Consider the following 117,909-nt stretch of genomic DNA (forward strand, 5'->3'; position numbering starts at 1 on the left):
TGACGTAACGGGGGGAGGGGTTAGGTCTCGTGGGGGAGAAGGGAAAGCTCTTAAGGGCGGGAACCGGAAGAGACGGGGGGAGAGTGTAAGAATAAAGACGTGAGGAGGCCACGCAGGGCAGAGGGTGGAGAGTGGCGCGATCGCCACAGGACGGGACTCGGCACCGTTGGCCAGCGGTGTCCGGGCACAGGGGAACCAGAGAGCAGCGGTGGAGCTGCAGAGAGAGCAGCTGAGAGACTGCATAAAGGCGGAGAGGCTGAGAGGAGAGCCAGCAGCGGAGCTGCATCGGGAGCGAGGAGAAATGGCTATGTGAGCGACGGCAGCTGCCAAGCTGCCATGCGGGAGACGGAGAAGGCTCTGAGCGAGGGCCGTGTGGGGCAAAGTTGTAAGAACCCAAATAAAGAACAACGGAGACAGACACAGTGAAAGAGTCCTTTATTACACTGGTGTCAGAAGTGAAACGGCATGTCAAAACAGCTCAGAAGAAAGAATATTCCTGCACCATCGTCTGCTACATCATCCGACGATGACCTTCCTCAGGCGGTGGACCTCCCTGCGATTGAGGAGATCCGACCGGGAACGAGTTCGGGTCCGGGAGTTCAAGATGTCGCCGCGTCGGTGGACCCGTCCGCGCCGGAGGACACTGACTTACGATGGAGGCAGATGGCGGAGCAGCTGGAGACCTTGAAAACCGTACTGGCGCAACTGTGCGACCTCGTCGCGACGGCGTCGGGGAGGCCCGTGATCGGCAGGCCGCGGTCTTGCCTGCGCTGCCAGCGCCATCTGCCACACGGCACGAAGATGCCATCTTGGGCGTGGCAGGGGAAGAACAGCGGGAAGCCGCCGTCTTGCGCCCTCCGCGGCAGGGGGCCGCCATCTTGGACACGTTGCGGTGCGACGCCATCTTGAATATGCCACGCGACGAGTCACCTGCGGAAAACGGCGCAGCAAGGAGTCGCAGCCGTCACTTGACAACTGTAAAAGAATTTTCCATCGGTGGCGACTGGAGTGCTTTCGCCTGCAGATTTTTGGCGGCGGTGCGCTCCGCCAGGTGGACTGACGCAGAGGCCCTGGAAGTTCTGCCAACTCTCCTCGACGACGAGTCGGTGCGATTCTTCCGTTCTATAAAGGCCGAGAAAAAGAAGACATTGAGAGGAGTTTTCGACGAGATGGCGGATGCGTACGAGCCGCCGGATGATGCTCACCGCCGGTTCGTTCAACGCCAGCGGGCACCCGAAGAATCGCCGGTGGCATACAGGGGTGCTGTCTTGGAGTTAGCCATGGCCGCATACCCGGAGACAGAGCCTGACCTACTCGAACCCTTCATTTTGGGCAAGATGCTCGAGCTGTCCAGGGATTTGGGGATCCCTATGCCGGTGTGTGGCCATGAAAAGCTGACATCCCGGGCGGCCGCAAAGTGTCTTGATGCCCAATTTAATCTACGCCGCTGGAAGCAAGTCACGGCGTGGACGGGGGGGCCCATCGTCGAGGGAGGTGCCGTGGGGTGGGATCCCTAGAAGGCGGTGTACGTTCCTGACGGGGGGTGGGCCCGCAGGAGCTGACAGCCGCCTCTGCGCAGTGATCGGCCCGCAGTGGACTGGGGCCGCGATCTGCACCGCCGACGCGGGAGCGTCGGGATGGGGGGCCTGCGGTGCGGCGCAACGACATCGAGTGCTTCCGCTGCGGTCGTAAGGGCCATTACGCCAGGGACTGCTGGGCCCGTATCCCAGGACCGCCCCAGCAGGAGGCCTCGACAGCTGACGTGCCGCGGAAGGACCCTCCTGGGAAGGCAAGTCGGTGCGCACCAGACACCCGGCAAGGCTTGACACCTCATTCATCACCATTGCCGCGCGATCCGGGTGTTGTTAATAACGGGAGGCCATCGACTGGGCCATGTCGCTCAGTAACGCAGTGGCGTAAATTGGCACGGCGGGTTGTCGCGGCCGCTACTGGTTCGTCCACTGTACCGGGTTCTATACAGGGGGTTGACGTGCGCATTTTAGTGGACACCGGTGCGTCCGCGACCATTATATCGGATGTCATTTTTCATCTGTTGGGCATCCCACCAGAGGCCGTGCGTCCGGTTTACGATTCCTGCGTTGCGGCGAACGGGGGTAGCATGGGCATTGTGGGCCAGGTGGACGCCAATATATCTATCGGGGGAGTGTCAGCCTCGGGAATTGTGTTGATCTCGAGGTCCCTTGCGGTTCAATGTTTGTTGGGAACTGATTTTCTGGCCAAAATGCCCATTCTAATTAGAGTTAATCAAAACTGTATCGAATTACCGGTGGTCGAAAAATTACATTTCTGCCGTCGCCCTGGGGGCGACCTGCCAGGTGCAGGCGTTGTCCGAGGTATCTTGACATTCCACCTGGCTCGCAGATGCTTATCCCCTTGCGATATCGGAAACCTGTACCTGGTCGGGAGTTAGCAACTGGGGTTTTGTTATCGCCGTCCGCTATCATAACGGGCGGATCGGCGCTCGTCGGGGCGCAGACTATTATCCGGCCGGACCAGCAGCCATTTTTGCAGGTGCTTAATGGGAGTTCGGAAAATGTGTGTGTACCGGCTGGAACGGTTGTGGCACATGCCACTACGGCGTTTACGGCCCAGGATTATCTGGGCCGCCGGGAGATGGTTGCCGGTGTTTCGGGCCCTGCGGCCCCAGATAATCGCTGGATCGCCGAATTGTGCGGGGAAAATTCTTCCCTTTCCGGGGAACAGCGTTCCGCGCTTCGCGCGCTATTGTTGAGTTATTCCGATGTGTTTAGCTCCGACGATCTGGACTTGGGACGCACCTCCCTGCTTTACCATCAAATTGACACAGGGGACACTGCTCCTATTCGGTTGAACTCGCATCGGATGAGTCCGGCGGAACGAGATCATGTTTGAGGGGCAGTGGATGACATGTTGGCTACGGACATAATATCTCCATCTAACAGCCCATGGGGCGCGCCTGTTGTCTTGGTTAAAAAGAAAGACGGGAAATTGCGATTTTGCGTGGATTTTCGGAAATTAAATAAAGTGTCCGTGGCAGATGCGTACCCCCTGCCGCGTATGGACGATTTCCTAGATGCCTTGTCGGGGGCCAAGTTCTTTTCGACGCTGGATCTCTCTTCGGGATTCTGGCAGCTTCCCCTCGATGAGTCCTCGCGGGAAAAGACTGCTTTCCGTACGCTGCAGGGGTTATTTCAATTTAATTGTCTTCCGATGGGGTTGAATGCTGCCCCCGCCACATTTCAGAGGTTGATGGAACTGGTATTAACGGGGTTGCAGTGGGAGACATGTCTGATATATTTAGACGATATTATCGTCTTCAGCCGCACATTTGACGAACATTTACTGAGGTTGGAGGCGGTGTTCGCCAGGATGCGCTCCGCCAATCTGAAATTTAAACCTAAGAAATGTCACCTACTGCAACGGTCCGTGCGCTATTTGGGACATATAGTTAGTGCGGACGGGGTTGCCACGGATCCGGACAAGACGGCGTGCGTCCGTGACTTGCCAACCCCGGCCACGGTGGGGGATGTGCGTTGTTTTTTGGGGTTTGCCTCATTATCGTAGGTTTGTTCCCAACTTTGCAACGATCGCGAGGCCTCTGCACCTCCTTACGGGAAAAGGACGGAAATTTGATTGGGGACCACCGGAGGAGGCGGCGTTTAAATGCCTGCGCGATCGGTTGGCTACGGCGCCGACGTTGGACTATCCAGATTTTGATCACCCCTTCATTCTGGATACGGATGCGAGTGACACGGGCATTGGGGCCGTGTTGTCACAGTCCAAAGGCGGTGTGGAGCGCGTGGTGGCGTACGGTAGCCAGGTTTTGTCCCCCGCCGAAACCCGCTACTGCGTCACTCGCCGGGAACTTTTGGCTATTGTCTATTTTCTCCGCCAATTTCGACCGTATCTCTACGGCCGTTCATTTATTGTGCGCACGGATCATGCGGCTTTGCAGTATACCCTGAAGGTGGACCAACCATCCGCCCAGTTGGCGCGATGGTTGGACACGCTGCAGGAGTTTTCCTTCCAAATTCAACATCGGAAGGGGGTGCGTCACGCGAATGCGGACGCGCTCTCTAGGTTGCTGCAGCGATCCCCTTGCGCGTTCGCGTCGGGGACGCATAGGTGTACGCCGATTCAACAGCCCCCTCGGCCTGTTGCGTTGCCGGTCGAGGTGCCTGAGGCTCCAGAGTGGCCGGGACCGGCCGATGGGATTTTGAACCTTCCAAGGGCTGTATGGATTCGTGAACAAATGCTGGACGACTCATTGGGGACCCTGCGGAGTCGGGCTGCGAAGGAGAGTGGGGTACCGGGTTCCGGGGGAACTCCGGGAACTGCTCTCCGCGACGGACTGCTGATGTGGAGGGAAGGGTTACAGGAACGCTGGCGTCTTGTTGTACCGGCATCCTTGCGGTACGAATTGATTAGGACTCTGCATTGCGACACGCTATTACATCTGGGGGTGCAGAAGACCCTATTGACGTTGCAGCGAGATTACTTTTGGCACGGCATGACGACGGATGTCGTCGGGCACGTTCGCGCGTGTCCCGAATGTGCCCGGCGGAAGCCGCCTAAACACCCATATGTACCGCCAATACAGTCTATTCAATTGTCTCGAGTTAATGAGCTGGTTGCGTTAGATATTTTGGGACCCTTCCCGCCATCCGCTAAGGGGAATAAATACTTGCTAGTTGGGGTGGAGTACCTCTCCCGCTGGCCGATGGCCTGGCCCTTGCCCGACCAGTCGGCGGCGTCTATTACGGACGCCTTTCTATTCGGGTACGTTATGGACAAGGGGGCGCCGGAGAGGCTCCTCACGGATCAGGGCTGACATTTTTCTTCAAAGTTGTTGGGGGAGGTGTGCGCGGCTCTGGGAACTAAAAAGATCCGGACATATCCCTACCACCCACAGACGGATAGCATGGTTGAACGGCTGAATCGGACTCTGTCCGCCATGCTGTGTCACACGGTGAATGAAAAACAAGCGGATTGGGATTTGCATATCCCTGGGGTACTCTCGGCATACCGGATGACGCCGCATGCGTCTACGGGATATTCGCCGTTTTTTCTTATGTACGGTCGCGAAAACGTGCCGCCGATGGATGTGCAGTTGGGGACAGGAGTGAGGGGACCTACTAAACCTCTTCCTGATTACATTCAGGACACCGTTCGCCGCGTCACTGAGGCGCGGGAAGGGGCCCGCATGGCAACGGCCAAAGCCCAGGCCCGGAACGAACGGTGCGCTCGACGCTCAAAGGGGAAGTGCCCCTGGAACGTGGGGGATATGGCCTGGCTGCATTGCAGGCAGGTGCGGCCAGGGACCTCCCCTAAATTACATAAACCATGGCAGGGGCCTGTTCGGCTTATCGAGGTTCCCAACCCGCAGTCTGCACGCGTTCGGTTCGGATCTCGGCGCTGGTACGTCCATACGTCTCGCTTGAAACCATACGTGGCCCCTCGAACGGATGCGTCATCTCCTGATGTTGCCTTGCCGGTGTCTGTTGCTGCCGACGCACCCTTGCCGGTGCCTGTTGACCCTGCAAGAGCGCCTGTCGTGCCTTTTACAGACAAACCGGCCGTGACACCGCAGGAGACAGGGGACTCTGCTCGGGGTGGGCCTACCACGGCTGCGGGGACACCGAGCCCCGCCGCCCTTCCGACCCCGCCACAGACACGATTGCGGGACACCCTGGACTCTGGTCCTTTGGGGAAACGGGACCGTGGTGTTGGCGGGCCTCCAATAGCGACAGGCAGTTTTGAACCTGTCGCTCCTAAAACCCCGTCGCGTTCTCGGTACGCAGGGGGGCCGCCGGCCCGTCTGGGACGGGCCGGCGACCCGCACCCGGTCGAAGTCCCTTACTTTTCATTGATTAATGCTGTTCTTGTTGTTATTGTTATATTTATTGTATGCTTCGTTGTCCTTGCATGTCTGATGGTTGGTGGTCGCCCGCCATACTTGTGGTTGTTCAGCCGAGGACGGCTGAAATTTTCTCCACGGGGGAGGGTGGTGTAATGCGGGCGTAAACGGCCTCGCGGATATGACGTAACGGGGGGAGGGGTTAGGTCACGTGGGGGAGAAGGGAAAGCTCTTCAGGGCGGGAACCGGAAGAGACGGGGGGAGAGTGTAAGAATAAAGACGGGAGGAGTCCACGCAGGGCAGAGGGTGGAGAGTGGCGCGATCGTCACAGGACGGGACTCGGCACCGTTGGCCAGCGGTGTCCGGGGACGGGGGAACCAGAGAGCAGCGGTGGAGCTGCAGAGAGAGCAGCTGAGAGACTGCATAAAGGCGGAGAGGCTGAGAGGAGAGCCAGCAGTGGAGCTGCATCGGGAGCGAGGAGAAAAGGCTATGTGAGCGACGGCAGCTGCCAAGCTGCCAAGCGGGAGACGGAGAAGGCTCTGAGCGAGGGCCGTGTGGGGCAAAGTTGTAAGAACCCAAATAAAGGACAACGGAGACAGACACAGTGAAAGTCCTTTATTACAATAAGAAGAATGATGAGAGTGCGTCAACTATTAGCTGATAATGAAGAACATTGCTGCCCATTGAGTCACATGGATACGGTCGTTGAGAGGTATTTTAGTCGTTCTTTTTGTTAATTTTAACTGTACCGATGAATTCATTGACGAAACTTAACGTTTAGAAACCTATGTTACGAATCCACACACTCACAGGGAGACTATTGTGTTGAAATCTTTCTTTTCATCACAGAATCTTGCCCGCGAATTTATTTACGCCTTAGCCAATTGATAAGCATTTGCTGAAGCAGGCACACTGCCGCACACCATTGTTCTGAGACATTTAGTTAATTACATAATCTACCAATGAATTCATTGAGGTCTACTTTTGCCTTCGGGACATGTTTCTTTATTGCCGTTCGTATGAATATCGTCACATTTATTTTAAGGACTTTTTCCTATCGCCGTATATGCTCGCGTTACTCTGAGAAATGAACCGATTCCTCTGTTAACCAGTTTAACAACATAATCATTGAGGGTTAAATGTACGGATCAATGAGGAGCACATCTCCAGGAGTACTGTGTTGACAATTCCAAGTGTAATAAAGGACTCTTTCTCAATGTCGATCTCCGTTGTCCTTTTTTTGGGTTCGTAGAATCTCGTTCACACGGCGTCCTCGCTCAGGCCTGCGTCTCTCCCGACGATCACTCCACAGCCACTCTGCTGCTCGTTCTGCAGCCTCACTGCTGCTCCGCCCTGCAGCCACACCGCTGCTCCGTCTGCAGCTTCACTGCTGCTCCGCTCTGCAGCTAGCCTTCCACCGCTCGCTAGCCCTCTGCGTCCTGACACCGATGGCTGACGGTGCCGACGTCTCCCACCGCGTGGCGACCGCGCCACTCTCCCCGTACTGCCCAGCGTGGCCTCCTCCCGTTTCACTCCGTCTCAACTCCCCGTTCCCCTTCCAGTTCTCTCCTTAAATTCTCTCCCCCACGTGACCCTAACTCCTCCCTCTCCTCACGTGACCCAGACTCCGCCCCCCCTCATTCCTTGCTCGCATTACACAAGCATAAGAGTTCGCATATTAGAGTGTTATGTTTTTGTTTATGAATTAAAGTTGCTGAACAAAGAAGGGTCTGAGTGGTTCCTTCCTAAGTTAATGCATAATGATCTTAATTATAAAAACTGTTCCCTTCGCGAGATCTGAATTCTGAGACCTGATAGAATTACGCTAAAACATAATCAGCGAGAATCTTTGTTTTATCACGATTAGTAATTTTTTCACGGGGGGGGGGGGATGGTTTCATGATGATTCAAACGCAATATATTTATTGTGCACTTTATTTATATTTGTATTACATTGTAATATGAAATAATTATACAACTCACCATAATGCAGAATCAGTGGGAGCCCTGAGCTTGTTTTCCCGTAACTAGATGGTCCCATCTGGGGGTGATGGGAGACGGTTACACCTGATACGTGTTCATCTTCTTGGTTCTTTCGGTAAAGTCACGTAGAAGGGAAGTAATAAAATAATAAAAATAAAACATAATAAAACAATTCTCACGACGTTTCGGCCACAACGCAAGCAGCCGTCCTCAGGCGCCTGAGGACGGCTGCTTGCGTTGTGGCCGAAAAGTCGTGAGAATTTTTTATTATGTTTTATTTTTATTATTTTATTACTTCCCTTCTACGTGACTTTACCGAAAGAACCAAGAAGATGAATCCCTGCAGTCACGAAAGCTTTAAATCGAAACTGATACGTGTTGCCTATGTCCAGTCTACTCCATGAACTCGTTTTGGTTGCTGTCACTGCAGAAAACCCTGCTTCACAAAGATAGGATGTTGGAAATGGAAGCAGGCTTTTCAGTGCTTTTGTGGCAATCTCAGGATATTCCTCCTTGACTTTAATCCAGAACGTATCGAGATTTGAAGTTGTCTCAAACATACGTTTAAGGCCACCTTCATTTGCGATCTCAAGCAGTTGATCCTCTTCTAGCACAGACAAGGTCGATTCACCTGGCTTATTCACAAATGGGTCGCGGGTCCATTCCTTCCCAGTTCGGGGTCTTTTGTTGTTGGGAAGTAATGCTCAAACTCTTTTAAAAGCTGAGATAGGTTTTAATGTACCAGCTGGGAGAAAGGCCCTGGCTCAGTCTCTTTCAAAATCTCTGCTAGTGTTTGAAACATGTCAAAAGTTCCAATGTTCACTCGTCGCCCCCATAATTCCAGTTTGATTGCGACCTCTGGGATGAAGCCATGTTGCAGGCGCGGGTGGGTTGATTCTAGGACAGACATGGGCAAAGTACGGCCCGCGGGGCGTATACGGCCCGTTGGGCTTTTTAATCCGGCCCGCCGAACTTGTCCAAATATTATTAAATTAAATGTTACCTTCTTCCTGTAGTTCCCCCATTAGATGGCGCACTTTATGTAATTGAACAAAACTTAACTCCGAGTTCTTTCCGAATGTCACGAGTCCGTTCCAAACCCCATCGTTTTTTTAAAGAGTTTTAAGCACAGAATACATAATTAAAGTTTGAAAAATCATTAATTATACAAACTTTTCAATAATTTCCTTCTTCACTTAGATTTAAATTTTCTTTAAAAACTTCTTCTCACCAACATTACCACTCATTACCACTTTCTCCGAAGGCAAGTTTGTAAAATAGTACATGGTACAGAGAGCAGACATCTTGTGTCCGGAGATCAAAAGCAAATTTGAAAAAGTCAGTTTATCACGCAGGACTATGACTCGCCGTGTGGAACTGATTGATAAAAATATAGCCAGTCAATTAAACAAAAAGTCTGATTCCTTTGAATTATATTCACTAGCACTGGATGAAAGTACGGACGTAAAATACACTGCTCAGCTCCTCATTTTTATCCGAGGCATTGACGACAGTTTTGCAATAGCAGAGGAGTTTTTGACCATGGAGTCCCTGAAAGGAACAACGCGGGAGAGGACTTGTATAACCAGGTATCTGTTGTCATCGAAAGAATGACGCTACCTCGGAGTAAACTTGTCAATGTCACGACGGATGGATCGCCAAATTTAATTGAAAAAAATGTTGGGCTGCTGAAAAGAATCCAGGATAAAGTGAAAGAGGAAAACCCTGTCCAGGATCTTATTTTCCTTCACTGCATCATCCATCAGGAATCCCTGTGTAAGTCTATTGCAGCTAAATCATGTCGTGAATCCAGTCGTAAAACTTGTAAACTTTATACGAGCAAGGGGACTTCAGCACCATCAGTTTATTACGTTCCTGGAGGAAACTGATGCGGATCATCAGGACTTACTCTCGTGTCCGCTGGTTAAATTTGGGGAAGGTGTTACAACGAGTGTGAGAGCTGAAAGAGGACATCATCGCATTTTTGGAGTTGATGGGGAAGTTTGACGAATTCCCTGAGTTAAGGGACAAGAACTGGCATAGTGACTTTGCGTTTGCTGTGGACACATTTTCACACTTGAATGAGCTGAATGTGAAACTGCAGGGGAAAGATAAGTTTGTTCACGACATTGTCAAACATGTGAAAGCCGTCAAATCCAAGCTCACTTTGTTCTCCGGACAAATTGTGAACAAATCTTTCGCTAATTTCCCCACACTTTCCATGCAGGAAGAGGCACCGCGAAACGCAAAAAAATACAGCAAATCGCTTGAGGACTGGCACGGAGAATTCTGCCATAGGTTCTCTGATTTTGAAAACATTGAACAGTCACTTCAGCTGGTGTCCTGTCCCGTGTCACAAGACTCTGAAACAGCACCACAGGAGCTGCAGTTGGAACTGATAGATCTTCAGTCTGACTCCGTCCTAAAGGAGAAGTTCAACTCTGTTAAGCTGAATGACTTTTATGCTTCACTTAACAGAGCCACGTTTCCAAACCTCCGGAGGACTGCACAGAAGATACTGACTTTGTTTGGCTCGACTTATGTGTGTGAGCAGACATTCAGCGTCATGAACGCCAACAAAGCCCGTCACAGATCAAAGTTAACGGATCAGCACCTCAGATCTATCCTGAGAATTGCCACAACCAAAATACCTCCAGACTTGAATGCACTGGCAAAAATGGGAGATCAACAACACTGTTCCCACTGAAACTGATGATCTGTTGCTGCAGCGAGGTTGAAACCAAATCCCCATCACACAGCCTGCGTGGCTGCTCTAACCTGTTAATGTAGATAATAAAGACGTTCAAGTGAGGTCATTGGTTTGGGCGCAGGCCTCAGATGTTTTCATGATGTTTCATCAGTCACGTTACGACATGTTTTTGTATTGTTCATGTTCGTGCAATTTGTTAAATTTCCTTGCAAATTAATGCATTGCTACCTGTTAAAGGCCAAATCCTTTCATGTAATGATTTTTACATGTCATTTATATTAGTTCACACAAACACTCCATCCATCTGTTCCTGGCCCGGCCCCTCAGTCAGATTTTAGAACCCATAGTGGCCCGCGAGTGAAAAAGTTTGCGCACCCCTGTTCTAGGAACTTGAATTGTGAGAAGAGACAAGACGTTGGGAAATGAGTGACAAACAGTTACCATCTTATAATGGTAGGTTTTTACCCTTTTAACTGGTACAAAACTGACACCTTTATTCAAGGCATCATGTTTGCAATGACCACAACACAAGTAGTCAATAAAGCAAACAAAAAGAAGCAACTCTGATAAGGATAATAATATGCACTGTCCTTGAAGTTGATTGGCCCACACCCGAGACGGCTTTCTTTAGAGCCTAGTCCCCATTGGTGTAGGGCCAGATGACACCAGAAGGCGTACAACTCAAAAACAGTGCAATATCAGAGTATTGAGAGTTCGGGGTAAACATTTACACTATGAGATCTCTTTTACCAGTGGCAAAATATAATGGTAGGTTTTTACCCTTTTAACTGGTACAAAACTGACACCTTTATTCAAGGCATCATGTTTGCAATGACCACAACACAAGTAGTCAATAAAGCAAACAAAAAGAAGCAACTCTGATAAGGATAATAATATGCACTGTCCTTGAAGTTGATTGGCCCACACCCGAGACGGCTTTCTTTAGAGCCTAGTCCCTATTGGCGTAGGGCCAGATGACACCAGAAGGCGTACAACTCAAAAACAGTGCAATATCAGAGTATTGAGAGTTCGGGGTAAACATTTACACTATGAGATCTCTTTTACCAGTGGCAAAATATAATGGTAGGTTTTTACCCTTTTAACTGGTACAAAACTGACACCTTTATTCAAGGCATCATGTTTGCAATGACCACAACACAAGTAGTCAATAACGCAAACAAAAAGAAGCAACTCTGATAAGGATAATAATATGCACTGTCCTTGAAGTTGATTGGCCCACACCCGAGACGGCTTTCTTTAGAGCCTAGTCCCCATTGGTGTAGGGCCAGATGACACCAGAAGGCGTACAACTCAAAAACAGTGCAATATCAGAGTATTGAGAGTTCGGGGTAAACATTTACACTATGAGATCTCTTTTACCAGTGGCAAAATATAATGGTAGGTTTTTACCCTTTTAACTGGTACAAAACTGACACCTTTATTCAAGGCATCATGTTTGCAATGACCACAACACAAGTAGTCAATAAAGCAAACAAAAAGAAGCAACTCTGATAAGGATAATAATATGCACTGTCCTTGAAGTTGATTGGCCCACACCCGAGACGGCTTTCTTTAGAGCCTAGTCCCTATTGGCGTAGGGCCAGATGACACCAGAAGGCGTACAACTCAAAAACAGTGCAATATCAGAGTATTGAGAGTTCGGGGTAAACATTTACACTATGAGATCTCTTTTACCAGTGGCAAAATATAATGGTAGGTTTTTACCCTTTTAACTGGTACAAAACTGACACCTTTATTCAAGGCATCATGTTTGCAATGACCACAACACAAGTAGTCAATAAAGCAAACAAAAAGAAGCAACTCTGATAAGGATAATAATATGCACTGTCCTTGAAGTTGATTGGCCCACACCCGAGACGGATTTCTTTAGAGCCTAGTCCCCATTGGTGTAGGGCCAGATGACACCAGAATGCGTACAACTCAAAAACAGTGCAATATCAGAGTATTGAGAGTTCGGGGTAAACATTTACACTATGAGATCTCTTTTACCAGTGGCAAAATATAATGGTAGGTTTTTACCCTTTTAACTGGTACAAAACTGACACCTTTATTCAAGGCATCATGTTTGCAATGACCACAACACAAGTAGTCAATAAAGCAAACAAAAAGAAGCAACTCTGATAAGGATAATAATATGCACTGTCCTTGAAGTTGATTGGCCCACACCCGAGACGGCTTTCTTTAGAGCCTAGTCCCCATTGGTGTAGGGCCAGATGACACCAGAAGGCGTACAACTCAAAAACAGTGCAATATCAGAGTATTGAGAGTTCGGGGTAAACATTTACACTATGAGATCTCTTTTACCAGTGGCAAAATATAATGGTAGGTTTTTACCCTTTTAACTGGTACAAAACTGACACCTTTATTCAAGGCATCATGTTTGCAATGACCACAACACAAGTAGTCAATAAAGCAAACAAAAAGAAGCAACTCTGATAAGGATAATAATATGCACTGTCCTTGAAGTTGATTGGCCCACACCCGAGACGGCTTTCTTTAGAGCCTAGTCCCCATTGGTGTAGGGCCAGATGACGCCAGAAGGCGTACAACTCAAAAACAGTGCAATATCAGAGTATTGAGAGTTCGGGGTAAACATTTACACTATGAGATCTCTTTTACCAGTGGCAAAATATAATGGTAGGTTTTTACCCTTTTAACTGGTACAAAACTGACACCTTTATTCAAGGCATCATGTTTGCAATGACCACAACACAAGTAGACAATAAAGCAAACAAAAAGAAGCAACTCTGATAAGGATAATAATATGCACTGTCCTTGAAGTTGATTGGCCCACACCCGAGACGGCTTTCTTTAGAGCCTAGTCCCCATTGGTGTAGGGCCAGATGACACCAGAAGGCGTACAACTCAAAAACAGTGCAATATCAGAGTATTGAGAGTTCGGGGTAAACATTTACACTATGAGATCTCTTTTACCAGTGGCAAAATATAATGGTAGGTTTTTACCCTTTTAACTGGTACAAAACTGACACCTTTATTCAAGGCATCGTGTTTGCAATGACCACAACACAAGTAGTCAATAAAGCAAACAAAAAGAAGCAACTCTGATAAGGATAATAATATGCACTGTCCTTGAAGTTGATTGGCCCACACCCGAGACGGCTTTCTTTAGAGCCTAGTCCCCATTGGTGTAGGGCCAGATGACACCAGAAGGCGTACAACTCAAAAACAGTGCAATATCAGAGTATTGAGAGTTCGGGGTAAACATTTACACTATGAGATCTCTTTTACCAGTGGCAAAATATAATGGTAGGTTTTTACCCTTTTAACTGGTACAAAACTGACACCTTTATTCAAGGCATCATGTTTGCAATGACCACAACACAAGTAGTCAATAAAGCAAACAAAAAAAAGCAACTCTGATAAGGATAATAATATGCACTGTCCTTGAAGTTGATTGGCCCACACCCGAGACGGCTTTCTTTAGAGCCTAGTCCCCATTGGTGTAGGGCCAGATGACACCAGAATGCGTACAACTCAAAAACAGTGCAATATCAGAGTATTGAGAGTTCGGGGTAAACATTTACACTATGAGATCTCTTTTACCAGTGGCAAAATATAATGGTAGGTTTTTACCCTTTTAACTGGTACAAAACTGACACCTTTATTCAAGGCATCATGTTTGCAATGACCACAACACAAGTAGTCAATAAAGCAAACAAAAAGAAGCAACTCTGATAAGGATAATAATATGCACTGTCCTTGAAGTTGATTGGCCCACACCCGAGACGGCTTTCTTTAGAGCCTAGTCCCCATTGGTGTAGGGCCAGATGACACCAGAAGGCGTACAACTCAAAAACAGTGCAATATCAGAGTATTGAGAGTTCGGGGTAAACATTTACACTATGAGATCTCTTTTACCAGTGGCAAAATATAATGGTAGGTTTTTACCCTTTTAACTGGTACAAAACTGACACCTTTATTCAAGGCATCATGTTTGCAATGACCACAACACAAGTAGTCAATAAAGCAAACAAAAAGAAGCAACTCTGATAAGGATAATAATATGCACTGTCCTTGAAGTTGATTGGCCCACACCCGAGACGGCTTTCTTTAGAGCCTAGTCCCCATTGGTGTAGGGCCAGATGACGCCAGAAGGCGTACAACTCAAAAACAGTGCAATATCAGAGTATTGAGAGTTCGGGGTAAACATTTACACTATGAGATCTCTTTTACCAGTGGCAAAATATAATGGTAGGTTTTTACCCTTTTAACTGGTACAAAACTGACACCTTTATTCAAGGCATCATGTTTGCAATGACCACAACACAAGTAGACAATAAAGCAAACAAAAAGAAGCAACTCTGATAAGGATAATAATATGCACTGTCCTTGAAGTTGATTGGCCCACACCCGAGACGGCTTTCTTTAGAGCCTTGTCCCCATTGGTGTAGGGCCAGATGACACCAGAAGGCGTACAACTCAAAAACAGTGCAATATCAGAGTATTGAGAGTTCGGGGTAAACATTTACACTATGAGATCTCTTTTACCAGTGGCAAAATATAATGGTAGGTTTTTACCCTTTTAACTGGTACAAAACTGACACCTTTATTCAAGGCATCGTGTTTGCAATGACCACAACACAAGTAGTCAATAAAGCAAACAAAAAGAAGCAACTCTGATAAGGATAATAATATGCACTGTCCTTGAAGTTGATTGGCCCACACCCGAGACGGCTTTCTTTAGAGCCTAGTCCCCATTGGTGTAGGGCCAGATGACACCAGAAGGCGTACAACTCAAAAACAGTGCAATATCAGAGTATTGAGAGTTCGGGGTAAACATTTACACTATGAGATCTCTTTTACCAGTGGCAAAATATAATGGTAGGTTTTTACCCTTTTAACTGGTACAAAACCGTCTCGGGTGTGGGCCAATCAACTTCAAGGACAGTGCATATTATTATCCTTATCAGAGTTGCTTTTTTTGTTTGCTTTATTGACTACTTGTGTTGTGGTCATTGCAAACATGATGCCTTGAATAAAGGTGTCAGTTTTGTACCAGTTAAAAGGGTAAAAACCTACCATTATATTTTGCCACTGGTAAAAGAGATCTCATAGTGTAAATGTTTACCCCGAACTCTCAATACTCTGATATTGCACTGTTTTTGAGTTGTACGCCTTCTGGTGTCATCTGGCCCTACACCAATGGGGACTAGGCTCTAAAGAAAGCCGTCTCGGGTGTGGGCCAATCAACTTCAAGGACAGTGCATATTATTATCCTTATCAGAGTTGCTTCTTTTTGTTTGCTTTATTGACTACTTGTGTTGTGGTCATTGCAAACATGATGCCTTGAATAAAGGTGTCAGTTTTGTACCAGTTAAAAGGGTAAAAACCTACCATTATATTTTGCCACTGGTAAAAGAGATCTCATAGTGTAAATGTTTACCCCGAACTCTCAATACTCTGATATTGCACTGTTTTTGAGTTGTACGCCTTCTGGTGTCATCTGGCCCTACACCAATGGGGACTAGGCTCTAAAGAAAGCCGTCTCGGGTGTGGGCCAATCAACTTCAAGGACAGTGCATATTATTATCCTTATCAGAGTTGCTTCTTTTTGTTTGCTTTATTGACTACTTGTGTTGTGGTCATTGCAAACATGATGCCTTGAATAAAGGTGTCAGTTTTGTACCAGTTAAAAGGGTAAAAACCTACCATTATATTTTGCCACTGGTAAAAGAGATCTCATAGTGTAAATGTTTACCCCGAACTCTCAATACTCTGATATTGCACTGTTTTTGAGTTGTACGCCTTCTGGTGTCATCTGGCCCTACACCAATGGGGACTAGGCTCTAAAGAAAGCCGTCTCGGGTGTGGGCCAATCAACTTCAAGGACAGTGCATATTATTATCCTTATCAGAGTTGCTTCTTTTTGTTTGCTTTATTGACTACTTGTGTTGTGGTCATTGCAAACATGATGCCTTGAATAAAGGTGTCAGTTTTGTACCAGTTAAAAGGGTAAAAACCTACCATTATATTTTGCCACTGGTAAAAGAGATCTCATAGTGTAAATGTTTACCCCGAACTCTCAATACTCTGATATTGCACTGTTTTTGAGTTGTACGCCTTCTGGTGTCATCTGGCCCTACACCAATGGGGACTAGGTTCTAAAGAAAGCCGTCTCGGGTGTGGGCCAATCAACTTCAAGGACAGTGCATATTATTATCCTTATCAGAGTTGCTTCTTTTTGTTTGCTTTATTGACTACTTGTGTTGTGGTCATTGCAAACATGATGCCTTGAATAAAGGTGTCAGTTTTGTACCAGTTAAAAGGGTAAAAACCTACCATTATATTTTGCCACTGGTAAAAGAGATCTCATAGTGTAAATGTTTACCCCGAACTCTCAATACTCTGATATTGCACTGTTTTTGAGTTGTACGCCTTCTCGTGTCATCTGGCCCTACACCAATGGGGACTAGGCTCTAAAGAAAGCCGTCTCGGGTGTGGGCCAATCAACTTCAACGACAGTGCATATTATTATCCTTATCAGAGTTGCTTCTTTTTGTTTGCTTTATTGACTACTTGTGTTGTGGTCATTGCAAACATGATGCCTTGAATAAAGGTGTCAGTTTTGTACCAGTTAAAAGGGTAAAAACCTACCATTATCTTTTGCCACTGGTAAAAGAGATCTCATAGTTACCATCTTCTTGGTTCTTTCGGTAAAGTCACTTAGAAGGGAAGTAATAAAATAATAAAAATAAAATATAATAAAATAATTCTCTCGACGTTTCGGCCACAACACAAGCAGCCGTCCTCTGTCGAGGCGACAGCGTCTAGACGCTGTCGCCTCGACAGACCTGGTCTTTGTGCAGTCACGAAAGCTTTAAATCGAAAGTTACTCACCAGTGACTCACGGCCTACCCGTACCCGGCCGCACCAGGGTCGCAAATGGGTACCCGTCCCCGGCCGGGTACGGGTAGCCGGGTATCGGGAAGGGTACAGGTATCGGGTGCCCGGTTGCGACCTCTGCTTTGAATGCAGCCATTCCCCTGAAATGACAGATTGAGTACGTTGAGCAGGCTGAATATGTCACATAAGCGAGCAAGTTTTGCGACCCATTCGGTGTCACTGAAATGTGCTGCCAGTGGTGACTGTTTTTCTAAAAGATATCTCTGGAGTGGCTCTCGCAACTCTACTTTTAGAAAGCCATCTCACTTCTGTGTTTTAGAGATGATGTGTGGTGAGCGCGCTGCGCTACGAACCCGGCGACCCGAGTTCGATTCCCGCTCACGGCCACCACGATTATTTTTACTGGTCCTGGGCTTCCACTAAGTCGACTCAGCCTCAAACGAGTAACTGATGTGGTCTGTGTGAACATCGCCACTGGGGAGACAAAGGCGGCCGGGCGTGGTGAATCCAAGTCCCGGGCGAAGCCGGGTCGTCAAGCTAGTCTTCTATATATAAAAGGAAATTTGTGAATGTGTTGTCTGTTCAAAATGTTTAGCGTACTTCCTGACATGCAACAAACTTGAAATTTGCCATGTGGGTACTTTACAAAATGTACACCATGCACAAATTATAAAATGCCCTTTTGTATTTTAGGGGGGGGGTGACCATGAAGTGTGTGGCGAGAATCGATATCTGCTGAGCGTTTCTGGTATCGATTAAACGGGAATAGGCCGATTCTAAAGAAATCTACAACCTTCGATTGCTTTGCGCGATCTAAAGAATCGAATCTTGACGTTCGAGGCTAAGTTTATTTTCCACCTTGCCTTGGGTTTTATTTAAATTTAAATTAATGAGATAATCATCTAATACATTTTTTTCATTTGTATATGTTATTTTGTAAAGTTTTTTGAGAAGTTTTTCAAGAAATGTTTCCCCCGGGCAACGCCGGGTGCTTCCCGCTAGTACCTAGTAAATGAAACTGAAAATATCAACTGGCGGTTAATTAACATAATTTATTCATAAATACCGTCGCTCGTTCATTGCGACGGCTTCAGCATCCACGCCTCATCTCTGCACATGTGCCCGTCTCATTAACATAAGTTATTCAATTACACCGCCGCTCGTTGGGGGAGGGGATTGTGTTCAAGCCCGCCAGTGACGTCATGTCACCGCTTGCTGCCGCGTGACGTCACTTTATAGCGGGAAGCTGCTGCACCGCGCGCGCTCTTTCAGAACCGAGGTGAGAAGTTAACATCGTGGTGGTTGTTGTGGTTGTTGTTGTTTACCCAGGTAGAGCCTCTCTCCGTCTCTCGTAGGGATATCAATTGAGTAGCAGCGAGTCTGGAATCGATGTCCAGGTTGGAACATTACAACGCGGGGCCTAGCCACGCGGGGCCTTGCCTCCTGCCCTCGCCTGATTGCATTTGCTTTAATCCTCTGCTTAAGTTTAATTCGTCTTCATCTGGCTCACTACTTCATGGGACCTCCTTTGCCAGTAGCAACATATAAGAAGAGGTTTTCCCCCTTTTTTGGCAACAAAGCAGGTGTTAAGATATTCTTGGTTCTTTCGGTAAAGTCACGTAGAAGGGAAATAATAAAGTAAAACAATTTCTTGCTGTGGATTTCACACCGGACGATGATTGCTCGTGTTGCAGTCGAAACGTGAGAATTTTTATATTTTTATTTTATTGTTTTTCTTCTACACGACTTTAGGTGTGAAAAACAGCAAGAAAATTTTTCTAAACTTTTGAAAATTGTCTTGCTGTGTTTTTCACAGCTGACGATGATTGCTCGTATTGCAGTCGAAACGTGAGAATTTTTATTTTATTTTTTATTTTATTGTTTTTCTTCTCCGTGACTTTCGGTGTGAAAAACAGCAAGAATTTTTTTTAAAATTTTCGATAATTTTCTTGCCGTGTTTTTCACACCTGACGATGATTGCTCGTGTAGCAGTCGAAACGTTGTGAGAATTTTTTTTATTTCATTGTTTTTCTTCTACGTGGCTAGGTGTGAAAAACAGCAAGAATTTTTTGGAAATTTTTGGAAAATTTTCTTGCTGTGTTAATTCACACCTGATTGCTCGTGTTGCAGTCGAAACGTCGTGAGAATTTTTTTAGTTTTTTATTGTTTTTCTTCTACATGACTTTAGGTGTGAAAAACAGCAAGAAATTTTTGGAAAATTCTTGAAAATTTTCTTGCTGTTTTTCACACCTGATTGCCTGCCTCTAGCGGTGATATCAATATAGAATATATGTAAGGATGCCCCCCAATAGACTTCCCCTGGATCTCTACCAGACACGTCCCACTGGGTCGAAGACCCCAGGGCTGGCCCAGGACAGGCTGGCGGGACTATGTCGCTCGGCTGGCCTGTGAATGCTTGGGAATTCCCCAGGATGAGCTAGAGTCTGTCGCCAGGGAAAGGGAGGCCTGGACTGCCCTTCTCAGCATGCCTCCACCGTGACCCTCACCAGGACAAGCATTTTTAGAAACTAACGAATAAAGCTGTGATTCTTCTTGGCCACAGATATTACTATGTGGATGCAGAATATGAACTTATTAAATTACCATCTCTGCTGGCTTATACAATGAAGGCTGTCCTGCCTTTGATTCATCCTCTATCCAACCAGACTTATTTTGTATTAGAAGCTTACAGATCCTGAAGATGTCAATATAGAATATAATCTTGAGTCTCTTTGGCAGGCGAGGCTGCATTGGTTCGGTTATGAATCCCGCATTTCCAGACACTCCATGCTCAAGCATCTTTTGTTTGTCCAGATATTAGGGGCTGAACAGGCATGGCATTGACTAGAGAAGAGATTGGAGGATGTGGAGGTGATCGGACCTGCCGATGACTGGTGCCGGCAGTGTCAAGATTGGCCTCTGTGGAGGAGGTCCGTGAGGTATGCTGCAGGGCAGTTAATAGATATTTTCTCTGCAGCAACGATGAGGTCGGAAGAGCGACGCCAACATGAATACGTGGTACGCTGGGTTCCTAAAACCCAGCAAGGCAGTGGGGAGCACAGCTGGTTCATCTGCCAGTCATCCCTTGACACCTGGATCATTCCCATTACCTGCTGACAAAGAATCCACACTTACATGGCCTTAAATTGCACCTATCATGGCATTAGCACTGGGATAAGGTTACTTGCAATTCGTCACGAATTGTGGATTTTTGTTTATATATGTTAATGATGCATGTGGAATGTACGTGTATTTAGGAGTTTATCTTCGTGGGGAGCTGTGGTGCAGTTATTTAACTGCATTATGAACTCAACAATTAGTTTGATTATCACCGCCAGCAAACATGATTGATAAGTGAAAGCTGAATTGCTTGTGGGCCTCTGCTATGTTGATTGATCTTAAATTAATTACATGGTGAAGTGAGGAAGCGTCAATACTGAGCAGATGAAGGCAGCCAGGCATGGTTCTTGACAAACCACCACTTTTTACCATGCCAGTGTGTGACAGTGTTAAGTTTGTATTTGCAGTAAATTATATTAACTATTGAACATGGAGGTCAATTCAAAACAATCGTTTATTTTAGTTCCCCTCTGGAATTTTTTGGAAGAATGGAAACAGGAAATTAACAGCACATATGCTGCTGAAGTTAGATCTGTTCATCCAATCATTCAAGCAAATCTGAGCCTGGCTTCACACCTCTAAAGTTGCGATTGAAAATGTATGTATGCATTTATGCATAATACTAATAGTATTATTCCCAACAGCCTTTGCTATGTTAGCTGAAATTTGCTTTTATAAATACTACTTTTTCAGCCAGGCAGCCGAAATTGTGTTTTTGGTGTTTTGGGTTAATATTTATTTTGAAGATACTAGGGCTTCCAGGCATATTTATGTAATAAACGACTGGACCACGATGTCTGGCTCAGTGTCCTTTATTCGGTTCGTGCTGTACACCCACACGGCTGTCTTTACTCTGTAGCTTCTCCACGGTGCTGACTCCAATGTCGGCCCGATCCACAACAGCAGCTCCGCTGCTGTTTCTCTCACACAGCCCCCCTTGGCTGTACTCGCTGCAACTCCTCTCCCTCCGCTGCTCTGACAGCCTCTTGCTGTCTCTCTCTCTCTCCGCAGCTCCTCCTGGCAGCCACACCGCTGCCTCTAACACGCAGCCCTTCTGGCTGTCTCCTCTGCAGCTGCACACCACTCCGCAGCTTCCTCTTATCTTCGGGGTTGGCTCCCGATGGCCGTCGGCGCCCCCCCCTCTCCACACTCGCCCGCGTGGCCTCACTCTTTTCCGCTCACACCCCGACTGCCTTCCCCTTCCGGTTTACCCGCTTAAGGACCCGAACCTTCCCCCCACGTCACATGACTCCACCCCCCGTGACGTCACATCCGGAAGGTCGCTTACGCCCGCATTACACCACCCTCCCCCGTAGAAAAATCCCAGCCGACCTCGGCTGACCAATAGCAAATCGTAATGCGGCGAACCGAGCTTCCCCCCCTAAAGGACACTAAGCATACAATGTAACAGCAAGAACAACAACAACAACGCAATTAACATCAACGAACGTACAAAAAGCATGCAATAAATACAACTGTAAGAAAAAAATAACAAGACAACAACAATCAACGAAACGTAAGCGATTTGGAACGTGTGCGGGTCGCCGGCCCGTCCCGGACGGTCGGCGGCCCACTCGCAGAACGGGAACGCGATGAAAGTCGAGGAATGACAGGGGGTAATCCCCCTGTCACAGCTGGAAGTCCACCGCCGTCCCGTGTCTCTAAAGAGTTAGTCTTGGGCTTGTCCTGTGACCGTGCCCGCAGCTGGGTCGGAAGGGCTGCAGGGCTCGAAGGTCCCGCAGACCTGGCAGGCGTCCTCCGAGCAGGGCCCCTCGTCCCCCGCAATGTCACGGCCGGCCTGTCTGGAACAGGTACGACAGGCGCTCTAGCAAGATCAATGGACGCAGGCAGGGGAGAGTCAGCAGCAACAGACCCCGGCAAGGCAACATTGGGGGATGACGCATCATGTAAGGGAGCAACATATGGTTTCAAGCGCGACGTATGCACAACCCAGCGACGAGACCCAATCTGGACGCGTGCTGACTGTGGGTTGGGAACCGCAATGAGGCGTACGGGACCATGCCAGGGTTTGTGCAATTTCGGCGAGGTCCCCGGACGTACCTGTGGACAATGAAGCCAGGCTAGGTCCCCAACCTTCCAAGGGCACTCCCCCTCAGACCGTCGCGCATATCGCTCGTTCCGGGCCTGGGCTTTGGCCGTAGCCACGCGGGCATTCTCCCGCGCCTCCGTGACTCGGCGAACCGTGTCCTGAATGTATTCAGGAAGTGGTTTACGAGGTCCCTTCACCCCAGTTTCCAATTGCACATCCACCGGCGGCACGTTTTCCCGACCATACATAAGGTAAAACGGCGAATATCCTGTAGCCGCATGAGGCGTCATCCTGTACGCCGAAAGCACCCCGGGGATGTGCAGATCCCAATCTGATTGTTGTTCACTCACGGTATGGCAAAGCATGGCAGACAATGTCCTGTTCAGTCGTTCAACCATACCATCCGTCTGCGGATGGTATGGGGATGTCCGTACTTTCTTAGTCCCAAGGCCCGCGCACACTTCCGCCAATAATTTAGAAGAGAAATTCCTGCCCTGGTCCGTGAGGAGTCTCTCAGGCGCCCCCTTATCCATAATATACCCAAACAAAAAGGCGTCGGTAATGGCCGCGGCCGACTGATCGGGCAACGGCCAGGCCATCGGCCAACGGGAGAGGTACTCAACCCCTACCAGCAAATATTTATTACCCCTCGCCGATGGTGGAAAAGGTCCCAATATGTCCAGTGCCACCAATTCATTGACTCGAGACACCTGAATCGACTGGAGAGGCGGCACGTAAGGATGTTTCGGCGGCTTACGTCGTGCACACGCAGGGCACGCGCGCACGTGCCCTACGACATCTGTCGCCATGCCGTGCCAAAAATAATGACGTTGCAACGTCAACAAGGTCTTCTGCACCCCTAAATGTAAGAGAGTGTCACAATGGAGGGTTCTAATCAACTCGAATCGCAAGGACGTTGGTACCACCAGGCGCCAACGTTCCTGGAACCCCTCCCGCCACATAAGCAGACCATCTCGGAGAGCGGTTTGCGGCCCCACAGCCGTACTCGGACTCCCATTGTCCTTAGCAGACCGCTTCCGCAAGGACACCAATGACTCATCCATCATCTGTTCCCGGATCCAGACAGACCGCGGCAGATTCAAAACCCCGTCAGCCGGTCCCGGTTCCATCGGAGTGTCCGACTTCTCGACGGCCAACGTAAGCGGCTGAGGGGGGTTTGGAATCGGCGAACACCTATGCGTCCCCGACTCACATTTACAAGGGGCGCGCCGCGGTAATCTGGAAAGTGCGTCAGCGTTCGCATGGCGCACTCCCTTCCGATGTTGAATTTGGAAGGAAAATTCCTGTAGCGTGTCCAACCAACGTGCCAACTGTCCGGATGGCTGGTCAATTTTAAGGGCATATTGCAAGGCCGCATGATCCGTACGCACAATAAAAGAACGACCGTAGAGGTATGGTCGAAATTGCCGTAGGAAAAAAACAACGCCAATAGTTCTCTGCGAGTGACACAGTAGCGGGTTTCCGCAGGAGACAAGACTCGGCTACCATACGCCACGACACGCTCTACACCCCCTTTAGACTGTGATAACACCGCCCCAATACCTGTGTCACTCGCGTCCGTATCAAGAATGAATGGGTGATCGAAATCGGGATAATCCAATGTTGGGGCCGTGGCCAATAGATCACGCAGACTCCGAAAGGCCGCCTCCTCCGGCTGTCCCCAAACAAACTTCCGTCCTTTACCCGTAAGGAGATGCAAGGGCCTCGCAATCGTCGCAAAACCCGGCACAAATCTTCGGTAATACGAGGCAAATCCCAAAAACCGCCGAACATCCCCCACGGTGGCCGGAGTCGGCCAATCCCGGACGCACGCCGTCTTTTCCGGATCCGTGGACACTCCCTCAGCACTCACAATGTGCCCCAAATAGCGGACGGACCGTTGCAGTAGGTGACATTTCTTTGGTTTGAATTTCAATTTGGCAGAACGCATCCTCGTGAACACTGTCTCCAGCCGCGTCAAATGTTCATCAAATGTGCGGCTGAAGACAATGATATCGTCCAAATATATAAGACATGTCTCCCACTGCAACCCCATCAAAACGAGCTCCATCAATCTTTGAAATGTAGCAGGGGCCGCATTCAATCCCATCGGGAGACAGTTGAATTGAAATAACCCCTGCGGCGTACGGAATGCGGTTTTCTCCCGTGAGGACTCGTCAAGGGGAAGCTGCCAAAATCCCGAAGAGAGGTCCAGTGTGGAAAAGAACTTAGCCCCCGACAATGCGTCGAGGGAGTCATCCATACGCGGCAGGGGGTACGCATCTGCCACCGATATCTTATTCAATTTGCGGAAATCAACACAAAATCGCAATTTGCCATCCTTCTTCTTAACCAAGACGACTGGAGCGCCCCATGGGCTGTTAGATGGCGATATAATGTCCGCAGCCAACATGTCTTCCACTGCCCCCCGTACGTGTTCTCGCTCCGCAGGACTCATCCGATGCGAATTTAATCGAATAGGGGCAGCATCGCCCGTCTCAATGTGATGGTAAAGCAACGAAGTGCGGCCCAAATCCAAATCATCGGAGCTGAACACATCGGAATATGTCAACAACAATTTACGCAGCGCACCACGTTGCTCCATGGACAGGGAAGAATTTTCGTCACATAAATGAGCAACCCAACGATCATCCGAACTCCTTGGCTCGGAAACCCCAGCAACAACTCCCCGGCTATGTGGACAATCATGGGTCGCAAACGCCGTAGTGGCATGTGCCACAACCGTACCGGCCGGGACACGGACGTTTTCTCCCCCCGCATTAAGCACCTGTAAAAACGGTAATTGATCCGGCCGGACGATGGTCTGTGCCCCCACTAACGCCAACCCGGTTGTTATCGCGGCGGACGGTGACAACAAGACCCCTACTGCTCCTAGCCGATCAGGCAGGGGCTTCCGATACCGCAAGGGTATAAGCATCTGTGTACCAGGTGGGATGTCCACAGATGCGACGGACAGCGCCTGCACTTGTACGGCCGAAGCAGGTCGCCCCCAGGGCGACGGCAGAAACGAGATTTGACGGCCCCCCGGCAGTTCAATACAATTCTCATTGATTTTGATCAAAATGGGCATCTTAGCCAAAAAATCGGTGCCTAACAAACAAGGAACCGCCAAAGATCTCGATATCAACACAACACCCGAGGCCGACACATCCCCAATAGATATCTTAGCATCCACCTGACCCACGATACCCATGCTACCCCCGTTGGCAGCGACGCACGACCCATAAACCGGACGCACAGCCCCCGGCGGGATGCCCAACAGATGAAAAATGACATCCGAAATAATAGTCGCAGACGCGCCGGAGTCGACCAAAATGCGTACGTCCACCCCTTGTATAGACCCCGGTACAGTGGACGAGCCCGTAGCGGCCGCGACGACTCTCCGTGCCAACTTGCGCCATTGCGTGACCGAGCGACAAGGCCCCGTCGAAGGGCATGCTTTAACCACAACGTTAGGATGGCGCAACGACGGTGATGGGTGAGGTGTAAAGCCTTGCCGAGTGTCTGGTGCGTGCCGACATGCCTGTTTCGGAGGATCTTTAGCCGACTTGACCGGTGCCGAGGCCTCCTGCTGCGGCGGAGCCGGGAAGCGGGCCCAGCAGTCTCTGGCGTAGTGGCCCCTACGCCCGCAGCGGAAACATTCGGCCTCGTTGCGCCGAAGCGCAGGCCTCGCCTCCTGACGGCCCCGTTCTGGTAGCGCCGCGCGCGGTCTCGGCCCGCCGCGTCCCGTCCATGGAGCGGAGGCGGCCGTCAGTTGTTGAGGGCCCCGGTCATCCGGAACATAGACAGCCTGCGCAGGGTTCCACCCCAGCGCATCCCCTTCTTTGACGGGCCCCCCCCGTCCACGCCGTCACTTGTTTCCAGCGACGGAGGTTGAATTGCGCATCGAGACACTTAGCAGCCGTCCGGGAAGTTAGCTTCTCATGCCCACACACAGGCATGGGGATCCCTAGATCCCGAGACAGCTCCAACATTTTCCCTAATATGAGAGGCTCGAGCAGGTCCTGTGGCGTCTCAGGATAAGCTGCCATGGCCAGCTCCAGCACCGCACCCCTGAACGCCACGGGCGACTCCTCTGGTGCTCGTTGTCGTTGAGCGAATCGCCGATGCGCATCATCTGGTGGCTCATAAGCATCGGCCATTTCTTGAAAAACACCACATAAAGTTGCCTTCTTATCGGTCGTTATGGAACGGAAGAATCGGACAGATTCGTCGTCCAGGAGAGTCGGCAACACCTCCAAAGCCTCCGCATCGGTCCATCTTGCTGTGCGTACCGCCGCCGAGAAGCGGCAGGCGAACGCGCTCCAGTCCCCACCGACGGAAAATTCTTTAACCGTTGTAAGGTGGCGACTCCGACTCCTCTTCCCGCCGTCTTCCAATGGTGGTGGTTGTGATGGCAAATTCAAAATGGCGTCGGCCCGCGGCGTGGCCAAGTTGGCGGTTTGGCGCCACGGAGCGCGCAAAATGGCGGCCTCTTGCCGCGTGGGCAATGGCGGCGGCAGGACAGGCAACGTGGCGGCCCGCGGAGCACCACTTGCATCATCCATCGTCCCTGGCGCGACGAGATGGCATAGATGCGCCAGGACGTCCTTAAGTGCCTCCAGTTGTACCGCCATCGCTTGCCATCGTTGATCCGCGTCTGATGATGTCGACGGACCCGCCACCGCGCCAACATCCTCCACTCCCGTTCCCGTGGTCGCCTCAGCCGGGCTCTCCTCCACCACCCCAACAGGATCCGTGGTTGGAGGGAGTTCGTCGTCGTCGGACGAAGAAGCCGATGCAGGCGCCGGATTAACTTTCTTCCTCACTTGTTTCGACATGCCGTTGCACTTCCGACACCAGTGTAATAAACGACTGGACCACGATGTCTGGCTCAGTGTCCTTTATTCGGTTCGTGCTGTACACCCACACGGCTGTCTTTACTCTGTAGCTTCTCCACGGTGCTGACTCCAATGTCGGCCCGATCCACAACAGCAGCTCCGCTGCTGTTTCTCTCACACAGCCCCCCTTGGCTGTACTCGCTGCAACTCCTCTCCCTCCGCTGCTCTGACAGCCTCTTGCTGTCTCTCTCTCTCTCCGCAGCTCCTCCTGGCAGCCACACCGCTGCCTCTAACACGCAGCCCTTCTGGCTGTCTCCTCTGCAGCTGCACACCACTCCGCAGCTTCCTCTTATCTTCGGGGTTGGCTCCCGATGGCCGTCGGCGCCCCCCCCTCTCCACACTCGCCCGCGTGGCCTCACTCTTTTCCGCTCACACCCCGACTGCCTTCCCCTTCCGGTTTACCCGCTTAAGGACCCGAACCTTCCCCCCACGTCACATGACTCCACCCCCCCGTGACGTCACATCCGGAAGGTCGCTTACGCCCGCATTACATTTATAACCATTTGCCCTCTCATTGTTTTCCTTAACAGCCCGTGTGATGAATTGGGGATAATCTTGAATATATGAATAAAGATAGACGTGTAAGTCATGTGTGACTGTGTATATATTCATTCCTCTGTGCCTCGATTCTGATTAAGATGGTGTGGACATTTTTTTCTGTCTGCAGCTGATGCTTCTTCTGATGCTTCTTCTGATGCTTCCTCTGCAGAATTGGTCTGATGGAGCAAAGGCACTCAGCGCGGCTCGGTAGACAAAGACAACAATGGGACCAGTATGCAAACAGCATGGATTGTACTGGAAATTTTACTCAGGACCAGACATCTCCAATGGGAGAGAAACCCTTGAAGTGCACTGTGTGTGGGAAGGCATTTTCAGATTCATCTGCTCTTAAAAAACACCAGAGAACACACAGAGGAGAGAAACCCTTCAGGTGCACTGTGTGTGGGAAGGCATTTTCAAGATCATTTTATCTTAAAATACACCAAAGAACACACACAGGAGAGAAACCCTTCAAGTGCACTGTGTGTGAGAAGCCATTTTCAAGTTCATTTTATCTTAAAATACACCAGAGAACACACACAGGAGAGAAACCCTTCAAGTGCACTGTGTGCGAGATGGCATTTTCACAGTCATCTAATCTCACAATCCACCAGAGAACGCACAAAGGAGAGAACCCCTTCAAGTGCAGTGTGTGTGTGAAGGCATTTTCAAGTTCATATTATCTTAAAATACACCTGAGAACACACACAGGAGAGAAACCCTTCAAGTGCAGTGTGTGTGGGAAGGCATTTTCAAGTTCATTTTATCTTAAAAAACACCAGAGAACACACACAGGAGAGAACCCCTTCAAGTGCAGTGTGTGTGAGAAGGCATTTTCAAGTTCATCTGCTCTTAAAAAACACCAGAGAACACACACAGGAGAGAAACCCTTCAAGTGCACTGTGTGTGAGAAGGCATTTACATGGTCATCAGGTTTTCAGATCCACCAGAGAACACACACAGGAGATAAACCCTTCAAGTGCACTCTGTGCGGGAAGGCGTTTGCACAGTCACCACAGCTTGATAGACACCAGAGAACACACAGGCATCAGAAGACCCCCAAGGAGTGTAGTCTGAAATCGACTTGTAAAAGTCAGAGTGCTGCAATGAGCCCATCCCTCCTGAAAAAAGAACCTGAAGTAAATTCCAGCTTGAACACTATGAAATATATCCAGGTGAAATGTGAAGAGGCGACCGTGAAGAGCCAAGAAGTGACAGTGAAGAGCGAAGAAGTGAAGGTAAAATGTGAAGATGAACATTCAACTCCAAAATCGGACCTTCACATCAATGGAGGCAATGTGAAGCAGGAGGAGAATTCTGACTGTGAGGCAGAACGAGGCAACTCCCAGCAGTTTGTGGAAGTGGAGGTGTGGGTGGACTTCTTAGACAATACAAAGTCAAATTGAGAACCTGTAGATGTGTAAGCTTGAGACAATGAAGCTGCAATAGATTCACATTTGTCACAGGTCTTTAATGAAAAGAACGTGAAGTTGAACACCCCATTCCTAGGTTCAACCTGCAGAGTAAGAGCGGTCAGTATTTGTGGACCTGTGAGTGGGGTAGATCTCTAACTAGGAGCGAGAGCCAATAAGCTCCCAAGCATTCACTATGTTATAATAATAATAATAATATTAGCATTTATATGGTGCTTGCTTAATCGCCTCATCAACTCGGAGTTTAGTATCATCTCATCACAAACACTCGAAGAGCTCGCCTATTGGCGTTCTCTGGATTAATACCGTTTGATACTAGGCTCGAAAGAAAGCTCTCTCTGGTGTGGACCAATCAGTTTCAAGACAATGCATATGTTGTGTCCTATGGCTAACCACACGGCGATCCGAGAGGAGAGACTACTGCGAGTTACAGAAGACTACAAGCGACAGAGAGTACTGCGACGGGCAGACTCTGGGGCATGGCCTCGAGATCAACAATGGGTGTTGTGTCTCGCAGAGAAGAGGGGGCGAGGTGATGCTCGGTGCTGAGTTCGGCATGGACCGACAGAGTATCGCTGAGAGTTTTATTCTACATTTATCCTGATGTTTTGAGTCGCTTGCAAAGTCAAGGATTGCGATAAGTTGTATTGTACTAAGCTTTCACAGTTGTTCAAGAAGTGTGCGAATACAACTTACAAGTTTTGAGAGTGAGTTCCAGCTCCCACGAGCAGCTGCGACCGGCAGGCTCCTGGGACCCTGCCCCCGTGACTGGCACATCGTCAACGAGCTGCACCAGCAGAAGCCACGAGTCTACGAAATCATTGCAAAGAGTTGACTCACTGCAAGCAGCAAGCTCTGGGGTTGGACTCTGCAATCAACCAAGGATGAAGAGGCTTGCCGAGTAGCAATGGGTTACCGAGTACGAGCTCAGCGCTGGCAGAAGAAGTATCACTCAAAGTTATTCTACACTGAGTGCCAGCTCCCACGAGCAGCTGCAGCCCGAGAGATAGAGTGACGAGCAACGAGGAGCAATCAACCGGGAGAAAGGGTGGAAGCCCAAGCATCGATCAAGCCAGCATCGCAGAGAACCAGCTGCACGTGCAGCCAGGCATCGCCAGAGAGCACGGGGCCGGAGAGAGCGCAGCAGCGCCACCGAGCAAGGGTGTCAGCTGCCAGCGGACGAGCGGCGAGCTCTGTCAAGCACTTTGAAAGACAAGCATCGTGCCGACTCAGCTCATTCAGCAGGGGAAAGAGCCTGACCAGCCTCCCGTGAGGAAGGGGAGAGCGCCAGCGAGAGCGCCGTGGGTTCGACCCACACACACCGACCAGCACCAGCTGTGAACCAAGACAAGAGTGAGGAACGGCGACCAGCAGACAAGCTGCGGGCGCTATCTGACGACGGAATCATCGCGCGCCGCCGACGGCGAGCGTCGTGCCGACTCTTCATCCAGCAGTGGGCAGCAGCTCCAGCTGCCGCCGAGAGAGAGCGAGGAAGCTGTGTGTATGACCCTCCCCCACACTCACATACTCACCACGTATCACCCAGCGTCTGCTTGATGCAATGAATTGATCAAGGAGACAAAACCACCAAACACACACCGCACATACCGCACATACCGGGACTAATAAGAAGAATGATAAGAGTGCGTCAACTATTAGCTGATAATGAATAACATTGCTGCCCATTGAGTCACATGGATACGGTCGTTGAGAGGTATTTTAGTCGTTCTTTTTGTTAATTTTAACTGTACCGATTAATTCATTGACGAAACTTAACGTTTAGAAACCTACGTTACGAATCCACACACTCACAGGGAGACTTGTGTTGAAATCTTTCTTTTGATCACAGAATCTTGCCCGCGAATTTATTGACGCCTTAGCCAATTGATAAGCATTTGCTGAAGCAGGCACACTGCCGCACACCATTGTTCCAAGACATTTAGTTAATTGTATAATCTACCAATGAATTCATTGAGGTCTACTTTTGCAATCGGGACATGTTTCTTTATTGCCGTTCATATGAATATCGTCACATTTATTTTAAGTATTTTTTCCTATCGCCGTATATTCTCGCGTTACTCTGAGAAATGAACCGATTCCTCTGTTACCCAGTTTAACAACGTAATCATTGAGGGTTAAATGTACGGATCAATGAGGAGCACATCTCCAGGAGTACTGTGTTGACAATTCCAAGTGTAATAAAGGACTCTTTCTCAATGTCGATCTCCGTTGTCCTTTATTTGGGTTCGTAGAATCTCGTTCACACGGCGTCCTCGCTCAGGCCCGCGTCTCTCCCGACCATCACTCCACAGCCACTCTGCTGCTCGTTCTGCAGCCTCACTGCTGCTCCGCCCTGCAGCCACACCACTGCTCCGTCTGCAGCTTCACTGCTGCTCCGCTCTGCAGCTAGCCTTCCACCGCTCGCTAGCCCTCTGCGTCCTGACACCGATGGCTGACGGTGCCGACGTCTCCCACCGCGTGGCGACCGCGCCACTCTCGCCGTACTGCCCAGCGTGGCCTCCTCCCGTTTCACTCCGTCTCAACTTCCCGTTCCCCTTCCGGTTCTCTCCCTAAATCCTCTCCCCCACGTGACCCTAACTCCTCCCTCTCCTCACGTGACCCAGACTCCGCCCCCCCTCAATCCTTGCTCGCATTACACAACCATAATAGTTCGCATATTAGAGTGTTATGTTCTTGTTTATGAATTAAAGTTGCTGAGCAAAGAAGGGTCTGAGTGGTTCCTTCCTAAGTTCATGCATAATGATCGTAATTATAAGAACTGTTCCCTTCGGCGAGATCTGAATTCTGAGACCTGATAGAATTACACTAAAACATAATCAGCGAGAATCTTTGTGTTATCAAGATTAGTAACTTTTTTCACGGGGGGGGGGGGGGGGATGGTTTCATGATGATTCAAGCGCAATATATTTATTGTGCACTTTTTTTTTATTACATTGTAATATGAAATAATTATACAACTCACCATAATGCAGAATCAGTGGGAGCCCTGAGCTTGTTTTCCCGTAACTAGATGGTCCCATCTGGGGGTGATATGAGACGGTGACACACGATACGTGTTGCCTATGTCCAGTCTACTCCATAAACTCGTTTTGGTTGCTGTCACTGCAGAAAACCCTGCTTCACAAAGATAGGATGTTGGAAATGGAAGCAGGCTTTTCAGTGCTTTTGTGGCAATCTCAGGATATTCCGCCTTGACTTTAATCCAGAACGTATAGAGATTTGAAGTTGTCTCAAACATACTTTTAAGGCCACCTTCATTTGCGATCTCAAGCAGTTGATCCTCTTCTAGCACAGTCAAAGTCGATTTACCTGGCTTATTCACAAATGGGTCGCGGGTCCATTCCTTCCCAGTTCGGGGGTCTTTTGTGGTTGGGAAGTAAAGCTCAAACTCTTTTAAAAGCTGAGATAGGTTTTAATGCACCAGCTGGGAGAAAGGCCCTGGCTCAGTCTCTTTCAAAATCTCTGCTAGTGTTTGAAACATGTCAAAAGTTCCAATGTTCACTCGTTGCCCCCATAATTCCAGTTTGGCTTTGAATGCAGCCACTTTATCTGCCGAATTGGACCGAGTTGTCGATCTCCCCTGAAATGACAGATTGAGTACGTTGAGCAGGCTGAATATGTCACACAAGTGAGCAAGTTTTGCGACCCATTCTGTGTCACTGAAATGTGCTGCCAGTGGTGACTGTTTTCCTTAAAGATATCTCTGGAGTGGCTCTCGCAACTCAAAAACTCTGGCCAGTGATCTACCTTTAGAAAGCCATCTCACTTCTGTGTTTTAGAGATGATGTGTGGTGAGCGTGCTGCGCTCCGAACCCGGCGACCCGAGTTTGATTCCCGCTCACGGCCACAACGATTATTTTACTGGTCCTGGGCTTCCCCTAGGTCGACTCAGCCTCAAACGAGTAACTGATGTGGTGTGTGAACATCGCCACTGGGGAGACAAAGGCGGCCGGGCGTGGTGAATCCAAGTCCCGGGCGAAGCCGGGTAGTCAAGCTAGTCTTCTATATATAAAAGGAAAATTTGTGAATGTGTTGTCTGTTCAAAATGTTTAGAGTACTTCCCGACATGCAACAAACTTGAAATTTTCCATGTGGTACTTTGCAAAATGTACACCATGCAAAAATTATAAAAAAAATAAACATTTGTATTTTGGGGGGGGGGGGGGGAATGACCATGAAGTGTGTGGCGAGAATCGATATCTGCTGAGCGTTTGTGGTATCGATCAAACGGAATAAGCCGATTCTAAATACATTTACAACCTTCGATTCCTTTGCGCTATCTAAAGAATCAAATGTTGACGGGCGAGCCGCAAGTTTATTTCCCACCGCGCGTTGGGTTTTATTTAAATTTATAAAAAAAATTATAAAAATTTGTATAAATTTTATGAATAAGATGAAAATAATTTTTTTTTTTCATTTGTATATGTTATGTTTTTAAGTTTTTTGACAAGTTTTTCAATAAATGTTTCCCCCGGGCAACGCCGGGTGCTTCCCGCTAGTACCTAATAAATGAAACTGAAACTATCAACTGGCGGTTAATTAACATAATTTATTCATAAATATCGCTAGTTCATTGCGACAAGTTCAACATCCACGCCTCATCACTACACATGAGACCGTCTCATTAACATAATTTATTCAGTTACACCGCCGCTCGTTGGGGTAGGGGATTGTGTGTTCAAGCCCGCTAGTGACGTCATGTCACCGCTTGCTGCCGCGTGACGTCACTTTATAGCGGGAAGCTGATGCACCGCGCGCATTCTTACAGATCCAAGGTGAGAAGTTAACATCGTGGTTGTTGTTCTTGTCGTGGTGGTTGTTGTTGTTTACCCAGGTAGAGCCTCTCTCCGTCTCTCTCTCGTAGGGATATCAATTGAGTAGCAGCGAGTATGGAATTGATGTCCAGGTTGGAACATTACAACGCGGGGCCTAGCCACGCGGGGCCTTGCCTCCTGCCCTCGCCTGATTGCATTTGCTTTAATCCTCTGCTTAAGTTTAATTCGTCTTCATCTGGCTCACTACTTCATGGGACCTCCTTTCCCAGTAGCAACATATAAGAAGAGGTTTTTTCCCCTTTTCTGGCAACTGAGACAGGTGTTAAGATATTCTTGGTTCTTTTCGGTAAAGTCACGTAGAAGGGAAATAATAAAGTAAAACAATTTCTTGCTGTGGATTTCACACCTGACGATGATTGCTCGTGTTGCAGTCGAAACGTCGTGATAATTTTTATATTTTTATTTTATTGTTTTTCTTCTACACGACTTTAGGTGTGAAAAACAGCAAGAAAATGTTTCTAAATTTTGGAAAATTGTCTTACCGTGTTTTTCACAGCTGACGATGATTGCTCGTGTTGCAGTCGAAACGTCGTGAGAATTTTTATTTTATTTTTTATTTAATTGTTTTTCTTCTCCGTGACTTTAGGTGTGAAAAACATCAAGAAATTTTTGGAAAATTTTCTTGCCGTGTTTTTCACACCTGACGATGATTGCTCGTGTAGCAGTCAACGTCGTGAGAATTTTTTTTATTTCATTGTTTTTCTTCGTGGCTAGGTGTGATAAACAGCAAGAATTTTTTGGAAATTTTTGGAAAATTTTCCTGCTGTGTTAATTCACACCTGATTGCTCGTGTTGCAGTCGAAACGTCGTGAGAATTTTTTTAGTTTTTTATTGTTTTTCTTCTACATGACTTTAGGTGTGAAAAACAGCAAGAAATTTTTGGAAAATTCTTGAAAATTTTCTTGCTGTTTTTCACACCTGATTGCTTGCCTCTAGCGGTGATATCAATATAGAATATATGTAAGGATGCCCCCCAATAGACTTCCCCTGGATCTCTACCAGACACGTCCCACTGGGTCGAAGACCCCAGGGCTGGCCCAGGACACGCTGGCGGGACTATGTCGCTCAGCTGGCCTGGGAATGCCTGGGAATTCCCCAGGATGAGCTAGAGTCTGTCGCCAGGGAAAGGGAGGCCTGGACTGCCCTTCTCAGCATGCTGCCACCGCGACCCTCACCAGGACAAGCATTTTAGAAACTAACGAATGAAGCTGTGATTCTTCTTGGCCACAGATATTACTATGTGGATTCAGAATATGAACTTATTTAAATTACCATCTCTGCTGGCTTATACCATGAAGGCTTGTCCTGCCTATGATTCATCCTCTATCCAACCAGACTTATTTTGTATTAGAAGCTTACAGATCCTGAAGATGTCAATATAGAATATAATCTTGAGTCTCTTTCGCAGGCGAGGCTGCATTTGTTTGGTCATGAATCCCGCATTCCCAGACACTGCATGCTCAAGCATCTTTTGTTTGTCCAGATATTAGGAGCTGAACAGGCATGGCATTGACCAGAGAAGAGATTGGAGGATGTAGAGGTGATCGGACCTGCCAATGACTGGTGCCGGCAGTGTCAAGATTGGCCTCTGTGAAGGAGGTCCGTGAGGTATGCTGCAGGGCAGTTAATAGATATTTTCTCTGCAACAACGATGAGGTCGGAAGAGCGACACCAACATTAATACGTGGTACGCTGGGTTCCTAAAACCCAGCAAGACAGTGGGGAGCACAGCTGGTTCATCTGCCAGTCATCCCTTGACACCTGGATCATTCCCATTACCTGCTGACAAGGAATCCACACTTACATGGCCTTAAATTGCACCTATAATGGCATTCGCACTGGGATAAGGTGACTTGCAATTCGTCATGAATGGTGGATTTTGTTTATATATGTTAATGATGCATGTGGAATGTATGTGTATTTAAGAGTTTATCTTTGTGGGGAGCTGTGGTGCAGTTATTTCACTGCATTATGAACTCAACAATTAGTTTGATTATCAGCGACATCAAACATGATTGATAAGTGAAAGCTCAACTGCTTGTGGGCCTCTGCTATGTTGATTGATCTTAAATTAATTAGATGATGAAGGGAGGAAGCGTCAATACTGAGCAGATGAAGGCGGCCAGGCATGGTTCTGGACACACCAACACTTTTTACCATGCCAGTGTGTGACTTGTGTCAAGTTTGTATTTGCAGTAAATTATATTAACTATTCAACATGGAGGTTAAATCAAAGCAATCGTTTATTTTAGTTTCCCTCTGGAATTTTTTGGAAGAATGGAAACAGGAAATTAACAGCACATGCTGCTGAAGTTAGATCTGTTCATCCAAGCATTCAAGCAAATCTGAGCCTGGCTTCACACCTCTAAAGTTGCGATTGAACATTTATTTTTGCATTTCTGCATAATACAAATAGCATTATTCCCAAAAGCCTTTACTATATAAGCTGAATTTTGCTTTTATAAATACTACTTTTGCAGCCAGGCAGCCGAAATTGTGTGCTTGGTGTTTTGGGTTAACATTTATTTTGAAGATACTAGGGCTTCCAGGCATATTTATAACCTTTTGCCCTCTCTTTGTGTGCCTTAACAGCCCGTGTGATGAATTGGGGATAATCTTGAAGATATGGATAAATATAGACGTGTAAATCATGTGTGACTGTGTATATATTCATTCCTCTTTACCTCGATACTCATGATGATGGTGTGGACAATTTTTTTCTGTCTGCAGCTAATGCTTCTTCTGATGCTTCCTCTGCAGAATTGGTCTGATGGAGCAAAGGCACTCAGCGCGGCTCGGTAGACAAAGACAACAATGGGACCAGTATGCAAACAGCATGGATTGTACTGGAAATTTTACACAGGACCAGAGATCTCCAACGGGAGAGAAACCCTTCAAGTGCACTGTCTGTGGGAAGGCATTTAAAGATTCATCTTATCTTAAAATACACCAGAGAACACACACAGGAGAGAACCCCTTCAAGTGCACTGTGTGTCAGAATGCATTTTCAAGTTCATTTTATCTTAAAAAACACCAGAGAACACACACAGGAGAGAACCCCTTCAAGTGCAATGTGTGTGAGAAGGCATTTTCAAGTTCATCTGATCTTAAAATACACCAGAGAACACACACAGGAGATAAACCCTTCAAGTGCAGTGTGTGTGAGATGGCATTTGCAAAGTCATCAAATCTTAAAACACACCAGAGAACACACACAGGAGATAAACCCTTCAAGTGCAGTGTGTGTGAGATTGCATTTTCACAGTCAAATAGTCTTAAAATCCACCAGAGAACGCACACAGGAGAGAAACCCTTCAAGTGCACTGTGTGTGGGAAGGCATTTTCAAGTTCATCAAATCTTAAAACGCACCAGAGAACACACACAGGAGAGAACCCCTTCATGTGCAGTGTGTGTGGGAAGGCATTGTCAAGTTCATATTATCTTAAAATACACCAGAGAACTCACACAGGTGAGAAACCCTTCAAGTGCAGTTTGTGTGAGATGGCATTTTTAAGTTCGTCTTATCTTAAAATACACCAAAGAACACACACAGGAGAGAAACCCTTCAGGTGCAGTGTGTGTGGGAAGGCCTTTTCAGATTCATCTGCTTTTCAAAAACACCAGAGCACACACACAGGAAAGAAACCCTTAAGGTGTAGTGTGTGTGGGAAGGCATTTTCATTTTCTTCTGTTCTTAAAAATCACCAGAGAACACACACAGGAGAGAAACCCTTCAAGTGCAGTGTGTGTGAGATGGCATTTTCACAGTCATCAAATCTTAAAAAGCACCAGAGAACACACACAGGAGAGAAACCCTTCAAGTGCACTCTGTGCGGGAAGGCGTTTGAACAGTCAACACAGCTTAATACACACCAGAGAACACACAGGCATCAGAAGACCCCCAAGGAGTGTAGTTTGAAATCGACTTGTGAAAGTCAAAGTGCTGCAATGAGCCCATCCCTCCTGAAAAAAGAACCAGGAGTAAATTCCAGCTTGGACACTATGAAATGTATCAAGGTGAAATTTGCAGAGGCGAAGGTGAAATGTGAAGAGGTGATAGTGAAGAGCGAAGAAGTGAAGGTAAAATGTGAAGATGAACATTCAACTCCAAAATCGGACCTTCACATCAATGGATGCAACGTGAAGCAGGAGGAGAATTCTGACTGTGAGGCAGAGCGAGGCAACTCCCAGCAGTTTGTGGAAGTGGAGGTGTGGGTGGACTTCTTAGACAATACAAAGTCAAATGGAGAACCTGTAGATGTGTAAGCTTGAGACAATGAAGCTCCAATAGATTCACATTTGTCCGGGGCCTTTAATGAAAATAACGTGAAGTTGAACACTCCATTCCTAGGTTCAACCTGCAGAGTAAGAGCGGTCCGTATTTGCGGACCTGTGGGTTGGGTAGAACTCTAACTAGGATCAAGAGCCAATAAGCTCCCAAGCATTCACTTTGTTATAATAATATAGCATTTATATGGGGCTTGCTTTATTGCCTCAGCAACTCGGAGTTTTGTATCATATCTCATCACAAACACTCGAAGAGCACACCTTTTGGCGTCCTCTGGATTAACACTGTTTGATACTAGGCTCGAAAGAAAGCTGTCTCTGGTGTGGACCAATCAGTTGCAAAGACAATGCATATGTTGTGTCCTATGACTAACCACACGGTGATCCGAGGGGAGAGAATTCACGTAAAGACAGAGACACGACCCATACATCGAGACTACTGCAAGTTACAGAAGACTACAAGCGACATAGAGTACTGCGACGGGCAGACTCCGGGGCATGGCCTCGAGATCAACAATTGGTATTGTGTCTCGCAGAGAAGAGGGGCGAGGTGATGCTTGGTGCTGAGTTCGGCATGGACTGACAGAGTATCGCTGAGAATTTTATTTTACATTTATCCTGATGTTTTGAGTCGCTTGCAAAGTCAAGGATTGCGATAAGTTGTATTGTACTAAGCTTTCACAGTTGTTCAAGAAGTGTGCGAATACAACTTACAAGTTTTGAGAGTGAGTTCCAGCTCCCACGAGCAGCTGCGATCGGCAGGCTCCGGGGACCCTGCCCCCGTGACTGGCACATCGTCAACGAGCTGCACCAGCAGAAGCCACGAGTCTACGAAATCATTGCAAAGAGTTGACTCACTGCAAGCAGCAAGCTCTGGGGTTGGACTCTGCAATCAACCAATGATGAAGAGGCTTGCCGAGTAGCAATGGGTTACCGAGTACGAGCTCAGCGCTGGCAGAAGAAGTATCGCTCAAAGTTATTTTACACTGAGTGCCAGCTCCCACGAGCAGCTGCAGCCCGAGAGATAGAGTGACGAGCAACGACGAGCAATCAACCGGGAGAAAGGGTGGAAGCCCAAGCATCGACCAAGCCAGCATCGCAGAGAACCAGCTGCACGCGCAACCAGGCATCGCCAGAGAGCACGGAGCCGGAGAGAGAGCGCAGCAGCGCCACCTTCAAAGACAAGCGTCGTGCCGACTCAGCTCATCCAGCAGGGGAAAGAGCCTGACCAGCCGCCCGTGAGAAAGAGGAGAGCGCCGTGGGTTCGACCCACACGCACCGACCAGCACCAGCTGTGAACCAAGACAAGAGTGAGGAACGGCGACCAGCAGACGAGCTGCGGGCGCTATCTGACGACGGAATCATCGCTCGCCGCCGACGGCGAGCCTCGTGCCGACTCTTCATCCAGCAGTGGGCAGCAGTTCCAGCTGCCGCCGAGCGAGAGAGAGCAAGGAAGCTGTGTGTATGACCCTCCCCCACACTCACATACTCACCACGTATCACCCAGCGTCTGCTTGATGCAATGAATTGATCAAGGAGACAAAACCACCAAACACACACATACCGCACATGCCGGGACTAATAATAAGAAGAAGAATGATAAGAGTGCGTCAACTATTAGCTGATAATGAAGAACATTGCTGCCCATTGAGTCACATGGATACGGTCGTTGAAAAGTATTTTAGTCGTTCTTTTTGTTAATTTTAACTGTACCGATGAATTCATTGATGAAACTTAACGTTTAGAACCCTATGTTACGAATCCACACACTCACAGGGAGACTATTGTGTTGAAATCTTTCTTTTCATCACAGAATCTTGCCCGCGAATTTATTGACGCCTTAGCCAATTGATAATTATTTACTGAAGCAGGCACACTGTCGCACACCATTGTTCCACGACGTTTAGTTAATTACATAATCTACCAATGAATTCATTGAGGTCTACTTTTGCATTCGGGACATGTTTATTTATTGCCGTTCGTATGAATATCGTCACATTTACTTTTAAGGACTTTTTTTTTATCGCCGTATATGCTCGCGTTACTCTGAGAAATGAACCGATTCCTCTGTTAACCAGTTTAACAACATAATCATTGAGGGTTAAATGTACGGATCAATGAGGAGCACATCTCCAGGAGTACTGTGTTGACAATTCCAAGTGTAATAAAGGACTCTTTCTCAATGTCGATCTCCGTTGTCCTTTATTTGGGTTCGTAGAATCTCGTTCACACGGCGTCCTCGCTCAGGCCCGCGTCTCTCCCGACCATCACTCCACAGCCACTCTGCTGCTCGTTCTGCAGCCTCACTGCTGCTCCGCCCTGCAGCCACACCGCTGCTCCGTCTGCAGCTTCACTGCTGCTCCGCTCTGCAGCTAGCCTTCCACCGCTCGCTAGCCCTCTGCGTCCTGACACCGATGGCTGACGGTGCCGACGTCTCCCACCGCGTGGCGACCGCGCCACTCTCCCCGTACTGCCCAGCGTGGCCTCCTCCCGTTTCACTCCGTCTCAACTCCCCGTTCCCCTTCCGGTTCTCTCCCTAAATCCTCTCCCCCACGTGACCCTAACTCCTCGCTCTCCTCACGTGACCCAGACTCCGCCCCCCCCTCAATCCTTGCTCGCATTACACAAGCATAAGAGTTCGCATATTAGAGTGTTATGTTTTTGTTTATGAATTAAAGTTTCTGAGCAAAGAAGGGTCTGAGTGGTTCCTTCTTAAGTTCATGCATAATGATCTTAATTATAAGAACTGTTCCCTTCGGCGAGATCTGAATTCTGAGACCTGATAGAATTACACTAAAACATAATCAGCGAGAATCTTTGTATTATCAAGATTAGTAACTTTTTTCACGGGGGGGGGGGGATGGTTTCATGATGATTCAATCGCAATATATTTATTGTGCACTTTTTTTTATTACATTGTAATATGAAATAATTATACAACTCACCATAATGCAGAATCAGTGGGAGCCCTGAGCTTGTTTTCCCGTAACTAGATGGTCCCATCTGGGGGTGATATGAGACGGTGACACCCGATACGTGTTGCCTATGTCCAGTCTACTCCATAAACTCGTTTTGGTTGCTGTCACTGCAGAAAACCCTGCTTCACAAAGATAGGATGTTGGAAATGGAATCAGGCTTTTCAGTGCTTTTGTGACAATCTCAGGATATTCCGCCTTGACTTTAATCCAGAACGTATCGAGATTTGAAGTTGTCTCAAACATACTTTTAAGGCCACCTTCATTTGCGATCTCAAGCAGTTGATCCTCTTCTAGCACAGTCAAAGTCGATTTACCTGGCTTATTCACAAATGGGTCGCGGGTCCATTCCTTCCCAGTTCGGGGGTCTTTTGTGGTTGGGAAGTAATGCTCAAACTCTTTTAAAAGTTGAGATAGGTTTTAATGCGCCAGCTGGGAGAAAGGCCCTGGCTCATTCTCTTTCTAAATCTCTGCTAGTGTTTGAAACATGTCAAAAGTTCCAATGTTCACTCGTCGCCCCCATAATTCCAGTTTGGCTTTGAATGCAGCCACTTTATCTGCCGAATTGAACAGAGTTGTCGATCTCTCCTGAAATGACAGATTGAGTACGTTGAGCAGGCTGAATATGTCACACAAGTGAGCAATTTTTGTGACCCATTCTGTGTCACTGAAATGTGCTGCCAGTGGTGACTGTTTTTCTAAAAGATATCTCTGGAGTGGCTCTCGCAACTCAAAAACTCTGGCCAGTGATCTACCTTTAGAAAGCCATCTCACTTCTCTGTTTTAGAGATGTTGTGTGGTGAGCGCGCTGCACTACGAACCCGGCGACCCGAGTTCTATTCCCGCTCACGGCCACCACGATTATTTTTACTGGTCCTGGGCTTCACCTAGGTCGACTCAGCCTCAAACGAGTAACTGATGTGGTGTATGAACATCGCCACTGGGGAGACAAAGGCGGCAGGGCGTGCCTGTATATTTAGTGTACTTTTTTCTGTCTACGCTCGTTTTTTGTCGTTCTTATGTTCTGCTCTGTCTGTGTGTCTCCGTTCCTTTTGTTTTATGTTTTGCCTTTTTTTGGAATTTTCACACTTAAATTCTAACTTAGCAATCTTTGAAATACGTAATCGACCAGGCTATGCGTTAATTGTGTGTTGACCGACTCTCCGTGTCGTATTACATAACATTTCGATATTTTGCTAGGTTATTTAATTTAGTGTGTTCTTTCTCCCAATGTTCAAGTCTGCGTACTTTACAACGCGTTTCTTCGTACTCATTGACATATACATTTTTTCTCTAACCCCTCCCTCTCTCTGCCTCCGCCCCCCTCTGTCTATTTAAGGCCACCCCACAGAGACGATCCCCCCCCCCTCTCTGTACCTGTGTTGCTCTCTCTATGTATCTTGGTGATATCTGTCTGCTTATATGTCTGTCTATAGTTTTCTGTTTAGATTTTATGTTGCTATTTCATTATACCTGATGATGATTGCTTGTGTTGCAATCGAAATGTCGTATGCTATTATTTAATTTATTATTTCATCTTTATATGTGACTTTACCGAAAGAACCAAAGAATCATTCCTGCAGTCAAGAAAGCTCCAAAATTAAGATTGAAATAACTACGTAGTTTGAGAAGCTCCCAATGCACCATTGGAACCTCCTTTGCCAGTAGCAAAATATGATAATTGTCTTTTGTACCCTTTTATCTGGCAACAAAACTGACACTTCTTTTTACAAGGAGTCATGTTTGCATTGACCACAATACCTTCGGTCAGAATGCAAACAAAAACACAACTCTGATAATGTATGCATTGTCCTTGAAATTGATTGGTCCACACCCGAGACAGCTTTTCTTAGAGCCTAGTCTCACATGGTGTTGGACCAGATGACGCCAAAAGGCGCACAACTCAAAGACAATGCACCATCAGAGTATGAGAGCTCGGGGTAAAGCATTTACACCATTGAAACCTCCTTTGCCAGTAGCAAAATATGATAGTTGTGTTTTTTTACCCTTTTATCTGCCAACAAAACTGACACCCGAGACCATCCTTCTCCCTGCCATACTGGAATCGCACCCGCCCCTCACCCTTCATCCTGCGGATGTTTGACGCACAGGATTGCACCACTTAGCCATCACGCGGCCACCAGGCGCTTGTTGGTGAACACAACCCCTGGGCCTGGCTCTAGGGGTGATATCAATATAGAATATATTGAAGGATGCCCCCCAATAGACTCCCCCTGGAACTCTACCAGACACGTCCCGCTGGGTCGAAGACCCCAGGGCTGGCCCAGGACACGCTGGTGGGACTATGTCGCTCAGCTGGCCTGGGCATGCTTGGGAATTCCCCAGGATGAGCTAGAGTCTGTCGCCAGGGAAAGGGAGGCCTGGACTGCCCTTCTCAGCATGCTGCCACCGCGACCCTCACCAGGACAAGCATTTTTGAATCCTTTATAGTAAGTTCACTTGCTTGCTTGCTTGCGCGCTTACGACCGTGCAAATCTTTCGGTCGTTTTTTAACCCACTTCCCGTGATCCAATCGAGCTGACATTTTCCACACAGACTCGTTGTGCGTGACAATTTCTTTTCGTGAAATTTTTTTTCCAAAATTTTCCACTTTTTAGGAAAAAAAAATTCATATTTAATTTAAAATACCAATGTGATAAAAATGAAACTCTTACTCAAAAAAACAGAAATGAATAATAAAATAAAACCGATGCCACGCATATTAAGGATTTATAGTGAAAAACTTTGTTTTTACGTGTAAATTTTTTAGAAACTAACGAATAAAGCTGTGATTCTTCTTGGCCACAGATATTACTGTGTGGATTCAGAATATGAACTTATTTAAATTACCATCTCTGCTGGCTTATACAATGAAGGCTGGCCTGCCTATGATTCATGCAACCAGACTTTATTGTATTAGAAGCTTACAAATCCTTAAGATATCAATATAGAATATAATCTTGAGTCTCTTTGGCAGGCGATCGGACTGCCGATGACTGGTGCCGGCAGTGTCAAGATTGGCCTCTGTGGAGGAGGTCCGTGAGGTATGCTGCAGGGTAGTTAATATATATTTTCTCTGCAACAACGATGAGGTCGGAAGAGCGACGCCCACATGAATAGGTGGAACGCTGGGTTCATAAAACCCAGCAAGACAGTGGGGAGCACAGCTGGTTCATCTGTCAGTCATCCCTTGACACCTGGATCATTCCCATTACCTGCTGACAAGGAATCCACACTTACATTGCCTTAAATTGCACCTATCATGGCATTAGCACTGGGATAAGGTTACTTGCAATTCGTCATGAATGTTGGATTTTGTTTATATTTGTTAATGATGCATGTGAAATGTATGTGTATTTAAGAGTTTATCTTTGTGGGGAGCTGTGGTGCAGTTATTTCACTGCATTATGAACTCAACAATTAGTTTGATTATCACCGACAGCAAACATGATTGAAAAGTGAAAGCTGAACTGCTTGTGGGCCTCTGCTATGTTGATTGATCTTAAATTAATTACATGGTGAAGGGAGGAAGCGTCAATACTGAGCCGATGAAGGCGGCCAGGCATGGTTCTGGACACACCACCACTTTTTACCATGCCAGTGTGTGACAATGTCAAGTTTGTATTTGCAGTAAATTATATTAACTATTGAACATGGAGGTTAAATCAAAACAATCGTTTATTTTAGTTTCTCTCTGGAACTTTTTGGAAGAATGGAAACAGGAAATTAACAGCACATATGCTGCTGAAGTTAGATCTGTTCATCCAAGCATTCAAGAAAATCTGAGCCTGACTTCACACCTCTAAAGTCACGATTGTGTTGGGGCAGCTGGTCCCCGAAGTCCCTCCCTGCTCCGTGCTTATGGCAGGGGCTCCGCCGTGCGCCGACCCCTCACTGCTCGGCGAGAATCTGCTGTCGTCGCTGGGCTCATCGCCCGACGGCTCCCCTCCCTGGTCCCTCCCTCCGCGAGCTCGTGTGAGCGGCATAGCTCGCCGCACGCTCTCGTTCACCTGCGGACGCTGCGTTGTCTCTCCACGGCTCACGCGTTATTAAACGGGGGTCAGGGGTCGGAGGGCGAACGACGCTGCCCTCACACTGCGCGAGTCCCGGCGGCGACAGACGGAGCGGGGACCTGCGGGCGCACCGACCCCTTCCCCCCACACTACGAGTGCACACCCCTGCACACACGCGACACCCACTCGTGCGCCGCTCTACGCAGCGCTCACTCACGTGGCGAACCACCGTGTACACACACGCACCCACACCCGCCGCTCCGCGCACTCCAACTCAACTCACGTTATGATCGCGCACCTGTATCGCGCACGGGGTGGACGCACGCACACACACGCAGCTCCCCACGCGAAACACTGCTCAACAAGCTCACGCGAGACCACGCTTCGCTCTTAATGATTTATTACCTGCTACCTGGTAACTACTGTTGAATCAGTGAGTCGACGAGGCTGGCCTATTCCACTAAACCTGTACCTATTCCCTATCTATTGGCTATTATCCTACTTCACCTCTTACTCCCTGTTAGATGCCCACGGCGGTTCGTTGATCCCGTACTCGCAGCGGGCCTCGATGCGTCTCACGGACGTTCGGGTCGCTGGACTGGAGAGCGGCTGGTTCGCTGGCCTGGAGAGAAGAGAGCGATTTCCCCTTTGTGCCCCCCTATTTATCTTCCCTACCTCAAAAGGATGCTGCGCTGAACAATGTGCTCGCGCACCTCGAGCACGCGCACGGCGGTTCCGGGCGCTTTTGATATGCTAATCAGTGAGCGGCGTTGGCGGCGTACATCCTAATTACTCCCTTACCCTTCCTAATAATGGGGCCTGCGCGCTCAAGCGTAATGTTCCCAACCCCCCATGACTATGCGCAAGAGCCCATGCGGTCCCGCTATTCATGCTGTCCCCTCCCTCCTCCGCCTGTCTCGTCGACCCGTGGGGGTGTGTGTGGGGGGAAAATGCGCCTCAACCGCGGTGGCCGAATGCCCCATGCCGCGACCACACCATATTAAGGCTGATCGCAGCGCCGCGGCGCAACGTAGCACGGGGGAGGTCGTCCAATTCCCTGATCGCCGGAAACCGTGAGAGTTAACCCCGATAAGGGTTTCTCGGATAAAAACCGGTCGGCCAGGTGACCTCCCCTTCCAGCTCTATGGGTGGGGGAAAATGTGTGCGGGTGTGTTCATGTGAGGTGAGGTGAGGGGGACGCGGGGCTGGCTCCGTTGCTTGGTGGTGGCGAGGTTGGGGATTTGGGCGCCTGCCGAACGGCTTCGTGGCGGCGGCATCACAATTGAACATTTATTTATGCAATTCTGCATAATACAAATAGCATTATTCCCAAAAGCCTTTCCTATATGAGCTGAATTTTGCTTTTATAAATACTACTTTTGCAGCCAGGCAGCCGAAATTGTGTGCTTGGTGTTTTGGGTTAACATTTATTTTGAAGATACTAGGGCTTCCAGGCATATTTATAACCTTTTGCCCTCTCTTTGTGTGCCTTAACAGCCCGTGTGATGAATTGGGGATAATCTTGAAGATATGGATAAATATAGACGTGTAAGTCATGTGTGACTGTGTATATATTCATTCCTCTTTGCCTCGATACTCATGAAGATGGTGTGGACATTTTTTTCTGTCTGCAGCTGATGCTTCTTCTGATGCTTCCTCTGCAGAATTGGTCTGATGGAGCAAAGGCACTCAGTGCGGCTCGGTAGAAAAAGACAACAATGGGACCAGTATGCAAACAGCATGGATTGTACTGGAAATATTACACAGGACCAGAGATCTCCAACGGGAGAGAAACCCTTCAAGTGCACTGTCTGTGGGAAGGCATTTAATGATTCATCTTATCTTAAAATACACCAGAGAACACACACAGGAGAGAAACCCTTCAGGTGTAGTGTGTGTGGGAAGGCATCTTCAAGTTCGTCTTATCTTAAAATCCACCAGAGAATACACACAGGAGATGAACCCTTCAAGTGCAGTGTGTGTGGGAAGGCATTTTCAAGTTTATATTATCTTAAAATACACCAGAGAATACACACAGGAGAGAAACCCTTCAAGTGCACTATGTGCGGGAAGGCGTTTGCACATTCAACGCAGCTTCATAGACACCAGAGAACGCACAAAGGAGAGAACCCCTTCAAGTGCAGTGTGTGTGAGATGGCATTTTCACAATCATCACATCTTAAAATGCACCAGAGAACGCACACAGGAGAGAAACCCTTTAAGTGCAGTGTGTGTGGGAAGGCATTTTCAAGTTCGTCTTATCTTAAAATACACCAGAGAATACACACAGGAGATAAACCCTTCAAGTGCAGTGTTTGTGAGATGGCATTTTCACAGTCATCTAATCTTAAAATCCACCAGATAACGCACAAAGGAGAGAACCCCTTCAAGTGCAGTGTGTGTGGGAAGGCATTTGCAAGTTAATATTATCTTAAAATACACCAGAGAACACACACAGGAGAAAACCTCTTCAAGTGCACTCGGTGCGGGAAGGCGTTTGCACAGTCACAACAGCTTCATAGACACCAGAGAACACACAGGCATCAGTAGACCCCCAAGGAGTGTAGTCTGAAATCGACTTGTGAAAGTCAAAGTGCTGCAATGAGCCCATCCCTCCTGAAAAAAGAACCAGAAGTAAATTCCAGCTTGGACACTATGAAATGTATCAAGGTGAAATGTGAAGAGGCAACGGTGAAGAGCCAAGAAGTGACAGTGAAGAGCGAAGAAGTGAAGGTGAAATGTGAAGATGAACATTCAACTCCAAAATCGGACCTTCACATCAATGGAGGCAATGTGAAGCAGCAGGAGAATTCTGACTGTGAGGCAGAGCGAGGCAACTCCCAGCAGTTTGTGGAAGTGGAGGTGTGGGTGGACTTCTTAGACAATACAAAGTCAAATGGAGAACCTGTAGATGTGTAAGCTTGAGACAATGAAGCTGCAATAGATTCACATTTGTCACAGGCCTTTAATGAAAAGAACGTGAAGTTGAACACTCCATTCCTAGGTTCAACCTGCAGAGTAAGAGCGGTCAGTATTTGCGGACCTGTGGGTTGGGTAGATCTCTAACTAGGAGCGAGAGCCAATAAGCTCCCAAGCATTCACTATATTATAATAATATAATTTACATGTTGCTTGCTTAATTGCCTCAGCAACTCGGAGTTTGGTATCATCTCATCACAACCACTCAAAGAGCACGCCTATTGGCGTCCTCTGGATTACCACCGTTTGATACTAGGCTCGAAAGAAAGCTGTCTCTGGTGTGGACCAATCAGTTTCAAAGACAATGCATATGTTGTGTCCTATGACTAACCACACGGCGATCCGAGGGGAGAGAATTTCACGTAAAAACAGAGGCATTACCCATACATCGAGACTACTGTGAGTTACAGAAGACTACAAGCGACAGAGAGTACTGCGACGGGCAGACTCTGGGGCATGGCCTCGAGATCAACAATGGGTGTTGTGTCTCGCAGAGAAGAGGGGCGAGGTACTGCTATGTGCTGAGTTCGGCATGGACCGACAGAGTATCGCTGAGAGTTTTATTCTACATTTATCCTGATGTTTTGAGTTGCTTGCAAAGTCAAGGATTGCGATAAGTTGTATTGTACTAAACCTTCACAGTTTTTAAGAGGTGTGCGAATACAATTCAAAAGTTTTGAGAGAGAGTTCCAGCTCCCATGATTAGCTGCGATCGGCAGGCTCCGGGGAACCTGCCCCCGTGACTGGCACATCGTCAACGAGCTGCACCAGCAGAAGCCACGAGTCTAGGAAATCAACGCAAAGAGTTGACTTACTGCAAGCAGCAAGCTCTGGGGTGGGACTCTGCAATCAACCAAGGATGAAGAGGCTTGCCAAGTAGCAATTGGTCACCGAGTACGAGCTCGGCGCTGACAGAAGAAGTATCGCTCAAAGTTATTCTACACTGAGTGCCAGCTCCCACGAGCAGCTGCAGCCCGAGAGATAGAGTGTCGAGCAACGACGAGTAATCAACCGGGAGAAAGGGTGAAAGTCCAATTATCGACCAAGCCGGCATCGTAGAGAACCAGCTGCACGCGCAACCAGGCATCGCCAGAGAGCACGGAGCCGGAGAGAGCGCAGCAGCGCCACCGAGCAAGGGTGTCAGCTGCCAGCAGACGAGCGGCGAGCGCTGTCGAGCACCTTCAAAGACAAGCATCATGCCGGCTCAGCTCATCCAGCAGGGGAAAGAGCCTGACCAGCCGCCCGTGAGGAAGAGGAGAGCGCCGTGTGGGTTCGACCTACACACACCGACGAGCACCAGCTGTGAACCAAGACAAGAGTGAGGAACGGCGAGCGCTATCTGACGACGGAATCATCGCCGCCGCCGACGGCGAGCGTCGTGCCGACTCTTCATCCAGCAGTGGGCAGCAGCTCCAGCTGCCGCCGAGCGAGAGAGAGAGCGAGGAAGCTGTGTATATGACCCTCCCCCACACTCGCATACCACTTATCATCCAGCGTTTACCTGACGCATAGAATTGATCAAGGAGACAAAACCACCAAACACACACATACCGAACATACCGAGACTAATAATAATAAGAATAATGATAAAAGTGTGTCAAGTATTAACTGATAGTGAAGAACATTGCTGCCCATTGAGTCACGTGGATACGGTCGTTGAGAAGTTTTTTAGTCGTTCTTTTTGTTAATTTTAACTGTACCGATGAATTCATTGACGAAACTAAACGTTTAAAAACCTACGTTACGAATCCACACACTCACAGGGAGACTATTGTGTTGAAATCTTTATTTTGATCACAGAATCTTGCCCGCGATTTTTTTGAAGCCTTAGCCAATTGATACGCATTTGCTGAAGCAGGCACACTGCCGCAGACCATTGTTCCAAGACATTTAGTTAATTACATAATCTACCAATGAATTCATTAAGGTCTACTTTTGCATTCGGGACATGTTTCTTTATTGCCGTTCGCATGAATATCGTCACATTATTTTAAAGGACTTTTTCGTATGCTCGCGTTACTCTGAGGAATTAACCGATTGCTCTGTTACCCAGTTTAACAACGTAATCATTGAGGGTTAAATGTACGGATCAATGAGCACATCTCCAGGAGTACAGTTCGCATATTAGAGTGTTGTGTTTTTGTTTAGAAATTAAAGTTGCTTAACACAGAAGTGTCTGAGTGGTTCCTTCCTAAGTTCATGCATAATGATCTTAATTATAAGAACTGTATCCTTCGGCGAGATCTGAATTACACTAAAACATAATCAGTAAAAGTTAAAGCGAGAATCTTTGTGTTATCACGATTAGTAAGAAGACGATTTTTTCACGGACGAGCGGGGGGGGGTGTGCAGGGATGGTTTCATGATGATTCAAGAACATTATATTTATTGTGCACTTTATATTATTATTACATTGTAATATGAAATAATTATACAACTCGCCATAATGCAGAATCAGTGGGAGCCCTGAGCTTGTTTTCCTGTAACTAGATGGTCCCATCTGGGGGTGATGGGAGACGGTGACACCCGAAGTGTGTTGCTTATGTCCAGTCTACTCCATAATCTCGTTTTGGTTGCTGTCACTGCAGAAAACCCTGCTTCACAAAGATAGGATGTTGGAAATGGAAGCAGGCTTTTCAGTGCTTTTGTGACAATCTCAAGATATTCCGCCTTGACTTTAATCCAGAACGTATAGAGATTTGAAGTTGTCTCAAACATACTTTTAAGGCCACCTTCATTTGCGATATCAAGCAGTTGATCCTCTTCTATCACAGACAAAGTCGATTCACCTGGCTTATTCACAAATGGGTCGCGGGTCTATTCCCAGTTCGGGGGTCTTTTGTGGTTGGGAAGTCACGCTCAAACTCTTTTAAAAGCTGAGATAGGTTTTAATGCACCAGCTGGGAGAACGGCCCTGGCTCAGTCTCTTTCAAAATCTCTGCTAGTGTTTGAAACCTGCCAAAAGTTCCAATGTTCACTCGTTGCCCCCATAATTCCAGTTTGGCTTTGAATGCAGCCACTTTATCTGCCGAATTGGACAGAGTTGTCGATCTCCCCTGACATGACAGATTGAGTACGTTGAGCAGGCTTAATATGTCACACAAGTGAGCAAGTTTTGCGACCCATTCTGTGTCACTGAAATGTGCTGCCAGTGGTGACTGTTTTCCTTAAACATATCTCTGGAGTGGCTCTCGCAACTCAAAAACTCTGGCCAGTGATCTACCTTTAGAAAGCCATCTCACTTCTGTGTGTTTTAGAGATGATGTGTGGTGAGCGTGCTGCGCTCCGAACCCGGCGACCCGAGTTTGATTCCCGCTCACGGCCACAACGATTATTTTTACTGGTCCTGGGCTTCCCCTAGGTCGACTCAGCCTCAAACGAGTAACTGATGTGGTGTGTGAACATCGCCACTGGGGAGACAAAGGCGGCCGGGCGTGGTGAATCCAAGTCCCGGGCGAAGCCGGGTAGTCAAGCTAGTCTTCTATATATAAAAGGAAAATTTGTGAATGTGTTTGTTCAAAATGTGTAGCGTACTTCCCGACATGCAACAAACTTGAAATTTTCCATGTGGTACTTTGCAAAATGTACACCATGCAAAAATTATAAAAAAAATAAACATTTGTATTTTGGGGGGGGCGGGGGATGACCATGAAGTATGTGGCGAGAATCGATATCTTCTGAGCGTTTGTGGTATCGATCAAACTGAATAAGCCGATTCTAAATACATTTACAACCTTCGATTCCTTTGCGCTATCTAAAGAATAAAATTTTGACGGGCGAGCCGCAAGTTTATTTTCCACCGCGCGTTGGGTTTTATTTAAATTTATAAAAAAAAAAAAATTTGTATAAATTTTATGAATAAGATGAAAATCTAAATTTTTTTTCATTTGTATTTGTTATGTTTATAAGTTTTTTGAGAAGTTTTTCAATAAATGTTTCCCCCGGGCAACGCCGGGTGCTTCCCGCTAGTACCTAATAAATGAAACTGAAACTATCAACTGGCGGTTAATTAACATAATTTATTCATACATATCGCTATTTCATTGCGACAAGTTCAACATTTATGGCTCATCACTACACAGGAGACCGTCTCATTAACATAATTTATTCAGTTACACCGCCGCTCGTTGGGGGAAGGGATTGTTCTAGATTTGAAGCTTTCGTGACTGCAAGGATTCATATTCTTAGGTTTTTTCGGTAAAGTCACGTAGGTAAAACATCAAAATTAATGAAAATAAAACAAAAATCACGACGTTTCGTTTTGCCTCCGAAACGTCGTGATTTTTGTATTATTTTATTTTCATTAATTTTGATGTTTTACCTACGTGACTTTACCGAAAAAACCTAAGAATATGGAGGGGATTGTGTTCAAGCCCGCCAGTGACGTCATGTCACCGCTTGCTGCCGCGTGACGTCACTTTATAGCGGGAAGATGCTGCACCGCGCGCGCTGTTACAGATCCGAGGTGAGAAGTTAACATCGTGGTTGTTGTGGTGGTTGTTGTTGTTTACCCAGGTAGAGCCTCTCTCCGTCTCTCTCTCGTAGGGATATCAATTGAGTAGCAGCGAGTATGGAATCGATGTCCAGGTTGGAAAATTAGAACGCGGGTTTAGCCACGCGGGGCCTTGCCTCCTGCCCTCCCCTGATTGCATTTGCTTTAATTCTCTGCTTAAGTCTAATTCGTCTTCATCTGGCTCACTACTTCATGGGACCTCCTTTGCCAGTAGCAACATATAAGAAGAGGTTTTTCCCCTTCTCTGGCAACAAAATAGGTGTTAAGATATTATTGGTTCTTTCGGTAAAGTCACGGAGAAGGAAAATAAAGTAATACGTGTTGCAGTCGAAATGTGATAATTTTTTATTTTATTTTCTTCTACGTGACTTTAGGTGTGAAAAACAGTAAGAAATGTATTGAAAATTTAGGAAAATTGTCTTACTGTGTTTTTCACACCCTGATGATTGCTCGTGTTGCTGTCGAAACGTGAATTTTTTTTTTATTGGAACCTCCTTTGCCACTAGCAAAATATGATAATTGGGTTTTTACTCTTTTATCTGGCAACACAACTGACACCTTTTTTTTCAAGGAGTCATGTTTGCATTGACCACAATACCTGCGGTCAGAATGCAAACAAAAAACATAACTCTGATAATGTATGCACTGTCCTTGAAATTGATTGGGCCACACCAGAGACAGCTTTTCTTAGAGCCTAGTCTCACATGGTGTTGGACCAGATGACGCCAAAAGGTGTACAACTCAAAGACAAGCACCATCAGAGTAGTTGAGCTCGGGGTAAGCATTTCCACCATTGGAACCTCCTTTGCCAGTAGCAAAATATGATAATAGTTTTTTTTACCCATTTATCTGGCAACAAAACTGATACCTGAGACCATCCTTCTCCCTGCCATACTGGAATCGCACCCGCTCCTCACCCTTCATCCTGCGGATGTTTGACGCACAGCATTGCACCCCTTAGCCATCACGCGGCCACGAGGTGCTTGTTGGTGAACCCAACCCCTGGGACTGGCTCTAGGGGTGATATCAATATAGAATATATGTAAGGATGCCCCCCAATAGACTCCCCCTGGAACTCTATCAGACACGTCCCACTGGTAGTAGGTTTTTACCCTTTTAAACTGGTACACATCTAACACCTTTACCAGTTTTTAAGGGGAAAAACCTACTACTATATTTTTCCACTGGTAAAAGAGATCTCATAGTGTATACGTCCCACTGGGTCGAAGACCCCAGGGCTGGCCCAGGACATGCTGGCGGGACAATGTCACTCGGCTGGCCTGGGAATGCTTGGGAATTCTCCAGGAGGAACTATAGTCTGTCGCCAGGGAAAGGGAGGCCTGGACTGCCCTTCTCAGCATGCTGCCACCGCGACCCTCACCAGGACAAGCATTTTTAGAAACTAACGAATAAAGCTGTGATTCTTCTTGGCCACAGATATTACTCTGTGGATTCAGAATATGAACTTATTTAAATTACCATCTCTGCTGGCTTATACAATGAAGGCTGGCCTGCCTATGATTCATCCTCGATGCAACCAGACTATATTGTATTAGAAGCTTACATATCCTTAAGATATCAATATAGAATATAATCTAGTGTCTTTTTGGCAGGCGATTGGACCTGCCAATGACTGGTGCCGGCAGTGTCAAGATTGGCCTCTGTGAAGGAGGTCCGTGAGGTATGCTGCAGGGCAGTTAATAGATATTTTCTCTGCAACAACGATGCGGTCGGAAGAGCGACGCCATCATGAATACGTGGTACGCTGGGTTCCTAAAACCCAGCAAGACAGTGGGGAGCGCAGCTGGTTCATCTGTAAGTCATCCCTTGACACCTGGATCATTCCCATTACCTGCTGTCAAGGAATCCACACTTACATGGCCTTAAATTGCACCTATCATGGCATTAGCACTGGGATAAGGTTACTTGCAATTCGTCATGAATGGTGGATTTTTGTTTATATATGTTAATGATGCATGTGAAATGTATGTGTATTTAAGAGTTTATCTTTGTGGGGAGCTGTGGTGCAGTTATTTCACTGCATTAGGAACTCAACAATTAGTTTGATTATCACCACCAGCAAACATGATTGATAAGTGAAAGCTGAACTGCTTGTGGGCCTCTGCTATGTTGATTGATCTTAAATTAATTACATGGTGAAGGGAGGAAGCGTCAATACTGAGCCGATGAAGGCGGCCAGGCATGGTTCTGGACACACCACCACTTTTTACCATGCCAGTGTGTGACAGTGTCAAGTTTGTATTTGCAGTAAATTATGTTCACTATTGGATATGGAGGTTAAATCAAAACAATCGCTTTTTTTAGTTTCTCTCTGGAACTTTTTGGAAGAATGGAAACAGGAAATTAACAGCACATATGCTGCTGAAGTTAGATCTGTTCATCCAAGCATTCAAGAAAATCTCAGCCTGACTTCATACCTCTAAAGTCACGATTGAACATTTATTTATGCATTTCTGCATAATACAAATAGTATTATTCCCAACAGCCTTTGCTATGTTAGCTGAATTTTGCTTAACACGTAGGCTTTCGCGACCAATATTATTCATAATCAACGTTTTTGGGTTTAGATCGCGTTATTTATAAATGTGTCGTAACCCTCCACCACCCGACACGGCCAATCAGTAAAAAAGTGTCACGTTGACAAAAGACAAATTAGTTCACTGCTTTAGCCCACCGGTGTGTTGAAGCGCGAAACCACAACATTTACAATTTGAGTAAATGTTGTGGTTTCGCGCTTCAACACACCGGTGGGCTAAAGCAGTGAACTAATTTGTCTTTTGTCAACGTGACACTTTTTTGCTGATTGGCCGTGTCGGGTGGTGGAGGGTTACGACACATTTATAAATAACGCGATCTAAACCCAAAAACGTTGATTATGAATGAATTCTGCTTGTATAAATACTTCTTTTTCAGCCAGGCTGCCGAAATTGTGTGCTTGGTGTTTTGGGTTAACATTTATTTTGAAGATACTAGTGCTTCCAGGCATATTTATAACCTTTTGCCCTCTCATTGTGTGCCTTAACAGCCGGTGTGACGAATTGGGGATAATCCTGAATATATTAATAAATATAGACGTGTAAGTCATGTGTGACTGTGTATATATTCATTCCTCTGTGCCTCGATACTGATGAAGATGGTGTGGACATTTTTTTCTGTCTGCAGCTGATGCTTCTTCTGATGCTTCCTCTGCAGGATTGGTCTGATGGAGCAAAGGCACTCAGCGCTGCTCGGTAGACAAAGACAACAATGGGACCAGTATGCAAACAGCATGGATTCTACTGGAAATTTTACACAGGACCAGAGATCTCCAATGGGAGAGAAACCCTTCAAGTGCACTGTGTGTGGGAAGGCATTTTCAGATTCATCTGCTCTTAAAAAACACCAGAGAACACACACAGGAGAGAAACCCTTCAGGTGTAGTGTGTGTGGGAAGGCATTTTCAAGTTCATCTTCTTTTAAAATACACCAGAGAACACACACAGGAGAAAATGCCTTCAAGTGCACTGTGTGTGAGAAGGCATTTTCAAGTTCATGTTATCTTAAAATACACCAGAGAACACACACAGGTGAGAAACCCTTCAATTGTAGTGTGTGTGGGAAGGCATTTTCAAGTTCATCTTCTTTTAAAATACACCAGAGAACACACACAGGAGAAAATGCCTTCAAGTGCACTGTGTGTGAGAAGGCATTTTCAAGTTCATGTTATCTTAAAATACACCAGAGAACACACACAGGAGAGAAACCCTTCAATTGTAGTGTGTGTGGGAAGGCATTTTCAAATTCATCTCATCTTAAAAAACACCAGAGAACTCACACAGGAGAGAAACCCTTCAAGTGCACTGTGTGTGGGAAGGCATTTTCAATTTCATGTTATCTTAAAATACACCAGAGAACACACACAGGAGAGAAACCCTTCAATTGTAGTGTGTGTGGGAAGGCATTTTCAAGTTCATCTTATCTTAAAAAACACCATAGAACACACACAGGAGAGAAAGCCTTCAAGTGCACTGTGTGTGGGAAGGCATTTTCAAGTTCATTTTATCTTAAAATACACCAGAGAACACACACTGGAGAGAAACCCTTCAGTTGTAGTGTGTGTGGGAAAGCATTTTCAGATTTATCTGCTCTTAAAAAACACCAGAGAACACACACAGGAGAGAAAGCCTTCAAGTGCACTGTGTGTGGGAAGGCATTTTCAAGTTCATCTTATCTTAAAATACACCAGAGAACACACACAGAAGATAAACCCTTCAAGTGCACTGTGTGTGGGAAGGCATTGTCAAGTTCATTTTATCTTAAAAAACACCGAAGAACACACACAGGAGAGACACCCTTCAAGTGCACTGTGTGTGGGAAGGCATTTTCAAGTTCATCTTATCTTGAAATCCACCAGAGAATGCACAAAGGAGAGAACCCCTTCAAGTGCAGTATGTGTGAAATGGCATTTTCATATTCATCATATCTTAAAATACACCAGAGAACACACACAGGAGAGAAACCCTTCAAGTGCACTCTGTGCGGGAAGGCGTTTGCACAGTCACAACAGCTTCATAGACACCAGAGAACACACAGGCATCAGAAAACCCCCAAGGAGTGTAGTCTGAAATCGACTTGTGAAAGTCAAAGTGCTGCAATGAGCCCATCCCTCCTGAAAAAAGAACCAGAAGTAAATTCCAGCTTGGACACTATGAAATGTATCAAGGTGAAATTTGAAGAGGCGACGGTGAAGAGCGAAGAAGTGACAGTGAAGAGCGAAGAAGTGAAGGTCAAATGTGAAGATGAACATTCAACTCCAAAATCGGACCTTCCCATCAATGGAGGCAACGTGAAGCAGGAGAATTCTGACTGTGGGGCAGAGCGAGGCAACTCCCAGCAGTTTGTGGAAGTGGAGGTGTGGGTAGACTTCTTAGACAATACAAAGTCAAATGGAGAACCTGTAGATGTGTAAGCTTGAGACAATGAAGCTACAATAGTTTCACATTTGTCACAGGCATTTAATGAAAAAAACATGAAGTTGAACACTCCATTCCTAGGTTCAACCTGCAGAGTAAGAACAGTCAGTATTTGCGGCCCCGTGGGTTGGGTAGATCTCTAACTAGGATCGAGAGCCAATAAGCTCCCAAGCATTCACTCTGTTATTATAATATTAGCATTTATATGATGCTTGCTTAATCGCCTCAACAACTCGGAGTTTTGTATCATACCTCATCACAAACACTCAAAGAGCACGCCTATTGGCGTCCTCTGGATTAACACCATTTGATACTAGGCTCGAAAGAAAGCTGTCTCTGGTGTGGACCAATCAGTTTCAAAGACAATGCATATGTTGCGTCCTATGACTAACCACACGGTGATCCGAGGGGAGAGAAATTCACGTAAAAACAGAGGCACGACCCATACATTGAGACTACTGCAAGTTACAGAAGACTACAAGCGACAGAGAGTACTGCGACGGGCAGACTCTGGGGCATGGCCTCGAGATCAACAATGGGTGTTGTGTCTCGCAGAGAAGAGGGGCGAGGTACTGCTATGTGCTGAGTTCGGCATGGACCGACAGAGTATCGCTGAGAGTTTTATTCTACATTTATCCTGATGTTTTGAGTTGCTTGCAAAGTCAAGGATTGCGATAAGTTGTATTGTACTAAACCTTCACAGTTTTTAAGAGGTGTGCGAATACAATTCAAAAGTTTTGAGAGAGAGTTCCAGCTCCCATGATTAGCTGCGATCGGCAGGCTCCGGGGAACCTGCCCCCGTGACTGGCACATCGTCAACGAGCTGCACCAGCAGAAGCCACGAGTCTACGAAATCAACGCAGAGTTGACTTACTGCAAGCAGCAAGCTCTGGGGTGGGACTCTGCAATCAACCAAGAATGAAGAGGCTTGCCGAATAGTAATGGGTCACCCGAGTACGAGCTCGACGCTGACAGAAGAAGTATCGCTCAAAGTTATTCTACACTGAGTTCCAGCTCCCACGAGCAGCTGCAGCCCGAGAGATAGAGTGACGAGCAACGACGAGCAATCAACCGGGAGAAAGGGTGGAAGCCCAAGCATCGACCAAGCCAGCATCGCAGAGAACCAGCTGACCGCGCAACCAGGCATCGCCAGAGAGCATGGAGCCGGAGAGAGAGCGCAGCAGCACCACAGAGCACGGGTGTCAGCTGCCAGCGGACGAGCGGCGAGCACTGTCGAGCACCTTCAAAGACAAGCATCGTGCCGACTCAGCTCATCCAGCAGGGTAAAGAACCTGACCAGCCGCCCGTGAGGAAGAGGAGAGCGCCGTGGGTTCGAGCCACACGGACCGACCAGCACCAGCTGTGAACCAAGACACGAGTGAGGAACGGCGACTAGCAGACGAGCTGCGGGCGCTATCTGACGACGGAATCATCGCGCACCGCCGACGTCGAGCGTCGTGCCGACTCTTCATCCAGCAGTGGGCAGCAGCTCCAGCTGCCGCCGAGCGAGAGAGAGAGAGCGAGGAAGCTGTGTATATGACCCTGCCCCACACTCGCATACCACGTATCATCCAGCGTCTACCTGACGCATAGAATTGATCAAGGAGACAAAACCACCAAACACACACATACCGGGACTAATAATAATAAGAATAATGATAAGAGTGTGTCAAGTATTAGCTGATAGTGAAGAACATTGCTGCCCATTGAGTCACGTGGATACGGTCATTGAGAAGTTTTTTAGTCGTTCTTTTTGTTAATTAGCTAAAACGTTTAGAAACCTACGTTACGAATCCACACACTCACAGGGAGACTTGTGTTGAAATCTTTCTTTTGATCACAGAATCTTGCCCGCGATTTTATTGAAGCCTTAGCCAATTGATGAGCATTTGCTGAAGCAGGCACACTGCCGCACACCATTGTTCCAAGACATTTAGTGAATTACATAATCTACCAATGAATTCATTAAAGTCTGCTTTTGCATTCGGGACATGTTTCTTTATTGCCGTTCGTATGAATATCGTCACATTATTTTTAAGGACTTTTTCCTATGCTCGCGTTACTCTGAGGAATTAATCGATTGCTCTGTTACTCAGTTTAACAACGTAATCATTGAGGGTTAAATGTACCGATCAATGAGGAGCACATCTCCAGGAGTACAGTGTTGACAATTCCAAGCATAAGAGTTCGCATATTAGAGTGTTATGTTTTCGTTTAGAAATTAAAGTTGCTTAACACAGAAGTGTTTGAGTGGTTCCTTCCTAATTTCATGCATAATGATCTTAATTATAAGAACTGTATCCTTCGGCGAGATCTGAATTCTGAGACCTGATAGAATTACACTAAAACATAATCAGTAAAAGTTAAAGCGAGAATCTTCGTGTTATCACGATTAGTAAGAAGACTATTTTTTCACGGACCAGCGAGGGGGTGCAGGGATGGTTTGATGATGATTCAAGAGCATTATATTTATTGTGCACTTTATTTATGTTATTATTATATTGTAATATGAAATAATTATACAACTCGCCATAATGCAGAATCAGTGGGAGCCCTGAGCTTGTTTTCCTGTAACTAGATGGTCCCATCTGGGGGTGATGGGAGACGGTGACACCCGAAGTGTGTTGCCTATGTCCAGTCTACTCCATAATCTCGTTTTGGTTGCTGTCACTGCAGAAAACCCTGCTTCACAAAGATAGGATGTTGGAAATGGAAGCAGGCTTTTCAGTGCTTTTGTGACAATCTCAGGATATTCCGCCTTGACTTTAATCCAGAACGTATCGAGATTTGAAGTTGTCTCAAACATACTTTTAAGGCCACCTTCATTTGCGATCTCAAGCAGTTGATCCTCTTCTAGCACAGACAAAGTCGATTCACCTGGCTTATTCACAAATGGGTCGCGGGTCCATTCCTTCCCAGTTCGGGGGTCTTTTGTGGTTGGGAAGTAAAGCTCAAACTGTTTTAAAAGCTGAGATAGGTTTTAATGCACCAGCTGGGAGAAAGGCCCTGGCTCAGTCTCTTTCAAAATCTCTGCTAGTGTTTGAAACATGTCAAAAGTTCCAATGTTCACTCGTCGCCCCCATAATTCCAGTTTGGCTTTGAATGCAGCCACTTTATCTGCTGAATTGAACAGAGTTGTCGATCTCCCCTGAAATTACAGATTGAGTACGTTGAGCAGGCTGAATATGTCACACAAGTGAGCAACTTTTGCGACCCATTCTGTGTCACTGAAATGTGCTGCTAGTGGTGACTGTTATTCTAAAAGATATCTTTGGAGTGGCTCTCGCAACTCAAAAACTCTGGCCAGTGATCAACCTTTAGAAAGCCATCTCACTTCTGTGTTTTAGAGATGATGTGCGGTGAGCGCGCTGCGCTACGAACCCGGCGACCCGAGTTCGATTCCCCCTCACGGCCACCAGGATTATTTTTTACTTGTCCTGGGCTTCCCCTCGGTCGACTCAGCCTCAAACGAGTAACTGATGTGGTGTGTGAACATCGCCACTGGGGAGACAAAGGCGGCCGGGCGTGGTGAATCAAATTCCCGGGCGAAGTCGGGTAGTCAAGCTAGTCTTCGATATATAAAAGGAAAATTTGTTAATGTGTTGTCTGTTCAAAATGTTTAGCGTACTTCCCGACATGCAACAAACTTGAAATTTGCCATGTGGGTACTTTGCAAAATGTACACCATGCAAAAATTAAAAAAATACACTTTTGTATTTAGGGGGGGGGGGGGGGAAATGACCATGAAGTGTGTGGCGTGAATCGATATCTGCTCAGCGTTTGTGGTATCGATTAAACAGGAATAGGCCGATTCTAAATAAATCTATAACCTTCGATTCCTGTGCGTGATCTAAAGAATCGAATCTTGACGCTCGAGTGTAAGTATATTTTCCACCATGCGTTGGGTTTTATTAAAATTTTTATTAATGAGATAATCATCTAAAAAAATTTTTTTGTATGTTATGTTTTTAAGTTTTTTGAGAAGTTTTTCAATAAATGTTTCCCCCGGGCTAACGCCGGGTGCTTTCCGCGAGTACCTCATAAATGAAACAGAACTATCAACTGGCGGTTTATTAACATAATTTATTCAATAATACCGTCGCTAGTTCATTGGGACGTGTTCAGCATCCACGCCCCATCACTTGACATGAGCCCGTCTCATTAACATAATTTATTCTGTTACACCTCCGCTCGTTGGGGGAGGGGATTGTGTTGAACACCGCAAGTGACGTCATGTCACCTGCTGCCGAGTGACGTCACGAGCTGCTACACCGTGCTCGCTCTTACGGATCCAAGGTGAGAAGTTAACATCGTGGTTGTTGTTATTGTCCTAGTGGTTGTTGTTGTTTACCCAGATAGAGCCTCTCTCCGTCTCTCTCTCGTAGGGATATCAATTGAGTAGCAGCGAGTATGGAATCAATGTCCAGGTTGGAACATTACAACGCGGGGCCTAGCCACGCGGGGCCTTGCCTCCTGCCCTCGCCTGATTGCATTTGCTTTAATCCTCTGCTTAAGTTTAATTCGTCTTCATCTGGCTCACTAGTTCATGGGACCTCCTTTGCCAGTAGCAACATATAAGAAGAGGGTTTTCCCCCCTTTTCTGGCAACAAAACAGGTGTTAAGATATTATTGGTTCTTTCGGTAAAGTCACGTAGAAGGGAAATAATAAAGTAATACAATTTCTTGCTGTGGATTTCACAGGTGACGATGATTGCTCGTGTTGCAGTCGATACGTGAGAAATTTTATTTTATTGTTTTCTTTTTCGTGACTTTAGGTGTGAAAAACAGCAAGAATTCGTTGTACACTTTTGGAAAAATGTCTTGCTGTGTTTTTAACGCCTGACGATGATTGCTCGTATTGCAATCGAAACGTCGTAAGAAATTTTAATTTAATTTTTATTTTATTATTTCGCTTCTACTTGATGACTTTACCAAAAGAACCAAGAATATGAATCCCTGCAGTCAGGAAAGCTTCAAATCTAAATTTAGGTGTTAAGATGTTAAAACGCCGAACTGAAACCTCTTGCAAGGAATCGTGTCTGCATTAACCACAATATACTCGCGATCAATATGCAAACAAAACACATGCTGTGATAATCTGTGCATTGTCTGTGAAACTGATTGGTCCACACCAGAGACGGCTTTCTTTCGAGCCTAGTCTCAAACGGTGTTAGACCAGAGTACAGAGCCAAAAGGCGTACACAGCACAAAGACAACGCCACCATCAGAACAATGACGGCTCGGGGTGAGCAGCTACATCATGGGACCTCCTTTCCCAGTAGCAAAATATAAGAAGAGGTTTTACCCCTTTTATTATTTACAGATTTGTACTATTTTTTGTCTTGAGATATTTTTGTATACGGTTTCTTCGTGTTTATTTCAATTGGTTGGACCATCTCTAGCTCCATCCACCTACCTTGATGCACCCATCTCAGGCCTATATAAGACCTTGTCTCAGCAGCTTTCTCTCTCACCTGACGACGATTGCTTGTATTGCGATCGAAACATCGTGATCTATTATTTTCTATGTACGTGACTTGACCGAAGGACCCAAAGAGTATTAATTCCTGCAGTCACGAAAGCTTTAAATCAATAAATGACTACGTATTTGGTTCTTTCGGTAAAGTCACGTATAAAGATAAAATAATAAATTAAATAATAGCATACAACGTTTCGATTGCAACACAAGCAATCATCATCAGGTATAATGAAATAGCAACAAAATCTAACCAGAAAACTATAGACAGACATATAAGCAGACAGATATCACCAAGATACATAGAGCAACACAGGTACAGAGAGGGGGGATCGTCTCTGTGGGGTGGCCTTAAATAGATAGAGGGGGGCGGAGGCAGAGAGAGGGAGGGGTTAGAGAAAAAATGTACATGTCAATGAGTACGAAGAAACGCGTAGTAAAATATGCAGGCTTGAACATTAGGAGAGAGGGAGAAAGAACACACTAAATTAAATAACCTAGCAAAATATCGAAATGTTATGTAATACGACACAGAGAGTCGGTCAACACACAATTAACGCATAGCCTGGTCGATTACGTATTTCAAAGATTGCTAAGTTAGAATTTAAGTGTGAAAATTGCAAAGAAAGACAAAACATAAAAAACAAGAAGAACGGAGACACACAGACAGAGCAGAACATAAGAACGACAAAAAATGAGTAGACAGAAAAAAGTACACTAAATATACAGGCAGAGAGAACAAAAAACCCAGAGAGAGAGAAAAAGGTAAACTTCGAACTTCCCCGTAGAAGTGGTTCAATCTTAATTTTGGGTTTTTTGTTTAAAATACCAATGTGATAAAAATGATAAACTCTTACTCAAGAAAAACAGAAATGAATAAGAAAATAAAACCGATGCCATGCATATACAGGATTTATAGTGAAAAACTTTGTTTTTACGGGTTAATTTTTTTGAAACTAACGAATAAAGCTGTGATTCTTCTTGGCCACAGATATTACTATGTGGATTCAGAATATGAACTGATTTAAATTACCATCTCTGCTGGCTTATACAATGAAGGCTGGCCTGCCTATGATTCATCCTCGATGCAACCAGACTATATTGTATTAGAAGCTTCCAGATCCTTAAGATATCAATATAGAATATAATCTAGAGTCTTTTTGGCAGGCGATTGGACCTGCCAATGACTGGTGCCGGCAGTGTCAAGATTGGCCTCTGTGAAGGAGGTCCGTGAGGTATGCTGCAGGGCAGTTAATAGATATTTTCTCTGCAACAACGATGCGGTCGGAAGAGCGACGCCATCATGAATACGTGGTACGCTGGGTTCCTAAAACCCAGCAAGACAGTGGGGAGCGCAGCTGGTTCATCTGTCAGTCATCCCTTGACACCTGGATCATTCCCATTACCTGCTGACAAGGAATGCACACTTACATGGCCTTAAATTTCACCTATCATGGCATTAGCACTGGGATAAGGTTACTTGCAATTCGTCATGAATGGTGGATTTTTGTTTATATATGTTAATGATGCATGTGAAATGTATGTGTATTTAAGAGTTTATCTTTGTGGGGAGCTGTGGTGCAGTTATTTCACTGCATTAGGAACTCAACAATTAGTTTGATTATCACCGCCAGCAAACATGATTGATAAGTGAAAGCTGAACTGCTTGTGGGCCTCTGCTATGTTGATTGATCTTAAATTAATTACATGGTGAAGGGAGGAAGCGTCAATACTGAGCCGATGAAGGCGGCCAGGCATGGTTCTGGACACACCACCACTTTTTACCATGCCAGTGTGTGACAGTGTCAAGTTTGTATTTGCAGTCAATTATATTCACTATTGAACATGGAGGTTAAATCAAAACAATCGTTTATTTTAGTTTCTCTCTGGAACTTTTTGGAAGAATGGAAACAGGAAATTAACAGCACATATGCTGCTCAAGTTAGATCTGTTCATCCAAGCATTCAAGAAAATCTGAGCCTGACTTCACACCTCTAAAGTCACGATTGAACATTTATTTATGCATTTCTGCATAATACAAATAGTATTATTCCCAACAGCCTTTGCTATGTTAGCTGAATTTTGCTTAACACGTAGGCTTTCGCGACCAATATTATTCATAATCAACGTTTTTGGGTTTAGATCGCGTTATTTATAAATGTGTCGTAACCCTCCACCACCCGACACGGCCAATCAGTAAAAAAGTGTCACGTTGACAAAAGACAAATTAGTTCACCCCTCTTTAGCCCACCGGTGTGTTGAAGCGCGAAACCACAACATTTACTCAAATTGTAAATGTTGTGGTTTCGCGCTTCAACACACTGGTGGGCTAAAGCAGTGAACTAATTTGTCTTTTGTCAACGTGACACTTTTTTACTGATTGGCCGTGTCGGGTGGTGGAGGGTTACGACACATTTATAAATAACGCGATCTAAACCCAAAAACGTTGATTATGAATGAATTTTGCTTGTATAAATACTTATTTTGCAGCCAGGCTGCCGAAATTGTGTGCTTGGTGTTTTGGGTTAACATTTATTTTGAAGATACTAGTGCTTCCAGGCATATTTATAACCTTTTGCCCTCTCATTGTGTGCCTTAACAGCCGGTGTGACGAATTGGGGATAATCCTGAATATATGAATAAATATAGACGTGTAAGTCATGTGTGACTGTATATATATTCATTCCTCTGTGCCTCGATACTGATGAAGATGGTGTGGACATTTTTTTCTGTCTGCAGCTGATGCTTCTTCTGATGCTTCCTCTGCAGAATTGGTCTGATGGAGCAAAGGCACTCAGCGCGGCTCGGTAGACAAAGACAACAATGGGACCAGTATGCAAACAGCATGGATTCTACTGGAAATTTTACACAGGACCAGAGATCTCCAATGGGAGAGAAACCCTTCACGTGCACTGTGTGTGGGAAGGCATTTTCAGATTCATCTGCTCTTAAAAAACACCAGAGAACACACACAGGAGAGAAACCCTTCAAGTGTAGTGTGTGTGGGAAGGCATTTTCAAGTTCATCTTCTTTTAAAATACACCAGAGAACACACACAGGAGAAAATGCCTTCAAGTGCACTGTGTGTGAGAAGGCATTTTCAAGTTCATGTTATCTTAAAATACACCAGAGAACACACACAGGAGAGAAACCCTTCAATTGTAGTGTGTGTGGGAAGGCATTTTCAAGTTCATCTTATCTTAAAAGACACCAGAGAACACACACAGGAGAGAAACCCTTCAAGTGCACTGTGTGTGGGAAGGCATTTTCAAGTTCATCTTATCTTAAAATACACCAGAGAACACACACTGGAGAGAAACCCTTCAGGTGTAGTGTGTGTGGGAAAGCATTTTCAGATTTATCTGCTCTTAAAAAACACCAGAGAACACACACAGGAGAGAAAGCCTTCAAGTGCACTGTGTGTGTGAAGGCATTTTCAAGTTCATCTTATCTTAAAATACACCAGAGAACACACACAGGAGATAAACACTACAAGTGCACTGTGTGTGGGAAGGCATTGTCAAGTTCATTTTATCTTAAAAACCACCGGAGAACACACAAAGGAGAGACACCCTTCAAGTGCACTGTGTGTGGGAAGGCATTTTCAAGTTCATTTCATCTTAAAAAACACCAGAGAACACACACAGGAGAGAAACCCTTCAAGTGCACTGTGTGTGGGAAGGCATTTTCAAGTTCATCTTATCTTCAAATCCACCAGAGAATGCACAAAGGAGAGAACCCCTTCAAGTGCAGTGTGTGTGAAATGGCATTTTCATATTCATCAAATCTTAAAATGCACCAGAGAACACACACAGGAGAGAAACCCTTCAAGTGCACTCTGTGCGGGAAGGCGTTTGCACAGTCACAACAGCTTCATAGACACCAGAGAACACACAGGCATCAGATGACCCCCAAGGAGTGTAGTCTGAAATCGACTTGTGAAAGTCAAAGTGCTGCAATGAGCCCATCCCTCCTGAAAAAAGAACCAGAAGTAAATTCCAGCTTGGACACTATGAAATGTATCAAGGTGAAATTTGCAGAGGCGAAGGTGAAATGTGAAGAGGTGATAGTGAAGAGCGAAGAAGTGAAGGTAAAATGTGAAGATGAACATTCAACTCCAAAATCGGACCTTCACATCAATGGAGGCAACGTGAAGCAGGAGGAGAATTCTGACTGTGAGGCAGAGCGAGGCAACTCCCAGCAGTTTGTGGAAGTGGAGGTGTGGGTAGACTTCTTAGACAATACAAAGTCAAATGGAGAACCTGTAGATGTGTAAGCTTGAGACAATGAAGCTACAATAGTTTCACATTTGTCACAGGCATTTAATGAAAAAAACGTGAAGTTGAACACTCCATTCCTAGGTTCAACCTGCAGAGTAAGAACAGTCAGTATTTGCGGCCCCGTGGGTTGGGTAGATCTCTAACTAGGATCGAGAGCCAATAAGCTCCCAAGCATTCACTCTGTTATAATAATATTAGCATTTATATGATGCTTGCTTAATCGCCTCAACAACTCGGAGTTTTGTATCATACCTCATCACAAACACTCAAAGAGCACGCCTATCGGCGTCCTCTGGATTAACACCATTTGATACTAGGCTCGAAAGAAAGCTGTCTCTGGTGTGGACCAATCAGTTTCAAAGACAATGCATATGTTGTGTCCTATGACTAACCACACGGTGATCCGAGGGGAGAGAAATTCACGTAAAAACAGAGGCACGACCCATACATTGAGACTACTGCAAGTTACAGAAGACTACAAGCGACAGAGAGTACTGCGACGGGTAGACTCCGGGGCATGGCCTCGAGATCAACAATGGGTGTTGTGTCTCGCAGAGAAGAGGGGCGAGGTGATGCTCGGTGCTGAGTTCGGCATAGACTGACAGAGTATCGCCGAGAGTTTTATTCTACATTCATCCTGATGTTTTTAGTTGCTTGCAAAGTCAAGGATTGCGATAAGTTGTATTGTACTAAGCTTTCACAGTTGTTCAAGAGGTGTGCGAATACAATTTACAAGTTTTGAGAGTGAGTTCCAGCTCCCACAAGCAGCTGCGATCGGCAGGCTCCGGGGAACCTGCCCCCGTGACTGGCACATCGTCAACGAGCTGCACCAGCAGAAGCCACGAGTCTACGAAATCAACGCACTGCAAGCAGCAAGCTCTGGGGTGGGACTCTGCAATCAACCAAGAATGAAGAGGCTTGCCGAATAGTAATGGGTCACCCGAGTACGAGCTCGACGCTGACAGAAGAAGTATCGCTCAAAGTTATTCTACACTGAGTGCCAGCTCCCACGAGCAGCTGCAGCCCGAGAGATAGAGTGACGAGCAATCAACCGGGAGAAAGGGTGGAAGCCCAAGCATCGACCAAGCCAGCATCGCAGAGAACCAGCTGCACGCGCAACCAGGCATCGCCAGAGAGTACGGAGCCGGAGAAAGAGCGCAGCAGCGCCACCGAGCAAGGGTGTCAGCTGCCAGCGGACGAGCGGCGAGCGCTGTCGAGCACCTTAAAAGACAAGCATCGTGCCGACTCAGCTCATTCAGCAGGGGAAAGAGCCTGACCAGCCTCCCGTGAGGAAGAGGAGAGCGCCAGCGAGAGCGCCGTGGGTTCGACCCACACACACCGACCAGCACCAGCTGTGAACCAAGACAAGAGTGAGGAACGGCGACCAGCAGACGAGCTGCGGGCGCTATTTGACGACGGAATCATCGCGCCGCCGACGGCGAGCGTCGTGCCGACTCTTTATCCAGCAGTGGGCAGCAGCTCCAGCTGCCGCCGAGCGAGAGAAAGCGAGGAAGCTGTGTGTATGACCCTCCCCCACACTCACATACTCACCACGTATCACCCAGCGTCTGCTTGACGCAAAGAATTGATCAAGGAGACAAAACCACCAAACACACACATACCGCACATACCGGGACTAATAATAATGTAATGCGGGCGTAAACGGCCTCGCGGATATGACGTAACGGGGGCAGGGGTTAGGTCACGTGGGGGAGAAGGGAAAGCTCTTAAGGGCGGGAACCGGAAGAGACGGGGGGAGAGTGTAAGAATAAAGACGGGAGGAGGCCACGCAGGGCAGAGGGTGGAGAGTGGCGCGATCGCCACAGGACGGGACTCGGCACCGTTGGCCAGCGATGTCCGGGCACGGGGGAACCAGAGAGCAGCGGTGGAGCTGCAGAGAGAGCAGCTGAGAGACTGCATAAAGGCGGAGGGGCTGAGAGGAGAGCCAGCAGCGGAGCTGCATCGGGAGCGAGGAGAAAAGGCTACGTGAGCGACGGCAGCTGCCAAGCTGCCAAGCGGGAGACGGAGAAGGCTCTGAGCGAGGGCCGTGTGGGGCAAAGTTGTAAGAACCCAAATAAAGGACAACGGAGACAGACACAGTGAAAGAGTCCTTTATTACACTGGTGTCAGAAGTGAAACGGCATGTCAAAACAGCTCAGAAGAAAGAATATTCCTGCACCATCGTCTGCTACATCATCCGACGACGACGACCTTCCTCAGGCGGTGGACCTCCCTGCGATTGAGGAGGAGATCCGACCGGGAACGAGTTCGGGTCCGGGAGTTCAAGATGTCGCCGCGTCGGTGGACCCGTCCGCGCCGGAGGACACTGACTTACGATGGAGGCAGATGGCGGAGCAGCTGGAGACCTTGAAAACCGTACTGGCGCAACTGTGCGACCTCCTCGCGACGGCGTCGGGGAGGCCCGGGGGTGATCGGCAGGCCGCGGTTTTGCCTGCGCTGCCAGCGCCATCTGCCACACGGCACGAAGATGCCATCTTGGGCGTGGCAGGGTAAGAACAGCGGGAAGCCGCCATCTTGCGCCCTCCGCGGCGGGGGGCCGCCATCTTGGACACGTTGCGGTGCGACGCCATCTTGAATATGCCACGCGACGAGTCACCTGCGGAAGACGGCGCAGCAAGGAGTCCCAGCCGTCACTTGACAACTGTAAAATAATTTTCCATCGGTGGCGACTGGAGTGCTTTCGCCTGCAGATTTTTGGCGGCGGTGCGCTCCGCCAGGTGGACTGACGCAGAGGCCCTGGAAGTTCTGCCAACTCTTCTCGACGACGAGTCGGTGTGATTCTTCCGTTCTATTAAGGCCGAGAAAAAGAAGACATTGAGAGGAGTTTTAGACGAGATGGCGGATGCGTACGAGCCACCGGATGATGCTCACCGCCGGTTCGTTCAACGCCAGCGGGCACCCGAAGAATCGCCGGTGGCATACAGGGGTGCTGTCTTGGAGTTAGCCATGGCCGCATACCCGGAGACGGAGCCTGACCTACTCGAACCCCTCATTTTGGGCAAGATGCTCGAGCTGTCCAGGGATTTGGGGATCCCTATGCCGGTGTGTGGCCATGAAAAGCTGACATCCCGGGCAGCCGCAAAGTGTCTTGATGCCCAATTTAATCTACGCCGCTGGAAGCAAGTCACGGCGTGGACGGGGGGGCCCATCGTCGAGGGAGGTGCCGTGGGGTGGGATCCCAAGAAGGCGGTGTACGTTCCTGACGGGGGGGCGGGGGGGCCTGCAGGAGCTGACAGCCGCCTTTGCGCAGTGGTCGGCCCGCAGTGGACTGGGGCCGCGATCTGCACCGCCGACGCGGGAGCCTCGACAGCTGACGTGCCGCGGAAGGACCCTCCTGGGAAGGCAAGTCGGTGCGCACCAGACACCCGGCAAGGCTTGACACCTCATTCATCACCATTGCCGCGCGATCCGGGTGTTGTTAATAACGGGAGGCCATCGACTGGGCCATGTCGCTCAGTAACGCAGTGGCGTAAATTGGCACGGCGGGTTGTCGCGGCCGCTACTGGTTCGTCCACTGTACCGGGTTCTATACAGGGGGTTGACGTGCGCATTTTAGTGGACTCTGGTGCGTCCGCGACCATTATATCGGATGTCATTTTTCATCTGTTGGGCATCCCACCAGAGGCCATGCGTCCGGTTTACGATTCCTGCGTTGCGGCGAACGGGGGTAGCATGGGCATTGTGGGCCAGGTGGACGCCAATATATCTATCGGGGGAGTGTCGGCCTCGGGAATTGTGTTGATCTCGAGGTCCCTTGCGGTTCAATGTTTGTTGGGAACTGATTTTCTGGCCAAAATGCCCATTCTAATTAGAGTTAATCAAAACTGTATCGAATTACCGGGGGGTCGAAAAATTACATTTCTGCCGTTGCCCTGGGGGCGACCTGCCCCGGTCTGCCAGGTGCAGGCGTTGTCCGAGGTATCTGTTGACATTTCACCTGGCTCGCAGATGCTTATCCCCTTGCGATATCGGAAACCTGTACCTGGTCGGGAGGGAGCAACTGGGGTTTTGTTATCACCGTCCGCTATCATAACGGGCGGATCGGCGCTCGTCGGGGCGCAGACTATTATCCGGCCGGACCAGCAGCCATTTTTGCAGGTGCTTAATGGGAGTACGGAAAATGTATGTGTGCCGGCTGGAACGGTTGTGGCACATGCCACTACGGCGTTTACGGCTCAGGATTATCTGGGCCGCCGGGAGATGGTTGCCGGTGTTTCGGGCCCTGCGGCCCCAGGTAATCGCTGGATCGCCGAATTGTGCGGGGAAAATTCTTCCCTTTCCGGGGAACAGCGTTCCGCGCTTCGCGCGCTATTGTTGAGTTATTCCGATGTGTTTAGCTCCGACGATCTGGACTTGGGACGCACCTCCCTGCTTTCCCATCATATTGACACAGGGGACGCTGCTCCTATTCGGTTGAACTCGCATCGGATGAGTCCGGCGGAACGAGATCATGTTCGAGGGGCAGTGGATGACATGTTGGCTGCGGACATAATATCTCCATCTAACAGCCCATGGGGCGCGCCTGTTGTCTTGGTTTTAAAGAAAGACGGGAAATTGCGATTTTGCGTGGATTTTCGGAAATTAAATAAAGTGTCCGTGGCAGATGCGTACCCCCTGCCGCGTATGGATGATTTCCTAGATGCCTTGTCGGGGGCCAAGTTCTTTTCGACGCTGGATCTCTCTTCGGGATTCTGGCAGCTTCCCCTCGAGTCCTCGCGGGAAAAGACTGCTTTCCGTACGCCGCAGGGGTTATTTAAATTTAATTGTCTTCCGATGGGGTTGAATGCTGCCCCCGCCACATTTCAGAGGTTGATGGAACTGGTATTAACGGGGTTGCAGTGGGAGACATGTCTGATATATTTAGACGATGTTATCGTCTTCAGCCGCACATTTGACGAACATTTACTGAGGTTGGAGGCGGTGTTCGTCAGGATGCGCTCCGCCAATCTGAAATTTAAACCTAAGAAATGTCACCTACTGCAACGGTCCGTGCGCTATTTGGGACATATAGTTAGTGCGGACGGGGTTGCCACGGATCCGGACAAGACGGCGTGCGTCTGTGACTGGCCAACCCCGGCCACGGTGGAGGATGTGCGTTGTTTTTTGGGGTTTGCCGCATATTATCGTAGGTTTGTTCCCAACTTTGCAACGATCGCGAGGCCTCTGCACCTCCTTACGGATAAAGGACGGAAATTTGATTGGGGACCACCGGAGGAGGCGGCGTTTAAATGCCTGTGCGATCAGTTGGCTACGGCGCCGACGTTGGACTATCCAGATTTTGATCACCCCTTCATTCTGGATACGGATGCGAGTGACACGGGCATTGGGGCCGTGTTGTCACAGTCCAAAGGCGGTGTGGAGCGCGTGGTGGCGTACGGTAGCCGGGTTTTGTCCCCCGCCGAAACCCGCTACTGCGTCACTCGCCGGGAACTTTTGGCTATTGTCTATTTTCTCCGCCAATTTCGACCGTATCTCTACGGCCGTTCATTTATTGTGCGCACGGATCATGCGGCTTTGCAGTATGCCCTGAAGGTGGACCAACCATCCGGCCAGTTGGCGCGATGGTTGGACACGCTGCAGGAGTTTTCCTTCCAAATTCAACATCGGAAGGGGGTGCGTCACGCGAATGCGGACGCGCTCTCTAGGTTGCCGCAGCGATCCCCTTGCGCGTGCGCGTCGGGGACGCATAGGTGTACGCCGATCCAACAGCCCCCTCGGCCTGTTGCGTTGCCGGTCGAGGTGCCTGAGGCTCCAGAGTGGCCGGGACCGGCCGATGGGATTTTGAACCTTCCAAGGGCTGTATGGATTCGTGAACAAATGCTGGACGACTCATTGGGGACCCTGCGGAGTCGGGCTGCGAAGGAGAGTGGGGGACTGGGTTCCGGGGGAACGCCGGGAACCGCTCTCCGCGACGGACTGCTGATGTGGAGGGAAGGGTTACAGGAACGCTGGCGTCTTGTTGTACCGGCATCCTTGCGGTACGAATTGATTAGGACTCTGCATTGCGACACGCTATTACATCTGGGGGTGCAGAAGACCCTATTGACGTTGCAGCAAGATTACTTTTGGCACGGCATGACGACGGATGTCGTCGGGCACGTTCACGCGTGTCCCGAATGTGCCCGGCGGAAGCTGCCTAAACACCCATATGTACCACCAATACAGTCTATTCAAGTGTCTCGAGTTAATGAGGGGAATAAATACTTGCTAGTTGGGGTGGAGTACCTCTCCCGCTGGCCGATGGCCTGGCCCTTGCCCGACCAGTCGGCGGCGTCTATTACGGACGCCTTTCTATTCGGGTATGTTATGGACAAGGGGGCGCCGGAGAGGCTCCTCATGGATCAGGGCTGACATTTTTCTTCAAAGTTGTTGGGGGAGGTGTGCGCGGCTCTGGGAACTAAAAACATCCGGACATATCCCTACCACCCGCACACGGATAGCATGGTTGAACGGCTGAATCGGACTCTGTCCACCATGCTGTGTCACACGGTGAATGAAAAACAAGCGGATTGGGATTTGCATATTTCTGGGGTACTCGGCATACCGGATGACGCCGCATGCGTCTACGGGATATTCGCCGTTTTTTCTTATGTACGGTCGCGAAAACGTGCCGCCGATGGATGTGCAGTTGGGGACAGGAGTGAGGGGACCTACTAAACCTCTTCCTGATTACATTCAGGACACCGTTCGCCGCGTCACTGAGGCGCGGGAAGGGGCCCGCATGGCAACGGCCAAAGCCCAGGCCCGGAACGAATGGTGCGCTCGACGCTCAAAGGAGAAGTGCCCCTGGAACGTGGGGGATATGGCCTGGCTGCATTGCCCGCAGGTGCGGCCAGGGACCTCCCCTAAATTACATAAACCATGGCAGGGGCCTGTTCGGCTTATCGAGGTTCCCAACCCGCAGTCTGCACGCATTCGGTTCGGATCTCGGCGCTGGTACGTCCATACGTCTCGCTTGAAACCATACGTGGCCCCTCGAACGGATGCGTCATCTCCTGATGTTGCCTTGCCGGTGTCTGTTGCTGCCGACGCACCCTTGCCGGTGCCTGTTGACCCTGCAAGAGCGCCTGTCGTGCCTTTTACAGACAAACCAGCCGTGACACCGCAGGAGACAGGGGACTCTGCTCGGGGTGGGCCTACCACGGCTGCGGGGACACCGAGCCCTGCCGCCCTTCCGACCCCACCACAGACACGATTGCGGGACACCCCGGACTCTGGTCCTTCGGGGAAATGGGACCGTGGTGTTGGCGGGCCTCCAATAGCGACAGGCAGTTTTGAACCTGTCGCTCCTAAAACCCCGTCGCGTTCTCGGTCTGCAGGGGGGCCGCCGCCCGTCCGGGACGGGCCGGCGACCCGCACGCGGTCGAAGTCCCTTTTCATTGATTAATGCTGTTCTTGTTATTGTTATATTTATTGTATGCTTCATTGTCCTTGCATGTCTGATGGTTGGTGGTCGCCCGCAATACTTGTGGTTGTTTAGCCGAGGACGGCTGAAATCTTTCTCCACGGGGGAGGGTGGTGTAATGCGGGCGTAAACGGCCTCGCGGATATGACGTAACGGGGGGAGGGGTTAGGTCACGTGGGGGAGAAGGGAAAGCTCTTAAGGGCGGGAACCGGAAGAGACGGGGGGAGAGTGTAAGAATAAAGACGGGAGGAGGCCACGCAGGGCAGAGGGTGGAGAGTGGCGCGATCGCCACAGGACGGGACTCGGTACCGTTGGCCAGCGGTGTCCGGGCACGGGGGAACCAGAGAGCAGCGGTGGAGCTGCAGAGAGAGCAGCTGAGAGACTGCATAAAGGCGGAGAGGCTGAGAGGAGAGCCAGCAGCGGAGCTGCATCGGGAGCGAGGAGAAAAGGCTACGTGAGCGACGGCAGCTGCGAAGCTGCCAAGCGGGAGACGGAGAAGGCTCTGAGCGAGGGCCGTGTGGGGCAAAGTTGTAAGAACCCAAATAAAGGACAACGGAGACAGACACAGTGAAAGTCCTTTATTACTATAAGAAGAATGATGAGAGTGTGTCAACTATTAGCTGATAATGAAGAACATTGCTGCCCATTGAGTCACATGGATACGGTCGTTGAGAGGTATTTTAGTCGTTCTTTTTGTTAATTTTAACTGTACCGATGAATTCATTGACGAAACTTAACGTTTAGAAACCTATGTTACGAATCCACACACTCACAGGGAGACTATTGTGTTGAAATCTTTCTTTTCATCACAGAATCTTGCCCGCGAATTTATTGACGCCTTAGCCAATTGATAAGCATTTGCTGAAGCAGGCACACTGCCGCACACCATTGTTCCGAGACATTTAGTTAATTACATAATCTACCAATGAATTCATTGAGGTCTACTTTTGCCTTCGGGACATGTTTCTTTATTGCCGTTCGTATGAATATCGTCACATTTATTTTAAGGACTTTTTCCTATCGCCGTATATGCTCGCGTTACTCTGAGAAATGAACCGATTCCTCTGTTAACCAGTTTAACAACATAATCATTGAGGGTTAAATGTACGGATCAATGAGGAGCACATTTCCAGGAGTACTGTGTTGACAATTCCAAGTGTAATAAAGGACTCTTTCTCAATGTCGATCTCCGTTGTCCTTTTTTTGGGTTCGTAGAATCTCGTTCACACGGCGTCCTCGCTCAGGCCCGCGTCTCTCCCGACGATCACTCCACAGCCACTCTGCTGCTCGTTCTGCAGCCTCACTGCTGCTCCGCCCTGCAGCCACACCGCTGCTCCGTCTGCAGCTTCACTGCTGCTCCGCTCTGCAGCTAGCCTTCCACCGCTCGCTAGCCCTCTGCGTCCTGACACCGATGGCTGACGGTGCCGACGTCTCCCACCGCGTGGCGACCGCGCCACTCTCCCCGTACTGCCCAGCGTGGCCTCCTCCCGTTTCACTCCGTCTCAACTCCCCGTTCCCCTTCCGGTTCTTTCCCTAAATCCTCTCCCCCACGTGACCCTAACTCCTCCCTCTCCTCACGTGACCCAGACTCCGCCCCCCCTCAATCCTTGCTCGCATTACACAAGCATAAGAGTTCGCATATTAGAGTGTTATGTTTTTGTTTATGAATTAAAGTTGCTTATCAAAGAAGGGTCTGAGTGGTTCCTTCCTAAGTTCATGCATAATGATCTTAATTATAAGAACTGTTCCCTTCGGCGAGATCTGAATTCTGAGACCTGATAGAATTACACTAAAACATAATCAGCGAGAATCTTTGTATTATCAAGATTAGTAACTTTTTTCACGGGGGGGGGGATGGTTTCATGATGATTCAAGCGCAATATCTTTATTGTGCACTTTATTTATATTTTTATTACATTGTAATATGAAATAATTATACAACTCACCATAATGCAGAATCAGTGGGAGCCCTGAGCTTGTTTTCCCGTAACTAGATGGTCCCATCTGGGGTGATATGAGACGGTGACACCCGATACGTGTCGTGTTGCCTATGTCCAGTCTACTCCATAAACTGGTTTTGGTTGCTGTCACTGCAGAAAACCCTGCTTCACAAAGATAGGATGTTGGAAATGGAATCAGGCTTTTCAGTGCTTTTGTGACAATCTCAGGATATTCCGCCTTGACTTTAATCCAGAACGTATCGAGATTTGAAGTTGTCTCAAACATACTTTTAAGGCCACCTTCATTTGCGATCTCAAGCAGTTGATCCTCTTCTAGCACAGTGAAAGTCGATTTACCTGGCTTATTCACAAATGGGTCGCGGGTCCATTCCTTCCCAGTTCGGGGGTCTTCTGTGGTTGGGAAGTAATGCTCAAACTCTTTTAAAAGTTGAGATAGGTTTTAATGCACCAGCTGGGAGAAAGGCCCTGACTCATTCTCTTTCTAAATCTCTGCTAGTGTTTGAAACATGTCAAAAGTTCCAATGTTCACTCGTCGCCCCCATAATTCCAGTTTAGCTTTGAATGCAGCCACTTTATCTGCCGAATTTAACAGAGTTGTCGATCTCTCCTGAAATGACAGATTGAGTACGTTGAGCAGGCTGAATATGTCACACAAGTGAGCAAGTTTTGCGACCCATTCTGTGTCACTGAAATGTGCTGCCAGTGGTGACTGTTTTTCTAAAAGATATCTCTGGAGTGGCTCTCGCAACTCAAAAACTCTGGCCAGTGATCTACCTTTAGAAAGCCATCTCACTTCTGTGTTTTAGAGATGACGTGTGGTGAGCGCGCTGCGCTACGAACCCGGCGACCCGAGTTCTATTCCCGCTCACGGCCACCACGATTATTTTTACTGGTCCTGGGCTTCACCTAGGTCGACTCAGCCTCAAACGAGTAACTGATGTGGTGTGTGAACATCGCCACTGGGGAGACAAAGGCGGCAGGGCGTGGTGAATCCAAGTCCCGGGCGAAGCCGGGTCGTCAAGCTAGTCTATATATAAAAGGAAAATTTGTGAATGTGTTGTCTGTTCAAAATGTTTAGCGTACTTCCCGACATGCAACAAACTTGACATTTTCCCTGTGGTACTTTGCAAAATGTACACCATGCAAAAATTATAAAAAAATAAACATTTGTATTTTGGGGGGGGGGGGGAATGACCATGAAGTGTGTGGCGAGAATCGATATCTGCTGAGCGTTTGTGGTATCGATCAAACGGAATAAGCCGATTCTAAATACATTTACAACCTTCGATTCCTTTGCGCTATCTAAAGAATCAAATCTTGACGGGCGAGCCGCAAGTTTATTTTCCACCGCGCGTTGGGTTTTATTAAAATTTATGAAAAATAATTAAAATTTGTATTAATTTTATGAATAAGATGAAAATAAAAAAAAATTTCATTTGTATATGTTATGTTTTTAAGTTTTTTGAGAAGTTTTTCAATAAATGTTTCCCCCGGGCAACGCCGGGTGCTTCCCGCTAGTACCTAATAAATTAAACTGAAAATATCAACCGGCGGTTAATTAACATAATTTATTCATAAATACCGTCGCTCGTTCATTGCGACGGCTTCAGCATCCATGCCTCATCTCTGCACATGTGCCCGTCTCATTAACATAAGTTATTCAATTACACCGCCGCTCGTTGGGGGAGTGGATTGTGTTTTGAACCCCGCAAGTGACGTCATGTCACCTCCTGCTGCCGCGTGACGTCACGATATATCCGGAAGCTGCTGCACCGCGCGCGCTCTCACAGATCCGAGGTGAGAAGTTAACATCGTGGTGGTTGTTGTTGTTTACTCAGGTAGAGCCTCTCTCCGTCTTTCTCTCGTAGGGATATCAATTGAGTAGCAGCGAGTATGGAATCGATGTCCAGGTTGGAACATTACAACGCGGGTCCTGGCCACGCGGGGCCTTGCCTCCTGCCCTCGCCTGATTGCATTTGCTTTTATTCTCTGCTTAAGTTTAATTCGTCTTCATCTGGCTCACTACTTCATGGGACCTCCTTTGCCAGTAGCAACATATAAGAAGAGGTTTTTTCCCCCCTTTTTTGGCAACAAAACAGGTGTTAAGATATTCTTGGTACTTTTGGTAAAGTCACGTAGAAAGGAAATAATAAAGTAATACAATTTCTTGCTGTGGATTTCACACCTGACGATGATTGCTCGTGTTGCAGTCGAAACGTCGTGAGAATTATTTCATTTTATTGTTTTTCTTCTACGTGACTAGGTGTGAAAAACAGCAAGAAATGTTAAGAAAATTTTCTTGCTGTGTTTTTCACACCTGACGATGATTGCTCGTGTTGCAATCGAAACGTCGTGAGAAACTTTAATTGCTTAATATTTTTATTATTTTATTATTTCGCTTCTACTTGATGACTTTACCGAAAGAACCAAGAATATGAATCCCTGCAGTCAGGAAAGCTTCAAATCAAAATTTAGGTGTTAAGATGTTAAAACGCCGAACTGAAACCTTTTGCAAGGAATCGTGTCTGCAGCACGTTCCTTCGGAGTGGGCAGGTAGGAACTTGGTTGGACAGCGCATTCGTGCACGACAGCCAGACAATTCATACCTGGTGGGCAGTGTGGAACCTGTTGTTCCTACCTGCATAAAAGATAACTTGACTTGAGGCAGCCAGGCAGCCAGCCAGGTAGCCAGCCCCCTTAACTATCGGCCCCTCCCCCTTGCTTAGGCCCCTCCCATTACCCCCATCCCTTAGGCCCCTCCCCTGCCCAACCCCCCATATCCTTAGGCCCCTCCCCTGACCCCCCCTCCCTTAGGCCCCTCCTCTGAACCCCCCCCCTCAGGCCCCTTTCATGACTCCCCCCTTCCTTAGGCCCCTCCCCTGACCCTCCTCCCTTAGGCACCTCCCCTCTGCGTACCCGGCAGTAGGTCTCCACCAATCAAAGAGCTGTTTGTAAGGTCTCCACCAAGCAAAGAGCTGTGTGTATTATATATTTATTTATGCACGACAGACAGACAATAAATCCCTGGTGGGCAGTGTGGAACATTGTTCCTACCTGTATTAACCACAATATACTTGCGATCAATATGCAAACAAAACACATGCTGTGATAATCTATGCATTGTCTGTGAAACTGATTGGTCCAAACTAGAGAAGGCTTTCTTTCGAGCCTAGTCTCAAACGGTGTTAGACCAGAGTACAGCACCAAAAGGCGTACAGCACAAATACAACACCACCATCAGAACAATGACAGCTCGGGGTGAGCAGCTACATCATGGGACCTCCTTTCCCAGTAGCAAAATATAAGAAGAGGCTTTTCCCCTTTTATCATTTACAGATTTGTACTATTTTTTTGTCTTGGGATATTTTTTGCATACGGTTTCTCCGTGTTTATGTCAATTGGTTGGACCATCTCTAGCTCCACCCACCTACCTTGATGCACCAATCTCAGGCCTATATAAGACCTTGTCTCAGCAGCTTTTTCTCTCACATGAAGACGATTGCTTGTGTTGCGATCGAAACGTCGTGATCTATTATTTTCTATGTAACTTGACTTGACCGAAAGACCCAAATAGTATTAATTCCTTAAGTCACGAAAGCTTTAAATAAATAAATAACTATGTAGTTTGAGAAGCTCCCAATGCACCATTGGGACCTCCTTTGCCAGTAGCAAAATATGATACAGTGATACCTCTGTTCACGAACGCTTCTGTTCACGAACAACTCGGTTCACGAACAGAAAAGTTCATAAAAATATGCTCCGGTTCACGAACTCCGCTTCAGTTCACGAACAGGAGCCGCGGCCATTTTAATGCTATTTCCAGGCTGTCACATGGTCGTGACTTCCTGTAGGAAGATCGTTGAGAGAAGAAGAGACACAGAAAGAAGTACTGTGAGTACTGTGAAGACACTTTCAGTGACTTTTTGCTTTTTGGTGTGCTTTTTAGCACATACAGTACTGTACTGTACTACTGTACTGTACAATACTGTACTTACTGTATTGTACAGTTCACCTGTTTGAGTGCTTACTGAAGTCATCTCAACCAAGGTTAGTGTTCTCTCTTTATACATTACTATACTGTACAGTACTAATGTGTATTGTAATTTGTTTCATATTTTTGTGCTTCAAAAACCAAAAAAAAAAGGTCAGAACGGATTAACCGGATTTACATTGAACCCTATGGGAAAATGTGCCTCAGTTCACGACCAATTCGGTTCGCGACCAGAGTCAGTTCACGAATTAAGTTCGTGAACTGAGGTATCACTGTAATTGTTTTTTTACCCTTTTATCTGGCAACAAAACTGATACCTTTTTTTTACAAGAAGTCATGTTTGCACTGTCCTTGAAATTGATTGGTCCACACCCGAGACAGCTTTTCTTAGCCGAGTCTCACATGGTGTTGGACCAGATGACGCCAAAAGGCGTACAACTCAAAGACAATGCACCATCAGAGTGTGAGAGGTCTGGGTAAGCATTTACACCATTGGAACCTCCTTTGCCAGTAGCAAAATATGATAGTTGTTTTTTTTACCCTTTTATCTGGCAACAAAACTGACACCTTTTTTGAGTTGTACGCCTTTTTGGCGTCATCTGGTCCAGCACCATATTAACTGCCTTGCAGGTATGATGCAGGGCAGTTAATAGATATTTTCTCTGCAACAACGATGAGGTCGGAAGAGCGACGCCCACATGAATAGGTGGAACGCTGGGTTCCTAAAACCTAGCAAGACAGTGGGGAGCACAGCTGGTTCATCTGACAGTCATCCCTTGACACCTGGATCATTCCCATTACCTGCTGACAAGGAATTCACACTTACATGGCCTTAAATTTCACCTATCATGGCATTAGCACTGGGATAAGGTTACTTGCAATTCGTCATGAATGGTGGATTTTTGTTTATATATGTTAATGATGCGTGTGAAATGTACGTGTATTTAGGAGTTTATCTTTGTGGGGAGCTGTGGTGCAGTTATTTCACTGCATTATGAACTCAACAATTAGTTTGATTATCACCGACAGCAAACATGATTGATAAGTGAAAGCTGAACTGCTTGTGGGACTCTGCTATGTTGATTGAGCTTAAATTAATTACATGGTGAAGTGAGGAAGCGTCAATACTGAGCAGATGAAGGCGGCCAGGCATGGTTCTGGACACACCACCACTTTTTACCATGCCAGTGTTTGACAGTGTCAAGTTTGTATTTGCAGTAAATTATATTCACTATTGAACATGGAGGTTAAATCAAAACAATCGCTTATTTAGTTTCCCTCTGGAACTTTTTGGAAGAATGGAAACAGGAAAACAGGACCCTGCGGGGTGGGCTGGTAGGAACGAATAACCAAAAAATATAAACATAATGTATTATTACACTTGTTTAGCCAGGAAAGCCCAACTGAGTCTTAAGGTTTTTGTAGGGTCCTACCAAGTGTTTGCAGTAGGGGGCGATGTTGCTACACCGAATTGGACAATACAAAGGGAGAGTGTGAGGCCAAGGTCTAGGCTTTAGGCCTAGCTGTAGGCGTTAGGCTGCTGTGAGTTAATTTTTAATTTAAATGTTTTAATTATTTATGTAAAAGCTTTAAATGTAAATGTTTCTATTTAAAAACATCAGGGAATGTAACAATGTTAAATATTAACTCCCTTTCACACACGCGGGGGTACGATACGAAGGGAGAGTTTGAGGCCTATTTCTAGGCTTTAGGCCTAGCTGTAGGCTTTAGGCCGCCGTGAGTTAATTTTAAATTTAAATGTTTTTATTATTTATGTAAAAGCTTTACATTTAAATGCTTCTATTTAAAAGCATCAGGGAATGTAACATTGTTAAACATTAACTCCCTCGCACACACGCGGGGTACGATACGAAGGGAGAGTTTGAGGCGTAGGTCGAGGCTTTAGGCCTAGCTGTAGGCTTTAGGCCGCTGTGAGTAAAATTTTAATTTAAAAGTTTTAATTAAAAGCTATCTCAAGGAATTATAAGGGATTGTTACACTTGTTTAGCCAGGAAAGCCTTATTAATTTAAATGTTATAATTAAAAGCTATCTGAGGGAATTATAAGGGAATGTTACACTTGTTTAGCCAGGAAAGCGTCACGGAGTCTAAAGGTTTTTGTAGGGTCATGTCAAGTGTTTGCAGTAGGGGGCGATGTTGCTACATGGACGGACGGACGGACGATATAATCTATTGTAGGCTGGTCCACTTCGTTCCTACCAGTATTAACAGCACATATGCTGCTGAAGTTCGATCTGTTCATCCAAGCATTCAAGCAAATCTGAGCCTGGCTTCACACCTCTAAAGTTGCGATTGAACATTTATTTATGCATTTCCGCATAATACAAATAGTATTATTCCCAACAGCCTTTGCTATGTTAGCTGAAATTTGCTTTGATTAATACTACTTTTGCAGCCAGGCTGCCGAAATTGTGTGCTTGGTGTTTTGGGTTAACATTTATTTTGAAGATACTCAGGCTTCCAGGCATATTTATAACCTTTTGGCCTATCATTGTGTGTCTTAACAGCCCGTGTGATGAATTGGGGATAATCTTGAATATATTAATAAATATAGACGTGTAAGTCATGTGTGACTGTGTATATATTCATTCCTCTGTGCCTCGATACTGATGAAGATGGTGTGGACATTTTTTCTGTCTGCAGCTGATGCTTCTTCTGATGCTTCCTCTGCAGAATTGGTGTGATGGAGCAAAGGCACTCAGCGCGGCTCGGTAGACAAAGACAACAATGGGACCAGTATGCAAACAGAATGGATTGTACTGGAAATTTTACACAGGACCAGAGATCTCCAATGGGAGAGAAACCCTTCAAGTGCACTGTGTGTGGGAAGGCATTTTCAAGTTCATTTAATCTTAAAATACACCAGAGAACACACACAAGAGATAAAGCCTTCAAGTGCAGTGTGTGTGAGATGCCATTTTCACAGTCATCTAATCTTAAAATCCACCAGCGAATACACACAGGAGATAAACCCTTCAAGTGCAGTGTGTGTGAGATGGCATTTTCACATTCATCAAATCTTAAAAGGCACCATAGAACGCACAAAGGAGAGAACCCCTTGAAGTGCAGTGTGTGTGAGATGGCATTTTCACATTCATCAAATCTTAAAATCCACCAGAGAACGCACAAAGATAAATCCTTTAAGTGCACTGTGTGTGGGAAGGCATTTTCAAGTTCATCTCATCTTAAAATACACCAGAGAACACACACAGGAGAGAAACCCTTCAAGTGCAGTGTGTGTGAGATGGCATTTTCACAGTCATCTAGTCTTAAAATCCACCAAAGAATACACACAGGAGATAAAGCCTTCAAGTGCAGTGTGTGTCAGATGGCATTTTCACAGTCATCTAGTCTTAAAATCCACCAGAGAACACACACAGGAGATAAACCCTTCAAGTGCACTGTGTGTGAGATGGCATTTTCACGGTCATCCAATCTTAAAATGCACCAGAGAACGCACACAGGAGAGAAAGCCTTTAAGTGCAGTGTGTGTGGGAAGGCATTTTCAAGTTTATATTATCTTAAAATACACCAGATAATGCACACAGGAGAGAAACCCTTCAAGTGCAGTGTGTGTGGGAAGGCATTTTCAAGTTCGTCTTATCTTAAAATACACCAGAGATCACACACAGGAAAAAAACCCTTCAAGTGCAGTGTGTGTGAGATGGCATTTTCACGGTCATCACATCTTAAAAAGCACCAGAGAACGCACACAGGAGAGAAACCCTTTAAGTGCAGTGTGTGTGGGAAGGCATTTTCATGTTCATATTATCTTAAAATGCACCAGAGAACACACACAGGAGAGAAAGCCTTGAAGTGCACTGTGTGTGGGAAGGCATTTTCAAGTTCAAATTATCTTACAATACACCAGAGAACACACACAGGAGAGAAACCCTTCAAGTGCACTCTGTGCGGGAAGGCGTTTGCACGGTCATCACATCTTTATAGACACCAAAGAACACACAGGCATCAGAAGACCCCCAAAGAGTGTAGTCTGAAATCGACTTGTGAAAGTCAAAGTGCTGCAATGAGCTCATCCCTCCTGAAAAAAGAACCAGAAGTAAATTCCAGCTTGGACACTATGAAATGTATCAAGGTGAAATTTGAAGAGGCGACAGTGACCAGCGAAGAAGTGACAGTGAAGAGCGAAGAAGTGAAGGTAAAATGTGAAGATGAACATTCAACTCCAAAATCGGACCTTAACATCAATGGAGGCAACGTGAAACAGGAGGAGAATTCTGACTATGAGGCAGAGCAAGGCAACTCCCAGCAGTTTGTGGAAGTGGAGGTGTGGGTGGACTTCTTAGACAATACAAAGTCAAATGGAGAACCTGTAGATGTGTAAGCTTGAGACAATGAAGCTCCAATAGATTCACATTTGTCACAGGCCTTTAATGAAAAGAACGTGAAGTTGAACACTCCATTCCTAGGTTCAACCTGCAGAGTAAGAGCGGTCAGTATTTGCGGACCTGTGGGTTGGGTAGATCTCTAACTAGGAGCGAGAGCCAATAAGCTCCCAAGCATTTACTATGTTATAATAATATTAGCATTTATATGGTGCTTGCTTAATCGCCTCAGCAACTCGGAGTTTTGTATCATCTCATCACAAATACTTAAAGAGCACGCCTTTTGGCGTCCTCTGGATTAACACCGTTTGATACTAGGCTCTAAAGACAGCTGTCTCTGGTGTGGACCAATCAGTTTCAAAGACAATGCATATGTTGTGTCCTATGACTAACCACACGGTGATCCGAGGGGAGAGAAATTCACGTAAAGACAGAGACACGACCCATACATCGAGACTACTGCGAGTTACAGAAGACTACAAGCGACAGAGAGTACTGCGACGGGCAGACTCCGGGGCATGGCCTCGAGATCAACAATGGGTGTTGTCTCGCAGAGAAGAGGGGCGAGGTGATGCTTGGTGCTGAGTTCGACATGGACCGACAGAGTATCGCTGAGAGTTTTATTCTACATTCATCCTGATGTTTTGAGTCTCTTGCAAAGTCAAGGATTGCGATAAGTTGTATTGTACTAAGCTTTCACAGTTGTTTAAGAGGTGTGCGAATACAATTTACAAGTTTTGAGAGTGAGTGCCAGCTCCCACGAGCTGCTGCAGCCCGAGAGATAGAGTGACGAGCAACGACGAGCAATCAACCGGGAGAAAGGGTGGAAGCCCAAGCATCGACCAAGCCAGCATCGCAGAGAACCAGCTGCACACTCAACCAGGCATCGCCAGAGAGCACGGAGCCGGAGAGAGAGCACAGCAGTGCCACCGAGCACGGGTGTCAGCTGCCAGCGGACGAGCGGCGAGCGCTGTCGAGCACCTTCAAAGACAAGCGTCGTGCCGACTCAGCTCATCCAGCAGGGGAAAGAGCCTGACCAGCCGCCCGTGAGGAAGAGGAGAGCGCCGTGGGTTCGACCCACACGCACCGACCAGCACCAGCTGTGAACCAAGACAAGAGTGAGGAACGGCGACCAGCAGACGAGCTGCGGGCGCTATCTGACGACGGAATCATCGCGCACCGCCGACGGCAAGCGTCGTGCCGACTCTTCATTCAGCAGTGGGCAGCAGCTTCAGCTGCCGCCAAGCGAGAGAGAGCGAGGAAGCTGTGTGTGTGATCTTCCCCCACACATTCTCGCCACGTATCACCCAGCGTCTGCTTGACGCAAAGAATTGATCAAGGAGACAAAACCACCAAACACACATACCAGGACTAATAATGAGAAGAATAATGATAAGAGAGTGTCAACTATTAGCTGATAATTAAGGACATTGCTGCCCATTGAGTCACGTGGATACGGTCGTTCAGAAGTATTTTATTCGTTCTTTGTTTATTTTAACTGTACCGATGAATTCATTGACGAAACTAAACGTTTATAACCTATGTTACGAATCCACACACTCACAGGGAGACTTGTGTTGAAATATTTATTTTGATCACAGAATCTTGCCCGCGAATTTATTGTAGCATTAGCCAATTGATAAGGATTTGCTCAAGCAGGCACACTGCCGCACACCATTGTTCCAAGACATTTAGTTAATTGCATAATCTACCAATGAATTAATTGAGGTCTACTTTTGCATTCGGGACATGTTTCTTTATTGCCGTTCGTATGAATATCGTCACATTTATTTTTACGGACTTTTTACTATCGCCGTATATGCTCGCGTTACTCTGAGAAATTAACCGATTGCTCTGTTACCCAGTTTAACAACGTAATCATTGAGGGTTTTAAATGTACGGATCAATGAGGAGCACATCTCCAGGAGTACTGTGTTGACAATTCCAAGCACAAGAGTAGGTTTTAATTTACCAGCTGGGAGAAAGGCCCTGGCTCAGTCTCTTTCAAAATCTCTGCTAGTGTTTGAAACATGTCAAAAGTTCCAATGTTCACTCGTCGCCCCCATAATTCCAGTTTGGCTTTGAATGCAGCCACTTTATCTGCCGAATTGAACAGAGTTGTCGATCTCCCCTGAAATTACAGATTGAGTACGTTGAGCAGGCTGAATATGTCACAAGTGAGCAACTTTTGCGACCCATTCTGTGTCACTGAAATGTGCTGCTAGTGGTGACTGTTATTCTAAAAGATATCTCTGGAGTGGCTCTCACAACTCAAAAACTCTGGCCAGTGATCAACCTTTAGAAAGCCATCTCACTTCTGTGTTTTAGAGATGATGTGTGGTGAGCGCGCTGCGCTACGAACCCGGCGACCCGAGTTCGATTCCCGCTCACGGCCACCACGATTATTTTTTACTTGTCCTGGGCTTCCCCTAGGTCGACTCAGCCTCAAACGAGTAACTGATGTGGTGTGTGAACATCGCCACTGGGGAGACAAAGGCGGCCGGGCGTGGTGAATCCAAGTCCCGGTATATAAAAGGAAAATTTGTGAATGTGTTGTCTGTTCAAAATGTTTAGCGTACTTCCCGACATGCAACAAACTTGAAATTTGGCATGTGGATACTTTGCAAAATGTACACCATGCACAAATTATAAAAATACACTTTTGTATTTGGGGGGGGGGGGGGGATGACCATGAAGTGTGTGGCGAAAATCGTTATCTGCTGAGCGTTTGTGGTATCCATCAAACGGGAATAAGCTGATTCTAAAGAAATCTACAACCTTCAATTCGTTTGCGCGATCGTAAGTTTATTTTCCACCGCACGTTGGGTTTTATTTAAATGTATTTAAATTTTAATTAATGAGATAATCTTCTTGGTTCTTTCGGTAAAGTCACGTAGAAGGGAAGTAATACAATTATTATAAAAAAAAACATAAAATAAAAAAGTATTTAAAAAATATATAATAGAATTTTAATGTTTCATTTATTATTTATAAATATTTATAATTTATTTTTATTTTATTGCTTCCCTTCTACGTGACTTTACCGAAAGAACCAAGATGAATCCCTGCAGTCACGAAAGCTTTAAATCGAAATTTAATGAGATATTCATAAAAAAAAATTGTATTTGTATATGTTATGTTTAAAAAAATTTTTGATAAGTTTTTCAATAAATGTTTCCCCCGGGCAACGTCGGGTGCTTCCCGCTAGTACCTAATAAATTAAACTGAAACTATCAACTGGCGGTTAATTAACATAATTTATTCACGCTTAATCACGGCACATGAGCCCGTCTCAACATAATTTATTCAGTTACACCGCCGATCGTTGGGGGAGGGGATTGTGTGTTGAACCCCGCAAATGACGTCATGTCACCTGGTGCCGCGTGACGTCACGAGCTGCTACACCGCGCTCGCTCATATCCGAGGTGAGAAGTTAACATCGTGGTTGTTGTTGTCCTGGTGGTGGTTGTTGTTTACCCAGGTAGAGCCTCTCTCCGTCTCTCTCTCGTAGGGATATCAATTGAGTAGCAGCGAGTATGGAAGCGATGTCCAGGTTGGAACATTACAACGCGGGGCCTGGCCACGCGGGGCCTTGCCTCCTGCTCTCGCCTGATTGCATTTGCTTTAATCCTCTGCTTAAGTTTAATTCGTCTTCATCTGACTCACTACTTCATGGGACCTCCTTTGCCAGTAGCAACATATAAGAAGAGGTTTTTCCCCTTTTCTGGCAACTGAAACAGGTGTTAAGATATTCTTGGTTCTTTCGGTAAAGTCACGTAGAAGGGAAATAATAAAGTAATACAATTTATTGCTGTGGATTTCACACCTGACGATGATTGCTCGTGATGCAGTCGAAACGTCGTGAGATTTTATTTTATTGTTTTTCTTCTACGTGACTTTAGGTGTGAAAAACAGCAAGAATTTTTAGAAAATTTCGGAAAATTCTTGCTGTGTCTTTCACACCTGACGATGATTGCTCGTGTTGCAGTCGAAACGTCGTGAGAATTTATTTGTTTTTATTTTCTTTTTCTTTTACGTGACTTTAGGTGTGAAAAACAGCAAGAAATTTGCTGTGTTTTTCACACCTGATTGCTCGTGTTGCAGTCGAAACGTCGAGAGATTTTTTACATTTTATTGTTTTTCTTCTACGTGACTTTAGGTGTGAAAAACAGCAAGAAAATTTTTGAAAAATTTCTTGCTGTGTTTTTCACACCTGACGATGATTGCTCGTGTTGCAATCGAAACGTCGTGGGAAATTTTAATTGTTTCATATTTTATTATTTTATTATTTACCTTCTACTTGATGACTTTACCGAAAGAACCAAGAATATGAATCCCTGCAGTCACGAAAGCTTTAAATAAACGCCGAACTGAAACCTTTTGCAGCGAATCTTGTCTGCATTAACCACAATATACTCGCGATCAATATGCAAACAAAACAAATGCTGTGATAATCTATGCATTGTCTGTGAAACTGATTGGTCCACACCAGAGACGGCTTTCTTTCGAGCCTAGTCTCAAACGGTGTTAGACCAGAGGACAGCGCCAAAAGGCGTACACAGCACAAAGACAACGCCACCATCAGAACAATGACAGCTTGGGGTGAGCAGCTACATCATGGGATCTACTTTCCCAGTAGCAAAATATAAGAAGAGGCTTTTCCCCTTTTATCATTTACAGATTTGTACTATTTTTTGTCTTAGGATATTTTTTGTATACGGTTTCTCCGTGTTTATTTCAATTGGTTGGACCATCTCTAGCTCCACCCACCTACCTTGATGCACCCATCTCAGGCCTATATAAGACCTTGTCTCAGCAGCTTTTTCTCTCACCTGAAGACGATTGCTTGTATTGCGATCGAAACATCGTGATCTATTATTTTCTATTTACGCGACTTGACCGAAAGACCCAAAGAGTATTAATTCCTGCAGTCACGAAAGCTTTAAATCAATAAATGACTACGTATTTGGTTCTTTCGGTAAAGTCACGTATAAAGATAAAATAGTAAATTAAATAATAGCATACGACGTTTCGATTGCAACACAAGCAATCATCATCAGGTATAATGAAATAGCAACAAAATCTAACCAGAAAACTATAGACAGACATATAAGCAGACAGATATCACCAAGATACATAGAGCAACACAGGTACAGAGAGGGGGGATCGTCTCTGTGGGGTGGCCTTAAATAGACAGAGGGGGGCGGAGGCAGAGATAGGGAGGGGTTAGAGAAAAAATTTACATGTCAATGAGTACGAAGAAACGCGTAGTAAAGTACGCAGGCTTGAACATTAGGAGAGAGGGAGAGAGAACACACTAAATTAAATAACCTAGCAAAATATCGAAATGTTATGTAATACGACACAGAGAGTCGGTCAACACACAATTAACGCATAGCCTGGTCGATTACGTATTTCAAAGATTGCTAAGTTAGAATTTAAGTGTGAAAATTCCAAAGAAAGACAAAACATAAAAAAACAAGAGGAACGGAGAAACACAGACAGCAGAACATAAGAACGACAAAAAACGAGTGTAGACAGAAAAAAGTGCACTAAATATACAGGCAGAGAGAGAGAACAAAAAACCCAGAGAGAGAGAAAAAGGTAAACTTAGAACTTCCCCGTAGAAGTGGTTCAATCTTAATTTTGGTTTTTTTGTTTAAAATACCAATGTGATAAAAATGAAACTCTTACTCAAGAAAAACAGAAATGAATAATAAAATAAAACCGATGCCACGCATATAAAGGATTTGTAGTGAAAAACTTTGTTTTTACGGGTTAATTTTTTAGAAACTAACGAATAAAGCTGTGATTCTTCTTGGCCACAGATATTACTGTGTGGATTCAGAATACGAAATTATTTAAATTACCATCTCTGCTGGCTTATACAATGAAGGCTGGCCTGCCTATGATTCATACAACCAGACTTTATTGTATTAGAAGCTTACAGATCCTTAAGATATCAATATAGAATATAATCTTGAGTCTCTTTGGCAGGCGATCGGACTGCCGATGACTGGTGCCGGCAGTGTCAAGATTGGCCTCTGTGGAGGAGGTCCGTGAGGTATGCTGCAGGGTAGTTAATATATATTTTCTCTGCAACAACGATGAGGTCGGAAGAGCGACGCCCACATGAATAGGTGGAACGCTGGGTTCATTAAACCCAGCAAGACAGTGGGGAGCACAGCTGGTTCATCTGTCAGTCATCCCTTGACACCTGGATCATTCCCATTACCTGCTGACAAGGAATCCACACTTACATGGCCTTAAATTGCACCTATCATGGCATTAGCACTGGGATAAGGTTACTTGTAATTCGTCATGAATGTTGGATTTTTGTTTATATATGTTAATGATGCATGTGAAATGTATGTGTATTTAAGAGTTTATCTTTGTGGGGAGCTGTGGTGCAGTTATTTCACTGCATTATGAACTCAACAATTAGTTTGATTATCACCGACAGCAAACATGATTGAAAAGTGAAAGCTGAACTGCTTGTGGGCCTCTGCTATGTTGATTGATCTTAAATTAATTAGATGATGAAGGGAGGAAGCGTCAATACTGAGCCGATGAAGGCGGCCAGGCATGGTTCTGGACACACCACCACTTTTTACCATGCCAGTGTGTGACAGTGTCAAGTTTGTATTTGCAGTAAATTATATTAACTATTGAACATGGAGGTTAAATCAAAACAATCGTTTATTTTAGTTCCCCTCTGGAACTTTTTGGAAGAATGGAAACAGGAAATTAACAGCACATATGCTGCTGAAGTTAGATCTGTTCATCCAAGCATTCAAGCAAATCTGAGCCTGACTTCACACCTCTAAAGTCACGATTGAACATTTATTTATGCATTTCTGCATAATACAAATAGTATTATTCCCAACAGCCTTTGCTATGTTAGCTGAATTTTGCTTGTATAAATACTACTTTTGCAGCCAGGCTGCCGAAATTGTGTGCTTGGTGTTTTGGGTTAACATTTATTTTGAAGATACTAGGGCTTCCAGGCATATTTATAACCTTTTGCCTCTCATTGTGTGCCTTAACAGCCGGTGTGATGAATTGGGGATAATCCTGAATATATGAATAAATATAGACGTGTAAGTCATGTGTGACTGTGTATATATTCACTCCTCTGTGCCTCGATACTGATGAAGATGGTGTGGACAATTTTTTTCTGTCTGCAGCTGATGCTTCTTCTGATGCTTCCTCTGCAGAATTGGTCTGATGGAGCAAAGGCACTCAGCGCGGCTCGGTAGACAAAGACAACAATGGGACCAGTATGCAAATAGCATGGATTCTACTGGAAATTTTACACAGGACCAGAGATCTCCAATGGGAGAGAAGGCCTTCAAGTGCAGTGTGTGTGAGATGGCATTTTCAAGTTCATCTTATCTTAAAATACACCAGAGAACACACAAAGAAGAGAAACTCTTCAGGTGCACTGTGTGTGAGATGGCATTTTCAAGTTCATCTTATCTTAAAATACACCTGAGAACACACACAGGAGAGAAACCCTTCAAGTGCACTGTGTGTGGAAAGGCATTTCCATGGTCATCAGGTTTACAGATCCACCAGAGAACACACACAGGAGAGAAACCCTTCAAGTGCACTGTGTGTGAGATGGCATTTTCACAGTCATCTAATCTTACAATCCACCAGAGAACGCACAAAGGAGAGAGCCCCTTCAGGTGTAGTGTGTGTGGAAAGGCATGTTCAAGTTCATTTTATCTTAAAATACACCTGAGAACACACACAGGAGAGAAACCCTTCAAGTGCAGTGTGTGTGGGAAGGCATTTTCAAGTTCATTTTATCTTAAAATACACCAGAGAACACACACAGGAGAGAAACCCTTTAGGTGTAGTGTGTGTGGGAAGGCATTTTCAGATTCATCTGCTTTTAAAAAACACCAGAGAACACACACAGGAGAGAAACCCTTCAGGTGTAGTGTGTGTGGTAAGGCATTTTCATTTTCATCTGCTCTTAAAAAACACCAGAGAACACACACAGGAGAGAAACCCTTCATGTGTAGTATATGTGGGAAGGCATTTGCATTTTCATCTGCTCTTAAAATACACCAGAGAACACACACCGTAGAGAAACCCTTCAAGTGCACTGTGTGTGGGAAGGCATTTTCAAGTTCATTTTATCCTAAAATACACCAGAGAACACACACAGGAGAGAAACCCTTTAGGTGTAGTGTGTGTGGGAAGGCATTTTCAGATTCATCTTCTTTTAAAAAACACCAGAGAACACACACAGGAGAGAAACCCTTCAGGTGTAGTGTGTGTGGGAAGGCATTTTCATTTTCATCTGCTCTTAAAAAACACCAGAGAACACACACAGGAGAGAAACCCTTCAGGTGTAGTATATGTGGGAAGGCATTTTCATTTTCATCTGCTCTTAAAATACACCAGAGAACACACACCGGTGAGAAACCCTTCAAGTGCACTGTGTGTGGGAAGGCATTGTCAAGTTCATTTTATCTTAAAAAACACCAGAGAACACAGGAGAGAAAGCCTTCAAGTGCACTGTGTGTGCGAAGGCATTTGCACAGTCACCACAGCTTCATAGCCACCAGAGAACACACACAGGAGAGAAACACTTCAAGTGCACTGTGTGTGGGAAGGCACTTTCAAGTTCATCTTATCTTAAAATACACCAGAGAACACACACAGGAGAGAAACCCTTCAAGTGCACTGTGTGTGAGAAGGCATTTGCATGGACATCAGGTTTACAGATCCACCAGAGAACACACACGGGAGAGAAAGCCTTCAGGTGTAGTGTGTGTGGGAAGGCATTTTCAAGTTCGTCTTATCTTAAAATACACCAGAGAATACACACAGGATATAAACCCTTCAAGTGCAGTCTGTGTGGGAAGGCATTTTCACAGTCATCTAATCTTAAAAGCCACCAGAGAACGCACAAAGGAGAGAACCCCTTCAAGTGCAGTGTGTGTGAGATGGCATTTTCACAGTCATCTAATCTTAAAATCCACCAGAGAACGCACACAGGAGAGAAACCCTTCAAGTGCAGTGTGTGTGAGATGGCATTTTCACAGTCATCAAATCTTAAAATGCACCAGAGAACGCACACAGGAGAGAACCCCTTCAAGTGCAGTGTGTGTGAGAAGGCATTTTCAAGTTCATCAAATCTTAAAATACACCAGAGAACACACACAGGAGGGAAACCCTTCAAGTGCACTGTGTGCGGGAAGGCGTTTGCACAGTCACCACAGCTTGATAGACACCAGAGAACACACAGGCATCAGAAGACCCCCAAGGAGTGTAGTCTGAAATCGACTTGTGAAAGTCAAAGTGCTGCAATGAGCCCATCCCTCCTGAAAAAAGAACCAGAAGTAAATTCCAGCTTGGACACTATGAAATGTATCAAGGTGAAATTTGAAGAGGCGACGGTGAAGAGCGAAGAAGTGACAGTGAAGAGCGAAGAAGTGAAGGTCAAATGTGAAGATGAACATTCAACTCCAAAATCGGACCTTCACATCAATGGAGGCAACGTGAAGCAGGAGGAGAATTCTGACTGTGAGGCAGAGCGAGGCAACTCCCAGCAGTTTGTGGAAGTGGAGGTGTGGGTGGACTTCTTAGACAATACAAAGTCAAATGGAGAACCTTTAGATGTATAAGCTTGAGACAATGCAGCTCCAATAGATTCACATTTGTCACAGGCCTTTATTGAAAAGAACGTTAAGTTGAACACTCCATTCCTAGGTTCAACCTGCAGAGTAAGAGCGGTCAGTATTTGCGGACCTGTGGGTTGGGTAGATCTCTAACTAGGAGCGAGAGCCAATAAGCTCCCAAGCATTTACTATGTTATAATAATATTAGCATTTATATGGTGCTTGCTTAATCGCCTCAGCAACTCGGAGTTTTGTATCATCTCATCACAAATACTTAAAGAGCACGCCTTTTGGCGTCCTCTGGATTAACACCGTTTGATACTAGGCTCTAAAGACAGCTGTCTCTGGTGTGGACCAATCAGTTTCAAAGACAATGCATATGTTGTGTCCTATGACTAACCACACGGTGATCCGAGGGGAGAGAAATTCACGTAAAGACAGAGACACGACCCATACATCGAGACTACTGCGAGTTACAGAAGACTACAAGCGACAGAGAGTACTGCGACGGGCAGACTCCGGGGCATGGCCTCGAGATCAACAATGGGTGTTGTGTCTCGCAGAGAAGAGCGGGCGACGTGATGCTCGGTGCTGAGTTCGGCATGGACCGACAGAGTATCGCTGAGAGTTTTATTCTACATTTATCTTGATGTTTTGAGTCGCTTGCAAAGTCAAGGATTGCGATAAGTTGTATTGTACTAAGCTTTCACAGTTGTTCAAGAGGTGTGCAAATACAATTTACAAGTTTTGAGTGTGAGTTCCAGCTCCCACGAGCAGCTGCGATCGGCAGGCTCCGGGGAACCTGCCCCCGTGACTGGCACATCGTCAACGAGCTGCACCAGCAGAAGCCACGAGTCTACGAAATCAACACAAAGAGTTACTTACTGCAAGCAGCAAGCTCTGGGGTGGGAATTCTGCAATCAACCAAGGATGAGGCTTGCCGAGTAGCAATTGGTCACCGAGTACGAGCTCGGCGCTGACAGAAGAAGTATCGCTCAAAGTTATTCTACACTGAGTGCCAGCTCCCATGAGCAGCTGCAGCCCGAGAGATAGAGTGTCAAGTAACGACGAGCAATCAACCGGGAGAAAGGGTGAAAGTCCAATTATCGACCAAGCCGGCATCGTAGAGAACCAGCTGCACGCGCAACCAGGCATCGCCAGAGAGCACGGAGCTGGAGAGAGAGCGCAGCAGCGCCACCGAGCAAGGGTGTCAGGTGCCAGCAGACGAGCGGCGAGCGCTGTCGAGCACCTTCAAAGACAAGCATCATGCCGACTCAGCTCATCCAGCAGGGAAAAGACCCTGACCAGCCGCCCGTGAGGAAGAGGAGAGCGCCGTGTGGGTTCGACCCACACGCACCGACCAGCACCAGCTGTGAACCAAGACACGAGTGAGGAACGGCGACTAGCAGACGAGCTGCGGGCGCTATCTGACGACGGAATCATCGCGCACCGCCGACGTCGAGCGTCGTGCCGACTCTTCATCCAGCAGTGGGCAGCAGCTCCAGCTGCCGCCGAGCGAGAGAGAGAGAGCGAGGAAGCTGTGTATATGACCCTGCCCCACACTCGCATACCACGTATCATCCAGCGTTTACCTGACGCATAGAATTGATCAAGGAGACAAAACCACCAAACACACACATACCGGGACTAATAATAATAAGAATAATGATAAGAGTGTGTCAAGTATTAGCTGATAGTGAAGAACATAGCTGCCAATGAGTCACGTGGATACGGTCATTGAGAAGTTTTTTAGTCGTTCTTTTTGTTAATTGACGAAACTAAAACGTTTAGAAACCTACGTTACGAATCCACACACTCACAGGGAGACTAATGTGTTGAAATCTTTCTTTTGATCACAGAATCTTGCCCGCGATTTTATTGAAGCCTTAGCCAATTGATAAGCATTTGCTGAAGCAGGCACACTGCCGCACACTATTGTTCCAAGACATTTAGTTAATTACATAATCTACCAATGAATTCATTGCGGTCTTCTTTTGCATTCGGGACATGTTTAAATATTGCCGTTCGTATGAATATCGTCACATTTATTTTTAAGGACTTTTTCCTATGCTCGCGTTACTTTTAGGAATTAACCGATTGCTCTGTTACCCAGTTTAACAACGTAATCATGGAGGGTTAAATTTACCGATCAATGAGGAGCACATCTCCAGGAGTATTTTGTTGACAATTCCAAGCGTAAGAGTTTGCATATTAGAGTGTTATGTTGTTGTTTATAAATTAAAGTTGCTTAACACAGAAGTGTCTGATTCCTTCCTAAGTTCATGCATAATGATCTTAATTATAAGAACTTCATCCTTCGGCGAGATCTGAATTCTGAGACCTGATAGAATTACACTAAGACATAATCAGCAAAAGTTATAGCGATAATCTTTGTATTATCACGATTATTAAGAAGACAATTTTTTCACGGACCCGCGGGGGGGGGAGGGGGAGGATGGTTTCATGATGATTCAAGCGCACTATATTTATTGTGCACTTTATTTATATTATTATTACATTGTAATATTAAATAATTATACAACTCACCATAATGCAGAAATGTCGGGGCTACTGCCCCCCGATTCCTCTCTGTGTGACATAACTCTCGGTTGGCCCCTTTAGCCCCCTTTTGTTCATTCAAACACCCTCCGCGTGCCTTCCCTCAAACATTGGTAATAACTAGCCGCATGCTACTGTTCAACTCCGTGCACGCTCTAGAAATCGCATGGCAGCTGGGGGTTGGAGGTCAGAGGGCAGTGGCGTTGCTCGCACACGCGCGGCCGCCGTGAGCGGGTGATAACGCTCGTTTAAAGGGGCCGTGGGACCGGTGTTTACGGTGGGTGTGAGCCCTCACGCAGCACGCGTCTCCACAGCGACAGAACGGATCGTGTACCCGCGGAAACACCGACCACCCACATTACGAGCGCACACCCGTGGAGCACTGACTACATACGCTGTGAGGGTACGTACACACAGCACCACGCGCTTTAACACGCTCGTCCAAACCACACGCGATACGTCAAGCGGACACCCGCTCACACGCTCTTCCCACACACCCGCAAAGACCACACCAGGCTGTTATTGATCCTAACGATTTATTCCCGGCGTATTAGCGAACCCCTATTACCCGAGTCAGTAAGAGTCAGCAGGGCAGGACCACTCTATCTCTCGGTTGTCGGGAATCTTACTTTACCTTATCCCTCTGAATTAAACTTCCCAGGTTGTTTAAGCGAAGTCCCACCTCCCTCTCTCTCACTCACGGTTAGATGCTCCTGTCGGCTTGTCCTCGCAGCACGTCGACACGTCGCACGGACGTTCGAGTGGCTGGACTAGGGAGTTGACGGCCCCGGAGCTGACTTGAGAAGAACTCTCCTATTACTCTTTCACCCCTCTCTTTATTCCCCTCACCTCACAGGCGGTCCCGCTCCGCTGACCAATCGGAGCGCTTCACCTGTCCTCTGGCTGGTTTCGGGCGGTTAGAACCCGGTTAGCGCGACGGGTTGCGTCGTCTCATCGAACAGTGGGCGGGGCCCCGTTTTTTCCGCCGTTCGGTTGTGGATTGCGTCGTCTAGCCGAACAGTGGGCGGGGCCCCGTTTTCCCGCTGTTCGTTTGTGGATTGCATCGCCTGCCTGCCCTGCCGATACGTGTGTGTGGGGGGGGAGGTGCGTTTCAACCGTGGTGGCTGGACAGCCCCCGCCGTGACCATGCAATCTCAACCCGGGTCACAGCGCCGCGGTGCGAATTAGCATCGGGGGAGGTCGCCCAATTCCCTGGCCGCAGGAAACTGTGAAGATTATCCCTATGAGGGCATTTGGGTGAAAACCTGCCGGCCAGGAGACCTCCCCTCGGAGCTCTATGGGGGGAAATGTGTGAGGGTGTGTTTATGTGGGGGGCGGTGAGGGGGAAGCGGGGTCGGCCCCGTTGCTTGGTGGTGGCGAGGTCGTAGCTGGGGCGCTCGCCGAGCGGCTTCGCGGCGGCGGCATCACAGAATCAGTGGGTGCCCTGAGCTTGTTTTCCTGTAACTAGATGGTCCCATCTGGGGGTGATGGGAGACCGTGACACCCGAAGTGTGTTGCCTATGTCCAGTCTACTCCGTAATTTCGTTTTGGTTGCTGTCACTGCAGAAAACCCTGCTTCACAAAGATAGGACGTTGGAAATGGAAGCAGGCTTTTCAGTGCTTTTGTGGCAATCTCAGGATTTTCCGCCTTGACTTTAATCCAGAACGTATCAAGATTTGAAGTTGTCTCAAACATACTTTTAAGGCGCCTTCATTTGCGATCTCAAACAGTTGATCCTCTTCTAGCACAGATAAAGTCGATTCACCTGGCTTATTCACAAATGGGTCATGGGTCGATTCCTAGTTCGGGGGTCTTTTGTGGTTGGGAAGTAAAGCTCAAACTCTTTTAAAAGCTGTGATAGGTTTTAATGCACCAGCTGGGAGAAAGGCCCTGGCTCAGTCTCTTTCAAAATCTCTGCTAGTGTTTGAAACATGTCAAAAGTTCCAATGTTCACTCGTCGCCCCCATAATTCCAGTTTGGCTTTGAATGCAGCCACTTTATCTGCCGAATTGAACAGAGTTGTCGATCTCCCCTGAAATTACAGATTGAGTACGTTGAGCAGGCTGAATATGTCACACAAGTGAGCAAGTTTTGCGACCCATTCTGTGTCACTGAAATGTGCTGCCAGTGTTGACTGTTTTTCTAAAAGATATCTCTGGAGTGGCTCTCGCAACTCAAAAACTCTGGCCAGTGATCTACCTTTAGAAAGCCATCTCACTTCTGTGTTTTAGAGATGATGTGTGGTGAGCGCGCTGCCCTACGAACCCGGCGACCCGAGTTTGATTCCCGCTCACGGCCACCACGATTATTTTTACTGATCCTGGGCTTCCCCTAGGTCGACTCAGCCTCAAACGAGTAACTGATGTGGTATGTGAACATCGCCACTGGGGAGACAAAGGCGGCCGGGTGTGGTGAATCAAAATCCCGGGCGACGCCGGGTAGTCAAGCTAGTCTTCTTCTTCTAACCTATAAACGTCAATTCTAGATTTGAAGCTTTCGTGACTGCAAGGAATCATCTTCTTAGGTTTTTTCAGTAAAGTCACGTAGAAAGTAAAATAAAATAAAAAACAAAAATCACGACGTTTCGGAGGCAACACAAGTCTCCGTCATCAGGTGGGACCGTCACAGCCAGATTAGCTGCATCAAGTGAGGCAATGATTCAAGATGTAATCCCTTAAAAGCGAGTTGAGGGGGGGAGGAGAGGGAGGGGGGAGCTCATCAGACTATGGTAGCCAATGAAAGGAACGTATCGGGAGGGAGGGGGGGCGAGGCCAAAAGGGTGGGCGATGGACGTGGAAGCGCTTGTGCGTAAGCGGCCAATTACTGCACACGCCAACACATCTGTCCCTCTGCGTACGCTCGCTTTGGAGGGATTTGGCGCTCGGGCCGTGGGGTTTAGGAAGAAAAAATTTTGCAGGTCGGCACGCCCCCGGCTCCGCGGTGAACGTAGGCATTTCCAATTTTTCGTCCGTCGCCTTTAAATCGGTCCGATAATCGATTTCGTGCGATTTCTCTTTATTTATTTATTCACTCTTTATTTATTTACTATTACCGACCGGCGATGACCACGGCAGTTGCCCCTGGCAACGGGTAGCGACGCCTTCGCTGCGGGGTGGACGCCATTTTTAATTCCCGTTAAAAATATGCACACACATTAACACGCGACGCTAAAGTAAATACATCAAAGTTTCACTTCCCCCCCCACTCCAATGTGTGCACTTACTATTATAGGGTCGGTAGATAATAAAATTATAGCGATTATACAGTATTTTTGTAGCGCGGGGGGGTGGGTGGGGGTAGCGGCCCAGCCCCTAGCTTCAGCCGGGTGGGCCATCTAGGCGAGGCCGGAGGCTCTGCACGGTACTAGGCCTCGACACCCCACACGTGTCAGGAGAAGACTTTTTGTGCTATAAACTCGATATACCCAGCGTTGCCCGGGGGAGGAAATACATTTAAAATCTTCTGAAAACTTTAAAACATTACATATCAATGAAAATACAACTGTATAATTACTTTTAAACCCGACGCGCCAAGAATCGATTTTCTGAATCATGCAGAGGAATCGATGGTTGTAGATTCATTTAGAATCGCCCGGGTCCCCTTTAAAATAAGTTGATTATAGAGTCGATATGAACTGCTACGAATGGGAAATATCCGGCGTTGACGGGGCAAAAATATTATTCAAAACTCCTGAAAACTTTCAAACATAACATACCAATGGAAATAAAACTCTATAATTAAACATGTAGCCCAAGCGCGAGAAGAAGCGATTCTTTGCTATCGTTGCGAAGGAATCAAGGGTTGTAGATTACTTTAAAATCGCCCTATTCCCTTTTTAACAAACTGCGTGTCGCAGACACACACATTCACACATTTTGCTTTTACATTTAACATACAAAACGTCAGCATGTACTGCTGTCATCATAGACACAAATATATACACCATCACCACTCTCCCTCACCACTCTCCCTCACTCACCCTTTGTGATGATGGTGAGTGGTGAGGGTGAGTGGTGAGAGAGTGGTGAGGTAGAGTGGTTAAGGTGAGTAGTGGTGGTGAGGGTGAGTAGTGAGGGTGAGTGAGTGGTGAGGGTGAGTGGTGAGGGTGAGTGGTGACGGTGAGTGGTGATGGAGAGTGGTGAGGGAGAGGGGTGAGGGTGAGTGTTGAGGGTGAATGGTGAGGGTGAGTGGTGAGGGTGAGTGGTGAGGTTGAGTGATGACGTTAAGTGGTGAGGATGATTGGTGAGGGTGAGCGTGAGTGTTGAGGGAGAAGGGTGAGTGGTGAGGGTGAGTGGTGAGGTTGAGTGATGACGTTAAGTGGTGAGGATGATTGGTGAGGGTGAGCGTGAGTGTTGAGGGAGAAGGGTGAGTGGTGAGAGAGTGGTGAGGGTGAGTAGTGGTGGTGAGGGTGAGTAGTGAGGGTGAGTGAGTGGTGAGGGTGAGTGGTGAGGGTGAGTGGTGACGGTGGGTGAGGGTGAGTGAGGGTGAGTGGAAAGGGTGAGTGGTGAGGGTTAGTGGTGAGGGTGAGAGGTCAGGGTGAGTGGTGAGGGTGAGTGGTGAGGGTGAGTGGTGAGCGGTGAGGGTGAGTTGTTGTTGTGACGGTGAGTGGCAGTTGTGAGTGGTGATGGGTGAGTGGTGAGCGTGAGTGGTGAGGGAGAGTGCTGAGTGGTGAGGGTGAGTGGTGAGAGAGTCGTTAGTTTTGAGGGTGAGTGGTGATGTTGAGTGGTGAGGGTTAGTGGAGAGTGGTGAGTGGTGATTGGTCAGTGGTGATTGTTCAGGATGAATGGTCAGTAGTGAGGGTGAGGTTGAGTGGTGAGGTTGAGTGGTGAGTGTGAGTGGGGAGGGTAAGTGGTGAGGCTGAATGGTGAGGGTCAATGGTGAGAGTGAGTGGTGAGTGGTGAGGGTGAGTGGTGATGGTGAGGGGTGAGTGGTGAGGGTGAGTGTTGAGGGTGAGTGGTGAGGGTGAGTGGTGACGGTGAGTGGTGAGGGAGAGTGGTGAGGGAGATGGGTGAGGGTGAGTGTTGAGGGTGAATGGTGAGGGTGAGTGGTGAGGATGAGTGGTGAGGTTGAGTGGTGAGGGTGAGTGGTTAGGATTTGTGATGATGGTGAGTGGTGATGGTGAGTGTTGATGTTGAGGGTGTGTGGTGAATAGTAAGGGTGAGTGGTGAGAGTGAGTGGTGAGGGTAAGGGTGAGTGGTGAGTGGTCAGTGGTGAGGTTGAGTGGTGAGTAGGAAGGGTGAGTGGTGAGGGTGAGTGGTGGGTGGCGAGGGTGAGTGGTGAGGGTAAGTGGTGAGGGTGAGTGGTGAGGCTGAATGGTGAGGGTGAATGGTGAGAGTGAGTGGTGAAGGAGAGTGGTGAGGGTGAGTGGTGATGGTGAGGGGTGAGTGGTGAGGGTGAGTGGTGAGGGTGAGTGGTGAGGGTGAGTGGTGAGGGGTGAGTGGTGAGGGTGAGTGATGACGAAGAGTGGTGAGGTTGAGTGGTGAGTGGTCAGTGGTGAGGTTGAGTGGTGAGTAGGGAGGGTGAGTGGTGGGTGGTGAGGGTGAGTGGTGAGGTTGAGTGGTGAGTAGGAAGGGTGAGTGGTGAGTGGGGAGGGTGAGTGGTCAGGGGTGAGGGTTAGTGGTGAGGTTGAGTGGTGAGTAGGAAGGGTGAGTGGGGAGGGTGAGTGGTCAGTGGTGAGGGGTCAGGGTTAGTGGTGAGGGTGAGTGGTGATGGTGAGTGGTGAGGGTGAGTGGTGATGGTGAGGGGTGAGTGGTGACGAAGAGTGGTGACGTTGAGTGGTGAGTAGTAAGGGTGAGTCATGAGGGTGAGGGTTAGTGGTGAGGGTGAGTGGTGAGGGTGAGTGGTGAATGGTGAGTGGTGAGGGTAAGTGGTGAAGGTGAGTGGTGAAGGTGAGTAGTAAATAGTGAGGATGAGTGGTGAGTGGTGAGGGTGATTAGTGAGGGTGAGTGGTGAGGGTGATTAGTGTGTAGTGAGGGTGAGTGGAGAGGGAGAGAGTGAGTGGTGAGCGTGAGTGGTGAGGGTGAGTGGTGGTGGTGAGGGTGAGTGGTAAGCGTGAGTTGTGAGGCAGAGGGTGAGTGGTGAGGGTGAGTGGTGAGTGGTGAGGCTGAATGGTCAGGGTGAATTGTGAGAGTGAGTGGTGAGTGGTGAGGCTGAATGGTCAGGGTGAATGGTGAGAGTGAGTGGTGAGGGTTAGTGGTGAGGGTGTTTGGTGATTGGTGAGTGGTGACGGTGAGCGTTGAGGGTGAGTGGTGAGGGAGATTGGTGAGGGAGATTGGTGAGTTGTGAGGGTGAATGGTGAGGGTGAGTAGTGAGTGGTGAGGATGAGTGGTGAGGGTGAGTTGTGAGTGGTGAGTGATGAAAGGTATTGTCAAAGCCCACTGGGCTTTGACAATACCTTAGTATCTGTGTATATATGTAAGGTTATTAAGAAATATATTTTTCACCCGGGCAACGCCGGGTACTTCTGCTAGCTAGTCTAACCTATAAACGTCACTTTTTGTCTGTCCGTCTGTCCGTCTGTCCGTCTGTCCCTCTGCGTACGCTCGCTTTGGAGGGATTTGGCGCTCGGGCCGTGGGGTTTAGGAAGAAAAAAATTTGCAGGTGGGCACGCCCCCGGCCCCGCGGTGAACGTAGGCATTTCCGATTTTTCGTCCGGCGCCTTTAAATCGGTCCGATTATCGATTTTGTGCGATTTCTCTTTATTGATTTATTTACTCTTTATTTATTTACTATTGCCGACCGGCGCTGACCACGGCGGTTGCCGCTCTCAACGGGTAGCGACGCCTTCGCTGTGGGGTGGACGCCATTTTTAATTCCCGTTAAAAATATGCACACGCATTAACACGCGACGCTGAGGTAAATACATCAAAGTTTCACTTCCCCCCCACTCCAATGTGTGCACTTACTATTATAGGATCGGTAGATAATAAAATTATAGCGATTATACAGCGCGGGGGGGGGGGGTAGCGGCCCAGCCCCTAGCCTCAGCCGGGTGGGCCATCTAGGCGAGGCCGGAGGCTCTGCATGGTACTAGGCCTCGACACCCCACACGTATCAGGAGAAGACTTTTTGTGCTATAAACTCGATATACCCAGGTTTGCACGGGGGGGGGGGGGAAATACATTTAAAATCTTCTGAAAACTTTAAAACATTACATACCAATGAAAATACAATTGTGTAATTACTTTTAAACCCGACGCGCCAAGAATCGATTTTCTGAATCGCGCAGAGGAATCGATGGTTGTAGATTCATTTAGAATCGCCCTGTTCCCCTTTAAAATAAGTTGATTATAGATTCAATATAAACTGCTACGAATGGGAAATATCCGGCGTTGACCGGGGCAAAAATATTATTAAAAACTCCTGAAAACTTTCAAACATAACATACCAATGGAAATAAAACTCTATAATTAAACATGTAGCCCAAGCGCGAAAAGAAGCGATTCTTTGCTATCGTTGCGAAGGAATCAAGGGTTGTAGATTACTTTAAAATCACCCTATTCCCTTTTTTAACAAACTGCGTGTCGCAGACACACACATTCACACATTTTGCTTTTACATTTAACATACAAAACGTCAGCATGTACTGCTGTCATCATAGACACAAATATATACACCATCACCACTCTCCCTCACCACGCTCCCACACTCACCCTTTGTGATGATGGTGAGTGGTGAGGGTGAGTGGTGAGAGAGTGGTGAGGGAGAGTGGTGAGGGTGAGTAGTGGTGGTGAGGGTGAGTAGTGAGGGTGAGTGTGTGGTGAGGGTGAGTTGTGAGGGTGAGTGGTGAGTGGTGACGGTGAGTGGTGAGGGAGAGTGGTGAGGCAGAGGGGTGAGGGTGAGTGTTGAGGGTGAATGGTGAGGGTGAGTGGTGAGGGTGAGTGTTGAGGTTGAGTTGTGACGTTAAGTGGTGAGGGTGAGTGGGGAGGGTGAGTGCTGAGGGTGTGGTGAGAGTGAGTGGTGAGGATGATTGGTGAGGGTGAGTGTTGAGGGAGAAGGGTGAGTGGTGAGGGTGAGTGGTGAGAAAGTGGTGAGGGAGAGTGGTGAGGGTGAGTAGTGGTGGTGAGTGAGTGGTGAGGGTGAGTGGTGAGGGTGAGTGAGGGTGAGTGGTAAGGGTGAGTGGTGAGGGTTAGTGGTGAGGGTGAGTGGTCAGGGTGAGTGGTGAGGGTGAGTGGTGAGGGTGAGTGGTGAGTGGTGAGCGGTGAGGGTGAGTGGTTGTTGTGACGGTGAGTGGCAGTTGTGAGTGGTGATGGGTGAGTGGTGAGTGGTGAGCATGAGTGGTGAGGGTGAGTGGTGAGTGTGAGTGCTGAGTGATGAGGGTGAGTGGTGAGAGAGTCGTTAGTTTTGAGGGTGAGTGGTGATGTTGATTGGTGAGGGTTAGTGCAGAGTGGTGAGTGGTGATTGGTCAGAGGTGATTGTTCAGGATGAATGGTCAGTAGTGAGGGTGAGGTTGAGTGGTGAAGTTGAGTGATGAGGTTGAGTGGTGAGGGTGAGTGGTGAGGGTGAGTGGTGAGGGTGAGTGGTGAGGCTGAATGGTGAGGGTCAATGGTGAGAGTGAGTGGTGGGTGGTGAGGGAGAGTGGTGAGGGTGAGTGGTGATGGTGAGGGGTGAGTGGTGAGGGTGAGTGGTGAGGGTGAGTGGTGAGGGTGAGGGGTGAGGGGTGAGTGGTGAGGTTGAGTGGTGAGTAGTAAGGGTGAGTGGTGATGGTGAGGGTTAGTGGTGAGGGTGAGTGGTGAGTTGTCAGTGGTGAGGGGTCAGGGTTAGTGGTGAGGGTGAGTGGTGATGGTGAGGGGTGAGTGGTGAGTGGTGAGGGTGAGTGGTGAGTGGTGACGGTGAGTGGTGAGGGAGAGTGGTGAGGGAGAGGAGTGAGGGTGAGTGTTGAGGGTGAATGGTGAGGGTGAGTGTTGAGGGTGAATGGTGAGGGTGAGTGGTGAGGGTGAGTGGTGAGGTTGAGTGGTGAGGTTAAGTGGTGAGGGTGAGTGAGGAGGGTGAGTGCTGAGGGTGTGGTGAGAGTGAGTGGTGAGGGTGAGTGGTGAGGGTGAGTGGTTAGGATTTGTGATGATGGTGAGTGGTGAGGGTGAGTGTTGATGTTGAGGGTGAGTATTGAGGGTGTGTGGTGAATAGTAAGGGTGAGTGGTGAGAGTGAGTGGTGAGGGTATGGGTGAGTGGTGAGTGGTCAGTGGTGAGGTTGAGTGGTGAGTAGGACGGGTGAGTGGTGAGGGTGAGTGGTGGGTCGTGAGGGTGAGTGGTGAGGTTGAGTGGTGAGGGTTAGTGGAGAGTGGTGAGTGGTGATTGGTCAGTGGTGATTTGTCAGGATGAATGGTGAGTAGTGAGGGTGAGTGGTGAGGTTGAGTGGTGAGGGTGAGTGGTGAGGGTGAGTGCTGGTTGTGATGGTAAAGTGGTGAGTGGTGAGGGTGAGTGGTGAGGGTGAGTGGTGAGGCTGAATGGTGAGGGTGAATGGTGAGAGTGAGTGGTGAGTGGTGAGGAAGAGTGGTGAGGGTGAGTGGTGATGGTGAGGGGTGAGTGTGAGTGGTGAGGGTGAGTGGTGAGGGTGAGGGGTGAGGGGTGAGTGGCTAGGGTGAGTGATGACGAAGAGTGGTGAGGTTGAGTGGTGAGTAGTAAGGGTGAGTGGTGATGGTGAGGGTTAGTGGTGAGGGTGAGTGGTGATGGTGAGGGGTGAGTGGTGAGGGTGAGTGGTGAGTGGTGACGGTGAGTGGTGAGGGAGAGTGGTGAGGGAGAGGGGTGAGGGTGAGTGTTGAGGGTGAATGGTGAGGATGAGTGTTGAGGGTGAATGGTGAGGGTGAGTGGTGAGGGTGAGTGGTGAGGTTGAGTGGTGAGGTTAAGTGGTGAGGGTGAGTGAGGAGGGTGAGTGCTGAGGGTGTGGTGAGAGTGAGTGGTGAGGGTGAGTGGTGAGGGTGAGTGGTTAGGATTTGTGATGATGGTGAGTGGTGAGGGTGAGTGTTGATGTTGAGGGTGAGTGGTGAGGGTGTGTGGTGAATAGTAAGGGTGAGTGGTGAGTATGAGTGGTGAGGGTAAGGGTGAGTGGTGAGTGGTCAGTGGTGAGGTTGAGTGGTGAGTAGCAAGGGTGAGTGGTGAGGGTGAGTGGTGAGGGTGAGTGGTGAGGGTGAGTGGTGAGGGTGAGTGGTGAGGGTGAGTGGTGAGGTTGAGTGGTGAGGTTAAGTGGTGAGGGTGAGTGAGGAGGGTGAGTGCTGAGGGTGTGGTGAGAGTGAGTGGTGAGGGTGAGTGGTGAGGGTGAGTGGTTAGGATTTGTGATGATGGTGAGTGGTGAGGCTGAGTGTTGATGTTGAGGGTGAGTGGTGAGGGTGTGTGGTGAATAGTAATGGTGAGTGGTGAGTGTGAGTGGTGAGGGTAAGGGTGAGTGGTGAGTGGTCAGTGGTGAGGTTGAGTGGTGAGTAGCAAGGGTGAGTGGTGAGGGTGAGTGGTGAGGGTGAGTGGTGAGGGTGAGTGGTGAGGTTGAGTGGTGAGGGTTAGTGGAGAGTGTTGAGTGGTGATTGGTCAGTGGTGATTGGTCAGGATGAATGGTGAGTAGTGAGGGTGAGTGGTGAGATTGAGTCGTGAGGGTGAGTGGTGAGGGTGAGTGCTGGTTGTGACGGTGAGTGGTGAGGGTGAGTGGTGAGGGTGAGTGGTGAGGCTGAATGGTGAGGGTGAATGGTGAGAGTGAGTGGTGAGTGGTGAGGGAGAGTGGTGAGGGTGAGTGGTGATGGTGAGGGGTGAGTGGTGTGGGTGGGTGGTGAGGGTGAGTGGTGAGGCTGAGTGGTTAGGATTTGTGATGTTGGTGAGTGGTGAGGGTGAGTGTTGATGTTGAGGGTGAGTGGTGAGGGTGTGTGGTGAATAGTAAGGGTGAGTGGTGAGGGTGAGTGGTTAGGATTTGTGATGATGGTGAGTGGTGAGGGTGAGTGTTGATGTTGAGGGTGAGTGGTGAGGGTGTGTGGTGAATAGTAAGGGTGAGTGGTGAGTATGAGTGGTGAGGGTAAGGGTGAGTGGTGAGTGGTCAGTGGTGAGGTTGAGTGGTGAGTAGCAAGGGTGAGTGGTGAGGGTGAGTGGTGAGGGTGAGTGGTGAGGGTGAGTGGTGAGGGTGAGTGGTGAGGGTGAGTGGTGAGGTTGAGTGGTGAGGTTAAGTGGTGAGGGTGAGTGAGGAGGGTGAGTGCTGAGGGTGTGGTGAGAGTGAGTGGTGAGGGTGAGTGGTGAGGGTGAGTGGTTAGGATTTGTGATGATGGTGAGTGGTGAGGCTGAGTGTTGATGTTGAGGGTGAGTGGTGAGGGTGTGTGGTGAATAGTAATGGTGAGTGGTGAGTGTGAGTGGTGAGGGTAAGGGTGAGTGGTGAGTGGTCAGTGGTGAGGTTGAGTGGTGAGTAGCAAGGGTGAGTGGTGAGGGTGAGTGGTGAGGGTGAGTGGTGAGGGTGAGTGGTGAGGTTGAGTGGTGAGGGTTAGTGGAGAGTGTTGAGTGGTGATTGGTCAGTGGTGATTGGTCAGGATGAATGGTGAGTAGTGAGGGTGAGTGGTGAGATTGAGTCGTGAGGGTGAGTGGTGAGGGTGAGTGCTGGTTGTGACGGTGAGTGGTGAGGGTGATTGGTGAGGGTGAGTGGTGAGGCTGAATGGTGAGGGTGAATGGTGAGAGTGAGTGGTGAGTGGTGAGGGAGAGTGGTGAGGGTGAGTGGTGATGGTGAGGGGTGAGTGGTGTGGGTGGGTGGTGAGGGTGAGTGGTGAGGCTGAGTGGTTAGGATTTGTGATGTTGGTGAGTGGTGAGGGTGAGTGTTGATGTTGAGGGTGAGTGGTGAGGGTGTGTGGTGAATAGTAAGGGTGAGTGGTGAGGGTGAGTGGTGAGGGTGAGTGGTGAGGTTGAGTGGTGAGGGTTAGTGGAGAGTGGTGAGTGGTGATTGGTCAGTGGTGATTGGTCAGGATGAATGGTGAGTAGTGAGGGTGAGTGGTGAGGTTGAGTGGTGAGGGTAAGTGGTGAGGGTGAGTGCTGGTTGTGACGGTGAGTGGTGAGTGGTGAGGGTGAGTGGTGAGTGTGAGTGGTGAGGCTGAATGGTGAGGGTGAATGGTGAGAGTGAGTGGTGAGTGGTGAGGGAGAGTGGTGAGGGTGAGTGGTGATGGTGAGGGGTGAGTGGTGAGGGTGAGTGGTGAGGGTGAGTGGTGAGGGTGAGGGGTGAGTGGTGAGGGGTGAGTGGTGAGGGTGAGTGATGACGAAGAGTGGTGAGGTTGAGTGGTGAGTAGTAAGGGTGAGTGGTGATGGTGAGTGGTCAGGGTGAGTGTTGATGTTGAGGGTGAGTATTGAGGGTGTGTGGTGAATAGTAAGGGTGAGTGGTGAGAGTGAGTGGTGAGGGTATGGGTGAGTGGTGAGTGGTCAGTGGTGAGGTTGAGTGGTGAGTAGGAAGGGTGAGTGGTGAGGGTGAGTGGTGGGTCGTGAGGGTGAGTGGTGAGGTTGAGTGGTGAGGGTTAGTGGAGAGTGGTGAGTGGTGATTGGTCAGTGGTGATTTGTCAGGATGAATGGTGAGTAGTGAGGGTGAGTGGTGAGGTTGAGTGGTGAGTGTTAGTGGTGAGGGTGAGTGGTGAGGGTGAGGGGTGAGTGGTGAGGGGTGAGTGGTGAGGTTGAGTGGTGAGTAGTAAGGGTGAGTGGTGATGGTGAGGGTTAGTGGTGAGGGTGAGTGGTGAGTTGTCAGTGGTGAGGGGTCAGGGTTAGTGGTGAGGGTGAGTGGTGATGGTGAGGGGTGAGTGGTGAGTGGTGAGGGTGAGTGGTGACGGTGAGTGGTGAGGGAGAGTGGTGAGGGAGAGGGGTGAGGGTGAGTGTTGAGGGTGAATGGTGAGGGTGAGTGTTGAGGGTGAATGGTGAGGGTGAGTGGTGAGGGTGAGTGGTGAGGTTGAGTGGTGAGGTTAAGTGGTGAGGGTGAGTGAGGAGGGTGAGTGCTGAGGGTGTGGTGAGAGTGAGTGGTGAGGGTGAGTGGTGAGGGTGAGTGGTTAGGATTTGTGATGATGGTGAATGGTGAGGGTGAGTGTTGATGTTGAGGGTGAGTATTGAGGGTGTGTGGTGAATAGTAAGGGTGAGTGGTGAGAGTGAGTGGTGAGGGTATGGGTGAGTGGTGAGTGGTCAGTGGTGAGGTTGAGTGGTGAGTAGGAAGGGTGAGTGGTGAGGGTGAGTGGTGGGTCGTGAGGGTGAGTGGTGAGGTTGAGTGGTGAGGGTTAGTGGAGAGTGGTGAGTGGTGATTGGTCAGTGGTGATTTGTCAGGATGAATGGTGAGTAGTGAGGGTGAGTGGTGAGGTTGAGTGGTGAGGGTGAGTGGTGAGGGTGAGTGCTGGTTGTGACGGTAAAGTGGTGAGTGGTGAGGGTGAGTGGTGAGGGTGAGTGGTGAGGCTGAATGGTGAGGGTGAATGGTGAGAGTGAGTGGTGAGTGGTGAGGAAGAGTGGTGAGGGTGAGTGGTGATGGTGAGGGGTGAGTGGTGAGGGTGAGTGGTGAGGGTGAGGGGTGAGGGGTGAGTGGTGAGGGTGAATGATGACGAAGAGTGGTGAGGTTGAGTGGTGAGTAGTAAGGGTGAGTTGTGATGGTTAGTAGTGAGGGTGAGTGGTGATGGTGGGGGGTGAGTGGTGAGGGTGAGTGGTGAGTGGTGACGGTGAGTGGTGAGGGAGAGTGGTGAGGGAGAGGGGTGAGGGTGAGTGTTGAGGGTGAATGGTGAGGATGAGTGTTGAGGGTGAATGGTGAGGGTGAGTGGTGAGGGTGAGTGGTGAGGTTGAGTGGTGAGGTTAAGTGGTGAGGGTGAGTGAGGAGGGTGAGTGCTGAGGGTGTGGTGAGAGTGAGTGGTGAGGGTGAGTGGTGAGGGTGAGTGGTTAGGATTTGTGATGATGGTGAGTGGTGAGGGTGAGTGTTGATGTTGAGGGTGAGTGGTGAGGGTGTGTGGTGAATAGTAAGGGTGAGTGGTGAGTGTGATTGGTGAGGGTGAGTGGTGAGGTTGAGTGGTGAGGGTTAGTGGAGAGTGTTGAGTGGTGATTGGTCAGTGGTGATTGGTCAGGATGAATGGTGAGTAGTGAGGGTGAGTGGTGAGGGTGTGTGGTGAATAGTAAGGGTGAGTGGTGAGTGGTGAGTGGTGAGTAGAGTGGTGAGTAGCAAGGGTGAGTGGTGAGGGTGAGTGGTGAGGGTGAGTGGTGAGGGTGAGTGGTGAGGTTGAGTGGTGAGGGTTAGTGGAGAGTGTTGAGTGGTGATTGGTCAGTGGTGATTGGTCAGGATGAATGGTGAGTAGTGAGGGTGAGTGGTGAGATTGAGTGGTGAGGGTGAGTGGTGAGGGTGAGTGCTGGTTGTGACGGTGAGTGGTGAGGGTGAGTGGTGAGGGTGAGTGGTGAGGCTGAATGGTGAGGGTGAATGGTGAGAGTGAGTGGTGAGTGGTGAGGGAGAGTGGTGAGGGTGAGTGGTGATGGTGAGGGGTGAGTGGTGAGGGTGGGTGGTGAGGGTGAGTGGTGAGGCTGAGTGGTTAGGATTTGTGATGTCGGTGAGTGGTGAGGGTGAGTGTTGATGTTGAGGGTGAGTGGTGAGGGTGTGTGGTGAATAGTAAGGGTGAGTGGTGAGGGTGAGTGGTGAGGGTATGGGTGAGTGGTGAGTGGTCAGTGGTGAGGTTGAGTGGTGAGTAGGAAGGGTGAGTGGTGAGGGTGAGTGGTGGGTCGTGAGGGTGAGTGGTGAGGTTGAGTGGTGAGGGTTAGTGGAGAGTGGTGAGTGGTGATTGGTCAGTGGTGATTTGTCAGGATGAATGGTGAGTAGTGAGGGTGAGTGGTGAGGTTGAGTGGTGAGGGTGAGTGGTGAGGGTGAGTGCTGGTTGTGACGGTAAAGTGGTGAGTGGTGAGGGTGAGTGGTGAGGGTGAGTGGTGAGGCTGAATGGTGAGGGTGAATGGTGAGAGTGAGTGGTGAGTGGTGAGGAAGAGTGGTGAGGGTGAGTGGTGATGGTGAGGGGTGAGTGTGAGTGGTGAGGGTGAGTGGTGAGGGTGAGGGGTGAGTGGTGAGGGGTGAGTGGTGAGGTTGAGTGGTGAGTAGTAAGGGTGAGTGGTGATGGTGAGGGTTAGTGGTGAGGGTGAGTGGTGAGTTGTCAGTGGTGAGGGGTCAGGGTTAGTGGTGAGGGTGAGTGGTGATGGTGAGGGGTGAGTGGTGATTGGTGAGGGTGAGTGGTGAGTGGTGACGGTGAGTGGTGAGGGAGAGTGGTGAGGGAGAGGGGTGAGGGTGAGTGTTGAGGGTGAATGGTGAGGGTGAGTGTTGAGGGTGAATGGTGAGGGTGAGTGGTGAGGGTGAGTGGTGAGGTTGAGTGGTGAGGTTAAGTGGTGAGGGTGAGTGAGGAGGGTGAGTGCTGAGGGTGTGGTGAGAGTGAGTGGTGAAGGTGAGTGGTGAGGGTGAGTGGTTAGGATTTGTGATGATGGTGAGTGGTGAGGGTGAGTGTTGATGTTGAGGGTGAGTATTGAGGGTGTGTGGTGAATAGTAAGGGTGAGTGGTGAGAGTGAGTGGTGAGGGTATGGGTGAGTGGTGAGTGGTCAGTGGTGAGGTTGAGTGGTGAGTATGAAGGGTGAGTGGTGAGGGTGAGTGGTGGGTCGTGAGGGTGAGTGGTGAGGTTGAGTGGTGAGGGTTAGTGGAGAGTGGTGAGTGGTGATTGGTCAGTGGTGATTTGTCAGGATGAATGGTCAGTAGTGAGGGTGAGTGGTGAGGTTGAGTGGTGAGGGTGAGTGGTGAGGGTGAGTGCTGGTTGTGACGGTAAAGTGGTGAGTGGTGAGGGTGAGTGGTGAGGGTGAGTGGTGAGGCTGAATGGTGAGGGTGAATGGTGAGAGTGAGTGGTGAGTGGTGAGGAAGAGTGGTGAGGGTGAGTGGTGGTGGTGAGGGGTGAGTGTGAGTGGTGAGGGTGAGTGGTGAGGGTGAGGGGTGAGGGGTGAGTGGTGAGGGTGAGTGATGATGAAGAGTGGTGAGGTTGAGTGGTGAGTAGTAAGGGTGAGTGGTGATGGTGAGGGTTAGTGGTGAGGGTGAGTGGTGATGGTGAGGGGTGAGTGGTGAGGGTGAGTGGTGAGTGGTGACGGTGAGTGGTGAGGGAGAGTGGTGAGGGAGAGGGGTGAGGGTGAGTGTTGAGGGTGAATGGTGAGGATGAGTGTTGAGGGTGAATGGTGAGGGTGAGTGGTGAGGGTGAGTGGTGAGGTTGAGTGGTGAGGTTAAGTGGTGAGGGTGAGTGAGGAGGGTGAGTGCTGAGGGTGTGGTGAGAGTGAGTGGTGAGGGTGAGTGGTGAGGGTGAGTGGTTAGGATTTGTGATGATGGTGAGTGGTGAGGGTGAGTGTTGATGTTGAGGGTGAGTGGTGAGGGTGTGTGGTGAATAGTAAGGGTGAGTGGTGAGTGTGAGTGGTGAGGGTAAGGGTGAGTGGTGAGTGGTCAGTGGTGAGGTTGAGTGGTGAGTAGCAAGGGTGAGTGGTGAGGGTGAGTGGTGAGGGTGAGTGGTGAGGCTGAGTGGTGAGGTTGAGTGGTGAGGGTTAGTGGAGAGTGTTGAGTGGTGATTGGTCAGTGGTGATTGGTCAGGATGAATGGTGAGTAGTGAGGGTGAGTGGTGAGATTGAGTGGTGAGGGTGAGTGGTGAGGGTGAGTGCTGGTTGTGACGGTGAGTGGTGAGGGTGAGTGGTGAGGGTGAGTGGTGAGGCTGAATGGTGAGGGTGAATGGTGAGAGTGAGTGGTGAGTGGTGAGGGAGAGTGGTGAGGGTGAGTGGTGATGGTGAGGGGTGAGTGGTGAGGGTGGGTGGTGAGGGTGAGTGGCGAGGCTGAGTGGTTAGGATTTGTGATGTTGGTGAGTGGTGAGGGTGAGTGTTGATGATGAGGGTGAGTGGTGAGGGTGTGTGGTGAATAGTAAGGGTGAGTGGTGAGGGTGAGTGGTGAGGGTATGGGTGAGTGGTGAGTGGTCAGTGGTGAGGTTGAGTGGTGAGTAGGAAGGGTGAGTGGTGAGGGTGAGTGGTGGGTCGTGAGGGTGAGTGGTGAGGTTGAGTGGTGAGGGTTAGTGGAGAGTGGTGAGTGGTGATTGGTCAGTGGTGATTTGTCAGGATGAATGGTGAGTAGTGAGGGTGAGTGGTGAGGTTGAGTGGTGAGGGTGAGTGGTGAGGGTGAGTGCTGGTTGTGACGGTAAAGTGGTGAGTGGTGAGGGTGAGTGGTGAGGGTGAGTGGTGAGGCTGAATGGTGAGGGTGAATGGTGAGAGTGAGTGGTGAGTGGTGAGGAAGAGTGGTGAGGGTGAGTGGTGATGGTGAGGGGTGAGTGTGAGTGGTGAGGGGTGAGTTTTTGAGGTTGAGTGGTGAGTAGTAAGGGTGAGTGGTGATGGTGAGGGTTAGTGGTGAGGGTGAGTGGTGAGTTGTCAGTGGTGAGGGGTCAGGGTTAGTGGTGAGGGTGAGTGGTGATGGTGAGGGGTGAGTGGTGATTGGTGAGGGTGAGTGGTGAGTGGTGACGGTGAGTGGTGAGGGAGAGTGGTGAGGGAGAGGGGTGAGGGTGAGTGTTGAGGGTGAATGGTGAGGGTGAGTGTTGAGGGTGAATGGTGAGGGTGAGTGGTGAGGGTGAGTGGTGAGGTTGAGTGGTGAGGTTAAGTGGTGAGGGTGAGTGAGGAGGGTGAGTGCTGAGGGTGTGGTGAGAGTGAGTGGTGAGGGTGAGTGGTGAGGGTGAGTGGTTAGGATTTGTGATGATGGTGAGTGGTGAGGGTGAGTGTTGATGTTGAGGGTGAGTATTGAGGGTGTGTGGTGAATAGTAAGGGTGAGTGGTGAGAGTGAGTGGTGAGGGTATGGGTGAGTGGTGAGTGGTGAGTGGTAAGGTTGAGTGGTGAGTATGAAGGGTGAGTGGTGAGGGTGAGTGGTGGGTCGTGAGGGTGAGTGGTGAGGTTGAGTGGTGAGGGTTAGTGGAGAGTGGTGAGTGGTGATTGGTCAGTGGTGATTTGTCAGGATGAATGGTGAGTAGTGAGGGTGAGTGGTGAGGTTGAGTGGTGAGGGTGAGTGGTGAGGGTGAGTGCTGGTTGTGACGGTAAAGTGGTGAGTGGTGAGGGTGAGTGGTGAGGGTGAGTGGTGAGGCTGAATGGTGAGGGTGAATGGTGAGAGTGAGTGGTGAGTGGTGAGGAAGAGTGGTGAGGGTGAGTGGTGATGGTGAGGGGTGAGTGTGAGTGGTGAGGGTGAGTGGTGAGGGTGAGGGGTGAGGGGTGAGTGGTGAGGGTGAGTGATGATGAAGAGTGGTGAGGTTGAGTGGTGAGTAGTAAGGGTAAGTGGTGATGGTGAGGGTTAGTGGTGAGGGTGAGTGGTGATGGTGAGGGGTGAGTGGTGAGGGAGAGTGGTGAGGGAGAGGGGTGAGGGTGAGTGTTGAGGGTGAATGGTGAGGATGAGTGTTGAGGGTGAATGGTGAGGGTGAGTGGTGAGGGTGAGTGGTGAGGTTGAGTGGTGAGGTTAAGTGGTGAGGGTGAGTGAGGAGGGTGAGTGCTGAGGGTGTGGTGAGAGTGAGTGGTGAGGGTGAGTGGTGAGGGTGAGTGGTTAGGATTTGTGATGATGGTGAGTGGTGAGGGTGAGTGTTGATGTTGAGGGTGAGTGGTGAGGGTGTGTGGTGAATAGTAAGGGTGAGTGGTGAGTGTGAGTGGTGAGGGTAAGGGTGAGTGGTGAGTGGTCAGTGGTGAGGTTGAGTGGTGAGTAGCAAGGGTGAGTGGTGAGGGTGAGTGGTGAGGGTGAGTGGTGAGGGTGAGTGGTGAGGTTGAGTGGTGAGGGTTAGTGGAGAGTGTTGAGTGGTGATTGGTCAGTGGTGATTGGTCAGGATGAATGGTGAGTAGTGAGGGTGAGTGGTGAGATTGAGTGGTGAGGGTGAGTGGTGAGGGTGAGTTCTGGTTGTGACGGTGAGTGGTGAGGGTGAGTGGTGAGGGTGAGTGGTGAGGCTGAATGGTGAGGGTGAATGGTGAGAGTGAGTGGTGAGTGGTGAGGGAGAGTGGTGAGGGTGAGTGGTGATGGTGAGGGGTGAGTGGTGAGGGTGGGTGGTGAGGGTGAGTGGTGAGGCTGAGTGGTTAGGATTTGTGATGTTGGTGAGTGGTGAGGGTGAGTGTTGATGTTGAGGGTGAGTGGTGAGGGTGTGTGGTGAATAGTAAGGGTGAGTGGTGAGGGTGAGTGGTGAGGGTGAGTGGTGAGGTTGAGTGGTGAGGGTTAGTGGAGAGTGGTGAGTGGTGATTGGTCAGTGGTGATTGGTCAGGATGAATGGTGAGTAGTGAGGGTGAGTGGTGATGGTGAGGGTTAGTGGTGAGGGTGAGTGGTGAGTTGTCAGTGGTGAGGGGTCAGGGTTAGTGGTGAGGGTGAGTGGTGATGGTGAGGGGTGAGTGGTGATTGGTGAGGGTGAGTGGTGAGTGGTGACGGTGAGTGTTGAGGGAGAGTGGTGAGGGAGAGGGGTGAGGGTGAGTGTTGAGGGTGAATGGTGAGGGTGAGTGTTGAGGGTGAATGGTGAGGGTGAGTGGTGAGGGTGAGTGGTGAGGTTGAGTGGTGAGGTTAAGTGGTGAGGGTGAGTGAGGAGGGTGAGTGCTGAGGGTGTGGTGAGAGTGAGTGGTGAGGGTGAGTGGTGAGGGTGAGTGGTTAGGATTTGTGATGATGGTGAGTGGTGAGGGTGAGTGTTGATGTTGAGGGTGAGTATTGAGGGTGTGTGGTGAATAGTAAGGGTGAGTGGTGAGAGTGAGTGGTGAGGGTATGGGTGAGTGGTGAGTGGTGAGTGGTAAGGTTGAGTGGTGAGTATGAAGGGTGAGTGGTGAGGGTGAGTGGTGGGTCGTGAGGGTGAGTGGTGAGGTTGAGTGGTGAGGGTTAGTGGAGAGTGGTGAGTGGTGATTGGTCAGTGGTGATTTGTCAGGATGAATGGTGAGTAGTGAGGGTGAGTGGTGAGGTTGAGTGGTGAGGGTGAGTGGTGAGGGTGAGTGCTGGTTGTGACGGTAAAGTGGTGAGTGGTGAGGGTGAGTGGTGAGGGTGAGTGGTGAGGCTGAATGGTGAGGGTGAATGGTGAGAGTGAGTGGTGAGTGGTGAGGAAGAGTGGTGAGGGTGAGTGGTGATGGTGAGGGGTGAGTGTGAGTGGTGAGGGTGAGTGGTGAGGGTGAGGGGTGAGGGGTGAGTGGTGAGGGTGAGTGATGATGAAGAG

The 117,909-nt window shown here is 47.9% G+C and overlaps 4 protein-coding genes across 4 annotated transcripts; all 4 read left to right on the forward strand.

The window, feature by feature from the left end:
• Window positions 1-27,483: 27,483 nt before the first annotated feature.
• On the forward strand, window positions 27,484-40,806 carry LOC144738440 (uncharacterized). The gene is made up of 2 exons (XM_078621483.1): window positions 27,484-29,091; window positions 37,207-40,806. The coding sequence occupies exons 1-2, from the start codon at window positions 28,226-28,228 to the stop codon at window positions 38,600-38,602; spliced, it is 2,262 nt and encodes a 753-aa protein (XP_078477609.1). The 5' UTR covers window positions 27,484-28,225; the 3' UTR covers window positions 38,603-40,806.
• A 1,490-nt stretch (window positions 40,807-42,296) lies between these two features.
• On the forward strand, window positions 42,297-50,916 carry LOC144738435 (uncharacterized). The gene has a single exon (XM_078621480.1). The coding sequence runs from the start codon at window positions 47,286-47,288 to the stop codon at window positions 48,033-48,035; it is 750 nt and encodes a 249-aa protein (XP_078477606.1). The 5' UTR covers window positions 42,297-47,285; the 3' UTR covers window positions 48,036-50,916.
• Window positions 50,917-52,858: 1,942 nt separating this feature from the next.
• On the forward strand, window positions 52,859-76,438 carry LOC144738444 (uncharacterized). Its single transcript, XM_078621486.1, has 4 exons — window positions 52,859-53,055; window positions 54,717-54,784; window positions 56,317-57,649; window positions 66,479-76,438. The coding sequence occupies exons 3-4, from the start codon at window positions 56,327-56,329 to the stop codon at window positions 67,826-67,828; spliced, it is 2,673 nt and encodes an 890-aa protein (XP_078477612.1). The 5' UTR covers window positions 52,859-53,055; window positions 54,717-54,784; window positions 56,317-56,326; the 3' UTR covers window positions 67,829-76,438.
• Window positions 76,439-76,532: 94 nt separating this feature from the next.
• Window positions 76,533-97,473, forward strand: LOC144738398 (uncharacterized). The gene is given in 4 exon segments (XM_078621433.1): window positions 76,533-79,016; window positions 83,904-85,572; window positions 92,792-94,076; window positions 94,079-97,473. Coding segments are annotated over 3 exon segments (4,086 nt in total). The 5' UTR covers window positions 76,533-79,016; window positions 83,904-83,913; the 3' UTR covers window positions 95,221-97,473.
• Window positions 97,474-117,909: the final 20,436 nt, after the last annotated feature.

The sequence above is a fragment of the Lampetra planeri genome, chromosome 82 (assembly GCF_965212315.1).
Source record: "Lampetra planeri chromosome 82, kcLamPlan1.2.h2, whole genome shotgun sequence".
In the NCBI taxonomy this organism is placed as follows: domain Eukaryota; kingdom Metazoa; phylum Chordata; class Hyperoartia; order Petromyzontiformes; family Petromyzontidae; genus Lampetra; species Lampetra planeri.

Coding starts and splice junctions, on each gene's coding strand:
- LOC144738435 (XM_078621480.1), top strand. CDS start 47,286: ATGGAGCAAAGGCACTCAGTGCGGCTCGGTAGAAAAAGACAACAATGG.
- LOC144738440 (XM_078621483.1), top strand. CDS start 28,226: ATGGAGCAAAGGCACTCAGCGCGGCTCGGTAGACAAAGACAACAATGG. Junction 29,092..37,206: donor AGACACCAGAGAACACACAG/GCATCAGAAGAC, acceptor ACAGGACCAGAG/ATCTCCAACGGGAGAGAAAC.
- LOC144738444 (XM_078621486.1), top strand. CDS start 56,327: ATGGAGCAAAGGCACTCAGCGCTGCTCGGTAGACAAAGACAACAATGG. Junction 57,650..66,478: donor AGTGCACTCTGTGCGGGAAG/GCGTTTGCACAG, acceptor GTGTGTGGGAAG/GCATTTTCAGATTCATCTGC.